This window comes from Ammospiza caudacuta, chromosome 2 (genome assembly GCF_027887145.1).
Source record: "Ammospiza caudacuta isolate bAmmCau1 chromosome 2, bAmmCau1.pri, whole genome shotgun sequence".
NCBI classification, from domain to species: Eukaryota; Metazoa; Chordata; class Aves; order Passeriformes; family Passerellidae; genus Ammospiza; species Ammospiza caudacuta.
Window position 1 is genome coordinate 52615180 of NC_080594.1, and position 144179 is coordinate 52759358.

A 144179-nucleotide genomic window follows, 5' to 3' on the forward strand; every position below is an offset into this window, starting at 1 on the left:
CCCACTCTCTAGCTGCATCTTCTCAGCAGCTGCCCCCAGGAACACGACTCTGTTATTTATGCTGCTCCTACTCCCACCCCGCTGTGTGGGTCCAGAGCCGACTGTGGGTTTTCCCTTGGGTGAATGACTCAAGTGGCAATAAGACCCAGCAGCTGTGCTGGAGACTGCCACAGCACTTTCCACTAGATTAACCCTGGAGGACTGCCAACAGGATAGAGGGTCTGGCATGCTGCTCACTGGCATCTCACATCCCTGCAAGGTGGCTTTGTCCCCACGCCTTGAGATGACTTGACTTCCAGTCTTCCTCTGAAGCAGCTGAGCAGCTCCCACAAAAATAGGAGCAGTTTCTGTAGGAGGGACTGTGGAAAATCACTGGACTCAGATTTAAAACTAGCTAGCAACACCACTGTCTCCATCCCTCACTGGAAGAGGGTGGGATGTGCTCTGAGCACAGTCACAGAGCAGCTCTTGCAAATTATGTGATGGGTGTCCTCTCCAGTGATACCCACCAGTGATACCCACTGTGTCCAGGGAGACACAGCCTGTCCACCCAGCAGTGCCTGCTTACATGTAGCCTCTAGACAAACAGATCCAATCCTATTCACCTTCTGGCCAGCATTGTAGCACTGGTCAGGGACCAGAGATCTGAGCAAAGGTGACATATGGACACACCTTTTCCAAGATGTTCAACAGAAAAGAAAGCCACTGTATGAAAGTGGGGACAAGCAGTGAGAATTTCAGCAGAACCTTTGAAATACCTTTGTAAGTCCAAACTTTCTACAATTTCTTTTAAAATTTTATTTAAAGACATCTGAAATGTGGGATTTTGAAATAAGAAAGCAGTTATTTGAGCCTCCTGATGCTCACAGAGAGGCAGGAATCACCTGTTTGACTTGGTAGCAGTGGGTGAAGCTACATTTCCTTTCACATTGGTTACACCTCTGTAGGCACTGTAGCTGGTGCCTGCAGCAGAGAAGGCTGTGTTTGCACCCTGTGCTAGGCTGGCTGCAGGAGGCAGAGATGCAGGCCTGGAGAGAGGGGGTTACAACAATAGGCACTGTCTGAGTGCTCTGAAGAGGGGCAAGCAGTTAGCAAATTTCTGGAAAACTCAAAATCATTTAAAGGACATAAATGAGAGTGGATTGGGCTTTTCTTCTTATTGCAGAAGAGAAGTGTGATGAGATCTGTGACTGCACCTATGAAGAGGTGAACAGAAGTGAAGTTTTCCCTGACATTGTGTAAGTCTTGTCTCAGGGTCAGATGCATCTGGTGGGAGTTCATATTGCAAGTAACTGTGCCTTTCTGTGGGAGGTTCCTCCTCTGAGACATTCCTGAGGGATTAGTCACATTTGTGTGCCTCAGAAAGAAATGTTTACTATGGCTTTTGGAAAGAAAAGAGCAGAAATCTACCCAAGCAGAGCTGTGGTGCAAGCAGGGGGAGATGCCCAGCCTGGCTAAGCAGGCTGAGGCTGCCCATGGCTGGCTCTGCCCACCCACAGAGTGTGTGCAAGTCAGACACGGCTCTGAAAAAATGAATTGTCTGTGCTGTTCAACAGAAAACAAAACTTATTGGGCTTGAAGATGGGGATGAGGGTGGGAAGTAAGTTTGCAGACAGCACCAAGCTGTGTGGGAGTGTTGACCAGTTGGAGGGCAGGAAAGCTCTAGAGAGGGATCTGGACAGGCTGGATCAAAGGGCTGAGGCCAGTGGTGTGAGATTCAGAGAGACCAAGAGCTTGGTCCTGCACTTGGATCGCAACAACCCCAGGCAGTGCTGCAGGCTGGGGGCAGTGCCTGGGAATCTGCCCAGTGGAAAAGGACCTGGGGGTGCTGGTGACAGCTGGACATGAGCCAGAACATGTCCAGGTGGCCAAGAAGGCCAATGGCATCCTGGCCTGGATAAGCAATAGTGGCCAGCAGGACCAGGGCAGTGGTGGTCCCCCTGGACTCAGCACAGTGGGTCAACACCTCAATTCTTGTGCTCAGTTCTGGGCCCCTCACTACAGCAAGGACATTGAGGGGCTGGATTGTGTCCAGAGAAGGGCAACAGAGCTGGGGAAGGGTCTGGAGCACAAGGCTTGTGGAGACCTGCTGAGGAAGCTTGGGGTGTTTAGCCTGGAGAAAAGGAGGCTCAAGGAAGACCTTTTCACTCTCTGCAATTGCTTGAAATGAGGGTGTAGCCAGATGGGGGTTGGTCTCTTATACCAGGTAACAAGTGACAGGACAAGAGGAAACAGTCTCAAATTGCACATGGGAAGTTTCAGACTGGATATCAGGAAAAATTTCTTCACTGAAAGAGTGGTCACACATTGAAATGGGCTGCCCAGGGAAGTGGTGGAACCACTATGAGATTTTTGTGTTAAGATGTTAATTCAATCATAGCATTGCATGATGCTCAGTCCCTGCCTTTCATAAGGTCTAGGAGGAAAAGTCAGAGACAGAAATAATAAAAACCTAGGAAGGGCCAGGCTGTTAAAACTGCATGGTTGCGAACTGAGATGGGAGGTGGAAATCAGGCCCCACCAAGCTGGGGGCAAGGTCAGATTTATGTGTATGGTCTGAGCAAGCTGGAGAGCCTGCCAAAGAATGAAACAGGAGGACAAACACTGTTTTGTGTTTCTTCTCTGCTTCCATCCAGCCTCACAGCTACAAAGGAGATATCCTGTGTGATAGCCACTCACTCTCCTGGCTTCCCTTTGTTACAGAGGTGACTGTGCTTTGGATCTTGACTTCCAGATGTAGCTGCCATGGAATTCACTCTTCTTCCCACTGACTGCTGGTGGAAAAGGCAAGTGCTGCTTGGGAAAACAATAAATGTCACCCAGCTGCCAAAAATCTCTGCAAAACAAACATTGAGAAAAGTATTTAAGATAGATTGCAATGGTTGGGTTTGACATGTATGTTTGCTTCTGCCACATATTTCTCTTACAAAACTAATTTGAAGTGTATTTCTGAAGGAAAACAAAACTGGCTTTGTTCTGAAAATGCTTAAACAGCCTCTCTACCAGGCTTGCTGGAATCTACAAAGGTTTTGCCCTGAAGTCTTAGTAAAATCCATCATTCAGAAGACTGTTTTGCATTTGACTCAGGTTTTCTGGTGTGAAATCTTTCCAGCTTTCTTTGACCAGTCCTATTGAGAGCTGTCAGTGGTGATATCTGATGCCAGCAGTGGCCTTGTGAGGCTGTGAAGGGAGCTCTAAGAAATGCTTATCAATGCATTACCACTTGCTTCAGGAAAAGATTTATTACTTTACCTTCAACACACTAATGGGGACATCTTGCTGTGTCAACATGATGTGTTTTATTCATTTAACATCATTTGTTAAAGAATAGTAACTCTGAATGCTGCAAGTGGAGTAGTTCTCATGTCTTTTCACACTTTAGCAGGCTTGCAGTGGACATACAGGTTTTTTTCTTCCTATTGCTTTCCAAGCTGCAGTCACAGGTTGTACCCAAGAAATATTTCTATAGGCTTCCATGGCTGAGTTGGGGTCTGGAGCAGTGAATTTCATTTCCAGGGGGCCTCAAGGCAGGAGTTAACATTAGACTATTGCCCATGTCCCAGCATGTGTTACAGCTGTGTGCTGTATGTGGTGCTTTTTTTTTAAAAAAAAGACTATGCTTATGTGTTTCTTGAAAACTGTGAATTGTTTCTCAGTTTGCAGTTACAATTATTCTTCCCTGTCCCTCTGTTTTTAATTCATGAATATGTAGATGCAGATTATTGATATTGCAGCATCTTGAAACAAATCTCTTCATTTCATGACAGTGCCACACACCTCTCCTGTGGGGCAAAATCTGCAGGGCCTCTGGCCCTGCCATGACACAGTGATCCAAGAGAGCTCTGATTTTTCCCTGATAACAGGACTTGCTCTACTGTCTTTTATCTATTTTAAGGTTGAGGGTTTTTTCATCAAATATGTCTATTTTATCAATCCCTTCCCTTTTTTTTTAATAATAAAGTTTTGAATTAAAAAATTAATTTCTTAGAAGACACCCAGAGAATACTTGAGGTGGATGGTAAGACTGATAAAGGCAGTGTGCTAGGGAGATCTAGTAAATAAACACCTTGTAAGCATGCTGATCAGTGGAGGGAGGTTTGGGATCACTGCTTCTAACTCTAATTTCAGCCCCTGTGTGCTCCCCTTCCAACAGACTCACGTTCCGCCGTTACTGAGAAATGGTTTTGCCATCACCATTTGTTTTCCTGCAGGTTTCTTCCATTCTTGGAGCCTGCTTGGCTTCGCACCTCTCAGTGTGTGCACACCACATAGAGCCAAGCTTGGCACTGTGTGTGCAACTCCAGACAAACCACACATGAAAGGAAGGAGGAAAAGCATTTTCTCTCTGAAAAATTGCTGCTGACATGCGTCCAGCTACTCTGGGTTTTGATACAGGCTTCCACATGATGCAGTGTATGTCCATTAAACAGCCTGTGCTGTGCTATCACAGACTGTAAATTGCTGATTAATCACACAGCCAGCCTGGATGTCCATCTCAGCCCAAGCTCAGCTTCTCCATGTGACTGATGGCAATGGATGTGTGCATGCTGACAGCACCAAGTGTCACATCCTTGGGAATTCAGAGCAGGAGCCACCACAATGAATGCGGAGCAACTTGCTCCAACCTAGATAAACTGTCTGAGAGCTTGTATGTGTGTGTGCACATTTGAGCAAACACGATAAGAGAAAATAAGGATTTAAATGAGCAATGTCCTGCCCTGTATAACAATAAACCAAACAAATCAAAATCCCTTCTTCTTCCCACACATTAATCTCTTTTCCCCTCTTGTTCATTCTCACAAATCTGTCCTTGGTATTGCAGTGGCTTGTTTACCGCATAGCAAAGTTTGCCCCTGTGCAGCATTTCAAGCAAAGCAATTTAATGGCCCATTGGCTAAATGCTGACTAACCTACTTGAATGCAGTGGGAGGGAAGGACTGAGCATAAGCTCAGCAAGGATTTTGGCATAACATCCCATGACACTCACATCCTTGCAGTTTAGTGGGAGCTATTTACCCACATGGGGCTTTTCCATGCTCTGCATGAAAACTGTTTTAACATTTTGTTGCATTGAAACAGCATTACTGAGGCCCTGTTGGAACCCAGGAAATTCCTCTGGCTGCTTAGGAGGACTCAAGCCCCTGCCCAGGGGGCTCAGAGACCTTAGCACAGAGCACAAGACCCCTGTGCCTTTGATTTAGCCCTTGGAAAAAACAATTACCAACCTTACATGAAGAATTACAAGCCACAAAAGTTTAAGTAGAATGATAGTGAATTTATCATGGGGTGAAAAACAGATTTTTGGGGTTTTTAGTATGGGGGTTCAGGGAGCAAGATGGAAGAATTTGGGTGTGTCCAGCCTTTCTCCTTCTTGGTCTCCATCTTCTGCTGTGATGCTGGCACTTACAGATTGGTTTAGAGTAGAAGCTCACTGTCCAGCATAGGTGATAGGTATTGGAAAGTTATGGTAAATAATGTACACGTAGTTTTAAAAGATTACACTGCCCCGAGGGTGGCCAGTGTGCCTCTGACTGTCTGGCTGAGCAGACCTCAGCAGGCCAAGAGAAAGAATTTTATAGATAAGATAGAATAAACAACCTTGAGACCAGGAATAGAAGAGTTCTGACTCCTTCTTTGACAGCCAGGCTGGGAGAAGAGACTTTCTGATGTATCCGGGGGTCACTCTGAGCAGTAAAGTCCTGAGAAGACCCTTACTCAGTGTTCACTTGTCAGGCTTTGTGCTTGGCCCTGCACAAAGTGTCTCTTTGAGATGCCATTCATCAACACATTCTTCTCTACTGACCTCTATTTGTGTATGACTGGGAATTGTATGGGACATTACACATTCATTCCCTGATTTGCTGTAGATAGGAATCACAGACAAGCACACAGGAACACTTACTGTGTAGGTATGGTCTTGCATAGCTCAGTTTGGGCTGGAAATATCCAAAAGTACACAGGCCTGTAGCCAGCTGCTTTTCAATGGCAGTGTGATTAGGTTATTTAACTATCATCCCCTGGCAGCACAGGAACCTCAGCTCAGAGCTAACAGCAGGCAGCACCAGGCAGTGATGCTGTCACAGGGCTCCTGGTAGGCACCTGTGGATCTCTGTGCTGTTCTGTCTCTGCTTTGAAAGGTCAGAGCCAATGTGCAAAGACAGAGTCCTGCTGTCCCTGCCTTTGGATGGCACAGCTCATCTCTGGAGTCTGCCTGGAGCACACTGGGTAAGCAAGCTAAGGGCTGAGCAAGTGGCACATAGCAGGCGTACAGGGAAGGAAAACCTGCAGGAAGCCAGCCTGGCCTTTCCTAACACCCTCCTGCTGGAGCCAGGGTGGGTGAGCCCATACAGCTTAGATTCATGGACTGCTCTTGGTGTTCAGACCTGTACTTTTCTCATGTCTCATCTGCTTTAGTCTCCATCTGCATTTTAAATCACTAGGGCCTACAGGTGACAGGATGAGGTTTCTTCACTCCCAAGGGGGTGCCTTTGGGATTTGTCTAGTTTTTCTATGCAACTTTCATTCTGAGGAGGATATAATTTTTACTTCCTTTAGCCAGGATAAATACAGGCCACTTTATAAGACAATCTAAAATGTTAAGAGGTTTTATTGTGCCTGCTATACCTTTTTAATGGTAACAAAACATGGATACTTTATGCTAAAGTTCTGGTTTGTTCTGTTCAGTTTTGTCTCCTTCACCACTTTTGAAAGTCAGCTGAAAGCTCTCTGAATTAAAACTCATTGAAATCAATACCAGTTTGGGGGAATTGATCAAGGTCCATGGAATAAACAAACACATCTCTCTTTGTGGAATATTTTCCAAGGAGCTGTGCTGTGGTTTAATCACAGGGAGGCACAAAGCATAAATACACGCATGGAACACAAACATTATCTGTAACAGAGCAGCTGACACCCTGACAATCAGATGCTCAGCTGTAACAACAAAGTTAAAAACTCCACTCAGATTTAGCAACTCACCTGCCAGTTCAGTGATTTCACCTGCAGAGTTTACCAGTACTCCGAATTTACATGAATAAAGGGCCAACCTGATAAATGAGAACTTTATTACAAATGATACAAGTACATTTGGTATTCCAGAGAAATTATCTTATTTGGGCTCCATCATTTGCAACACACACCCCCTCAGGAAAGTCAAACCTATTACAAAATGGGAGCAGTAAATAATAAAATGAATATTTTTCACTGAGGGGCAAGGTACCCTTCCCAGAATTAAAATCCATCATTTAGACTTCAGTAGTAGCCACTCTATGTAGTGGTAGTCTGCCAAAACACACTACATCAAACCTGTGTGAAAGAGGTTATACAATAGATAAATTTTAGGACTTTACCCTTTTTTTTTTTACTTACTTTGTCCATATCTTTTTTGTGGTTCTAAGCTTTTCTTGGCTTAAAATTTCGTGTAAAAATATAGTTTCTCTGACTGTCCATAATCTCACAATTACTCATTCCACTAAAGCTTTTAGGAAAAAAAATGGCAAAGAAAAATACAACAGTTATGACAAGTCCCATGTATTTTACATAAATTTTAGTCATCTAAGACTCCAAATTCGACAATGAGTGAATTTTAGGCAACCTGATGTGTGCTGTGAGTTTATAAATTTTACTTTAAAGACTTCTGTTATGTTGGGAAGATAGAGGTGGTTAAGGACTACTTATATATGTAATTAAGGTTAATAATGATCCAAAAAGGCAATCTGATTAGGTCCATTTTGAGTGTTTACTCCTAATATGACCTTAAACAATTTTAGTGGGGCATTTTTTGTATACAGCACACATTTTCTGAATAACAAACAAACATTTGTATTTATAAGACACTTTTCTATGATATGTCAAAGGACTCTAAAGCATTTCAGAACACATCTTGAGAAAGGCCATGCCTCAAAAATAAAACCACACTGAATACTGATGTAAATTCTCCCCTATTAGCAATGTCACTATAGCAAAACAGCTGTAAAGACTTGGGTAAAATTGGGAACTCTAACAAACACATTATATGTGAATGCAACAATCCACAGGACCAAAAATCCTTTTCGAAAAGAATTGCAAAAGCTTGCTTTACAGGAATCAAGTTATCTTTCTCTCCCCTTCCAAAAGGAGAGTCATATCATTGTGCAATATTCAGTCAGTAAAATATTAAGGCTCTTACACCCTTGTACCAGTGAGATTCAGCTGGCCAGTAATCTGGGTCTTGTGGTGCTGTTTTTGTGCTATGTTGCAGCATGAAGGCAGCTGCCATCCTGAACCTCCTCAGCTCCCTGTCACTGATACTGAAATCAAAGCCAAGCTGGCACACAGGGTTTCCTCATGTTCTGGTAAAAGGTAAATTAGAAAGCAAAGTCCTTAAACTGGGGCAAAGGGAGGGAAGGTAAAGTTGTATCACTGACCTATTCTTGTTTTCCTTCTTCCCCCTCTCAGGGTAAAGCACAAGCACTGTAAAGATTTAAATAAGCCACTTAATCATTAGGGATTCATCACTTGTCACACCATTAGCTGGTATGAAATAGTTAACAGTGCAGAAATCTAGAAAAAAAAATCCAGCCCAGATTCATCTGTTCTCAGCGCAAACTTTTTATGAAGGCTCATTAGAGGAAAATTAGAGGGAAAATTCAGTACTTTCTGTAGAGATAACTCAATACATGGCAATCCATCAGGACCAGAAAAGCTGCTTTTTGTAGATTCAGGACTAGTTTTTCTGACAGAATTATACTTCAAATGCCTCTACAAAATTTTCCACTGATTAGGCTAAGCTTTCTCCTAAGGCATCTTACTCATTTTGCAATATAAGTCAATTTCCATATCAGCAATAATGTAAGCAAACAGTAGCCTGTTAGTAACAGTTAACCCTTGATGAAACCACTCTACTGGTACCAACACAGAAATACTTCTCCATACCTCAGACATGGTTTTGAAGTTCGGTCTTTCAATCCCTTAGCACTAGGAAAAGGAAAAAATCAAAATATTTCTATTGTTGCTAATTGTACACCATTGTCTAATGAATCAGCAGAAGCGAAAAAGAGGCAACTCAAAGCAGCCAATAACCGTGATCTGCATTTTGATAACCCACTTATCAAATGGGTTATATGCAGTCAATATAGTCAAAGCAGAAAACTGGGCACTACTGCATGAAACTGCACACATTGCATTAGAGCTCCTGCCCCTGGCTGTGAGAAGACTCATGGAAGGTGATGCTAAAAACATCAACTAGAAGAAAAAGACTTGCCTTAGATAGGATCAGCTGGCCCTTGAAAGCACCAGTCCTCTCATCTGTACTCCCTCTTTAGTAGCTCCCATGGCACCAATTTATCTTTCCTCCATTAGGTTTTGTTGCTCCAGATGAAATACTGCTGTAGCCACAATTAACCCTTACTAAAAAAACAAATCAAAACACTTTTGCATTTAGTGACACTGATCTTTAAGCATCTGGTGCCACATGCTTACATATGGGATCTGTGCTCGCATGCATCAGCAGAGTTAACATCCTTCAGAATATGCGTCCAAGAAAAGTTCTTCCCACAGCATTTCAGGTGCCTAATATTCCCTAGTGTAATGTGATGTTTAACACAGAGCATCCTCCCCTGCACCAAGTATGCAAAAAAATCTTCTCCACTAGAGAGATTTACTTGAGAGGAATTCTTAGTTTTTAAAACCTTTACTAAGGTTTGATCAGAAAAACTTGAATGGGCTGAAAATATCATTATTTCAGTTTAGTCTATAACAAAAAGCAGAGCCGAGCCTAAGTATTTAACCAGGTTTTAACATCTTATTCTGAACCGTGGATTACAATTTCTAAGTTATAGGGTTCCATTAGGCTGGAAATAAATCCCCAATGTCTACAGAGCAGCGCTTCTTGCAGCAACAGTGATGAGGGGAATTTCTCCACCTTACTCACTTTTGTCAAGTGCTGTGGTGTACTTATAGAGTAAGTACTGCTTAGTATCACTATAACATCATCACATGTGTGATCTCATGGTTATTAGATAGTTTTTCTGCATTTCACCTGTGCCTCCCCCTTTCAGGGGTTAGCAGGGGTCTTTGATGAAGGCTTCCAAGGTCTTCTTCACATCTGAACTTTTCAACCTTGTCTTCAGAGCACGTGCAGTTACAGTGTTCCTTGGTCAGGCTGGTCTTAACCAGCCTAAATTCTTTGTTTTGTGGCTAATTGCCTTTACATTTGCCAATTTCTCATTAGTAGTATACTTATCTATCTCTAAAACTGCCCACTTGGTGAGTTTTTCCTTCTTTTTTGTCTATTCAGCATTAAGCAACTAGTTAACCACATACTAGCCATTACACTGTATAGAAAATTATTTATATCAGGTTACATAGGTATAAAAGTTATGATTCTGGTTATATTGGTACCAGGTTATACAGATACATTAGGTTATATTGATATCTTCTAACTCAAGCTATATAAGCACCTTGTAACCTAAGTTATATAGGCATCAGTTACAAACACTGTCCTATGCTCTAACATATCTGTGAAGTGTTCGGGTTCTTTCAGGTGTTTACAACACTTGGTCCAAAGAAAAGAAAGAGGCATTACTCATTAAGGGGCTAAATTACGTTCATCTCACTGTACAACTGGTTCTGTGCAAAGTGTGAGAGTTTTAAGTGTGTTTATAACTCTCCTGCACAGGAACAAAAAGCAATGGCCTGTCAAACTGTAAGGAGGGCAACACTTAAGAGCAGAAGTACTGCAAACACTTAAACTCAAGAGGTCAGGAGATACCAGTAAAATGAACTTTATTTCAAAGCTCTTTAAAAAGCTTCACAATAACACTAACAGAATTAGCATTTCCTTCATTTTATGTACCCCACATGAAAAATGTATTGTTTAGCAAGAGATGAAACGTAAGCGTTTCTGCATGCTACTAACACATTTCACCATCTCATTACCTGATAAGTACTTTGGACTGCAACAATCAAAAATCTCAGACAGAAGGATTTCTTCTGCAAAGTCCTTGTGAAAGGGACAGACACTGGCTTTTTCTGACATACCCAATTAGATGTCCAGACAAAAGAAAACTACCTTGGCATCTACAAATGCCTACGAGTGTTTTGATCACAACCTTTTAAAGGAGCAGTACATTTCAAAGCAAGGGCTTCTTTTCATCTTTAGTGATGCAAATGGTTAAATACTGCACAGAAGCTTAGTATGAACTCACAATTCCACAGGAATCTGAAAGTTACCAAGGCAATTTTCCTTTTAGGATAGTCATGACCAACACTTTACTATTCTTCCTCCCACAACATAACATATTCCCAGACAAGTCTTAAGAAAAAAATATAAATAGTTTCCAAAACAATGCATTCCCTCCCCCATCACATATGACAGCCAAAACATCTTCTGTCATGGGATGAAATAATTTGCTGCAAGTGCAGTGGCTTAGTCCAGGTCCATGTTAATGGTGTTTTGATCATTTGGATGACATTCGCCATTTTGCTGAGGCATTTCAGAATTTTTATCATCTCCCATGTCTTCACTTTTATAATCACTCTGCTCACTTAATGGGTTTTCCTCCTTAGGAGAGTCAACTTTTGGTTTTGGTTGCGTCACAACAGGCTCACAGACATTGTTTAACTCCTAAAAAAGATGGAAGAAATGTGGGCAGAATGTGTATAAAGGAGCCACCCGCTTCACTAGTGCAAAAAGTCCTGTGTCCAAAAAACTGTTTGAAATTGGCTTCTGCATTTGTTCCCCTGAGTCCAAACTGACAAGTACTTAGTGTACTCTGAAATAAATTAACTGGTATAGTTTCTGATGTTCTGTGAGCAAAGTTCAACTAAGTATTTTGGATTTCATATTGGTTTCTCTCAATACTATTTTGTCTCTCAGTAAAACACTGAAAAACAACCTGAGTTTTTAAGGCGACTGAAAGACAAAATATCAATGAGCTCCACAAAATTGTATACAGTACACTAGAGCTCCTCTTCTTTCTGCTGGATCTCCTCCTTTCCATACTTTCTACCTTTCAAGAACACTAGAGCAGTGAGATGAAACCGGGGAAGACAAAAGGCACAGATACCAGTCTACTTTTAGCACCAACCTCTAAAGATAGTTTCTTATGGTACTTACCTGTAGCTTTGCCTTAATTTCACTTGAATGTACAGCTGGATCCTGATCTAAGCTCTTCTTAGCCTGTGCACTCACAGCATTATTCATCCACTCTACCACTTCACTAACACACTTCTCTACTTTCATCATTTCCATCTCATCGATATGGATGTATTTCTCATCCTGTCCAAATACAAACATTTTGTATCAGTTAATAACTGTCAAGTGTTAATAACATGATGAAGTTATGCTAACAAGTCTATCTCAATTATTTATAACTTGTAAATCTCTTCCAATGGTCAAAACAAATAGAAGTTAGCCACAAGGGAGATCCATTACAGCCAGAGACAACAGAAAATACAGATGTGAATATAAAGCTTCCTTTACCCAAATGAACAAGAAATCTGATTCACAGAGGGCATAGAAGATTCACAAAAAGGTCATGTAATAAAATATAACATACTTTAAAAAGCTGATAAAATATTCCCTCCCGTTCTGGAGGAGCTACCTGTGCCCAAGATAGTTTAGACATTGAGATTCTGATGTACAGGGAAAGGACCACAGTTTTCAACTTTAGCATTCCCTACAATGCTACAGTTACACAATTAACTACTATCAGGAGAAGGACCTACCCAGCAACACAACCAATGAATCCATATTTAGAATTCTTAAATAAAACCAAGTTTTTAAATATACTATTTACAATGATGCTAGCTATATCACATGTAACACTACTAATGATTTCACTTAATTTCGTAATCTATAGCTGTGAAGACATAATTGTTTCTGATGTTAAGTATCAGGTTTAATTAGTCTGAGTGTTGAAAGCCATCCTATTAAAATTCTTTAAGCTGAAATTCAAGGAGCAAATTTTCAGACTGCAAAGCTTATCAAGAACATAATCTACAAATACCAATGAAAAAAAAACCAAACAAAAACCCCACAAAGAACCAAACCCCAAATATCCACATATAACAAAATTGTGTTTTTTACTTTATCTGCAGCTAGGTTTTACACTAATGCCTCTCACCATACAATAATTCTTGTCCCTGAAAGAGAGCACATTTCTAAAAAACAGATCAGTTTTTTAAAGGTCAAGAATCAGACCACAAGTCTAAACTCTTTATTAGAACACCCTCTTTAGCCTGAAAACATCCAGAAGTATCAAGCAACTGAAGATATGACACACTGCATGAGATTTTTTGAGTACTGGGAAACATTTGTGGTGTTAAATTTGTGACCTATATAGCAGTAGTTCACAGCTCATCTGAAAGTGCATTTGAAGCCCTCCAGCCAATGAGCCTCGCAGAAGCACTGTGGTTAAAAAAAGGCCACTTACCTTATTCCTGAATTCCCCAGCTATTGTAGCATAGTACTGGAGCCTGTGTCCCAATTCTTGTAATAGCTTTGGTCGCTCCTCTGCCTCTTGGAAGCGCATTTCAATCGGAGTACCTAATTTCTAGAAAAAGCAATTCCTCCATGTTTATGTGATTCATTAACATTCATTAATGTTGTTTAGCACAGTCTTTTGGAAATTTTGCTTTTCAGGCATATTAACAGGCCTACCTTTAAATTCTCTAATTTTTCTACATACACCTGCTTTGCTTCATCCTCACCCTCTTCATACAGCCAGCCTTCTGTCTCTGCTAGGAGGGCAGAGAATCCCTGCAGATCCTGTGTGTCAATATAATTCAACACATCAAACACTGAAATACACACCAATCAACCATGTTTGTTTTGAAGGAACATAACAGAGGTAAATATACACATGAATCCTTAGCCTCCTGTATAAAAATTTAATTTCTACTGCAGCTTTTGCCTAATTTAGTTACTTAAACCATGCCAGCTTCCAGACTAAGAAACACACATCTACAACAAAGGTAGCCTTTACAGACTTTTGTCTTTGATTAGGCCAATGCTTGGGGTGTAACTAATTCATGGTTTTGGTTACACATAAAGCAACACAGTTCCCCCTTCCAGTCACCAGTTCCAATTGGAAGCAAAACTTAACTCCATTTGTGACAAGATCTTTTTTCAGGGATATGTATTTGTTACACCTAAGCCTTATTCTGGGTTAGTCATTGCCATCATTCAACTGAAGTTCTGGTTTTGCAGCTATGTTTAGGGTGGCTTTGAGCAAGTTTAACCAAGGTATACAAAACAGATACTTGGTATTTTCAGAGAAGTTCCTGAAACCATAACCTACCTTTTCACAAACAAACTTTTCATATGGTCCAGACAACTTGTCCCTGAACTCATATACATATTCCTCCACTGCATTCTTTGCATCATTTCTTTCTTTCTCCAGTTTATCTTGCATAATCATCTTGCCCTGTATACCACAGAAAATATTTTAATTAAAAAATAACAATGTTCAAACAGCATTCTACGAAGCACAGCTCCCGTAAAGTCTCCCACAGGCCTTGGTTCATGTAACTGTTGAAATTCTCATTATTATGCAGTAGACTCATCTGAAGAAATGAGTTGCACTTCTCTGGATTATAACAGTTTAAATGAATCTGTGATGCCATTCCATGGATCAGTGTTCTGATACTAATTGCTGTAAAGGACACTTCAGTCTTTCTGATAAACATTTGTCAGTTATGTGTTAGAAGGCAGACAGCATGTTAGCTCACTGTTAACTGAGCCCACACTCCAGGGTGGCGGAACAAGAACAGAGGCTGCCTTGAGAAGCAGGTGAATGGTTAATAACTGCACACAAGAAAGCAGTCTAAACCACACTAACTCACCTCTGTTTCAATATACATATTGAGGAGATCTTTTCCTAACTGCCAAACCAAGTTAGCTTCAATGGGCAGTTCCACATTCTTCACTTTTATCTTGGGTTTTTTAGCTTCTGGGGGCTGATCACCTTTCTTCTCATTTGTCTGAGTTAGAAAGAAGAAAAATAAGATAATTTTCCTGACTTCTTTCTGATGAAGTACTGCTATGATGAAAGATACATTCAGAGGAAGAACACACAAAGGTTTTTCCATGTTCTTTTAAAATCTTCAAAATACGCTCGTGAGGCACTTTCCTTTTGGGGACTCCACCTCCTATCCTAGTCTCCTTAGAGTCTGTTTCAAGACAGTAAGCACTGAGCTGCAGCAAGGACTTTCCTCAGATATATGCTGTGTTTGCAGATTTTCCAGAAGTGTTCATGTGTAACATAGCAGTTCACTAATGATGATGGCCTTAAGACTTTAACCCAAAGCATTTTTCATCTCATACAGATGAAAAAAATGAAATCACTAGCAATAACATGCAGACAAATGTTTCACACTGATTGTTTCCTTTTAGGTTTATGAATTCCTGATCCCAGCTTTCTTCAGCAGGCCTAATAAGCTTTGCCTTTAAGTGCTGTTTAAATTCAAATGTCTGCAACCCAAATAAACGAGTTGTCCAACACTGCAAGAAGACATGGAAGTGGTAGAGAAAGGCTTCTTGCAGGAATCCTTTTGCAAACTCTGTACAGAAATCATCACAAGATACAGATATTATTTTTCACTTAGTAAAGGTGTGAAAATGAAAAAGGTTCCAACACCAAGTTCCTACTTTTCCTGTAATATATTACCATTTTAAAAGCCATTATATAGGATAACATTTTCAACAGAGTTAAAGGGTCACTCACTTTCTTGACATCTGGGATTTTGTTTTCTTCAGAGGGAGGTTCTGATGAAGGGGGAGACTGAGACGTTTGCTGACCATCAGTTTGTACCTGGGACTGTGTTCCAGCCTCACTGTTCTCTTGCTGGATATTTTTCTGAAATGAAAGCCCAGGCACAAAGGATGTAGAAGGCATGTGCACTTGCATTTACGTATAGGGCACGTCACTTCTGACGCACGTACGGTACAAAGTGCCCTACACAGCATTCTGTGCACACGCAGAAACACACACGCTTCAGCTCTGGAGATACAGACTGGGTGCAAGTTCAGAAGGAGTTCATGAAAATGTTACCAGTGCCAGGCTTGCTGCACAATACTTGTGTGCGTGTGTGCACGTGAGACCACTTTCTCTTACAAAAAGGGGCTTTTAATTTCTTGAGTCATAATGTTTACTTTTTCCCCCTCAAAACTATTAAAAGATCAAGTAGACTATAACAATGTGCATTATTCCCCAGTGCTCCCCTCTCCTTCGATGCTGTAGAAAACAATTCAGCTTTCCCTTTCACAAAAAGTTTCAAAAAACTTTACTGATACAAAGGGTTACATACAAATTCTTCCACGACAAAGTGCATGGATAATTAACAATCCAAATCTAGTTTTCCTGTTTGGAACAGTTGGATAACTATGGCAGCTGTAAGCAACCCCACCCTCAAACAACCTGTCACTATTTGGCACTTCACACAATAACTGGTTTTGAAATCCACACACTTTCAAGATAGCATAAATTATCTCCTGTTCTTGTAAAGACAATTTCCTGACAGCTACACACATCTTAAAATTAATCTCCTTTTGCTTCCTTAGAGGAAGGTATTTTTCTTACAGAGTATGTAACAGCAGAACACCCTTTCATCAATCATTAAGGACATTCACACACAAGAAAGGTCAACTTACATCACTGAAGTTTTCAATAGACCTCTGGTCCTGAGCTTCCACTTCAGTCTCAACACTGACATCTTCACACTCTTCACTTTTAACTGGTTCTACCATAGATGCAGTGGACACACTGAAAATGCCATGAGTATTGACACGGACTTTCACTTTGACTTTAGACTTCTCTCCGTCTTTCTGGGCTGCCACATTCTGGATAACATACCTACCTAAAAGCAAAAGAATCAAAACTCACACAGTGGAATTAAATAGGTAATATTACAGAGCCAGGAAAACATCTCCCTTTTTCATAGACAAACTTTTCTAAATATTTCATGAAGCCTCCATGCTAAACTCATGGTCCCTCAAATTAAATCAGTACTACCAGAAAAAAAAAACCCCAACAAAACCAAAGTACACTGCTTTTCAGCTAACTTCACCTTATAAAGTGAAGAGTAGGTTCTCCTGACACAACTAATACAGGGTAAATACAAAACTGGTGCTCTCTGTGTTACTAGTGGGCTGAAAGAAAACTACTGAAGGGCTTAGTGTAATGTCAATATTAAGTGGTGCCTTTCTAAAACAAGTTACTGCCCAACACACAAAGAATATTTCTAGAGGCTTTCCTTACAGCTTCTAACATCCATGCCAGTCTGCCATTACCTTTTATTCTTGGGCAGAACATAACTGTTCTGTAACTACTGTAATATTTGAAACAAGCATTGTGAAACTAATAGACAGACAATTAGCTCAACAGTAAATGAAGAATCAGATGTCCTTGACATTAACAGGACATTGCAGACATTTTTCCTTATGCATGGATTACCAAGAGTGACCTGGAGACCAGAATGCTCACTTAGCTGCAAAGTACAAGCTGCCCAAATTCACAGGCCAAATATACATATTTGCACACACCATTCCTTCAGCAACAGATCTAGATCACAAATGCACAAGCTTTTACCTGCCTTTCTCACAGGCTATGGAATATAGTCCTCTCTCTTGTAAATCAAATAATACTGGAGTTGTGTGACCTGTTCTCTTTTTTGCCAGTCTCATTAGAACTACTACTTCACCCATTAGTCATAGCAATAATTCTGTTCTGAGCAAAGAATTAACTGGCAACTGAGTTGAAACAAATCTGATATTCAGTTCTGTTCTTACCAGTTTTCAGAACAGCAGATAAACAGTTTCTCATTTGTCAAAGCCAAATTAACTGAACACTGACAAACCCCACCATCAGTCTTTATGGTAAGAGTTAGCCACAAAAGGCAGTCTGATGTGTCTGTAACTACAGAATACAGTCAGAGAATCACAGAATGGCCTGGGTTGGAAGTGACCTTAAAGACTGCATTCCAAACCCCCTGCCTTTCATTGGACCAGGTTGCTCAGGACCTCATCCAACCTGGTCTTAAATACCTCCAAGGATGGGGCATCCACAACTTTTCTGGGAAACCTATTCCAGTGCCTCACCATCCTCACAGCAAAGAGTTTGCTCTAAATATCTAATCTAAACTAGCCCTCCTGCAGTTTTTAAAGCTATTCCCCCTTGTACTGTCACTACTTGTGCTTGTAATAAGTCCTTCTCTCGTGCTGGTTTTTCAAAATACATGGCATGCAAATAAACAACATTTAATTGCATGTTTAGAACTCAAGAACAATTATTTAATTGGCCTGTCTTTACCATCAGTCTTCGTCTAGCTAACCATGTCGTAAGCTCTTTGTAAGTATTAACACTGTCGAGTGCTGCAATTTGTCAAAAAGTATGAAAGAACTGCTTAGAAGTGTTACATAGACAAATCAATACTGTAGTCTTGTAGCTGCCACTATTTCAGGCTGCTTTGATTAGAAGTTACTCAGCATTATGTCAGTCCCAGAAGGCATAGGTAAAAACAACAACTAGTTATTCAAGACATGTTTTTTTTATATACAGGAGATATTATTCAATTATTCCTAGCTTGCTTCAGTGACAAAACAGAAAAGATTAAAAAAGTCAAAAAGCTATCTTTAGTAGTCATAACCACATTTTAGTTGTAGGCATTGATTTGCTCCCCCTCATTTCTTCCTTCAGCCAAAGCAACATTATAAGCAAGAAAAATAAAAAATACTGATTCAGTTGTCTCGGGAATGGGAACGTTCTGAGTCCTTCAGAGACAAAAGCCTGAATATATACATCATAACCATACTGTACAACAGTTACTCTTTGATTTCAAATTGTTCTATTGGAGACAACACTATTTCCAGGACAACTACTTACCAATTTTTGACTCAGGATATGGGACTCCATTAGGATCAGAATAAAAAGCTTCTAGCTCAAATGGACCTTTCCTATAGAATGTAAGTACCTTAGAAAAGGGTGCTGCATGATTTCTGCTGAAGACCTCATGAACTCTGTAATTAAGGGAAAAGTATCACTTTTAGCAGTGTATTTGAGCTGGAAGGTTTTGATATAGGGTCAGAACTCTTTAGAGGAATATCATGTTTTGAAACATTTACCCCTCTGAACATTTCCAATAAAGACACTTCACTACTGTACTGCAAGGAAAAGGATTTACTGTTCTCTACTGTAATGAGAACTTGTACTGTTCTCTACTGTAATGAGAAATAGTGTATTTTGAATCATAATTTGCACCCTTCCTTAGTCTCAAAGGGATAATTATAGCCCTGTTAATTCCTTGCTCATTTACGTTCCATGGCTCAGTTGAGAACCCTGACACCAGATTATTATTCATTCCTCAACATGACAGAAAAACAACCAGCTTTACTTCATGTTCTATGGCATGTCCGCTATTATGCCAGCCTGATCCCAATTTCCAACTAAGTTTTGTCTCCTAACTGTGGAAGATCTCATCTAATAACCCAGATGTGAGAAAATGAGAGCTTTACCTAGAACAGGAACCCACAGGCTGCTCTCATAAGTGACAGAACAATTAGGCCCTGCACCTCCACAGAAAACAGACAGGAAGAAAAAAAAGGCTGAACTACAAAATATGAAAAAAGTATGAACAGATCCCTCTAGAACCATGATTTTTCCACAGGTTGAACATGGAGCTCTTTCCATCCTAGAAAACAACTGCATTTTCCACAGGCATGGCACAATTAGTAACAGATGTCAGTCATAAGAGACTGCAGCAAGAAATCACTCTTACAAATGTTAAATTTTTTGCTAGGTGTTAAATTGCTCCTGCAGTCAGATAAATAGCATCCATATAAGTTCACAATATTTCCATAGTACCTAACATTACTAATAAATCAAGAATCTTAGGTGTCAGGAACACCTTGAGTAAAAATGAAAAGCCAGAAGGCAAAGTGGAATCAGGACCCAAGCACTGATCTAATTTTATATTTCTAATCCTGACAACCAGATAAAGGCAAGACCAGATACTAGTTGGTAGCTCTCTCACTTTTTAAAAATCTTTATGTTTTTACAAATGAGGAATTACAGTTCAAATTTCAACCTATGTCTTTACAATCTTCCCTGTAAACCATCTCTGGTACATGCCTATGGGTTTTCTGCATGAGAATGCCAAAATCCTAGTTTAAGTGCAAGCAAGAACATGACCCCTGAATTATGAAGGTCAAAAGCTTCATGGAATGGTAGTCTGAGCTACCTACCCTTCAGTGTCCTCTGCTTCTGTGTTCCACAGCAGAGATATTGGAAAAGGTGTAGCATCTGTCACAGAAAATTCTCTCACTTTAAAAGCTGGAGAAAGAATGGCACACTGAAAAAAAAAAATAAACAAACAACAAAAAAGCTTGCATTAAAGCTGGTTAACTCCTCTACTCCACTAGACATGACAGTAAAAAATTTTCAAACAAGTGAAAACTGTATTGATTTTACTAGACAGAACTATTTCAATACTCAATTTCAATGCAGTATGAGAAGAGAAATCTCACACACAAGTGTTTATGTGCTGTGTTAGCAGGTCTTTTGCAGCTTGTGAGTAAAGGTAACACTAAGGAAATAGCAGGACTATAAAAAAGGGAAATTCTGCAGTGCTTACTCCTAAAACAAGTGTTTATCCAAAGGGTCTTGCTTCTTTCCCTGAACACAACTGATTGCTGGCAATGGAAAACTGTCAGTGAGACAGAGTAAAGAAACAAGTCAAAGAGAAGAGGGTGAAATAAGACAAGAAGTTAAAGGAGAAAAGAAAGAATACAGAATGTGTGGTTTGCTTGTAAAATATAGCTGGAAACAGTAAAAATGGGAGGGAGACAGAATAAAACCTGTTTCACATTAATAGCAAGCTGGATACCAGGAAAGTCAAACTTGCAGTAGTTTGGGCTCTCCACAGATCTTATACCTTGTTGAGTAAAAGTAACTTTCAGCTTCACAGCAACTTGAATTTTTGGCATTAAAGATCTCTAGATTGTGTTCTTAAGAGCAGATTGGGCTGCTTACAGAATGCACCCTGCAATAGGGTACTGCACCAGGGAGGAGTACTCTGGTCTTTTTAAACAGTACAGTCCCATAAAAAGACCTAGTGAACATGTACGTTCCTTTGAGTACTTTAAAATGGACCACTTCTACAATTCTTCCTAACTGCTTGACCTATTCTTCCTATTCATGGAAGAAATACATCTTTTAATTTCATCAAGTGCTGCCAGTACTATACCTGCAGAGCACAGCCCCTAGCTATGGCTTCATCTGCATTCAGTGTTGTACTGACATCCTTGCCAAAGAATTTAGCAATCCTCTCCTTGACAGCAGGAATACGAGTTGCTCCTCCCACAATCTCCACAGCATTTACATCTTCCACTTTCAGCTGTGTTTGTTCCATTAATGAAAGCAGAGGCATCTCTATCCTCTGCAGCAGGTCAGCACACAATTCTTCAAATTGTGACCTAAGAAAAAAAAAATGGAATTAACTAAAGAATGCCTGTCCCACAAGAACCTTGCCTGGTATTTGTTTCCAAACTGATGCTGACTAGGTTGGTTAGCGACACTACAGAGACCTAAAGCTAAACTCCTGTGAGTAGGCCAAAGTGGCAACCACAGACAGCGTAGTACACAAACAGCTGCTTTCAAGTTTTCCTAAGCTACTATCAATGCAGTTAAATAAGATAAAGGTTTTGTTTGGGCAGCTGCTATGTATTTGCCTCAGAGCAAAGGTTACAGATAAATCAGAAAACACTGACACTTCCTTTATCATGAAAAACTGTTGCCTAAACACTGGAAGAAAAACAACCCACCACTCTTAGCAGCAGCTACAGAACAAATGAAGCCATGCCTGTGAACATGTGTATGAGAGACAGACTTCATTTACACTTGGACCATAATCAAGTCATCATCCATCAGCACTGTTTCTGCCCTCCATTTCTCTATCAATATCCATAGTACACTAAGAACAGAAAAAAGAAACAAAGCTGAAATTGTTGCTATCTTAAGAGAGTATGGGATTTAAGTTACCTAAAATATGCAGAAAGTTAAAATATGTAACCAACCTTCTGGTTTGCAAGCATCAATCCATGGTTTTAGAACCATATTCTACAAAAAGAATCTAAACTTTTAGGTATGTTATTGCACTGAAACATTACTCAGGTTAGCTGAACATCCCATTTCCCAGCCTTAGCTATTACAAAGTGTCACAGCTATTCAGCACTTACACTTAATTTTAGCACATTAAGTTTCTTCCAAACACTGAAAGAAACACTTCTTTAAAAAAATGGCCACTAAAGCAAATGCCTGTCTTGTACAGAACTCACCTGTTCATTTTTCCAGATACATCAGTATCATTCATGAAACACTCAATATTTAGGGGAATGTCTGTGCTATTTGAACTCATTAGTTTCTTCAGTTTCTCACATTCCTGATACAGACGAAGAAGAGCCCGAACTTTGGTTTTTGGATCTAGTTTGTACTTTGATTTTATTTCTGCACAAAAGTAATCTACCAGCTTTCCATCAAAGTTTCTCCCACCAAGGAAAGGGTCAAATGCTGTCCCAAGTACCTAGTTTAAAAGAACACAATTATTTAGTTTAACACTAATAAAATCACAGGGAATAGCAGTCTTCCAGTATCAGCAAGTCCTTGCTTCAAAATAATGTTAGGCTGACCTGTCCCCATCTTCCAATGCACAGTTACATCAGCCAAAAATTGATCTTCACTTTTACAGAGGAAAAAAAGACTAAGTAAGTAACTGACAATCCTAAGTATTCAAAGTTTTCATCCATACACACACTCATTTAGATAAAGCAAAATAAATTATAGCACTAGTATTATTTATCTTACATTTGTGTAATGCAAGAAATTTACATCCTGTTTGAAACAATTCTAATGAAATGAAGAATACTGATGAAAACCTTTGCCTTTTGACTTGTTGCCACTTTCCATGAATTAAATTATTTAAGAATTTAAAAAAGAAGGCAGATTGGCAGGCTATTTGATTCTAATTGCTGGTAAACATTTTAATTTCCACTTAATCTTACTACCTTCAGTTTACTTTTGTTGAATGCACAGGCTGATACTTGAAATGCAGAATGTCCCATATCAACAAACACAACTATCCGTGGCTTCTCTTCAGGAGCTGGAAGGTCTTGTTTATAAATTCCATAATTCAGAGCCACTGCAAAAGTAGTATCAGATATTATCCACACAATCTCTAATTTCCAGTGGCATACCACAACAACCCCGTGAACATTAAGCTGTACGATCAAAAGCATAAAGACAAATCCAGACATACACCTGTGCAACATACACTATCTTCGTGGAAGCTTTGTTCCATTAATCTAAACTGTAGGACCTGAAAAGCAGAACATACTCCCTTAGTCATGTATATGCTCTCTCAGCATTTGTTTGGGTTTTTTTCTTTTTGCCCTGCAAAGTACTCAAAAACACAGAACATCTTAACAACAAAACCCAAACCCAGTTTTGTATTTCCAGTGATTATCTTCCAAGCTGGGAAGTTTTGTCTGAGAGTTGTATAAATGGTCAGCAGAGCCATGTGTCTGCTTAAAATCCTGACTATACTGAAAAAAAAGCCTTGGAAGTTATGAGGTGTTGATGTTTAATCAAGGAACTTCCTTTAGGAGTGTCTAACTCCTGCAGCTGTGCATCTGGGCAATACACCAAATGAACAAGTAATCCAGGCACATGGAGTGACTCCTAAATAAGTGCTCAGGGAGATAATTATCAATGGAGCTTGATCTCATCTACCCATTCACACAGAAGACGTTAAACCAAAAAAAGAACAGCAAGTTTTTCAAATATTTATATTTGCCTTTTCAAGTCAGCCCTTTTTCTTGAAGTATTTAAATGCACCCTCTATCCCACTTGTCAATTGCAGGAACTGCTATTTTATCCTACTTACCTGCTGTCATGTCATTCATTAATCTAAGACAATTCAAACCAACAATCTGAGCTGCATCCAGAAGAGATCTCCTTTCAGCATCTGTGAAAAATGATGGAACCTGAAGAAAGTAGGTGAGAATACAAAGTTATTTCCAGAAAATGAGACATTAGACCACTTATTTGAAAGTATTAATTTAAAAATTGTATCTATTCCTCCACTTTGAGGAAGATACTTCCTTCAAGCCTCTAAAATGCAACTACCATACTGAATTGACACTTCAAATATTCTACTCAGAGATGGAATTAAACCAGCATCAGCTAGTTTACATGAGCACACACTAGCAAGAAACAAATGACTTATTTGTATACAAATGCTAATAACAGGAAGTGCTGGCCCAAAAAGTGAAACTGGGTATTATGAAGACAGTGACATGAAATACCTTAATCAGAACTAGCAGGCAGACTCCTATCCAAACAAGGAAAGAGGGAACTAAAAGCACACAGCAATACTACAGATGTCAGAGATGCAAAGAAATAAGGGATAACAAATGAAGAGAATCTATTTTGGCAGAAATTACTTCAGGCAAGAAGTGCTAAGAAATTATGAAGGAATTTCTGCTAAAAATTTTCTACAGATCTCTAGCACTGGCCTTGGACAGTGCCTTCTGATGTTCCCCCTCCAGGGACACATGAAGAACTAGCTTTCCAGGTTCAACTGGAGAATCAACATTTCTAATAATAACAGAGCTAAATATTCCTAGATGCAACATGAGACAGACTTGTTCAGAGTCATTGAGAACAGAGAGGCAGGTGTTATTTTATACTGGGGCTTTGCAATGGAATGACTGATCTTGATCTGAGGTCATTTGCTGTGCAGTCATCACAGTGAAAGAAACAAAGCAAAGTCTGCTGAAAGGATGAAGATAAACAGGACAGAAACTGAAATTTTCAGCTGACAGAGGGCAAATCTTCATAAAGGAAATTGTTCAAAGCTGTTATCAAATTGTTTTAAATCCAAGGAAAAGCACAAACATATGTATTTACTTCAACGAGTAATTTGTATGCTTAATCATGAAAGCAAGCTCTTCCAGAAGGATTTAAACCTGGATCCAGAAACATTTTGGGTCCAAAGGTCCAGACATTTCCAAGAGAATGAGTTCATTAAGTTAGTCAGGGTCTGGAATATGGCAGCAGCTCTGGGATTTCTTTAAGTCAGAAGCTCTAAACCTAGTTTGGGTTAATCTCTTTGTAAGTGCTTAGCAGAGTTCTTTTTCACTCTGCATGAATAGAAACAAAATGCCCTCAATAGCTGAAGTTAAAAGACATAATGTTCCTGTGCACTACAATTACTTACAGAAATAACACAGTCTGTTACTGGCTTTTTCAGGTTACTCTCTGCAGTCTCCTTCAATTTAGTCAATAGCATAGCTGAAATCTGTTCCACACTGAAGATGTGCTCCTCATCCATGTACATGACCTGGATCGAATAGGTAAAATAATTCCATTAGTTCAACTGATGGAAAATTGCATACATTTAATGTTCTTTGATACACTGCTGCCTAATACTCTATGAATCATGACATGCTTCATTACTTCATTATAGAACTTCAGTTTACAATTTAATTTCCCAGCTGAGTGTTTTTAGAAGCAATAATTCTATCCTGTCTTAAAACATCAAGAACTGTATCAACTCCATAGATTAAGGAAATTGCCAAAAATGACACAAGTTTAAAATGTGGCACACCATTAAGTAAAAATAGCCATCATTTTTCAAACTGACACCAAATGCAAAAAATGTACAGAAGTACTTGCTGTGTATTTTTCCTCAGCATTTTTATCCTTCTGCTCAAATACATGAGACGTCTCTGAAAGGAAGAACTGTGCAACAACAATTCACCTATGCACATGAAACAACTAAAAGCTTAAGATAAAGCTTAGCAAAAAGTCTATTTATTGCTCTCTTAGCAAAAAATATTCTGAAGCACCATTTTTATCATGCAATAGAATACATGACAATGATGAAGTGAAGTAATGTGTTACAGCTGAGGCTTGAAAGTAACACTTCTCTTTTATTCACTCTGTATGGTTTGGGGAAAAACTAGGCACTTTGGTTTTAATAGAAAAATTGTTCTCTAAACCTCCCAGTCTTATTGAATTTTATGGAATCAATTATTAAAACTTTTTAACCACAGTTAAATAGAAATAAATACTAATTTGTTCTCCAATCAGCCTAAGAAAAAAAGGTAGTAGAGTTCACCCAACACTAGCCTCTCACAGTACAAGATTCCTACACACATTGATTAAAGGAAACCAATAATTTCTGTCTGAATTTATCTGTTAACCTCACAAATCACAAACAGCAAAAGAGAAAGCATCTTCCCTTTTTTTCTGTGATCTATTCACTACTTAAGACTGATCTATACTGAAGTTATGAGGGACCAGTTCAAGCTAAAGTCTTCAACAGGGAAGCAACACTGATTGTTATGCCAGCAAGGTTTCATTATCAGTAATTGTACATATTTCTGTAAATGGATACAATGTTATTAATGACACCTATTCTATGAAAAGCTGACATTGTATCAGTGAAGTCCGTGAAAGGCAAGCAAGAGCCAAACCTGCAATGTGGTAGGAGATGATTTTGAATACCTTTTTGCAAGTAACTAGTAACTGACTCCAGGCAGTCTGCTAAAGACACACTTGCCACTCACCTAAGGCAATCATTCTAAAGAAGAGTTCTGACTATTTTCTAAAGCATTTGTAAAACACCTAATAGGTCTGCTGCAATGAATTCCACACAAGTGGTAGAAAGTCATACTTTGAAGTAAAACCATACAACCTTGTAATTATCTTAGCAGTTTTTCTGCCAGCGCATTTGAGCTAGATGTGCAATTTGCCAACAGGGAAACTTGCATTTCAGCAATAATTTGTAAATGAACCTTAATTTGAAGGTTAATATTCACTATTTAAAGATAAAGCTTTCTATTCATAAAGAGCTCTCCTTTAACAGAGAGATTAAAACAACCTACCTTTAGGATAATTAAAAGAAACTCGTATTTTCATTTCAGGTGCTGAAATGTAAGACTTCAGATTTACCTATACAACACAGAAAGATACACTGCAGATTTACCTTCACTCCAACTCCACCATTCTTCATGGGAACCAAATCATAGCTCAACTTTTCCTTCTCCTTCTGAACAAAAGGATCATTAAATGCACGGCCATGGAATCTCTTGAAGTTAGATACAGTGTTGTGGGCATGAGTAATTTGCTGTAAAGAAATACAGGATAGTTAGAAATCCACTCTTAATCAGTCTGCAGTGTTCCGTGCTGTTCTGTAGGCCCCCAAGCACAGGTCAAGTTTTCAGACTACTGCTCACTCCCTTGTCACAGCTTTATTTAACACTGGTAATTGCTGTCTGGTACTTTTTATCAGCTCATTAATAGTTAGACACAGACCATTACTTATTAAGGATTATAAAACTATCCATCTCTGAAACCTTGAGACAACTGGGTGAACAATAACATGATCAACAGAGTCTACTACTTTAGTCAACTAATTTAGAATGATAGAGCCGCTTAAATTGGAAAAGGCCTTTCAGATCAAGTCCAGCTATTAACCTAACACAGCCAAGTCCACCAATATCCCCAAGAGCCACATCCACACACTTTTCACATATCTCCCAGGATAGTGACTCCACCACTTCCCTGGGCAGCCTGTTCAGATGTTTATAAACCATTCAGATAAAAAAAATCTTTTGCTAACAGCCAATCTAAACTTCTCCTGGTGCAATTTTGTGCTTTTAGATTATTATAAGGGCACACCTGAGCTTCCTTTTCTCCAGGCTAAACACCCCCAGCTCCCTCAGCTGCTCCTCAGCAGACTTGCTCTCCAGACCCTTCCCCAGCTCCGTTGTCCTCCTCTGGATTCACTTCAGCACCTCAGCATCCCTCTTGTAGTGAGGGGCCCAAAACAGAACCCAGAACAGGATCTGAGGTGTGGCCTCACCAGTGCTGAGTACAGGGCACAATCACTGCCCTGGTCCTGCTGGCCACACTACTGCTGATACAGGCAAAGGGACCATTGGCCTTCTTGGCCACCTAGGCACAGCAGGCTCATGTTCAACCACTGCCAAACAGCACTCCCAGGTCTTTTTCCACCAGGCAGCTCCCCAGCCACTCTGCTCCCACCCTGTAGTGTTACATGAAGTTGGTGTGACTCAAGTGCAGGACACTGCACTCATTAAACCTCACACAGTGGTCCTCAACCGTTCAATCCAGCCTGTTTACGTCCTTTTGTAAAGCCATCCTGCCCTCCAGCAGATCAACACTCCAGTCCAGCATAGCCTCACCTCCAAAGTGACTAAAGGTGCACTCGATCCCCTTTTTCAGATCACTGAATAAAATATCAGATAGGGATGGCCCCCAGTACTGAGCCTTGGGGACACCATTGGTGATAGGCTGCCAGCTAGATTTAACTCCATTCACCATAACACTCTGGGCCTGGCTATCCAGCCAGTTTTTAACCAGGTAGGAGTAACACCCCGGTTGTGCCAGTCACCCCCCCACGCTGCCATAATGGCAACTGTGTCAGAGTTTTACTGCAGCACAATGGTGTCCAGCTCCTCCTCTTTATCGCCTGTGTTGCAGGCATTGATGCCTGCTGGCATGCACTTCATGGGCTATTGATCCTGCCCCTTTTTGCAGAGAAGTCCCACCTCCTATGTGACCATTCTCAGGAGCTTCTACAGTTTTTAAACACATCAGTAATAACCCTTGTGTCACTGCTGCTGAATGGATCTCCATCCCATCTCCACCACGGCAGCAGAGTGAAGGACCTCACTAGAAGGACCTCACTCTCTTTCAAACACTGCTGTGGTGCCCCCCAGGCTTGTCTCTAGCAAACTTGGTTGTATGTCTTCCCCCCTCCAAATCTGGTTTAAAGCTCTCAGTGATCCCTGCTAGCTCCTGTGCAAAGATCCTTTTCCCCCTCTGAGACAGGTGTACCCTGCCTGTTGCTAGCAGTCCTGCTGTCATGTAAACTGACCCATGATCAAAACCCACAAATTCTGCCAATGGCACCAAGCTCAGATATTGGTCTGCTGGCTCTTCCTGTTTCCTCCATCATTTCCTGCAACTGGAAGGATAGAGAACACATGATAGCACTATTTGTGCTCCTGATCCCTTAAGCAGTCATTCCAAGGCCCTGAAATCTCTCCTGATTGCCCTTGGACCTCCTGGTGCAACCTCATCACTGCCAATCTGAGAAATCAATAATGGATAATTATCTGACAGCCATACCAGGGCAGGAACTTGGACCCCAGACAGGCAGCAGACATTCCTAAGAAGTGGTTCCTGCCAGCATATTGGGCCTTCTGCTGTCTTCCAAAGGGAGTCTCCTACAGTAATGTCCTCTTTTTCTTCAGGGAAGCAGTTTTGACATAGGCCAACTTAACCTTGGTGACAGATTGATCCCTATCACTTCAAGTCAGTGTTTTCCAGCAGGTGGAGGAGAGAGAAAGGAATCCTCTGTGTGTCAGGTCTGCCTCCCAGGCACATCCCAGGGAAGGCAGGGTGCAATTCCACTATATCATCTCTCTCTCTCATGCTCCCTGATAGTCCTCAACCCACACACCTCCCACCAAAGTTCTTCACTAAGTGGAAGAGTACCTGGGCACATTCCCACATCTTGCTCACAGGTGCCACCCACTACTGGTACTGAGAGCAGGGCTCACCCTGCAGATGCCACCCAGTACTGGCAGTGTGTTCCTGCCAGAGCTGTCTGGGCAGCCATGCCCGGTGTGGAGCTGAGCGGGGCTGTGGCTTTCTGCCAGGTAGGCACCACTGCTCCTGCCTGGGCTGGCACTGCCTCTGCACCTTCCTGCACACTGCTGAGCCACACCCTGCTCACCAGGGCTCCCTAAGGGCTTCTTTTTTATTTGGGGAAAACTGCTGTTGTTGGTCCTGGCCCCACCTAGGTCCCATCAGCCACTACCACTCAGCTGCAGGCTTCTGGCAGCTCTTGTCTCCCCGTGACACTCCCCCAGTTCAGGAAACCGCCCTGTGCACCGCACTGGAGCACTCTGCTGCTGATTGTGCTGGCAACCAGAGCCACTCACCTCGCACCTCACTGCTGTCACCGAAATTCAACTTAGACCAAATTCAAATGTTTAAAGATTGCAACTACATACGAAGCTGGCTTCTCTGTCTGGAAGCTGGCCCTCCAACCCAAGCCACACCACCTCCACTTTAAACATTATTACATAAAGTGCAACCAAGGGCTTTCCTAGTTACTAAGTGTCAAGCTTAAGTGTCCCCATATATTTCAATAGTTACTTTTTTCTCTCTGAGCTACTTTGAAAGCACATCATTTCCTTGCTCAAACTCATCTAGCAGAAACTCAAATTCCTGCACTAGACCAAAGAAGAACACAGTGCATCGACAACTTGGAATTTTTTTTGCTAACATTTTAGCTTGAAATATGTGCTAAACTCCAATGCAAGCTCCCCAGAGCAAGCAAGTGACATAAAGAAGCATTTGTTATCAGAAATGTAAAGCACAACAGAAACCAGACAACAAGAACAGCCTAAGAGATAATGCAAGTATCTCAGAGTAGACTTAATTCTATTTCATTAGAGAGAAATTACAAAAGTGTGTTATTATCTACAGAATAGATTTAGGCAGGCACCAACAGACTGCATGATAGCAACTCAAATGCTGAGCATACCAAGGAATATTTCTAGCATTCACTACCCTCAAAGAAAAGCATCAATTCCTGGTTGCATTAAAAATTTTCCACCACAGAATAGAGGAATTTGAGCTACATCTACATTAAAAAGCTACTCAACTAGGACAGTTCTCCTACAGAAAAGCTCCCTGACAAAAAAAAAGAGGCCATACTCCCACTAACAAGCAGTAATTTTCAGACAGCTGCGTCTGTGGAAAGATGTCACACTTGGATTGCCTGCTGAGAGTCATCCTTGGTTTATTCCAATCACCAAACAGTGCTCAGCAATTAATAGTACGAGCACAAGTTAACACAGGCCAAAAATCATGCCAGGAACTATTCCAGTACTTAAATGTGATTGAGTAGTTAGGTTCCTGTGTTGAAGATTGTTGCTCAGCATGGTTTTATTTATTTGTATAGCCACAACTCCAGAGTGCCTGAACGCTACGTATTTCACAGCTGTACGACTGAAGAACATAGCAGCAGGAATTATTACCATGTAGTGGGTAGAGAAGCACAAACACTCTGGCAGCTTTTATAGCCTAATTTAGAATTAACCTCAAAGCCTTTTCTAAGAGAACAATCTTAAGATATTTTTAGAGTAATTGTATGCCATTAGGTCTGTTTTAATATCTTCCTGCTTAGTCAGAATTAAGAAAGCTGAGAATTATGATCTGTTAACTAATGTACTTTTCTCATCTCCAGTGCTGCCATGCTTACCTAAAGGTTACAGAAATTTGCTGAAAATTTGCTCCAGCAGCAATTTCTCAAATAAAGAGAGCACCTTTGAGTATTTTGAGTTCTCTCACAAAATCACACCGTAAAAGTCACCAGTCAAAACCTCTTTTTATTTTGTGGGATCTTTTGGGTTTTCTGCTTTTTATTTTTCAAATAAAAACAATCATTGCATTCCTTGATTTAAGTAGCTACTACACCTGAATACACCAAAAACATAACTCTCAGTACTCCATGTCAGGAAACTTCCACATTTACAGAAGAAACACAATTCACATCTTAGGTCATCAGCCAAACTGGACGACTTACAACTACGAAATAAACGATCTGTCATCTTTCATCATTTAAAGTATTACATTCTTTTTTCCTGCCAAAATATTTAGCTTCAACTTCTAGGAGAGCCAAGCATGAAACACTCAATCAAGTAACACCATACAGGTTAGTCTGAAGGTAACTAAAGTCACAGGTGTTCATCACTGCAAATACATACTTGTAAATGCAATCTAAGAGAGAATCTGCTCACTTGCAGCCTCCTTCATGTTTTCCACAGCACCTACTAGAACAATCTAACAAAACTGAAACATTATGGAGACTACATCATGTTCAGATAATTTCTCATTTTGAGTAACAACTCATTTTTGCACACTAATGAATCATACTAGTTTCTGACTTGCAACAATGTCAGCAGTCAACAGAGCAATGCTGAAATGAAATTTAAGAAAAAACCACAAACACATGTATTTACTTCATTACTCCAAATGCTAACCTGTAACTGAATGTGCCCATGCTTGTTAACATGTGAAGTATTTGTATTGCCTCAGGTATTCAAAATTAAGAGGAGTGCTATTATAGTGGAATAAAGTCTCCTCCAGTGCTCTCTCCATGGAAACCCACTGCAGTCCTTTGCTACATGAGAGAGATGCACAGGCCAGCTGAGGCTGCATGCTTGATCTCCCAGCAGCAGTTATGTAACAACGCACAATACCTAAGGATTTGTTTAATCATTCCAGTTTGTTATTCTGAGACTTGTTGGAATCAAGTTCTCTTTCTAAGCTGAAAATACTACTTTAACAAAGAAAACATTCAATCTTTCAAAGCACCTCAATCAAAAAAAAAAAAAAAAAAAAAAAAACCAAAAACAACAAAAAACCAAAATAAGGACTTGCACCTTCAAAACCAGCAGCACTTAATTTACAGCAAATCCAAAGGTAGTAAGGTACCCTAAATAGCTTTAAGAATCTGAGCCAAAGCTCTCCCTTTACATCTAAATTTAAGGGACTATATACAGAATTTAAAATGTTTTCCTTCAAGTACAAGGAATATCCTGTATACAATCATTAGGAAAAGAAATCCAGTGACCTTAACTTGTCAGAATATGAACATTGAACATATTCCACTGGAAAGTATTACATTAATGAAGGAGAGAGCAGAAGCATTCTAGCAAAAACATCCTACATTTCTCCAAAGAAAGCATGGCAGCATAGTGCAGCATTTCTAAAATAAAAGACTCAACAAGAAACTGAGGCTGTTTGGCTTTAAATACACACAGACAACTCACTTTACACACACACTGGTACTTCAACAGTTTGCAGCAGGAAATGACCTACCTGGTTTTTAGCCGCAACACCAATAGCTCTGTTTTTGGATCCAAATGAAACCACTGACCTGGAAAGAACAACAGGCTAATTAACTCGGTCCTGACAACAAACACGACTGAGAACTCTCACGGATTCATTTTCTGCTACTGCAGATAAAACACCTTAGCCTTTCTCTCAAAGTGTCATTCCTGTAGTAAAAAAACTACAGGAAGACTTTTATCCATGTTAAAGCCTTGGCCCAAATCCAGGACTTTTCCCAATGGCTTATCCGAACGGTGGAACAGGATGATCGCAATTCAGAGCTCACAGCCGGACTACACCCTACCCGTCTGTGCATGGCTGCTTCAACTTGTCAACTAACTCCTGCTTGGAGCCAGAGGCTTTCTATATCTAACCTCTGACTAAGGGAGAGCTGCCCTGAGCAGCTGGCAGAGCCCACCCTCCGCAGCACGGGTGGGAGCGTGTGTCCGCCCGTGTCCCACTTCACCCGGGCTGCCCCCCGGGATCCTCCCGCCGCTCCCCGCCCGCCGCAGCACGGCCCGAGCGGCTCCGCACAGCCACGGGCACTGCCCGCGGGACGCGCTCCGGTTCCGGGGCACGGAACGGGTCGGGACCGGGAGACACAGGGGAACAACGCGGGTGGGGCCCGAGGCGGGGGCACAGAGCGGGTCAGGGTCGGGGCGCACAGCGGGACCCAGCGGCTGAGGGGATCGGGGCACGCAGCGGGCTGGGGCGGGAAAGGGAGTACGGGGGCACGCAGCGGCTCGGAGGGACACACAGAGGGCTGCCGCCCGGCCCCGCCACCCTGTTCCGACCCCCCCGCAGCCCCCGAGGCGGCGAGTGCCGGGGAACGCGCTGGCTCCGCACAGCGGGAACCCCCCCACGCCCCACCGCGAAACTTCCAGCAGCTTCTCCACGGCGGGCGCCCCGCCGGGCACGGACCGGCCCCTGCCCGCCGCCTCCCTACACTCACGGCGTGCACCGGTCGCTGAACTCGTTGGCGACGGTCTCGATGCCGCCGGCCCGCGCCACGGCGATATAGCAGCTCTGGAAGCCCAGATCAAAGCCCACCACGGCCATGGCCCCGGCGCCAGAGGGAGGCCCCCGCTCTGCCCGGCTCGCTCCCGGTGCTGCTGCGGCCGCCGGTCCCCGTAGCGTGCGCGGGCGGGCGGGCGGGGAGGGGACGCAGCGGCGCCGCCGCCGCTTTAAATATGACAATGAGGCGAAGTTTCCAGAAACTGCGGCAGCCACTCACCGGCTCCACGTGCGGCTTCCGCTTCCGCCCTCGGCCGCCTTCTCGAACAATTCCCGCCAATCGGCGGCGCCGGGCGCGGTGACGTAGACCGTTTCCACGGCGACCGCGGACGCCGCCGATCCCCGGGGGCGGGGCCAGGCGCGCGGGGCGGGGCGGGGCGGGGCCGTGTGGAGGAGGCGGCGGGGGCCGGGGCCGGGAAAGGCGGCCGGGGCTCCCCGGCCCGGAATGTGCGGGAGAAGGGGAGACGAGCCGCTCTCCGTATCCGTGCCCCACTTTAGTGCACCGGGTAACCTCTCTAGAGCTCTTGGTCACGTTGTTGTGGGTATCTCCCTCCCGCGCTGGCGGGCGAAATATGCTAATTGTACGCGTCACTGACTCTCTGCAGAGGGCTTTTGTCTCGGCGTGCCACAATCCATTATAGCATAAATGTTCTATTGCCTCCTAGCAGTCCAGCTCTAGCTTTTTGTGCAGGACCCCATCCCTGCTGGAAGAAGCCTTAACCTCCTGCATTCCGTACGGAGGTGTGGTGGGTACACAGACCCTGGTTCGGTTGTCAGCAGTGCATCCATCACAGAATCAATCCGGTTGGAAAAGCCCTCTGCGATCATCGAGTCCAGCACGTAACAGAACCATAACAACCAGACCGTAGTACTGAGCGCCTCATCCAGTCTTTCCTTAAACCCCTCCAGGGACAGTGAGTCCGCCACCTCCCTGGGCAGCCCATTCCAATATCTAATTGCCCTTTCCGTGGAGAAATTCCTCCTAATGTCCGGCCTCATACCCCCCAGGCACAGCCTAAAGCTATGTACTCTCTGCATGTTGGGGCTGCCTTTCAGGTCCTGGCTGTTACAAAAGGCAGGGAGAGATGATAGCATTCACTGTCCTGAGTATCCCCACGTGGAAGAGGCAAGATATTTCCACTCCCAACGCCAATACCCCTTTCTAGGAACTGTGATTCAGCAATTTCTGATAAAGTTTTGCTTCAGTGTTGAGTAGCATTCAGCTCTGCTGGATTTTGACCCCTCTTGGGGGTGTATGGGGAGGATTTGGTCTCCTAAAATAGTGCTTGCCTGTTTCAGAGGAGACACAGGGCTGAAAAATTCATGATACCAGCGTGACTAGCTAAGGATGCAGCTTCTAACTTCGGAACAAGCTGATAGGTTGGCCTGGTAGATGTGTGTGTGTGAGCTGGTGAAGTTTCATGTCCTTACTTGACATGGTAAATATTCATGGTAATGTATTTCCAGCTTTGAATGAGGAGACAGACTTCATCAAAGTATTTAGCTGCTTAAATATCCTGATACAGAAATGCTTAAAGTACTTAAGCGGCCTTCCTGAGCATCCAAAGTCCTTGTATCCTGGATAACACTTCTGTAGAACTTGAATGTTAAAAACCAGTCTTTTAATTTATCAGCTCACCTGTGTGTCAGCTGTCACCCTGCCTGACAAGAAGTGGGGTACCTAGCATTTTCAGTGATTGTTTAGGAATTCCTGTTCTGGCAAATTATGAATATGCAGCATATCTGGTGGTTAAACTATTGCCATAGATGATAAAAGTAGATACCAAACATTCTTTCTGCTTTTTCTCTTTTGTTACAAACTGTTTATCCTTGAATAGAAAAAGAAGAAAACTTGACTGTTTGCCCAGATTTGCAGCTGCTCTCTAAAGGGAGGAAAAGATCAGCAGCACATTTGGAAGTTACTCTGCTGGCACCATCTCTGATGGTGCAGTGCAGTGGTTGAGTTATGCCTCCAATGAACTGGAATCCCAGTATAGGAATAAAGTTTATTTTTACTCAGCCTAGAGCAGAAGAACATATTGGTAGCGACTCGCTATGCGTTCCCACTATGGAACTGTAAATGGTGTTGAGGAGGAGTAGAGAGGAGATAGGAACTGTTGAGAGGGGTAAAATTGGTAAGGTGCTGCTAGAGATGGTTCCTGCCTCTGGGCCTGGGGCAGCTGAGGCCATGGTGAGGGCTGTTCTGAAAGATTGGGCCAGTCCTGCATGCTGCCAGCAGATCTGTGGGCTGAAACCCTGTGGCTGTGGGCACAGCCCAATGCAGCAGGAGCTGCTTTGTGCAGGGGTAAGTTTGAATGTTCTGGTGTGAATAAGAACCCCCTGGTTTTCATCAGAAATACAAGATGGAAGAGGCATCAAGAAATGCCACGGCATTGGCTGGCTGAGGTTAACACACTGGTGAGGCCTGGCAGTGAGAACACTTGCATCTGTCTGTCCAGACTGATGCTCTGGATAAAGCCAGCGGGATGGAAATCCTTAAAACCCTGATTTACCAAGGGCTGTAAAAATGAGATTATAAGCTTTATTTCGAAAGTCTAGGAAAGGATTCTGAAAAGTCTTGGTTATTTCTTCCAGCAGTGTGGAGACTGTGTGTGTCTTCCTTCTAAACTAGAGACAGGAAGGGTTACATATGGACTGTCAATCCTCTTGTAGGGTGGGTGAGGAAACACTGTAACCTCTGTTGGTGTTAGTGTTGGAACACTAACCATTCAGAACAGAGCCTAACCAGTGTGCTGCCCTTCTTTCTGGGTGTCACATCAGCCTTTACTGGATGTCTATGTGGACAGTAATGCTGGCCTGATGTGAAGTTTCTGTTAATGCTCTCCTTGGTCATCTAGTCTGTGATCTTAGTGCTGCTGGGAAGGGGAGAGGAGAGTTCTGCTCCTCCTGCTTTCTCAGTGTTCAGTGGGGTATTTGGTTCTTGCATATGGGTCCTCTGTTTTAACCTTTGTGGTTTTGCAAAACCTCAACTATTGTAGTTTGTTACCAGAATATAATGACTGAGCTGCGATTTTCAAATTTTTGAGGTTGCCTTGCATATTTAGGATGAGTGTTTTTCAGTTTACCCAAATATTCTGTCTACTTTTGTGTTTAACCTATGATAAATGGAGAGAGAGTTTGGTGACAAAAAGGCACCTCTGGTGGATTTTTCCTCACCCCTCAGGACATGCAGGGAGTTGAGTTCTCTAAGTGCTCTTACTGTGGCACTTAATGGCTTCCTTAAACATTCCCACATTCTGACCTGGGGAAAAGAGCAATCGGACCTTCTTCAGTGCAAGCAATGCTTTAAAATGGTTGCTGATCAGGCCTTTAAAAATTATTTTCATATTTGATACTGTGGCCTCTACCAGAGCATTGATAAGGGTGTTCAGAAACTGAATTTAACTTGGGAACAGGAGTTATCTGTTAAACCAGTCCTAGTGTTGGTAACCTGCCATGGGGAGCAGAGATAGGATGACATTAGTGTCTATACAGGGAATGTTACCATTATAAAACATGACCTCAGTCAGCCAGAGGATGGGCTGATGTCCCTGTGGAAGGCCAAGCATAGGCACTTATTCCAAATTAACTTAGGAATCGAGTACTTGAAATTTCTGCTGTGTTGCCAGAGGCCCAAACAGAGATCTACAGGACCTCTGTTGGGACAGTAGAGGTGGTGTTCTTTGTACATAATCTTCATATTTTATAGAAACAGAAAACAGGAGAACCCATCCCAGTATAGGCAGGCAACATGGAAACGTTGCACTCCAAGTAAATAGGTCTCTGTCATTTATCTGGGGACTTTATATATGTTCTCACTTTCCATTTGGGGATTGAGCTGCATTCCAGCCCAAGCTATTGTTCTAATCTGTTTGGAAGTTGCCTGTGCCAGCTCTACTGCAGCTGCCTCTGTAAATGTGAGCAGTTGGCCCTTGTGATAGCACATGCTGGTCAATCAAAGCTTCTGCACTGCTTCTGTCTCTCATCATTTGAGAAGGTCTTTAATGCAACCTAATGAGATTAGGGTTCATTTGTTCCTGGGTTCCCAGCTAAGTTTTAAAAGGGTGAAGAGCATTTCAGGTCATTGCTTATTCCAAAGAAGGACTGCCATTCCTATCAAGCTGTGGTTCTCTGGAAATACGAATTAGTTCACTAGACAGCTCCAGTAGTCTCACCCTTGTGGTACAATCCGGTACTTCAGCTCTTGCTTTACACTGATTTTCATACCACTGTGTTACCACTGTATGGTATTTATTTTCATGTATATAAACACGTTGTAAATCAAGTGAAAAAGAGGATTGTGTCAAGGAAAATAATATGAGTTGCCAAAAGTCTATGCAACTATGAGACTGACACATGATGCTTTTATTCTCACTTAATTTTTTTTTTTTGCTCTTCGGTATAGGAAGTGTTAATGATAATTTCTATGGTATTATCTTTGCTAATACCTCCATTCACATTCTTATCCTGGAGAAAGAGGAAAATTGAAGAGGATATGTCACCCATGTAGTAGTGTAAGTAGCCTGAAGCATAGCAATCTATGGGCACTGCTTTCTGAGTGTTTGAAATCTGAGCTGAGCTGTTCAGAGCATCCCTACCAAGGGGAATATCCACTTTGTACAAAATGCACAGGCTCTCGGGTAAGGCAGATAAACTTAACTTGATAGATTTTTGCATGCTTCCTGATAAGAGCTTTAGCACTTGGCAAATTCTAATGAGGCTCTTTGCAGCTCTGGCCATGTGTCAGCACTTGTACACACAGCACAGCATGGATCCAAATCCCAGAGTAACCAACAGGGTGATGATGGCTTTATCTTCCTCACACTCTGAATAAGACTCTTAACCCAAAGAAGCCTTCTTAATCTGAATACAAGGATGTTCCTTTTCTTGTGACTTTTTTCATTTTCATGCCTATTAATATATCTGTGTTCTTATAAAATATGAGTTAAAATGGAGCACTGTTTATTTTTGAGGTTAACATGAATTCCTCAAAACCTGTAGCTGTGAATGTTTGCTTTGATGGCTGGGAAACTACTGTTACTGTCTGATGCTGACTAAGCATTATTTGTATTTAGAAAAACACAAATTAAGAATGAAACTAATGCAAAGGTGGAGAAGGCAAGCTAAAAGTTACAGTGCCAAAGTTATTGTGAAATTCTTAGTTTTATTCCCTTGGATGTACAGATATTTTCATCCTTTCTCTTAAACAACTGCATTGTCCCACTGGAAAATGTTAAGATTTTAGGAAAAAGAACATTTACTCTTTTTTTACTTTGTATTTAATAAACTTAACATAGCAAGGTAGGTATACCACAAATGCTTTAAGATCCAAAATTATGGAGATTGAGCACATTCAAATAGTACTAAACCTGGAGTGGTCATGAATCTCAAATTCTCTAATTTGAGTGATTATATGTTTATAATTCCCTCATACACTTTTCTCCTGTTGCTTAGACATGAGATATGTTTTAAATAAGAAAATCAGGCAATGTTATTATGGTTGAAAACAAAATGAATATTGGTGACCAGCTGAACATCTCTAATTGGAAGAAGGAGAGACATGGAAGTTTTTTAAGTAAATATGGAACTAGACTGTATAAACTCTCCGAGGCCTAAGTGCAATTAATAAAATAAATGTACTTGTAAAAGCAGAAAGATTGCAAATCCTCTTTAGACAGTCTGGATTAAAAAAAAATATATCAGTGGGGTTTTGACTGGTTTTTGTATATGAAATGAAAGGAACTGAATGTTATTTTTAAATAGGGAAATGCAAAGGGATTAAAATGAAAATAAGGAATGAGGGGAATGGAGATAAATAAGCTAAGTTATTACTACTTGATCTGATAGCAAACCATCTGGCAATATGCTGCCAAATCATTATGTATCATTTATATGACTCAGTGCTAATTAGATGTGCACAGATTATGCAGACTTCTTGTGCTTTCAACATTGATAGAATGTTTTAAAAATATCACTTACATTATTAGCATGACATGTGCTTGTTATGAATTTCTGACAGTAATCCAAGCCATTTTTTCACTAGAAAGTATCCAAGGCACTTCAAAGACTGTTCAGACTTTGACTTATTTAAAAAATAGAAACAAAAAAAAAAAAATCCAATATAATATCAGGATCTTCTGTCCAGACACTAAGAAATTAATTTCCTTTGCTTTTCCAGTAACTTTCAGAAAATCTACTGACTGAGTGGTTAGGCCTGGACAGCATGAAAAGTTGACTAAGTACATAAATATATATACACAGGTTATGGTAAACCAGAAAGATGCTGCTTAGAAAGATCAAGTAATGAAGCATCTTTTAAAAGTGTGTGTGCGATGCACCGTGTCTATAGCTACACAAATCAAATATTTTTTTTCTGAAAAGAAATGTATGTATGCAATTTCCCTACTTTAATTCTCATAAAGTCAACAACTGCCACAAATTGAGGACAACAAAATTCTCATTTGAGTGTGTATAGTACCTCTATATCTATACTTAGAACCTATTAGCTATTATAAATATATGTCTATCTTAAATATGCTGCTACATAAACCTGTTAATAAAATGTATTCTGAGAGTTGAAAACTTCACACTGTTTTCATATGAAAGCTACAAAAATCTATTGGATGGAAGATGAAATACTGGGAGGTAAAATGAACAGGCTGAGTGATTAATAGGTGAAAATTTTCAAGGAATGTGTCAAAGGTGGTGCGTCTAAAACTGCAGATTTTTTTTAAGAAAAAAAATCAATATGCTTGACAAAGAAATATTATCTACATTTTGAAAAGTAAAGGCCTCTGAAGGGAGCTTGTTTATTTGTCATAAGACTTGGTTATGAATGTGGTGAAAATAAGGCAGCTCAAACCCATACTTGCATAATGAACTAGAGAGTGCAAAGAAAGAAGCAATATTTGAAAAAACTTCAGAACATTCTAGTACAGGGATCCTAACACAATCATACTTTTTGTGATGTGAGTGCTTTAGTAAATATGCATGACTCAGCATGTGTGGTTTGGTATTTACATTTACAGATGATTTGGAAGAGTTGAAGAGAGCCCAAAGAGATGGCAGAATGCTTTATAGCATAGAACACATGATCTGCAAAGTGGTATAAGGAAACATTTATAGACTTAGAATTACTCATTATATGCTCATTAAAGCATTTTTTTAATTTCAGAAGTCACATAATGTTCCTCTAGTAGAGGGAGGAGGGCAAAATTCCAAACAAAAGTGGGATGGATGTACACTTTTAACAGTAATTGTCATTAATGATTTCCTGCTGAAGTTTTCCAATATTATTAAGTTTTTATTTATAGTTACAGGTGCCTTTCTAAAAAGTTACTGTCCTTTGAACACAGGCTAGATACATCCATTTGTTAAAGCTGTGTTATTGTGCAAGAATTTTTATTTTAGTAGTGTAATAGTAAAGTCCCTGCACTGCTTGAAACATGCTGAAACTGATCTCTGTGAGAGGCCCCAGCTGAGAGGGCTCAAAAAGTGAGAAAATGAAATAATGAGGACCTTAGGAAAATGTTTGTAGGTGTTTTGACAGCTTGAATGGATTTACCTGAGCTATGCTAATATTCATGTTACAGAGAATTCAAGCTGAAACTAAAAAAATATTTGCCTGATTGGAAATTTGCCACAGCTGTTAATCTTATGCCTGAGCCAAGCCTTCACATACAGTTATGATTACTAATAACATTACACACAGCTTGTTGAGTTTCGAGCTTTTCTTGTTCTTGGATCAATAAAGAAAAACCAATTTATGTGTAACTTCTGGACATTGGGTGGCACCATTGCCTCATATAAGCCTTCATAGTGTCGGCTCTAATCCTTTTTCCTTTAGCATAACTATATAAGGCAAGTCAGAACACAGAACTGGTTGCCTTTTCTTCTCTCTCTCTTTATTTTTTTTCCTTTTTAGTTTGATTTAAAGTAATCATCTTGCTTTAAATAGTAACAGATTTTTAACCAAGAACTGATGTTGCGCACTTTAGGGAAGTGGTGTTTTCATTTCAAGTGCTGAAATGGAAAGATATTCTGTACAGCCAAACTGCTTTCATGTGCATGTGCACCAGCCAGCCTGTGATGAAGCTGTACACTAATTCAAAAAGCAGGAATACCACCTGTGTGGTTTATTGTCTTTAATAAAATTCAGTTTAAAACAATTTTTAAATTCAGAGCTGATTTGTGTCCATAGCAGGGCTGATATATCACATACCACTATGTGCTTCTTAAGGTCAAGATTCCTCTAGGTTTACTTTTAAGTTGTATTTAGGTTTTTTTAATTGGACCTTGATCTCCTGCCTGGCAGGGACAAAAGCTTTGCTCCCAATAAGGAGACTGTTATAAAAACTTACAACAAATACACTTTTCCTTACACCTGTATGGATTTTTTTCCCAGGCTTCATTAAATTTATTGTACAAAGTAGATATCTCAGGTAGGTAATCTCAGATGGCATCTCAGATACCAAAGTAGGTATCTACTCAGTAGACAACCAACAGTATTTTGTCTTCACATTAATTAAACCATCAAAGACTGCATTTTGAAATTTTTCTGACCAGTTACACATCAGTGACTGTTGTGGAAGTAGTCCAGTAATGAACCAGTAAAAAGAAATGCAGTTTTCCCATTAATTTTTACTTTATGGCTGTGCATATCATGGTCATTTTCTCAGGATTGGTTGTATTTTCCATAGAGCTGTGTAAAAACTTGGTACTGCTGTTATAACCAGTGTGCCATACTGCTTAGTCACAAAGCATCATTTCCAGACTCTTAACTGAGTGGTTTTGATTTAGGACTGTCTATTTTGAGGGTTTGGGCAATGTTTTCCTAGATGATGTTGCCATCAAACTCTGAAACTTCTTTTGACTTTTGTAGTTTCTCTTTGTCATGTTGACTTGGTGTTGTTGTACTTGAATGGTTCTGTACCAGATGTGTCATTCTGTGCTTTTTTTGATCCAGTTCTGTTTGACTTCCCATATCAAAAGCAGAATGAAAGAATCCTAAGGGAGCCATTGTGGGTGGACATAATCTGAAACTGCTTTGAGGCTAATACAGGCTGTGATGAGTGCAGTTGCTCTGAAGTGACACCAGGCTGTAATGGCTCCTAAGGGCCCCTCCATAACTGAAAGCTTCAGAGTGAGAAGTGCTCCAGTTCCTACTGTCAGTTTTGATCACTCATCTGGTTAACTATCCCAGCCCTTGTTTCCCCTGATGTCACTGAAAAGGACAAGGCAGATGTCCACCTTAGAGTGAAGACAATCAGAATGCAGAAGTCCTTTTCAGACAATTAAATCTATTTTTATTGCATAGAAGATATTTCATGTGGCTTTGTTCATATTGAGGGATGGTTGTTAGGTGACTTATTCATAAACAAGAGTGGTTGGCAAGCTCAGAATTGAATCATTTTACCTTTAATAATGACTGATATAATGACTTTGAACTGCTATTTTGCCTAAGTGGGAGGCCTCAACAGGCAGCAAATACCAACTTCTGTTATTGGTAGTGAGAGTGAGTTTACATCTCCAAAGTTGTCTGCAGGTGAGTGTCAGGTAGGCGTTGTCTTTTTCTATTCTTCTCCCTGACACCTCAGAATAAGAGAATTATTAAGCTGGGAAAGAAGTTTTGGAGTCATCTGGTCCAACACCAGCTCAAAGCTACTTCTGAAGTGGCACAATTTTCCACCTCTGCTTGTTCAGTGGCATGATTACTGTGCACACCTGAGCTGCTTCAAAAGAAAACTTCTTCAGCTGAAGAAACTGGCTCTTATGCACCTGCCGCTGTTTAGAGTGTTCATATCTAAGTATACAGCCCCTTTGCTTCTTGAGATTACTGGCATTAAAAGCTGTAAGACAGACATACCCCAAAATCTTTGTGTCACCATCTTATAGGATGGATTTTCCCAGTGTCTAAAGCCTCATTAAGGCTTCAGCCTCATGCTGGTTGAACGTCTCTGGATATTACTGTGACTGCTTGTCTCTTGCCCTCTCAGGGATTCTCTTCCTTTTTTTTGGCTGCCAAATTGGGATGTCATAACAAGGTTTGAGTTTTTTTCTGAACTGTCATGGTTTACAAGTCAGCCATAATAAGGCAATACAAAGTATATGGAAGTTTTTGTGAGGCATGGGACATTTTGAGGCACAAATCCGAGGAGATGATGCAGGTTAATCAATGCTTGATTGATCATGATATTTACAGTTCAACAAACTAGCAAAAATGTTAAAGACAAATACATAGTACATTATTTAACTACCCACTTCAGTGTTTCTTGAACAGCTTGCCTCATTCTTTCTCCCTGCCACTATAACTTAGTACATGGCTGAGAAAAGTGGGTGATTCTTTACACCACTGTTTCTTTTCTTGTATAAATTACAAGCTGGGGAAAGAAATTAATGTAGCCACTAAGCTCTTTAAAACTTATGGAAACATTTTGTTCATTGTAGTAGATAGGGTCAGGCGCTCAGAAAATCTCGCGATGTTACGGAAAGCAGTAGAATTCCTCTCCCCCTAACGCCTAGTGATAAAGGATCACCCAAGAATGTAGTCCCCCCTAACATTAGTAACTTTCTACTCCTTACTAACCAATTACAGTAAAGTAAGACCCCCTGACGTAGGGAAAAAACTTTCCCAGTATAAAACCCGACGAGACGGGACAATAAAGGTCTTGAACCGTCCACCATACTGGTGTCTGTGTGTGTTCTTGGCCCGAGTGACCCTGGAGAGTTTGGGTCGCCGTGCCATTTCCTCAGAACCAGGTCACCTCGCCTTGCATCAGAAGGCGACAGTTCATATGTTCTTTTCATCTATATTTTGACTTTCAGTTGACAAGGTAATATTTCCACTAATTTATTACAAGATAGGATCAGGTAGTTTAGGAGAGATTTTTTGTGCTTTTAAATAGCTGCATTTCAGCAGGGAAAATATAAAGAGCTCAGATGAGCTTGGTAGAGGCAGTTATGTGTCAGGTGGAAGCAGCAGGAGACCAAACAGGAGAGAGCAGCAAGTCTGACAGTTCTCTAGACAAGCTGTTCATTTGACCAAGGGAGTGGGAAACATGTCCTTGGCTTATAATCAAGACTGAACAGCTTCAGTCCTCTACACCTGCCTATAGAGTTTTCACCTTGACTGTTTGCAGTACAGTAGACAGGAGTATCTGATAATCTCATTACCTGAACTCTGGGGACCTGTGTTAAGTTCCACAGCTTGATAGATCTGTTTCTTATCTGTAGCTTAGTCTGTAATAGTTCAAAGATGTTGAAATTCTTGTGTCCTGCCCCCTCCCCTTAGTGCATATATTCTGTCTCTTGGACAATGCTAAATGAGCACCAGAGGATATGCTGCAGATGGTATTTTCACTGTTTCTCTGCCAGAAGACAGAGGAGCTGACTGGCAGAGACAGTTAAGCACTCATTACTACCCCATAGGAAAGGAATTTTCTTTGATCCATCTTTACAATCTTGTAAGAATCTGTGGCTGATTGCTTCACACCCAGTGGTTTTCCAAGTCCATTCTAGAGAGTGTGTGATCTAATAACAGCAGTCTCTATCACGAAAAATTGCTTGGTTGAACTCTGTTCTGGGATTCTTCGCTGCAGCCGCACACCAGTTCTCTATAAAGCTTTGACTGAAGGCTCCATGTCTCGGCTCAAATGCAGTCCTCCAATTTTAATTAAGAACAAGCACTTTCCAGGTTAACTCAAGAAGAAGAGAGACTAAACTCAGACTACACTGTGGGCTGCCACAGGGGTTGACTGGAGCACTGAGCTCCCTCAGTGATTTGCTTGTCAGGTTTACAGCATGCATGTGCTGGTGCTAATGTTATCAGTTCTCCCAAGCAAGATGGGGCAAGTCCCAAGACTGAGTCATGTTTGGAGTGTAGGGGACATTCCCTGCTGCTGCAGGTTTCTCCCAGAGAGAGCTGTTTGGAGTGGTCCAAGTGAGGGTAGTTCAGATTTGAGTGCTGCAGAGAATCAGAGCTCCCCTGCTCAAGCCCACTGCCTAGTGTTTGACACATGTAGGTAGGTGTATTCCCGGGGTATCTGTATTTTAGGGTACATAATAATGGACTGGAACTGGCATTGAATAACTACCTTGAGTAGCTGAAAGCTGAGAAACTCTGTTTCCAAATGCATGCTGTAATTTAAAAACTAATTGTGTGGCTCCAAACTCATTGGGATTGGTTTTGCTCATTTCCACAGGATTAGTCATCACTTAATGTTATGCCCCTCCTTAGGTAACTTTCGGAGTGGGAGAGAGGGGTCCAATTGCAGAAGCCAGAGGAAGAGCTGGACCAGAACTTCACTTGTGATTTGCAGGGCTGTCTCTGACAGAGAAGTTTTCTGCCCAACCTATTGAAAGAAACTACAGAAACTCTCATTCCTGGATGAAACCTTTCTCAGATGACTAAAAGAACAAAATACTTGCAGTCGCATTCTCTAGCTCAGTGATTGCTGTTGTGTCTGGTTCATAATTTCTCTGTTTCCCCTTATTATAGTCCTTCTATAGAAAGAGATGACAGAGCCACCAGGGTATCGGAGGCACTGCTGCAATGCCTGCACAAAGAGCAAGCTACCTTTGAGCCACATGCCAGCCTTTGCATTTGAAATGCATCTATCTATCTATCTAGCTAGCTAGCTGTCTGTCTGGCTATCTGGCTATCTAGCTATCTAGCTATCTATACCTGGCAGCATTTATTTGTATTTGAAGCCCCCCCTTTCTAATCTCAGAGGTGGGATAGCAACAGTGCTACATTTGCAGTATTTAGGAATCTAAAATATATGTAATACTAAAAAGAAAGGAGGCCTGCTAGTGTTCTAAACCTCTGTGTTCCTTAACAGAAAGTTCATTATTTTCAACTTTCCTCTGTGGGGAAAGTTAGAATATTCTCAGCGGGAGGGTTAGAAAAACAACACAATCTGAGTGTGTAAGTAGAGTAGAATGCAAGAAAAAGCTTTATTTCATACTTCCTCCTCACAGACCTAAATATAAGATTTAAAACACTTAAGTGCTATTTTTCTTAACAGTTGGAGAACACCATGTTTCATGGTAGAGTTCTTGGGGGTTGTTACAATGGAATTTTTCTTATATTTGTGACAAGCCAAAACACTTATTACATCAAAGTAAAAGGCTGGGGTTTTTTTTTCCTTACAGACTCACTGCATGGGGAAACAATGGAACATGGGATTATCTTAACTATTTTGAAAGTGAAAAGTCTTATGTTTATCCCAGATGTTGTGGGCATGATCCTTGTGATGCAAGTTCTTAAAGAAAGCAGCACAAAACAGAGAAATGGAAAAAAGGGTGGGAAATGCTGCTGAAACTTATAAGGAAAACCAAGCAAATGCAGATATACATGTTAAGCAAAAGGTTTAATATACTTTATATTGTTGTAGTTCTAGAAATGGAAGGATAACTTTATACTTTTTCTTTTTCCTGCTAATGATGAGCATACACATAAAATCAGACATAGTATGTAAGTTTTTACTTAGTTGGCATCAGAATTATTATTCTTGAGGCCGGTAACTTATTTAGTGAGTTGGAATGTCAGCAACAAGCAGTTGTACTGTAAGGCACACAACAAGCTGTTGTTCTTGCTTCTGCCTCATTTTCCCTTCTCTTGTGATATCAGGGGTGTGTGTTTAGAAAATACATAAAGCAGGTTGAGAACTGCAAAGTCTGGCTAACATGTTTCTATTGTGAGACTTTTAAAGGAAAGTGTGAGGTCTGCTACCAAGTTACTGTGGTATAGATGTGCTTGCCTGAGCTTGCAGTGAGCGTTTATCACTGTGAAAAGGTTTCCATTCATCTTCACTATCACTTCCCCGGCATATTTAAGTATCCTATTGTAACCACTTGACCTTGAAGAAAAGAATGCCATAGACCTAAAGGTTGCAGTGTTTTGAAGAAAGATCCAAGTTGGGTCCCGTGCTGTTTGGCCTTGCTGGATTAAAAATAGTTCATGGCTGACTTGTACTCTGAACCATTTTTCTCCAATGAGGTCAGTGCGTGTTGAATGGTTGGGTTGTTAGGAGGGGTCTGTGTGAAAAGTATTTGATGGGAAAATGTGTAGAAATAGACCTGGCTGGAATTCATGTTTACATGTGGCCAGCATGAAAGGAATTGTTACATAGGGACACTGGGTGTTACACTCAAAATCATGTTTAAGAGCAAAGAAGCACACCTTATATGTCAAGAACTTTTTGTTTCTTGCTACTATAGTTGAAATGTGAAATTCTAATAATTATCAATACAGATCTAATTGTTAGAGAAAAAAGAAACAATATCATTGTGCTGAAAATTTTCTACACACTGCTGAGTTTCTAGTCCTATCACTGCTTGCTTTTTGAGGCTTCTCTGGGTCTGAAGGGCAGCAGTTTAATTCTGGGGTGTATGGGGGAACTTATAGCAAGTTGTTCACATGTGGAGTGCTTCGCTAGGACAAATCTGACATTCCCATGGATCGTTTCTTCTTCCTTGTGCCAGGATTCGTGTTGGGTCATTTTTTTGTTTACTAGCAAGGTTTCACATTCTTGATCTTTCTTCTTTGGTCTGTGGCTCTGTTATATCCAAATTTACTGTCTGTATTGTGATATCTATGCACGTTAGAGTCTACTTTTTCTTCTGTGCTGCCCCTAAAATCAGTTTTGTGCAGCTCCAGGTCTGTATTTCTTTAGCCAAATAGGTTGAGTCATTTTAGCTGTGGAGTCTCTGGTGCCAAGGCTGTGCTCCAGGTCCCATGCCTGTACTCCATGCTGCACCCCATGTCCACACTCCTGGTCACACAGGTATTTTAGGAAAGGCTATCTGAAGGTGCCGTGCGCTCTCTTGGGTAAGGGTTTCTGAGGGTTGGTCTAGAGAAGAATTAGGTCCCTTGCTTTGGTGGATGAGGTTCCTGTTGGAGTGCTGGGTAACATTTCACAGAATAACAGAGCCAATTAAGTTGGAAGAGACCTCTGAGATCATTGAGTCCAACCCACGACTGAACACCACCATGTCAACCCCACCAGGGCAGTCTTTCATTAAGCACCTCCAAAGTCGGTGACTCCACCACCTCCCTGGCAGCCCGTTCCAACGGCTGGTTAAGAAGAGTTAATGGCTGAGGAGAGCTGTGCTTACTGTGCTTGTTTGGGGCAGGACGCCCCGTCCCGGTCCCGGCGGCCGTCCCATGACGAGCGCCCCGGGAGCGCGGGAGCCGCGGGAGCGCGGGGCGCTGCCTGTCCCGCTGCTGCCGCCAGAGGGCGCCGCGGCCGCCGAGCGCCTCCCCCCGCTGCCGGCGCTGGCGGCCGGTCCTGCCGGGAGGAGGGAACGGGAAAGCGGCAGCAGCAGCAGGAGGAGGAGAAGGGCGGGCAGGCAGGCGGCGACCGCGGCACCGCCACCAGCCGGAGGCCGCTCGCCCGCGCTCCTGCGGCAGAGGCGGGCAGCCGGGCGCACCGTGCCCTCCGCCTCCGACCGCGCCGTGCGGCTCCGCGGCCCCCGCCAAGATGTCTCGGGAGCCCGGCTGCAGCCGCTGGCTCCTCTTCGCTGCCTGCGCCCACCTCGTCTTCCTTCTCCCGCCGCTCCGCGCCCGGGGTGAGTGGCGGGGGCCGGGCCGGGACGCCATGGCGAGGTGAAGGGAGGAGACCCGGGACGCTCGGCCCCTCCGAGGAGGGGATGGCAGGGAGGAGGGTACGGAGAGCTCGGAGTGGCGCCGGAGCCGCTTCCCGGCGGCCGTGTCCCGGCCGGCGCGGAGGCGAGCTGGGAGGCGAGGTGCCCCGTTCCCGAAGTTTGTTGGCGATCCGGGCTGGAGCGCGGCCGGGCGGCGCGGGGTCCCTGAGCGGCCCCGGCTGCGGGGGCAGCGCCGGGAGCGCCTCCCGCCCCCGGGGCGGCGTGCGGGGCCAGGGTGCGGGCAGGGACAGCCCGCTCCGGGAAACCGGCCCTGGGAGCCGGAACAGCTGCGCGGGGAGCACCCGGGCTTGTGACTGCGCCGCACGGACGGACTGCTCTGCTCAGGGCGGGGGAAAGGTAAAACCGCCCGCCCAAAATGCCAGCCGAGAGCAAGGAAATACATTACTGTGTTGTAGAGATGTTCTTCATGTGTCTAGTCAGCTGGGAGAAGATGAAAGGAGGAGGATTATTAGAATGTCAGAGACTGGGTTGCTACAGGCTCCTGCAGTTGGGAGCTGTTGGCGTGAGTGTAAGCGGCAGAAGTAAATGTTTACGTCTGTTCTATGTCTCATTATTTCTATTCCTGAATATTTCCATCTCTTTCAGCATAGGCTTGTCAGCTTATTGTGAGCCTTTGGATTTGATTCTCTTCCACTGCTATGGCTTGTGCATCAAAATCATGCAGGGGAAAACTGGTGCTAATAAATCACATTTCCAGCAAAGTAAAACTGATATTTTGGTTTTCCTTCTGCTAAACACTTTTCCTTTCACAGACACAGCTTAGTTTTTGGAGAGTGCTAATACTCTACAGCTCTTCCTTAAGCTGCATTTCATTCTTTCCAGGATGGGTAATTTTGCTCCAGTAAGGTACTATAGCATTTCTGATGGCAAACAGATTGTAATCACAGTCAGAGAATAGCAGATTCAGTTTTTCCTTTATCTGTATTTATTGTACATGCATAGATACCTACCTACGTGCAGGTAGAAAGCAGAAATGGAAACCTTTGTGTTCTTGTTAGTAGGTCTTGATTAATCCTTGTATGGGATTTATTCACCAGAAGCTTCCTGCAGTATCATGGTTTTCTTTTGGTTTTTTAATACCCATTTTTGTTACTGATCTGTCCTTTCCCAAATATCCCATGCTTTTGAGATGGCCTGGATAGTAAATTTGTTCTTCGAAAACAGAAATAATTGGAATTGCCTTCCACAGAAGCAAACAGTTTGTCTGTCAGTAGTTAGGTAATTTCATAAATTCCAACTTGCAAGTGGCAGCTTACAGAATGGGAAAATGTATTCAGATGATTTTGTATGGACTAACTTCTAGGCAATCAGAAGAGATCATGATGATGCTTTTTCTTCTACTGTTTTTGCTTGCCTTTTATAAAGACAGTGGTGTACACAGTACTCATTTAGCCATTCCAGTGGTTCAAAGTGGTGATTTCAGCTGCCTTCTTCCCATATGTGCCATTTGTGTAAAGAAATATAAGTAGTTGCTTTTATTTTATGAAAAGCTTCAGATGCTGCAAATTTGCTTGCATCAGCCTCTCCTCTTCCTCCTCCTCCTGCTCTCTCCCCATTTTGTGCTGATGAATCTGTAATACATTCTTATCTGGCTAGACCAGAGTCTTTGATGCTGATAGGGTGGCAACAGTGAAGAAATATTATAAAAGCTTGCATATAAATACACAGAACTAATTTATAGTGCTCACAGGCTGTCTCATAATGGAAGATCCCATCTCTTTGACTGACAATATCAGTGCCGATTGTGTCTGCAATCATGTCAATTCATATAACCTTATGTTCTTTGAAAACTTGTAAGGGGAAAGAAACCCAACCAAAACAAAAATAGGCCTTTCATTAAGTTATTATTAGGAGTGTAAAGAAATTCTGTTTTAAATGTTTTCTCTACTGCATACAATGTAATCACTGGCTGTCATTATTTGAAGTGGTTTTTATTATCACAGTTTTGCCATACATTGTCATAGAATTGTTACTTCTTTGTAGCTCATTGAAACTGACCCACAGCTCAGCGAGGTTGTTGGAACAACACTGGGGTCAGTCAACCTTGAATCAGACTGTGAAAGAGGAATATAACAGAGGTATTGCTTTTCTGTCTCAGGTGGATTAGTCTGTGAAAGCAGAGTTAACTCCTCAGTTTTAACATCCTTGGTACTTCAAGGACATATAATTTTAAACATTTGGAAGTTGTTTATGCATGAGAGTATTACCAAAGAGAGGATTGCTTCTACATATAAAATGTGACATTGTATAATTGTATGTATTTATACAGTGTATTGTGTTTTAATGCTGCAGTGTTTACATCCATTTTTCTATCCTGCACATATTCCTGCTGAACAATGAAAATAATTGCTGAGTTTTACATTCCAGTGTTATAAGCAAATCTATTTACCTATTAAAATTTTAATGGAAATAATGGAACACTTGACAAAAATAAATAAGAATTGAAGGAATTGAACAGGAAATCTCATATTACATGTCTGGGTTTTGAATGGATCAAAAAATGTTGTCTAGCTCTTCCAGTGGATTCTAGTCATGCTCTCAAAAGACATAAAGATAAAATTGGTAGTAGTATAGAACTTTAAAGTCCGTCTAAAATTTCTGTCCTTTTCTTATCCTCAGTTCTTGGCCATTTAGCAAAAGGAGGGGAGGGCTGGTGATTGACACGTTCTGCTTCTGTCTGCTTGTGCCAGATGACACGATGTTAATGCACAACATGTGTCAACCTTCAGAGTACACAATGCATTAAATAATGAAGTGGCAAATACAAGATTACAGTTGCATTTAAGATGGTGCCTTGCTGTTCTTTTCCTGCTTTGGATAGCTTTGTTTGCAAGAAACTGTATAGTTAATCACCCTGGTCTTTTGGTTACTGTGGTAGCTACAGGGCTTGAACTTTTACCAGCTTGAACTTTTACCAGTTTCTTCCAATGAATTGGAAGAATTCTTTCTTGCAATGAATTTTCTCTGTGCTCTGTGGCAAGTCCAACTGAGGTATGCTTACTTTGTATTACGAAACACAAAAGGGGCTTGGGGAAATTCTGGATTTTTCAAAGGTACCTCTAGTTCCAGAGATTGATATATGCTTTAGGGAGTTATACTGAAAGAAATCCATTACAATTGTCTGAATTAATAATGATGTTTGGGCATGAAAAGTTACTGGTTTGTTATAGTAGCATCTGATAGCTCCTAGACATAGGTCATCCTTCTTTGTGCATGTATGCCTTGCACACAACAAAAATGTATCCTTATCACAAAGAATTTAAAGTTTCTGCCTGTGTTGTGCAAGTGACCTGGCCATGAGCTGCATCTGGAGTTACAATTTTTCTATCACTGGTCCACTCCTGGGAACATCTTTTTCAGAAACCTCTTGAAAGTGAATTGCATGTGAATGAATTAATCTTGGAGTTGTCCATTTGTTCCAAGGCACTGTATTTTCTACCTACCCTGTGGTCCCTTTGTTGATGTGTTGTAGGCCAGATAAATTTACCATGTTCTTTTCCTGCTGCCCTTTTCCCAGTAAATCCTTAGAAGAGGATATTTATTTCCATTCTGAGAGAACAGGTTGCTTAGCCAGAAGAGTCTTGGCCACAGCTGACTGCTGAAGACTGCTTTATCAAATTAGATGTGCAAAACAGATTTGCCAATCAGGTGGAAGAGTGTTGCTAAGATAAATTCATACAGTCTCTGTGCATGAAAAACTTCATTACTGTTGGGTGAAAACTCTGGAGGCTTTTTTGGTGGTGTCTTCAGGGGTCTGTTAGTCTCTTTTGTGAATCGTTCTTCAGTAGTTTAAAAATAGTCTGAACAGTTCTTGTCTTATTAAAATGTATTAGCTGGAAAGAGTCTTCCTGATATACTTAATGTAAAAGATACCAAGTCATTTTAATGTGTTTAATTGTTGAAAAAGGAGGGGAAGCTGCCTTAGTGAAGTCACAGGGAATAAGAATAATGATATAGCAAGGGACTTTAGCATTCATTGCCTGTATTGGTTTGTTGGATAAATTATATGTGTGAGTGTTGAAATTGCACTGTGTGATAGGGTCAGAGCTGGTTGGTTTTCAAGGCTCTTCTCCTACAATAATGATCCATCCCCACATGCAGGAGGCCCACATGCACAAACAGGAGCTCCTGACAAAGCTCAAACATAAAAAAGGAAGTGCACAAGAGATGGAAATACAATCAGGTAACATGGAGACACTGTCTGAGAGTGCAGTTATGCGATTAGGAAAGCCAGGGCCCACCAGGAGTTGAACCTGGTGAGAAATTCAACTTGTGAAATATAAGAAGAAGGGCTCCTGCAAGTGTATCAGTAAAAGGGAGACTAGTGAAAATAATAATGGGCCTTCTTGTGAATGGAGGACAGGGTTAAAAAAAAGAGGGCAAGGAACATGGAACCTTCTTCTTTACCGATATTATTAAGACTCACCTTCAGCAAACCCAGGCCACTGAAACTCATGAGAAAGTCTGGAGTTAAGAAGAGTTATTCTCTCTGGGGGAGGACTGGTTTAGGGAACATTTAAACAAACTGGACATGCAGAAGTCCACAGGACCTGATGGCAGGCACATACAAGTGCTGGTGGAGTTTGATGATGCCAGTGCAAGACTTGATAATCTTTGAAAGGTGATGGTTGCTGGGGGAGATTCCTCAGGACTGGAAGAACATTGCCCTGGTCTTCTAGGAGGGCAAGGATAAGTTGGCTAGTGGTACCTCAGTCTCTGGGAGCAAATAATCCTCAGTATCACTGCCAAACAAGGAAGGACAAGACAAACATGTGAAGGACAAGAGGGTGACTGGGAGAAGTCACCATGTTTTTATGAATGGACAGTCGTGTTTAACCAACCCAAAGGACTTCTGTGATGACATGACTGCCTTCATGAATGTGGGGAAAACAGTGGATGTTGTTCATCTCAACTTCAGCAAGGAGTTTGAGCTCAATCCTGTCTCCTGTAATGTCACAACAAACTGATGGAAGTATGGGCTATGTCTGTGGACAGTGAAGTAGATAGAAAGCTGGCTGACTTGGTGGCTCTGATGAGCAGCATGGTGGCTCCAGTAGTGTTTAACCTTTCATTAATGACAACAGGATGTGCACCCTCAGGCAGTTTGCAGAGGATACACAATGTGCAGGGGGAGTTGATGCACCAGCTGGTGGTGCTGCCATTCAGAGGAAGCTCAGCAGGCTGGAGAAGCGGGCAGACAGGAAACTTGGCAAACTGAGTTCAGTGAAGGGAAATACAAAGCCCAGCCCCTGACAAGGAAGCACTCCATGCTGCATTGCACACGGGGGGCACATTGTCTGGGAAACAGCTTTGCAGGGAAGGACTTGAGAGTCCAGGCATTCAGCAAACTGCTCATGCACCAGCAGTGTGCCATCGCAGCAAAAATGGCCAGCAGCCCCCTGAGCTGCAGGGGAAAAGTCTTGGCAGCAGGGCAAGGGAGGTGACCCCTCCTGTCTGCTCAGCACTGGTGTGACACATCTGGGGTGCTGCATCCACATCTGGGCTCTCCAGTACAAGAGAGACACGGACATACTGGAGTGAGTCCTGCAAAGGACCATGAACATCATTAATGGATGACAAGGAGAGGCTGAAGGAGCTGGGGCTGTTTAGCTTGGAGAAAAAAGGTTCAAGGAGAAGTTCCAATATGTAAATACCTGGTGGGATGCAATAAAGAAGACAGAGCCAGAGTGTGGTACTTAACAGGACATGAATCAATTTACACAAATTGAAATACAGGAAATTCTGTTTGAACATAATTACTTCTTTCTTTGGTTTTTGTTTATTTTGTTGTTTGGGTTTTTTTTTTTGTTTTGTTTTGTTTTTGGTTTTTTTTTTTTTTTTTTTTAATCTAAGAATGAACACCGGAAGAGGTTGCTCAGAGAGTTTATGCAGTCTGTTGTAGGAAATAATCAAAACCTAACTAGACAAGGTCCTGAGGATCCAGTTCTGGAGGGTTGAACTAAATGACCATTAGGGATCCTTTCCAACCTCAACAAATCTTTGGTTCTGTAATACCAGGATGAATAGGTTGTTTAATTAATTCCCTGAAGAGCTTTATCTGTGCTCTCAAAGATGTGCTGTGAAATAGGCAATCTGATTATTGTTTGATTTGTTTGAAGGATCATGTGTGTTAATATTTTATAAAGCTTAGGAGCAGTGTGCATGGGTTATTGAATGCACTGTGGTGACAGAGGCAGCATCTCTTGTCAGTCACAGTTGTCTTAGGCTTCATGTGTCTTTCCTCAGGAGCATATTAAAAACTGAAAATAGGCTTGTGAATAAGCTGAATTTATGAGGTGACACTTCTTCAGGTTAATACTACTTAATTAATACATTTGCTGGAATAAGGATGTTATGTGTTAATCTTATAATTAGAATTGTGCCAAGAAGAAGGTGTGGATCTGGTTTGTGTAGGGGAGGTTATTCCTTGTCTGAATCTGTAAATACTGCTATATTGGGAGGCAAGGAGGAAAATGACCTTGAGGTTTGCTCAGTTGGTTAGTTCCTGGTGCTCATAAGATGGATTCAATCCCTGTACTGGCCATTCCTTTGAGAGTTGTGGGTCCCTTCCAGTGCTGAATATTTTGTGATTCTGATTTATGACCACCATGAGTCTGCTGTGTTAGGATGATTTTTGGGATGTCTGGATCTAGCTGTGTGGTTTGAGATGCAGGGTAATCAGGACCTGAGATGTCACTGTGAACCTCAGCTCCTGGACACTTGATGAAATTTGATCTCCACCTGGAAGAGCATAAGGATGTAGATGTTCAGAGATGGGGCACCCTAGACCCAGGACAATCTTGTCTTGCTGTCCTATAGTGTAGGTTTCTAGTGCATCAAGGGAATGATAATGGCTAACAATTCGCTCTGAAGTCAATTTCAAGCAATAAATAATTTAAATTTTGTCGCAGACATTTCTCCACAGAAATCCTTTCTTTCAGATTTCTGCGTCTTCGGGAGGCCAGAGGCCCCCGAAGAGAAGGTAAACAATTATTATCAGCTGCTGGGGAATGCAACAGGAACACCTTGATTGGCTCATTTTCTATGTTTATAATTAAGGGCCAATCACCAGTGCAAGCTAGGGGACTGAGTCCTTGAGCACAACTTTGTTGTAGATTCTTTTCTATCTCTTGCTAGCTAGCCTAGCTGCTCTGCAAAACCTCTCTCTATATTCTTTTTAGTATAACTATAATGTATTATATCTTATATTAATAAATCAAGCCTTCTGATTCAAGAAACAAGATTCACCGTCTCTCTCTCACCAGCTGCGCCCACTCAGGTGCGGTAATAAAATTTGTCGTGAGACAATCCACTTGAATCTGTTTTCTGCCCCAGTTTTTAAGAAAGCCGTCAATTTGACCATGAAGAATAGTGTCTTGAATTCCTTCCAAATTGCAACAATTTGCTTTCATTTGCATCTCTTTAGTGCTTTTAAGAAAAGGATTTCTTAAGAAGAATCTTAGCAAGGCTTTCTTATGTTAAATGGAACTTTTACAAATGAACAGGCTGAAACAAATTAAGTGACTACATCATCAACAAAAAAGTAGCACCAGAACCGATTTTATTATTATTTTTCCTAATACAAACCAGTGTATGCAAAGGGTGGTGTTGCTATAAATAGTTTAAGATAAAGCTACTTCTGTGCAGATTAGTTCTGTGGGGTCCCTCTTCTTTTTGTAAACATTTATTTGGGTCTCATACCTTTACAAGTTTGAATGTTGTTTAAAGGTGACATTCAAAGCCTGTGATGGGCATCTTTACTTTTGATAGAAATTTCTGTCAGCTGCTCTAAGTTTCTGTGGTTCCAAGAGAAGCTTTGGTAATCCAAACTTTAACCTAAAACCAGTGCACTGCAGGTCTCCCGTGTGGTAGCACATTAGGCTGTTACCAAGTGAGCTACTGGACTGAACAGATTTTATTTTTATAAGGGATTTATTTGCCTTGAAGCCAAGAAAAATTGGCTTCATATCAGAGTGATTTTTTTCAGTGATGGTGTGGGACTTGTCATGCAGCAAATATATAAATTCTATGAGAACAGACTCTCATGTTCACAAAGATTATTACAAATACAGTATGATTTAATGTGAAAAATCTACCTAAATGTTGGGAAGAGAGGGAGGTTGTTGTTTTTTTTTTTTTTGCTGCAGAACTTTATCAGTTGTGAAAGTGAGCTCCTGTAATATGAAAGAAGTCTGTTTTTTCTTTCAGCTTTTGCTGTAAGTGTAGTTTCTGAAGGTGCAGAAGATGAGACTGAACTTCCAGTGCTGCAGGTAATAAATTTTAGTTGCTAGAGCAGGAACATTTTACAGACATTATAAAATAAACTGGAGTAGGCCTGAGCAAAAAGCCTAAAATCTGTAGCATTGATTATTTTAATTATTGACTTCAGTAGTACCAAATTTCATGTGTTGTCTTTCTGTTCTAGGTCATATAAGTTCTTAGTGCTATTGCTGTTGAGAAAAGTTTATGAGTATATAACCTTTATTAATTCAAAGTTTTTGAGTATATAAACTTTATTAATTCAAATTAATTCATCTTCCTTCTTTCTTGGTTTTGTTAAATATAGCATATATGGAGAGGGAAATGGCTGCCTCTCTGCCAAATTAGCATTATTATATATTACCACTCAGGTCACGGCTCTAGCAAAGCTTGTGTATGAAATTTCAAATTAACCACATGAGGAGAACTAATGGTCAGAGCTAGCCCTGGCTTTCAATAGCATCCTGAGTGTTAGGTGTGTGTGCATGCATGTCCTTTCACAGACTTCTGACTACCATTTTTATATGAGTACATATTTGTAACAGATATTTGTGTATGTATAAAAGAAATGTAAGGGAGGAAAATAAAAAGAAATTGAATGAATCAATAGTTAGAATCTATAGCTGCCATTTAGATCTAGTGATTTTGACATCAAGTGCAACAGCAGTATAGTCAGAGGTATATATTTTGAAATAATTTTTGGTTTTGATGATGATTGCTTTAACTACAGTAATTTTTCTAGGTGAAAAATATCCCTATTGCAAACTGCTGATCTGCCACAGTGTCTGGGAGACTCTGTTGTCATTCTGTTGTCATTACTGATAGATTGCTGTTTGTTAAATTCCATTACTGTCTCAATCCAGCTGTTACCTTCTTATATAGGATATAATTTATGAAGGCTTCCCTAATATTTTAGAGTTTCAAAACCTCCCTTCAGATGAGATCAGAGGTGCTTCCTAGACCTCTTCAGGCCAAAATACCTTTTTTTCCTTTTTAAAAAAAATAATATTAACAGGACTATAACAGGCAACAATTGTTTTGTGTTTTAATAAAAGTAATTTTAAATATGGCTTATTCTTCACACAGTGTACCACAAAACACAAAGGTTTTTGTTTGCATGGAAAATCAATCTTCCTGTGTTTTTTTCTGATACAGGTTAGCTTTGAATGTTAACTGTGCTATATAACGACAGTGTTGTATATAAGTTAATATTATAACACATCTTTTAAACTTTTTTGACCCAGGCAGCAGGAAAAGGATCATAAGAATGGATGCAGTTGCAGTAATTTTTGGAAAGGTTTAACAGATGGCTACCAGGGAAGTTGGAGCTTGTTCATTTCAATGTAAAAGTCAGAGGAAAGATCATCTGATGCAAGTAAAGCTAAAAGGATTACATATATCTGATATTTAAAAAAAGGAAGAGGGCTCAGTATTTAGAAATAGAACTTGTCTCAAGGGTAGGAAAACTTGTATGAGGTTATTACTAAGGAAGTGTTTGGCATTTCTGTCTGAAAGCCTTAAAACACTGGAACCGAGATAGATCCTGCAATATTCTTATGCAATTAGTAAAGATGAGTTTGATTTTCATATGGCCAAACAAAAGCACTGGGGTTCTGTCACCTGGGATAAATTGTGCAACAAATGAAGGCTCTGTTTTCCTTCCTAAAACTTTCTAAGGCAGTGCAGAGATACCTGATGTTTGTCATACCTGAGTAAATTCCAGTGGAGTTATGTGCTACAACCTGTTGATATTTGACTTGATATGAATTGCATTTGAGTCTTCCTTTAAGAATTGGCAGAAGATAGATTTGATAGCTAGAATTGATAGGTTCCTTTAGTTTTGAGAGAAGCTGGATAGTAGATTAAATTAATAGAGTGTGTTAGGTTTCTTTCCCACACTGAACAGGTGTGTTTTTATTGCAGAACTCCATATTCCAAACCTAGTGCTCAGGAGATACATTATAAAGAAAAAAAAGACACTGTTAGTACTAATTTAAAGAGCTCTGGTATAAATTGATTAATGGAAAAGCATTTTCTCTTTTCTTACTCTTACTGTATTTTCTGAGTAATAGTATGCAAGCATATAGGGTATCTCCTGCAATTCTTGATGATGAATAACATTTTACTTTATTTTTCATATTAGTTTTTGAGTTAAAGCCTCTGTGTATACATTTATAATCTGATGAGTGCTTTGACTCCCCGTGTGTTTCTGTAGAAATATTTGAGGCTTTGTGTATATTCTTACTTGGTTTTTTTCCTTTCTTTCTTCTAGAACTCTGAAAAAAGTAGAACAATTAGTAAAATAGGCAGAGGTAAGTAGAGTATAGGGCTGTTTCACAAATACTTTATTTTTTCTTTGTTCATGTAGTCTCATCAAACAGAAAATTCTAAATCTTTAATTGTACTTGCAGTTCTTGTAGTTGTTTTCTGTGAACATGTGCACTTGCACTGTGAAAAGAATGAATTGCTTTTTATAGTGCACTGTAGTTTAAAATAAAATTTTTTGATACTTAACTGTTCTTGTAACACTTTAAGATGAAACTGAATTTTACCATTCTGCTAGGCTCTAACTGTAGTTGTAATAACTAAGGTTATTGTAAATTGCTTGTAACAAAATATAATTACTTTGTAATATCTAGAAGCAAGTATTTAAGAAACACATCAAACATTAATAGGTAAAATAGTGGTAAAACCATTTCTTGCTGCTGGACAAGTGATAAATAATGAAAATAAAAATTCTGCAAGGTCCTGCCTTCTCTGAAGACCAGTCTGATGTCCTTCTGGCAAAAAGTTAACAGACCTGACTTGCACTGTAACTGTGGACTTTTCACCCTGTTAAACCCTCAGGACTTGGCTCTGCCTGTTCTAAAAGGACCCAGCTTAATTATGACTGTCTTCTGGCATTTCCTAATGTAATATTTGTCAGTACTGTGAGGGTATGAGGAGCACTGGAGAAAGTGAAGGTTTTGTGGTTTCTTTCCTGTTACTACTGTTAAAAAATGTAGTGGATTAGATGGACTGCTGGTCTGATGCAATACATCATTTTTTTGCCTCTTTGTAATAAAGTTATTTTGGTTTGAGGTTTGTTTTTTGGATTGTTTTTTGTTTTTTAGGTCTTTAACCCATTTCTTAGGTAAAATGTAAGGGCTTGAAACAGAATGTAGTTCTTGAGGGCTCTTAGTTCCTCTGATATTTCATTCTTCTCTTTTGAACTGTTATATACAGATCAGTAGCACTTTTGGAAATTAATCTTTCAAAAGACTGTTCTTTCTTTTGCTTCATTGGGTGTTTCTCAGTTTGGGAAACAATTGAGGTGTTCAATATTGTAACTATTCTCTGTTGACATTTTCATACATTGAATATGTCTTTTTATTAAGTACTTTAAACTACCTATAGCACAGGAAACTATTTTCATTTGATTTAATCATCAAAGTAGGTTTTTTCTCACTCCTAGAAAGTATGCTGTTGTGGAATATCACAGGTGTTGTTAAATGTACCATAAGTGAAACTGAGTGTAGTTCAGATGCTTCCATATCTGTAAATATATTGGTACTAAAACAGCAATTACTAAAAACAAGGTAGTGTTTGCTTTTTGTCTCTGTTGGTGTTTTTGGAGTTGTGCATGTAGATTTAGCCCTTTGACTCTCATTAGCATCAACAAAGTGTAGTTTCAGTTTTCACACAGATTTTAATTTTTGCACAGGAAATCTAGCAAAGATCTTGCTAGGTAGCAATTAGTTGCTATTCAGAAGTTTTTATTATGCATGGGATTTTTAAGCAGTTTGTTTGGTGGTTCAGAGCATGAACACTGTGGATTCCTACACTGTGTAGGAAAAATGTGAAATGAATACTGCTATCTAAACCAATACTTTTTCCACCTCTGTAATATATCACCAGAAACCTCATACAATTTGACAATTGTCTTGATGAATAAGCTAATGAATTGATGGAAAATAATATTGAAGGAAAAGTAGTAAAATATCTAACTGCAGCTCTGAGCTGTCACAGGTCTAAATTAACAAATAACTGTTCAGAGCAACAAAGCAATGTAATCAATCCTCAGGTGTTGGACATAGCAATCTTCTCATAAGCTTAGTGCAGATATTTGTGGTTACTACTCTTTCTTTTCACAATGTTTTCCTTGTGATCCTTCTTTATGGGCTCAGTTTTACTCTTTTTCCTTGTGATTACTTGAAAGTCCTTCTTTGGACTTTCCTTCTTTCCTGCTTCCTTTTTTTTTTTTTTTCCTTTTTTTTTTTTTTTTTTTTTGGTGAACTTTGTTCCCTCTCCACAATTTTCAACATTCTGTACAGATCTCCTGGGCATTAGTTCAGCCTTTTGTGACCAAGCAATTCTCCTCATTGATTGATGCTTAGTTAATGCCTTGAGTGGGTTAAACAGCATAGATCAAACTTGGTAAGAGTTCTGGAAAAAGCATCTGTCCTCTTCCTTTTATTGTCTCATCCTCTGTTGTTGTCAGCTGTGCTCTGCTTCTGAATGAGGTCATATCTTCCTGTTTTCTAAGATTTCCAAGTATTGAGGGATTATTGTATCTCCTATTATCAAGAAAATTTGGCTACCTGCTTCATCATCTGCTTGTATTTTACAATAGGCACTTTTATAATCCATTAATGTTTGCAAAGCTATTTCACTATTTTCTTTTAAATTTCTTAGTCTTCTCTCCTGTTAAAAGTTTTTAGTTGTGATGCCTTTAAACCCTGTGAAGACACCTGTGAGATATTAGTGCTGACAGATAAGAGTATCAGCTCAGTATTCTTGTGCGTGTGTCTCTCCACCTGATGTTTGTTTCTAGGTAGGGTTTTAATCTCTTTGTTTGGGAAGCAGCTTTTCTGTTTCATGTTCATGTGTTTTCTGGTGAGGGGAGATGCTGGTCTGTGACAAACACCTTTTAACTCTGGTGACAAGGAGTGCTGGTGTATTGGAGAAAAAGCAACCTCATGAATGTGGCTGCTGTTAAACTGCTGCACATCTTCCAGTCATGCCTTGCTCTTTTTAAATGAATCTGGTAAAGGACTGGTTTGGATTTTTGTGTGTGTGTGTTTAATAATGAGTTTTACTATTTAGAGAAAATATTTATGTAACTAAAGGAATAGCTTACTATGTAATAGATTCCTACATACACCTGGGTTCTCACTAGCTTTGGAGCAAATCAGAAAATAATTTTTTTTATCTTTAAATCTTCTTATTTTCTTGCTTACAGAATTAAAAGGAATTGTATTTGTCATCCAGAGTCAAAGTAATTCTTTTCATTCCAAGAGAGCAGAAGATCTAAAAAGAGATATTTTGAAACAGGCTGTAGATCTTGGAAAGGTAAGTTGTGATAATATTAAGTGCGCCTTGTTATATATTCTGTTGCTGCATTTTACTAAAAATATTGGGATTTGTTGTGCCTTTTTTCAAATCCATTCTATTTCTTTTCTAATTGCTTTTTGTGTGCTTATAGAAAACTATTTCAGTGGTTATTTACTGATTGTACACTGTGATTTATCACTACTTTAATTTCCACTATCCACCTTTTTGTGTTACGGCTGTTTTTGTTTGGACGGCATTTGATGCAAAAGTGATAAGAAAGACTTGCAAGAAGGCAATTTTTCAATATGACTGTAGTGTGTTTGCAAAGAAAAAAAGATGCATTCTTTATGAAGTGAAAAACATAACAATTTCATTATTAGTTTGAATAATTTTCATTGAGTATTTTAATAGAGCCAGTGAATGTGCTGTAAGGTAGATTTTGTCAGAATTCCATTGCACGGTTGTGACATGATGGCAGTAGAATGGAAATGTGTGTGGACATGAAATTCCTAAGGCAGGATTCCCACTTCCTGCAGCAGCAGTCCCCCACACCTCTCTTTACCCTGTCCCTGCATGATGCAGTGCCTTCCCTAACTATTCATTGTTCCTCTGCCACCCCTCTGCAGACTGAGCACTGTCCCCTTGACCTGCTGAGGGGTCACACTGACCGGGGAGCTGCATGTACTTTACATTCTAATGGGAAATTTGATTTCTAAAGCATAACTCTAGAGAGAAGAGGTTTTTAAGAAACTTACACTGAAAGTTCAGTGTGCATAAACAATGCTTAATTTTCTTTGTGTTTTATAAAATAAAGAAAAAATTAAGAGTGGCATACATCCCCTCATTTTAAATAGCTTCCTGTGAGATTATTTGACCTATTTTTCATTTCCACCTCCTTTGTTGTAAAGGAAAAAGAAATCTGATGTAAATTGTCTTATGTACATTAGTCTTGTAGTGCCTAAATCAGATTGCTGGATATTTTAGGCTTCATTTATCCAAGCTTATCAAACCTGTTGTAATTAAATCCATTCTAAATGCAATTTTTAATCCCTTAATGAAATCAGTAATGTGAACAGCCTTTGTTCTGCAGAGTTCTGCTCTTTCAGAGTCCTCTGCGGAATTGAGACAAGTGTTCAGATCCAATGTGTGCAGAGAGGATTATGGTGTCAGTTGTTAAACCCAAGGATTTTAGTTCTGTAATTGATGTTGCAGAATATGAGTAATAAAAAGTTCAGTAAGTAGAAGTACAAATGGTTTCAGTGGGGCTGGAATATAAGCATGTTTTGTGGGAAAGAGGTGAAATCATTTTGTAATCAGAGTTGTACCTGAAACTGACCTGGCTTCTAAAAACCTTTATTGCCTATTTGAGAAGATGCCTTTATGGAAATGCTGAAATGATGATGCTTTTCCAGTATTAACAGTTACCTCTTGAACAGCAGTCGTGGTGTCTTAAGAGAAGCAGTGATGGAAAACCCACCAATAATCTCATATCTGAAATTTGGGAAAAGGGGAAAGCCATCAGTGTATAGGAAAAATAAACAGGCATAATCAGCAGGTTCTTGGTACATCTTGATTGTTTTGGTCAACTCACAATGCCACTGTGAGACACTCCCCAGCAATGCTGATTGTGGACTTGGGGCAGATCATCTCTGCAATCCTGCATATCAACATTTGAAGTTGGCATTTTTCACTGCAGAGAATACAAATGAAATTATTAGTTTCAGGCAAAAAAAGTAAAATCCTTGTGTTTTCAAAGACAACTGCTGTATGAAAACAAAAGACTGAATCATCAGGTTCACTCCTCTGTTGTTATAGGCCCAAACAATAGATGTTTAGTCCATAAGTTAGTCATTAGTTATTTTCTGCTAGTCTGAAATGAGAAATGGAATCCAACTGGAATTAAACCAGCACATATGCCTCACTTCAAAATGGATTAAGTAACTGTCATTAATCTTAACAAGTGATTTGTCCATTTATTTTCTTTTATGGTGCACTTAAAACATTTTTTTAAAAGTGAAACAATCTGTAATTCTGGTCACCAGTAGATGTCAGTATTTTGTTCTTGCTCAAAAATATTTTCCCTGGCGATTTATTAAATATTAGCCAAAACTCTTCAGTTAGAATTCAGCAATGGCAAAAATTCAGTTCAGTTTCTACCAATCTTCTTAATTTTCTGAGATTATGGAACACTTAACCTCTGTAAACTAGACCTTCGTAAGAAGCACCAAATAACAACAAGGAGACTGTTGGGAGTGTAAAATGGTAATGTTTTGGACTGTGCCCTTTCTGTCTAAAAAATTCAAAATCAGGATTACTTTTTTGCTATTACTTTCAAAATGAGAAAAGAGGTAAAATAAAGTTTTGGAAAAGTTACCAGTTTGGGTGCACTCAGTGGTTTTTAATTGCCTGTGATTGTGACACTGTTTAGAAGACAAAATCTGTATATTTCCATATGAAAACTGGTCTAGTAGAGTAGGAGATTTTTTTGCTTTGGGTCCTGCAGGGTTCTTGCATTGTACACCCTTGGCCGATTCAAAAAACTATAATTTTCCTGAAAAGTCTAAAGATCAAATGGGGTCCTATTAATAGTGTTGTGGTTAGAGGATTCAGTGGAAGAGCTTCTTTTTCAAGGCAACTGAGTTATTTTTAAATAACTGATGATGATTTGTATATTTACATAATTTGCTTGATACTTTCCAAAATTAATGCCATAAATTCAAGGCAATCTGTAATATACCTCTTGCTTCAATTTTCAGTTACTTGCTCAAATCCAGGATTCTAGTATGAAAATCCTGTTTACTTCTCTCCCTCCTGTAATGGCTTCCCATTTCATGGAAGCCTCTTTCCAGCCGAGACTGATCAGGCAATTCATGTTTTGGTCCTGCAGTTTTAACAAGGTTTAACAGATTATATTTAAGTGAGGTGTTGGGCTACATTCTGACCTGCCCCTCCATCTCCATCTCTACAGTAGTTTTTCTTCATGGCAAGGTTTTCCACCATATCAAAATCAACCCTATTTTTAAAATTAAAACAGGCATGTTTTAAGATCAAATTTTCTCAATATTAGTAGATTGATTCCCTTTGGTTTTTTGTGTAAAACAATAGTGTGCCCTTTATTTCCTTCCTAGCAACAACTTTATTATTTTTTTCTACAAGGATTTTTTCATTCTTTTGTTTGTAACATCATCCACAACTTTAATATTTACATTTATTTTCCAAATCTGTCCATAAAACTACACTTTTATTATGTGGGAGAGCTTGCAGTATAAAACCCTAATAAGAGTGTGCATTTAAGTGATTGGTGTATGAAGTTCCTATTTCTACTTTTTTATCCACGTTAGCACCTGTGTTTGTTTTATGTTGTGTTATTTATTCTGCTTGCATACATTGCCTACTATCAGTATGCTCTTGGTCACTTTTCTTTGTTTTTCTTTGTAATGCTTCATTCCTTTTAGGATTTGCATTTTAAAGTGCAGCTACTCATTCTGGGGTTTCAGTATTTGGGTGTTCCTGTTGTGAAATGCTTCTAAACTCTGTTCTTTATGTAGAAAGGTGAGGTGCATTCAAAATAAAACCTTTTGAAAGTGGTCCAGGAAAACTGTACAAAAGATACTGCTTAGTTTGGAAAATGTATTTTAGAGTTGTCTTAAATCTCTTCAAGGTCAGCTTGCAGGGCTTTACACATTTGAGTGACTTTTGTTTTATCTTTGCTTTCCTTCAGCTGTTCTCCTAGCTTTCTGTTTTAATTGTTTGATCTTTGACTTTTTAATATGCCCTTGCTTCTCATTCTGCAAAGGTACTGGCATCCTTTTGATAATTGCTAGGCTTTGTTATCAGCAGAATTGATGCCTTGCTCATTAGCTGCTGGAGCTGTAAAAGTTACCTACACTTTGTGCTGGAAGGTGAACAGGATCGTTTTCCTCTAATGGATGCTCAGCAGATTTGAAGGAATTTGTAGCAGTCAGATAATTCTGCACTAATGAGATCTTTTAAATGTTTTAGCAGTGATGAGTGGGCTGCCTTCAGCCCTGCCTTGCACATCACAGACCATTTTTATATCACTGCTTTTACCAATCATATGTGTGGTAGCTTCCTTCACTTTTTAAATGCAGAAAATAGACCTGTCACCTCACAGAGATGTCTTGACATGTCAGGGCAAAATATAAACAAGAAATTCTGAAGTTTAAAGTGCTTTGGGCTAAGTGTCTCTCTCAGCCCCTTCAGCAGCAATTTCTGCAAACTTAATAGGATTTGAACAAACCCATTTTACTAAGGTATTTCTTTTCCTAGTAAAGAATGAGAGATTGCTATAAAGAATAAGAGATTGCTTCTTCCTTCACTGCTGTTGGCTATATTGAAATTGCTCAGTCATCTTTGAATAGAATGCTCAAGTATACATGAGACTAGACTTACTAAATCATCAGATTAAAATCATTACCTAGTGACAGTTGTTTTGTTCTTGTATATTCTCCTGAGCATCTATACTGGTACTTGAAATACATTCACCAAATTTCTTGCCTTGTGGAAGCTTTTTTCTGCTTTCCTGTTCCTTCTCTTCTTCCCCAGTTAAAATAGGTACATTAGATTTACTGTTGTGGGGAAGGGACCTTCTCCACCATGGATCACACTGATTTACCTTGGGAGACAGACCACTGTCTCAATCTTGCTGTCAGTGAAATATGCTTCAGGCTTTCCATGAATATAAATCTACTTATACTGCTAATCTTGCTGATATTTAAAGAAGCATCTGAACCCCATAAATTGCTTAATTTCATTGCTTGAATCATAGAATCATTAAGGTTGAAAAAGATCTCCAAATCATCAAGTCTTTGACTGAATACCATCAAACCCACTAAACCATATCAGGAAGTGCCACATCTGCTCAATTTTTAGAATACTTCTGGGGATGGTGACTCCACCACTGCCCTAGGAAGTTTGTTCCAATGCTTAATCACTCTTCCAGTGAAGAAATCTGTCCCCATATCCAACCTGAAGTGTTTTTATGCACCAGTTGGAACTGACAAAGATTTTGCTTTTAAGTAAAAACTCACTTTACACATGAATATTATCAACTACAATACTAAAATGCTATCTTAAACCCGTTCTAAACAAAGACCTTACTCAGACCAGGCAACATAATTATAATGGTTCATCTTTAATATTGGCTTTCATGACTAATAGCTATGTACTGTATACCATACATCTGTCTTTTACATGATTGCATTTATTTAGAATTCTTGTAAACTGTGAGCTGTGGAGAAAGCATTCCTCACTGCTTTTTATTCACTCAAGTGAAGAGCAAACAAATGGCACTTTACTGCAATATGTTGTTGGCATCCTCAGCTACTGTCTTATTATACACATCTGTGGTAGCATTTATAATAAGCACTTCAAACTTTTCCAGATTTTTTCCACACATTTTTATTTGTCTGTTACAAAATAAGGTCTGATTTGTTAATTTGCACACAGCACTTGCTGTGGTTTTTTTGTACACAGTACTTGCATTGTTTTTTTTGCTCTTGATTTGTGAAAGCAGGGTATTTGTGAAATTTGTGAAAGCTATGGCCTTTCACTGAACTCTTTGAAATGACACATAATATATTATGAAAACTCGGTTCTTTTTTAAAATGATAACCAGGCATCTGAGATTAGAACAGAAGTAGAAATTCTCTCTAATGGAAAATACTGCATTATACTTTATTACTTTGGGCATCCTGAGGAGCAAAGATTATTAGAAACCGTGCCTTATTAGAATCATGGGTTTTGTTATTGTAGGAATTTTTTTACACCTTATTGTGGCCTTTCAGTACTTAAGGGGGCTTATAAAGAAAGAGGGGAACAGACTTTTTAGAGAGCCTGTAATAATAAGAAAAGGGTAAAGTTTTTAAATTAGAGTAGACTGAGACTCAGCATAAGGAAGATTTTTTTACAGTGATGTTGGTGAAACACTGACAGTTTGCCAGAGAGGTGGTCGATATCCCATCCCTGGAAACATTTAAGATAATTTTGGTTGGGGTTCTGAGCAACCTGATGTAGCTGAAGATGTTCCTGCTCACTGGAGGGGCCTGGACTAAGGCTTTAAATGTTCCTTCCAACTCAAAACTGTTCTAGGATTCTATGAATGAAGCCTAAAGGAAGAAATAGAGCAGAAAATTAGAAGGACTGGACAACTTTGGAGGAGTTCCTAAATAACAGATATGTTAAACAGAAGCAAAGTTCTTTTACAGTGTTAATGTATAATAGTACTTTAAATCATCCGTGAGTTTTATTTGAATGGGAATATTAAAATAATATTTTTTCTTGGATTCTTTGAAGCTCTGATAAAACTGATATTTATGTCTTTAAAACATGAAAAATAATTTAAACATGTATTGTCATTTTCAATATTTAAGGAAATTGTTAGAATATAGAGAAGATTAAGTGTTTGGTACAATATTTGAAGCTGGAAGTTCCCAGTAAATTGTCTGACCCACTGGGCTTAGAGGTAGGAGATTTGCTATTACTTTCTTTTACTATTGCTATTGGTATTGCTTTCTTTTAGAAATCCTTCAGGATGTCTGCAGAATTGGCATGTTTTTGAAAATAAAGCTGTAGGGAGACTTCAGTATGTATTCCACAGCTCTGCTTTGTCAAAGTAGTCACAACAGATGACTGTAAGAGCTTGGCTTATTTAACCTCCCAAGGGAAGGCTGAGAAGGTAGGCTAGCTCTGAATGTGTCTTAGGATTGATTACTGAAAAGAAGATAAGAGAGAAGGGAAAATGCTGTTATGTGCTTGAAGGGTGTGTAGAGATAGGAAGACATTTCCGAGTCTGGAGCTGTGCAGTTCAGCAGCAGTGCTCAGGGTTCAGGTCCCCACTCCTGCCCCTCAGCTCTGGGGGGAGTTTAAAAGACAGTTTAATGAGCTCACAAAGCACAGAGATAATATATGCAAGACACCTACAGATATGAGCAAACTGGACTCATTACGAGCAAATTCCTGCACACTACTTTATTTTTCTCTAGTGTATTACAAGATGGCTTTTTGCTCTGCTCAGGTGACTCAGTAATATAACAATGAACTGATTACCATCGTGTTTTGCATTTCACTGCAGTTCTGGATCTGTTTCTATGCCTTACTTGCAAAATCATGTCACACGGGACGTATAATTATTAGTGCTGAGCAAGATCTAGTGTGAGTTGTGTTCTAATAAAGTGTGTTCTCACAAAAGAATTCACTAAGGGCAAGGTTTGGTTATGCTTAGATGAAATTCAGTGAGCTACTTTGTAGAAAAACAAAGCAAACACAGTTCTGCTAGAGGATCATAGAAGATGTGACCCAGCCTGGAAATCCCATTTTAGCTGGAGTGCATCTCTGCCATCCTGGGTGCATACAGAAGCCCATTTTGGCCTCATAGTCTATGAAACTGTAGCATTTCCTTTTGTTTTTACCCTGTACTGTTTTGTTCTCTATAAATTGCACATTTCTCATATAGGATTTGTTAGGTTGATATGAAATTCCACGTAGTGCAGAAAGAATACAGAAACTTGTTTCAGGTTAACAATTCTCTTACTTACTTCTTAATTCTTTTATTCTGAATTACCTTTTCTTTATTGGATATGCTAGTCCTCCAAGTTTTTTCCATGTTAATGAAGAAAACTTTCAATATTTAGATTCAAAAACCAGAGCTCTCTTAATGATTTGGTATGAAATTGATTGTGTCATTAGCATCTTCATACTTCAACTTGCATAAAAAATACTAGATGATTTCAAGGTACAAATGATGCTGTGTGAGTCTGTGTCTTTGGAATTGGTTTGAAAATGTGGATCTAACCCCTTTATTCACACTTGGTTTTTCATTTCTGTAAAGTTTGCCATTGTCATCTGTGGCAGGTATTGCTGATCTCACTGTGCTGATAGAGTAGGTGGTATTTGGAGTAAAAATGTCTCATACTGTATTTCAGACCACAAGCAATTCCATGTCTTGGTTTTGCCCTTTAAACTCAGCTCAGTTGTCTTAGTGGGGAGAGTAGTTTCTCAGTCTTCAAAAAGTGGTAAAATTAAGTTATTTAGATTATAAGATACTTTATTTCTGTCATATGTAGAATGTTGGTATGTGTGAAGACATGTTTTGTAACTGTGGAAACAACAGTTTGAAGCTAGAACAACCAGTGAATGCAGTACAGGCTGTGGATGCATTTGTAGGAGAGTTTTATGAGATAGGCACAGTGTGCAAGTTACATTTCATTACCTTGACAGCACGTGCCCTTCCAGTCCTCAAAGCTGACACCAGATACATTTTTCTTTTTTGTTCTGTCCTTGTACTGAAGATGGAATAAATAAAATGAGTAGATCAGACCAGTTCCACTAGGTTCAGAGTAAAAATGAGAAAGAAAAAGCAGCAGAAATGCTCCTGTGTTTTTGAAAGTGGCTGTTTTAGACCTATAGAGTGTGTTTAAAGCATTTCCTTTATTATATTAGAATTAATGCATGGTTAGAGGTGAGTGGAAGGAAAGGATCCTGCAGGACATGTATTTTCATGTTTTAGAGGAAGTTGGGTAGAGAAAGAGAGCAGGTTTATGAGAATGTCAAAGAGAAAAGATACCTTGTAAGAGGTATCTGGATTAGCTCAAGAGAGAGTGCTTTTTCTTTATCATCATTTCTTTGCTCTGCGCGAAGGAAATAGAGCATAATGGTACAGCTACTTAGATTATGTAATTTACTTAAATCTTTTGCATGGGTAAATGCTGCTTTTATCTAAAATTATTCCAGTTTCAGCCTTTAGTGTGATAAAGACACTGATTATATTATTATTAACTACTATTTTCTTTGTCTTTTGTACATGAAATACATGCTTCCTACAAATACTAGCAGGTTTTTTATGCGTGTAAAAATAAATGTTCTTGTAAAGACAGAGGTCTTCCCTTTTATCTTCCTATCTGCATTCCCTTAAGTGAGCATAATTTTGTGGTTTTACCATAAACTTATACTAAAAATAAAACTAAATAAATAAATCTAAGTAAATAAAATCAATAAGGATAAAACTATACTGACGAAGTGAAGGGAGCTGACCCACCCTAATTGATCAGCATCGAACTCTGATTTATTGATCCAGTATGCACACTTTTATAATCGTGTTAATTAAGTTCATACATATTGCAAAACCTGAGCTCATCATTGGCTACAGATTACACACCAACCCCTCCTTTTGTTTTCAATAGCTGTGGTTTCTTATTGAGACCAAAACTTGTTTTTCTCATCCTGTTATTAACTGTTCTCAAGGCCTCCATGTTTGTCACTCTGCTTTCCCATCACTATCCAAGGACAAGGTATTTACTTGTTATTAAAAAACAAGCCTGAGAACTTTGCTGTTTACAGGAACGTGTCTGAGAACTTTGCTGTTTACAGCTGCCTTTTACTTTTCAATCAGCTGTATATTTTCATGGCCTTTTTTACTTCAAGCCATGTCTGAGGAAAATTCTCCAACACTATACCCAAGTAAATTTTACCATTTTCACATTTTAGTGAAACAAAAGGTATTGAGAATACCATGACTAAGATTTTCCACTTCCACTAAAAGCTCTGAACTTCTGGTTTTTCAGTAAATTGAAAACAAGCAGAAACATATTTGTTAGGTTAGTTTGAACTAACCATAAATCAGAAATGCTGATTTCTGAGATGCAGGTGAATATCCTGTTACAAATTGGAGTTTTGGCATTGTTTCTTTTCAATTTGGGTCATTCCAATAGCATAAATCCTTATTTTTGCATAAGATTAATGCACTCCTGAGAGACACAGTTATTCCTTAGAGCAGCAGAGGTTTTGGGTTTTTTTAGTATATGAAATTTGGAGGTTTTATGTATTTCTAGATACTGTGCTTAACTGCCCTTAAAAAGGATTTGAACTTGTAAGGGTCAACAAATAGTGCCAAGTTTATCTTAGAGCTTTTCTTAGAAAAGAAATTATTTTTGTGTTCAAGTGTGAATTTTATGGTAATAGCATCATTCACAAAAAGCATTCATCAAGAAGGACGGTTTGGCACTTGCAAGCTGTAAACAGAAAAGGATTAGGGTCTGGAGAGACAGGTGCACCCCTACAACTCATGGTCCTTTCTCTGGTTGTGGGAACACAGACCTCCAAATACAGACACACAAAGCCTCCTGCCCAGGAATTAGAAATGTGTCACCATCATATTTCCTGGAAAAATCTGTTTGCCTAGGATTCTTCTCCTGGGAAGCTGAGAAGTCTCAGAGAAAAAGGAAAACAATATTATCTCATTTGCTTCACCTGTGTTTTGCTGCTTTGGAATGTGGTTGGAGATTGTTTATCCAACAGATGGTTATTTCATTGGTTTCATGTGAGTTGTTTTGACTTAATGACCAGTCAGGTCAAGCTCTGGAAAGAGTTACAAGTTTTTCTTTAGTATCTTTCTACCCTTCTGTCTGTATCATTTTAGTATTCTTTAGTGTAGTTTAGTTTAGTATTCTTTAATATATTCTAGTATCATAAAATAATAAATTAGCCTTCTAAGAGCATGAAGCCAGATTCATCATTTCCTTCCTGCCGTTGGGCACCCTGCTAATAGAAGAGAAATGGAATTTAAGGAGAAGACAGGACAGACTGCAGTGATCAGTGCAGGCCGTGATGGCAAGACAAGTGTCCTGCCCAGCAAATTGTTACAAGTGACCATCTCCCTTTTTTCCCTGTACTTGCCAATGATTTTTTCCTCCTTGGCCTGGTTTCAGCTAGGATAGGGGAAGAGGGGGTTGACTGAGCAGCTGTATGGTGCTTAAGCTGGGCTTAAACGACTCCTCAAACACCATGATCCCTCTTTTGCTGACTTTGTGCTCTTTAGTAAGCATCTCATGTGAGGTTTTGTGCCAACCCAAAGTGCTGTTCCCCTGAAAGCTGTGGTGAGTCCCATGCTCCTATGGGCAGTGAGACCTTGTCAGGTGAGCAGGGAGCCTCTCTCCCTTCTCTTTAGCTGGTGTCACACCTGGACACAATGATGCTGCAGTGGGGGATTGGACTCACTGATGGAGTAGGGTACTGCCTGTGTATTGAGGGATGTATCTGCATCCAGCTTTCCACATGTATTACAAATTGTGCACTTTGGTTTATCAGAAGGCTGTGTTTAAATGGTGTTTTCTTGGAAAGTACTCCAGAATTCTAGCTTATCTGCTAGACACTGGGATCTGCCACATCAAAGAGGTTTTGAGTAACAAAAGAGCAAAGGAATTTTTGAGTACTTTCCTTTGTAGGAAAGCTTCTTTGATCTTTCAGGAAGAAAAAAATGCTAACTCCTCATTTTGATTTTTCTGTAAAGCCATTGGATTTTGTGATGATGTTAGTGTGACAAGTCAAAGCTCAGCTCAAAGTAAGGAGTGTTGGAACTCTCACTTAAGCTGTGTGTAATGTGATTGACCAATGGAAGCCTTTGTAGAACACCCTTCATTATTTATAAGTATTTCTTCATGGCATTTTATAGTATGGCAAGGAGATTACTATGATCTATTGATTACATGGGTTCTTATGCTAAGCATTGAACTTGAAGTCTGTTAGCTTTATAACAATTAAGACAATTAAGAAATTACAGGTTGGAAGAAGCACTAACCTTAACTTGCAGTTCACCTTGTTTCATGCCATCCTAAGTCATCCATTCTTCACGGCTACTTGCCAGTCAAAACCTAGTAACCAACTGGAAAACCAATTAGTTTTGGTTTTCCATTAATTGTTCTGGAACAATTAGTTGTTCCAGGATAATTTTTTAAAGACTGATTGATGTTTAGGAAGAAACTACATATAATTGAAGTTTAATGGGAATATTTTTATTTTTCTCAAAGGAATTGCCTACGGTTCTGCTTATTCATCAGATCGACAGGCATGAAGGTGCATGGACAATATTGCCATTAATGAGAGAGTAAGTGTAATGAATGCCAGTCGTTTTCAGAAGATTTTGTAAGCAAGAATATATATATTAGTTACTCAGACCTTTTTTGCTTTTTTTAAAAAGCAGAAATTTTTAATGAGAGCTGCAACTTTGTATTTTAACTTTCTTACTGTACTTTTCTTTGTTTTATAAAGTAATTTTCCAATAAATTTAAATCAGAGAAGCCTATTTAAAATAAAAGAACAGTAATAATAGAATTTAACTGAGCAACAACCTTCTTCAAATCATGGTGCATTTTAAAATTATTAGGGAAGTAAACTAGTCTAAAGAAATGGCATTTTTAAATGTGTGTTTTTCTATTTGGTCCCTACTTCTCACAGTGTTAAGGTATGAGTTATTACAGAAATTTTGATCTTTCAGATTACTTGACTGAATGAAGTGGAATAAATTAAAAAAAATAGATCATAATACTTTTTTGGGGGTTTTTATTGCTTATAGAGTCGTATGTCTCTGTAGTGAGAAGTTTTAGGTTTCAGAATCTTTGTAAATGCTTATATGGCAAATTTTCATATTATTATGATCAGAAAAGAGAAGTAGTCTCAAATATCTTTTCTTCTTAGCTTATGCAGATGGCTCCAAGGAGGACATGCTGCATTTACATGGTAGTATCTTGCAAACTGTCAGGAAATTGTTTTAGTAATCCTGAAGCTCCATGGTACTGAAGACTATCTTTTGCCTGAAGCTTGCATTTGAAATCTGCAGCCTATTGAGTTTTAACTTAGTTAATATAATTTATTAGATGTATTCAGGGTGAGGTTTTTATGTCAGAGTGGTTGCAGGACAGGGTACTTTTCCTTTTGCTTTCCATTACTTTATGTGTAGAAAAATGTAAATAGTGCTTGTATAGCAGCTGCCTGTGAGATATATGTAAACTGTGAAAAATAGCAGAAGAGATTTGAAGTAAATTGAAAACTGGAAGATGATGTTCAAGCTATCAATCATCTTCCCTGCTTAGCTCCTGTTTCAATGACCTTGTGGATCCTCATCTGAATTATTTATGTCATGGTGACAGGGTTTACAGATACAGCTCTTATAAGACAGCAAAACTAAAAGAAAAAATACAAATGCTCATTTGTGTGAGAAAGCAGAAGAAAATTCTTTAGAAATCAGAATAGGAATCTTAAGTAGAGGATTTCCATCTTGAGATTTCTGGAATATGAGTTTCTTTGTGTGTACTGTTCCACTTAGTACTTTTGGCAAATGAAGACATGGAGTAGTTTAGAAGTATGTTGCTATTTTGAAGCTTCTATAGTTTTGTTTTCTCAATGGACAAAAGAGAAAGAAGGGAGTTCAGCCCATCCTGTAGCAGCTAATGATGCTTTTAATTATGATATAAGATGCATCTGCATCAGAAAACTGCTTCCAAAGAATAGATTTCTCAGTCCTGTAGCTGTCAGCATTTTTAAGGAGGTCTCTAAGCAGTTGTGAAAATTCTTAATTTTTAGTTCTTGGGCACAGGTTAAGTTGGACAAAATACTTAATTTTAGAAGATACAATCAGCAGAGATCTTACCACTCATTATCCTTACTGTGCCCCAAAGGCCTGCTACATTTCATCTCAGTAATCATGTTCATTCAGCAGAGAAGAAATCCCTTTTTTAAAAATTATCCAAAACAGGATCTTACAATGGTACCTCAAAGATCTCCTTGCAGTCTGAACTCCAAGCTTTTGTGCTCTGAGGTCTCCATAAAACTCTCTTGGAGACCTTAGCTACTTAGCCTTGGGAATCATTCCCAAAAGCCATGCAAAGGAAATTGGAAAAATAAATATAGTAGGGGGTTTTTCCATTAGGATGTTATTAATTAATATGGCTGTTTTGATTAATAGAGGAAGAATTAAGGCTAGAGGAACAGAGAAATAGGGGATGTCATTTTTCTGAAGGAGTCAGGAATCCTGCATTGAGATTATTGCTATCTTTGAGGAGTCCCTTCAGTCTGTACAGTTTCACTGTACTGGAAAATCTAATGAAGTTTTTAGGTTGGGAATGATCAGTGTCCAACAGCTGTGAGAAAACTTGTCATTAGGCATTTTGGTGATGATTGCAGTGCTGTTAGATTTTAGATGGCCAATGGTGAGGCACCTTGGAAGAACGGGAAGGTAACTTAAACTGCTGTCTATGGACTTCTGAATTCATAGGTGGCTGTTAGACCTGTACATTTCTGAATGGAAATTCTTTATGTATATCTGTTCCCTTCTTTCTGGAATAACTGTTTTTTATAAATGAATAGAATAACTGTTTTTTTATAAGTAGATAGCAGCAGAGTCAGTATCTTTATCCATTCACAATAGTCCTTGGATGTGTAATTCTAAATCAGTAGTAAAGTTTTCCATTTCTGTGTGAATGAAGAATTGATGGCAAATTATTTATATCTGGGGAATGTGCCTTGAATTTGCAATTTTTGTTCATAAGCCACCTTATTAATGAAATGTTTTTTTTCTTTTTTAGCTTCTCTGTTACCTATGGTAGGAACTCCTCATGGATTTTCTTCTGTGAAGAAGACACAAGAATACAGGTCGTAAAACTGGTAGAAACACTCAGAAGATTTGACAAGTCTAAGGTGAAATAAAAATTTAGATTTGACTTTCTTTTTGAATGTGATTGAGTGTGTTTTGCCAAATATTGGAAAAGATGTGTCTAAACACCTTAAAACGGGGATAGATTTCTGTTGCTGAGGCTGAGAGCCAGGTATTTAACATGAAGCAGTACAAATGCCTGTATAGCTATTGAAGAACTGTTAAAATTGAGCAGAGAAACCAATTTTTTCTGTGAATAGCCTGAAAATTATGTAGCATAAATAAAAAGATTAATGTAGTCTGTTTTGCGGTCCCTTCTCCCCATTTTCCTCTCTGTTATTAAATCTGATTATCATCAGACTGGATGACTGATGTTAGTTTGCCTCTGATCTAAAATAGCAGGGTTTCTTCCTTGCATTCTGTTTCTGATCTGTCTTGGTGATAAATATTCTGTACCTACTGGGAAAAAAAAAAACGCCAAAAGACTTGCAGAACAAAACAGAAGTACAGTCACCAAGGAGCAAAGCAAATTTGGCAATGCAACTGACATGAAAGGTGCTAATATTTAGAGTTTTTACTGTTCAGAAAAAAACCCCACCTTGGTGTCAGTCCTTTGCCTGTAACAAGAGAAGCCAAAATCTCCTGTGTGAAATATGTTTTGCTTCTTTATTGTAATTCTGCTTCAGGACTCACTTTAGCGTACTTACTTCTTTTTCAGCCACATGGCCATGTGTTTTCTCACAGTTCTTTTCTAAAATGGCAATAAAAATAACAATTTCGAGCTCTTACCTTTTGAAACACTTGGTCTTCAAAATGGAGGACTGAGTATATTGAGACCTTTGGAGTATTCTTTTTTTTTTGTTTCAGAAACATCTGCTTGTAATTGATATTCTCAGAATAAAAACATGAACATTTTTGTTCTAGATACTGCACTTTTGCCAGTTTTACTCTCTCCTTTGCACTACATACAGATTCTAATAAAATAACAAACTATGTTCCAACCCACAATAAAAGGAAAATAGAACACTTTGGTTTTCTACATAGCAATTGTCATCTTAGTTTAACAGTCCATCCCTGGTTGCTTGTATACACTGTAGTCCATCAGATACAAAATTCAAAGTGATTTATATCAGAGCTCCTTCAATATTCATTTTAAAGTCTCAGCAGTCTGCCTAATAATAAAAAGTTGGTGTACAGATTGCTGTGGAATGTATTCAAAACATGACTGGACAGAGTCCTGGGCAGCCTGCATTGGGTGATCCTGCTTGATTCCCGGGGAATTGGAGGTGATCTCAAGAGGCCTCTTCCCGCCTCAGCCATTCTGTGACTCTGGGATTCAGTGTTCTTTGAACAGGTAGAAGCCAAGGCTGTTCTGGAGTTTGAAAATGCAGCCTGTATTTGATTTCAGAGAACAATTTTTAGTTTCATTTCTCACCAAGTACAGTTTTTGTCCAGATTATATATTGTGAACAATGTGCTTCCCTTGTTTTTGTTTTCAGGTTTGCTTTATTCAGCATGAATACAGTCATCAGCTTCACTAAAGGGATGCTGTAGATGAACAAAATTGTTTCCTATATTCCTTTACAGGAGTGGTTTTTAGGTAAAGCATTATATGATGAAGAATCTACAATAATTCACCATTATGCCTTTGCTGAAAATCCTACAGTCTTTAAATTTCCAGATTTTGCTGCTGGTTGGGCTCTTAGCATTCCACTTGTTAACAAGTAAGAATTGAATTTTAAGTCGCTTCCCGTTTATTTGCCATTATTCTACACATTCCAAGAATAATTATTATAAACACTTCAAAATTAAACAAGAATGTAGAAATAGACTTCTGTATCATTGCTGTGCATGTGATTTATTTTGCTTCACTCTGCCTACATCAAGTAGCTGATAGTTGTCCAATAGTAAATGTTTAAGTAGTTCAATTCCATATTGTAATTTTAAGAATGTATTCTCCCCCAGACAGTGGTTTTATTCTTGGGTTGTAGAGTGGCTGCATTGCCCTCTAGAAGTGTTTATCATGCTGTACAGACAAACTACATATTTATTTCTGCTTAGACTCTTAGGTGCTTTCAGATGAGATTTGAAAAGTTCATAAATTTCAGGAGTTGAATGAGTCTTACCATAGCAAGGATCAATGTCCTCATGCATTGAAAATCCTTAAACACTATGCTTTGAAATACACAGACAGAGAATATTGTCTGTAGTTTGAGATGTTGATCAATACTGAGCTTCAAATGTGCTGCTGCTTTTAATCTCTTGCAAATTTTACGCCAGACTCTCTGCCATCTCCAGATGAGAACTTTCTTCATGTGTAGGAAGAATGTATCAGTGTGTGTGTTGAAAATTAATGTTAACATCAGATTATTTTAAAAAAAGGATTTATATGATAAATATAAGTTGCTTTTCAAGGCAATAAATACAGAAATGTGATTTATTATTATTTTTCCCCTTATAAGATGGTCAGTAGTACCAGCCACACTTTCCTGCACGCACTAGTGATTGGGGTTTTTTTAATATGTTTGATTAAGTTTCTTCATCTCTAATTGCACAGGCTTGCAAAGAAGTTGAAGAGCGAACCACTCAAATCAGACTTTACAATAGATTTAAAGCATGAGGTAAGCAGTGGTGTGATGAAAGAAAAAATTATCTCAAAGTTATATATTTGAATGGTCTTAAATCATAATGGAAATAAGAGATTATTCTTAAACATTGCTAAAAAGTTTGACTGCAATGGCATGTTAGATTTCTTTTCCTTCCTTTAGACTATTGCAATACTTTAGAACTACATTTTAAGCATTGAAAAATTTATAAGTAAGCTTGCACTCATATAAGAATGCATGCATGATTGCATACATTGAGGTGTCTTCTAAGGGTTGCTCTGTAAGGAAGGAGAGAGACTTCCAATTAATGAACCGTAAGTTGAGGTGAGTAGTAGCTCAATTCCAGCCAGTCTCACTTTCTGAATCAGACTCTCAGTGCTAAATATGGTGGGGTTTGCATTAAATACTCTGAGGAATCTATCTTTGTGTGAACAAGCAGTGCTGCAACTTGCAGCTGGGAAGTCTGGAAGGACTTCTTTTTGTCTCTGGTATGTCGCACCTTCAGAATGTTGGCTGAAGGTATTTCAGACAGTGAGCGACCTGACTGAAAGCAACATGAGAAGGAGGCTCTGAAAGAGTATCTGTGCTACTTTTTTGGGGGCCTTTTTTATTTTTTCTGCACTTAAAGTGTTTGTGCTGTCCAGGGGTTTGTACTGTTACCAAAGTGAAGTTCTGAAGCAGGCGTTCAGAAGTAAGTGGGGATACGTCTGGAATACGCTTCTGGCCTGAAATAAGAATATGATTAAGATTCGGGTAAGGAATGGGAAGAAGAAGGAAGGAAGAATGGGATTAAGATTTTGGCCTGAAATTGAGTGACCCTGAAGTAGTTGTAATTATTTTAACACTCCTGAAAAGCATCTATAAATTGTTGTTCTGGTCCAGAAAAAAAACCAAACACTTTTATATAACACTACTGCTGCTTTTTCAGATCTCATAATGGTCATAAACCTCCTCATTTACAATATAAATCTATGGTGTATTTATTGAATATAGATATGTAGCATATTTAAATAAATTTGGTTTTATGCAAAACCATTCTTTTATATGGTTTCCCCTCATTTTCTCAAAAACAATTGAATGCCTCTCAGCTTTCATTTTCCTGTGAGAAACAAGACAGGAAGGTGTTTTCTTCCTCTTGTTAATTTTTCTCAATGCAAGACCTTGGGCTTCACAATGTTATTTTATTTTAACTTTATTTTTAAGACAAAATCGTTTATATATTCCCAGTATGACAGTCTACCTCAGCATTAAAAAAGTATCTAAACATATTGTCATAAAAAAAAGATCATTAAGAGCCACTCCTTTATGTGCCTCAGATTGCTTAGTAAGAAACAGTTAATCACCCGACCAACAAAATTACTTCCATCCACTTATTATTCTGTTAGCAGGTCTTTGCATATGTTTTATTTCAAATTTATTGCCATTAATAACCTACTTCAGCCCTGGAGTTATTCTTTCTGCACAGTCTCATGTCTCCCTAGAGACAGTTTCACTCCCTCTCATTTATTTAATAATCACCGTCTTCTCTGTCTTAAGTAATTTTTTGTCTACGCTCTTCTTGTGTGAATCAAGATTGACAGCAAATCAAAGAATATAATCTGTTGGTTTTTATGATTGTGTATAATGTTAAAGTTTATAAGGAATATTTTAGTTTGAGGGACTCCTAATAACATATGCCTCTAGTCTTTGGTATTTTATTGTGCTCTGCATCGTTTTTATTGTTTCTTTTTTGTGTCACCTTATTACTTTTCAAGTACCTATTCTTTATATCCATAACATTTATATCACTTTCGTATCTTGCAGATGTGGTGAAGTGTTTTTGTCATGCTGCTGCTCATTTGTAGGTTGTTGCTTAGACTTTTTGTAACTGTACAATATATGGCATATTCCCTGATGCCTATTCAAAGCTGGAATTGAATAATGGAATTTTGTGTACATCTAGCATTAGGTCTGAACTAAGGACTAAGACTGTTTTTGTCTTCTTATTGTAAATCAGGAGCAGAAGTACTATTCTCTGTCCTTCCACTTGGAGGGAGTGACAGGAAGAGCCAGCAACCAATACCTGGCTCTAAGCATGGTGCCACGGGCAGAATATGAATTAGTTTATCAACTCAGGGACAAATCTGCTACACCATGCCACATCTTTCACTTTTCTTGTTAATATGATTTCTTTGTATGCTCTGAAAATTTTTATTTAGAATAATTACTGATATAGATGTTTCCAATTTTGATAGATTGCCCTGTACATTTGGCAGAAAGGGGAAGGACCACATCTTACTCCAGTGCCCGAGTTCTGCACAGATGATGTGAATTCATATATGGTTGATCACTGTGCAACAACCTTCAGTAATTTTCTACCACTTTGTGTAAGTACAATATTTTAAATACCATTTGGTTAGTAAAAGTAAAACTCTTACTAAAACAATACTTGACTTCAAAAATCTCAAAACTTGAGAAAATATTTTTAAGTAAGCTAAAAAAAAAGCCCAACAAAATAGTTTGTTCTGACATTTATCTAGGATGTAATTTGGATATGCTTTCAGGCTTCTGTGGCACAGAATATTTCCTGGCAACTAATATTGTGTATGCTTTAATGAGTCTTTATACCACAATGTTTGGTTGGCGCATGATCTATAAATTATTTATCCTTACACTCCTTACACAGTGAGATACTGAAGTATAGATGATCTTTTTTTGTTTTTTCTCCACAGATGGGAATCTAAAACTTGTTGAGGTTAAAGATAAAATGTAATATAGTAATTGGTGCCTTAAAGTACAACCCATCTCTTCCACCTCTGGGAGGATTACATTTATTATATTATGAGTTAAGTATAGCTAGTGGCCAGAATGTGTTCCATGCTCCCAGAAGAGCAAAATTCTAGGTGCCAAAAAGGATAACAAATCAAAGTGGTCAAATGATTTATTACAGTTGAGAAAATTCAAAGATTTCTAGTGTGTATCATTTAAGCTGGTTTTTCCTAGTGTGATACGATTTGTGTTCTCATAGTGACTGATTTCAAAGAAACATTCTTTTTCAGATTAATCATTCTTAGTTCAACAAGTTTTTTCTACTCGTGGTCTTTTCCTAATGATAGGTGTTTTAGTTCTTGTCAGAGTACTACATCAATGGAAAAAATTTTCCAAGAATGTTATTTCAGGAATTTTGAACAACCAATGCCTTTTTTTTCAAAAGATAAAAATTTACTTCCTGGTGTATCACGAGGACACTGTTCTGCTTGATAGGCTATATAATGAAAAGCTGTTTCCTGTTTTATTATATGTAAGGACATACATATCCTATAAAATATTACAGGCACAGCCTGCACTTAAAAGATTATTTTTTGTTTTGTTCATATAGGGAGAGCCAGTGAATAAGGAAGATGTTTTTGTTGCTGTAAAAACATGTCGAAAATTTCATGGTGACAGAAGTAAGTTGTTGGCTGGTCAAGGTAGTAGTTCTATGCAATATAGTTTATAAAATGAATATTTTAAAAGCAAGCTGATATATGCTGTCTCTGCAGCTCTTGGGACTAAATGTTTGCAAAATCAACTCAGAAACAGGAAAGTTTTGGAATTTTAAACAGCTCATCCTTCAGGTGGAATCTTTTTGCTATTCAGAGTCCTCAGGAGTGCTGTTAAACATTTAAGATTAAAAATGGTTTCATCATTAGTGACTGTTGCCAAAAAACTTGGAATTAAATACCTAAATTAAAACATGCACAGGATTATCTGATATTCTTGTAAATTGGAACTGTTGCAATATGAATTAATACAGCAGCTATTAATATCCTTCAGTGAGTTTCCCAGATAATTGCTTCACTTTTCTTTGTGCCAGCAGTGACAGTTGTGCAGCTCTTTGGTGGCTAACTTAGAAATTTGAACAAGCTGAAAGGGCCCTCATCTCCTCCTTCCTTTTGTCCTGCCCTCCTCTCCAGTGAAAGATTGAGCAGCTTATACTGTCATGTTCCTTCTTAGCTGTTCCATGTGCATGTGTCCTTTATAATGGTTGGAATGGGAAAATCTGTCCCTTCTAGAAATCTGGTCATATGAGGTGCTTTGTCCAACCAGTAGCCCAGATCAAGAGTGTGTGAAACACTATAGCATGTTTCATCTGGAAGTTCATCTGAAAACTGTAGAGTTACACAAGCAGCTGCAGTCACCATGATAAAAACAACAAACAAAAACCCCTTAGTGCATCCCAACAAGATACACACAGTGAGCATTAACTTCCTCCTCAGAGGCACAGAAAACAGACACAGAGAGACTCTCAGCTTCTGCTAACACATAGTAATGCTCAGCTAACTTGAGGGAGATCAAGTCTCAACAAAGCTTGGAAGGAAAAATTCCAAATCCAGCTATTGAACAGAAGACATTCCACCTACTTGATGCCACCTACCAGTCTGTTCTAGTTTGCTTTTAGCCATTTTGTTACTAAGGAAGAGATTTGTTTCCAGGAATTTGCTTGAATTTTGTGTGCTCTTTAATACTCCAAACTAAGCCTCTATTAGGCTTAGTTTGTTTATAAGCATAATTTAAAGGGATTATAATTGGCAAAAAAAAAATTTGAAAATCAAGTAGTTGCTTAGTAGTTGTACCAAATTCTAAGAGGTTTTTGCCATATGTGTTGTCAGAGGACAGGATGAAAGTAAAATCTCTTTTCTTAAATAAGTCTAGTTAAAAACAGGTGGGATTTTTGAATAATGAGATTTATGGAATTATTCTTTAATGCTACTGCACCTGATAAAAGCACATTTGTAGTGTTTTAGTCACATAATTTTTAGGGTTTTTTAAGTAACTTATGATAAAACAAAATTGACTGTCCTGTAACTGGAGTTCACTGAAGAGTTCTTCTTCCTGGATCCATGTTAATTTTTTAACATTAAGATTTAAAAAAAGAAGAAAAAGAAAAAAAACCCCTAGAAAGTCAGAAAGAAACATAAGGCCTCAAAAAGATAGCATAAACATCCTTCAAGAAACACCTGTTGAAGACTGAGGAAAATTCTTGAACTTTCCTCACAGCTTCCAGTGTTATGCAATAGAGGATAATCTTACTCCAGATTTTGAAAGATAAATGGATGCCAGCTTCAGAGAGCTCTTTTTACCTGGTAAGTCATTCTTTATTGTATGCCAAAAACTACATTAATGCAGCACTAAGCCTTGGAAATTGATGTGCTTTTAAAAGCAGCTAAATTTTACCTCAGAAGTTACTTCAGATACAGCTCTCCTTCTTGCACATACCATCTGTAGTTATAAAAGAAATTTTCAAGACTGCAAACATGCATCAGAGTTCTAGAAAGAGCAGAAATAAAATGTCATTAAGAGCTTAGAGCTGACCTTTAAATATCTCTAGTGGTATTCAAACTTTGGTGTGATCAGAAGTATTAATACATATTGATAAATATTTGCATCATCATCTAGTCCAAAATTTCAAGTAGTTTTCTTTGGAAGGTGCCATTTGCCAGAAATTACAAAGTATTGTGGGATTCAGTTTACAGCTGACATTAGTCTGCATGGTGACACTTCCATCAAGACAAACAAGGGAAGGAGGAGGACACTTCAGCCAGCAGCCCCCTTGCTAGAGCTCTCTTGAGATGAGACTCAAGTCCTTGCTTCAGGAAACTTTTCTTCATTTATAGAAAGAAGGGGGGGCTCCACCAAAGGAATTGAGAGGCTCAGTCTATAATTGCAAATGTTTCTGTGTGTTAAAGGACCCTGCTGAGTTTCAGGTCCTTGTTTGGAGAAAGATAAAACAACCTTCACAGGTGCAGCTCTTCTGCCAGGGGAAGTTTGGATGCTGTTGTGTATTTGTGATTCTTCTGTTCTGAAGCCTTGTTTTCAGAAACCTTTCTGGTTTTGTTCTGCTTAGAAACATTTTTAACAAAATAGGAAAATAATTCAACAAAATAGGAAAATAATTTCCTGCCTATACATTTTTTGTACATAGTTCCTTTTGAATTTTTTATGAAAAAATGAGAATGCTTTTAAGAACTTTTAAAAGTAATATGGACCATTGCAATATGCTACAAAAGTGGGGTTTTTTATTTTCAAAATATTAAAGTCTTTCTGTTAGTGCATTGAGTTCTTACTACTCTGTCTTAACACTAAAAGGTAACTGTTACCAAACTGAGTGTTGATCAATCAAGATTAATAAATTCTGTGTGTTCAGAGTAGAGGGAAGTGAGCAACTAGGTAGGCAAAAAACATCAAATTAGGTGATGGATGATTCTAGCAAGGGGCTAAAGGGAGTTGTTCACAAGCATCAGGGTTGTACAGCAGCAAAGGGAAGTTATGGAAATATTTCCTCCATTTGAAGCACTACTTCCTACTGGTGAGACCTCCTGGATGGTGTCAGAGAGCATAGAGCAGAGAAGCAGTAACAGCAGAATGCAGAGTACTTGCTCATCTCAGGCCTGACCTCCTCATTTTTAAGAATGAAGAGGCATCATTATTTCAATCTGATGGTTTTCCTCTGAACACCCTGCAGATGGTTGGATTGTTTTTGTGTTACCCATAATTTATTCACTTCTCAATGTAATGTAAACACTGATGGCATCATTATTAGAATTTTGTGTGATCAACTTTAAATCCTGATGTGAAATGGCAAGCTGGTAAGAAAAAGGTGTTTTTTTTAGAGAAGCATTAAGCAATCCTCCTTTGAATAGAATCTCCATGGGATTAAAATTGATTGTGTGATATTTATAAACTGCACTATAGAAATACTTCTTATTTATAAATGAAACATAAATATTTATATCTATTTATGTATTATAACAGGAATGGTTATAAAATGTCTCGTGAGTGTGTCTCCAGAGACACACTCTGGAGCATTAATATGATGTTACTGTCAGATAGGATGTGTATAATACCAGTAAAGTATTTCAAAAGGTACATTTGGTCTGTTTCTGATTCAGAATATGTTACAGACTTTACAATTGGATTAAAATATGCCATTTCAATACTGGAAAAATGACTAATTTCTGATAGTGTTTGTGCTGATGTATTCTATGAATCATACAATAGCAAGTGTAAAAGCAGAATTCCATACTTTGGTTATGCTTTGGTTGGAAAATGTAAATATGACAGTTTACAGTTATTAATATTAATAATAAAATCATGAAAATATAGTAATATTTTAATAATTTTAAAATAATTTAAATAAAATTGTTCTGACTGGCTTTCATAAAATTTAAAACTATTTTTTCTCTCTAAATATTATAGGAAAGAAAATAGAATGGACATTTAGAATCATGATGCTCTATTTGAAGCAGCATTTTTATTACCATGTGAAGAAATGTAGCTAACAAAACGTGGTTAACATGAATATTTGGATCAAGTATCTATTTTAATCAAGTTCCTTGTGTTTGAATGCCAATCATTGTTTTGCAGTACCAGTTGTAAAGCAGACCTGGGAAAGAGAAGCTGCCCTTATTGAATACTACAGTGATTATGCAGACATCTCCATTCCTACTATAGATTTAGGCATACCTAACACTGACAGAGGTGAGCTTTTGTCAGTTTTGCAGAAATGACTGAATGAATAAGTGGAGTTTTATGGATGATATGTTTTTCATGTCAAGCATGTCATGTAGAAATTCTGTTTTTTTCTAGCACATATGTGCAGCCTAAACTGCACAACTGAATGCTCTTCACACAGGAAATGGATGGAGAGTACATTCAGAGTCCCCCTGTGTAGACAACATGTTCTTTTAAGCAGAAACCCAAATACTGAGACTATGGAAGCGTGGTATACTGATATACTCCCAGAGAAAAAAAAATGGTTTTATTACTTGGGGTAAGAGTAATACCTCTACAGTTATTTATGATTTTCAGTAGGGTCATTAACAGTGAAGAAGACATAAATTTACTTCAAAAGACCTCAGGCAGTACCAAGTGGTTACTAAGCATAAACTGCTTGCCATATGGTGTTAATATATTATATCCATGTGCCTTGCAGGTCTCAATTTAAGCACAAAACCTGAATGTTAGGATTGAAACACCTTTCTATAGGAAATAACAGGCATTTAAATCAGTTTACTTTGTGTTTGAATATAAAAAAGGCTATGGGCATGATGACTTTCTTGAGGTATTTTTTTTTTCTTTCATTTGATATATTGTTCTTAGGCTGATATTTTATATCTATTACCTTCTGAATTACTGGCGTCCAGGCAGTGGCCTGTTAGCCTTATTTGGCCCACTAGGTCAGGTGTTCTGACCTCTGGGTTATTTCTGCCCCTTTGTTTTGTCTGTTAGAGGCACGGAGAGCACAGGCAGGGATTTCTGTGTGCACAGGTGGAGTGGAACATTAGCAAGCAGTGAGAGTTGTCAGGGGCCAGCAAGGCTGCTGGGCACACATGGATCAGTGCTAGGAGCCATGCCCAGTAGTTCTAGTGGTGCCAGGAAGCTTCCACGTTTTTTTATAGAGTATAATATAGAAATCTTGGGTTTAATTTTGGAAACGTTCAGATATCAGTCTGTGTTAAATTCACAGTCTCACAAAATCACCAGAGCAAGGACTTCCTTCATGTCTTTAGCATAGAATTACTGCATTTTTTCAAAGAATATTTTAACTAAAAGTGTCTTCAAATATAATGTTGTTATTTTGAGTGGTTGTTTACTAAATGTAATATTCATAGTAGTAATTACTTTAGACAATCAACTGTGATGAGTAAAGACTGACTGAAATGAGGTTTGTCCAAGATCTAAAAAAGACTCAACAGAAGTCTGAAACTTCTTGTTTCTCAGGTTCTGCTTATTCTGAACAAGGGTGTTTCACTTCTGCACTCCTAGCAAAGGGTGTCTTACCTCCTGAACTTCCTGATAATCTTGTGATAAATGTTCAGACCTTTCCTTGGAGGCAGTGATCAGGACCTGAATTGCCAGTGAGGAGTACAGTAGATTAAAATAGATTTCAATATTTCTGTAAAAGCAATGGATCTGCCTGATGCATCTTGAAATGCTGTGACAGTGACTTGGAGTATTTTGCAGAACATTTGCTTCTATCATAGTCTCCTCATTTTTACAGCTCTTTAAATTAAGAATAGCGGTTAGTCCAGTATTGTTCAACAGCTTGACAGATAGCTGGAATAAATCTTGTTTTTAATTTAATTCCTGTTTTATTTAAGTATATGTTCTGTTAATTTATCTTCTTTTTAGGTCACTGTGGGAAAACTTTTGCCATTTTGGAAAGGTTTTTGAATCATACTTCTCCCAGAACCCCTTGGTTAGTTGTAGTGGATGATGACACACTGATAAGGTATATATTCCATTGCTTCATAAACCACTGTTTACGTCAGTAAGAGATTTAGCAATATTCACCTATCCTTTTTTTTAAGAGATACAGCTATTTTATTAGTCATATGGCTTTATATTACTTGAAGAAAAATAATTGTCACTTTCCATCAGTATTCTTTTGACAGATACTAAAAACAATGTTGTAGCCTGGTTAAAACTGTGCATATCAGTGTTATTGTGTGATCACATAGTCTGAATACACCACATTTTGTCATTCCTCTGTGTAGGTACGTTTGAGCTGATAGGGTTTAGTCATTTGCTAATAACCTTCCTAAGATGTGTTCCTCAGACAAATGTGTCAGAAGAAAGGTTTCATAAGCTCAGGTCAGTTGTCCAAGCTGCCCAGAATGGTGTTTTTGAACTTGCATTTGTTGGAAAATTAGATCTCATTCTCATAAAACTGCAACATAAGCAAAAAAAAAGGCACAGTGAGCAATGTGCAGGATCATGTGGTCATGAACAGTGGCTCAAGACTTTACATTAAATCATGTGACAGAAGAAGAAACAGTGAGAGGATGTAACTGTGGGTAATGGAACATTCATAACACTGAATCTCCCTTTTCAGTTTTCAATTTGTAAATGTTCATAGATGATTTGCAAAGATCATATTGCTCAGAAAGTGTAATTTCATGTTTTCTATGAGATGATATGCAGTTTTGCTGACAAACTGCCAACTTTAAAAAATACTTCAAGCTAATTTGTTCATCATTTGACCAAATTGCACAGTCATATCTCATAGTAAATCATCCATCATAAGTTTCTCTTTAGCAGTTTATATCTCTGGGGCAGGTTTTTTTGGGTGGAATTTCAGAATTTCTCCTGTCATCTTTGTGCTATTTAACAGAATGCTGTTGAGGGTAGCAATGTCTGTTCCAAAGAGAATGTTTACAAGATTTTTTTTTAATGGCTTTTTGTATTGTAGTATATTCAGACTCCGAAAATTGCTCAGCTGCTATGATCCAAATGAACCAGTATTCCTTGGAGAGCGTTATGGCTACGGCTTGGGAACAGGAGGATACAGTTATATCACTGGTGGAGGAGGGTAATTTATTTTAGTTCCTACTGAGATCTGCATTAGTTCCTGGTTTGAGTTTTGCAAATGTTTTAAATTACAACACAAATCAGTTTCAACAGAAACAGTGATGTTTTCCTCAAATGTGTGTAATTTACCTCACACCTTCTGTGTAGTGACACATGCTGGTCGCAAGTCCTCAACTCTTCTCCCTTACATTTGAGTAAGATTGAGGAGAACACCCTTTTTTGAGTCCAGGCCAATTTTAGGAGGAATTCTAAACTGTAGTAAAAATGGTTTGTAGCTAAATTATTGTTGGAATAACAACAATGGGTATAATTGGTATAATTAGTTTCCAGTATAAAAACTAATTATCTTTCAGAAAATGCTTCTTGCACTGTTTGTCAGTTCTGACCTCTTAAATTTTGAATTTCAAATGTGCTGTATCAGAGGGCTACATTCAGTCGTGCAGTTTTAAATAATTTAGCCGTATTTATTAATTACAGATATTTGGTGTCTTTAGAAGTTTTTACACATTTCATGTGCTTTTTTTTTTATTCAGGATGGTTTTCAGCAGAACAGCTGTTCAGAAGCTACTTGCTAGCAAGTGCCGGTGTTACAGCATGGATGCACCCGATGATATGGTCCTTGGGATGTGTTTCAGTGGCTTAGGAATCCCTATAACACACAGCCCTCTCTTTCATCAGGTCTGAGAGCTATTTCTGAGTACTAAAAATGTATTTCACTTTTTAAGTGTACACATAAAACAGTCATAAATATTCAAATTCCATCAATATGTAATAACACGAACCAAGATGCTGCTGCTGCTGCTTTACCTTGATTCTCAGCAGAACAAGACTGATAAAATAAGAACATTCTCTTACCATGTATTGCTACAATGCTTTGCTAGTTTATGTAATATTTTAGCTAATCTATAACTACATTTAATTAGAAATGCAGTCAGAGGTGAGGATTTTGAAAAAGAAATAGAATTAGGAGCCACATGCTTTGAATAGTTGTCATATGTCCTTTAAGGGAGGAAACCTACAACACAGTGCTTTTTTATGCAGATAATGGAGAACTGAGTGTAAAATTTTTCAATAAATCCACCTGCTCTACTTACCTGACTTTTCTATTGATTCAGTATTTACTATTCTGAAATACCTCATTAGTGAAGGTTTAAAATATTAAATTATTACTTTTATGGTGGATTCTGAAGAATGGTATAAGTACGATAAATTGCTCTATGCTAGCACATGGGAAAGAGATCTTACAAAACATAATTTTCATGTGAGTTTGGGAGAAAAGGGCTGGAGTAGATTTGAATCTTGTTTCTGTCTCCCACATTATTTAACAAGCTAACTGTAGTGTCACAGTGGAAAGCATGATGCATTGAGGCCTATAGAGATTTTCTTCCTCGTAAGCCAAGTAAACCAAATCCTTCCATGGTATGAACAAGAAGCACTAAAGATTTTTTTTCCCAAACAGTGCACAACTTTTTTAAAAGTCAGTGTTTAAATCAGTGTAGCAATTGATGTTTTTCAGGTGTCGATCTAGTTGAAAAACTAGGAAGACCTATCTGAATATGAGCTGAGAATAGGATAATAAGCTGCTTGAGAATTAGTAAATTACTCTGTAGTTGAAAGCAGCTGTCAATGGAGAGGGGGAGTTTCTTATTTGAATGATCAGCTTTTTCTATGTTAAGATTCCATTTCTGATTACATTTACTATTTAGAGAAATTGGAAGATGAGAACATACTATTCAATATTTTAATTCCTTGTCCATATAAAAAAAATTATGTTTGTTTACTCTCCTGTTTTGTTTATCATTGCTTACTCTGTTCAATATAGAAAGAAAACAAGTCATGCATATTATAAATTCAACAGTTACTGAATAAATTTGCTTGCACAGCTGCTGAAAAAACCCAAAAGAACAAACCAGCCTAATTAAAGGAGAGTCAGAACAGAACTCACTCTCCACAATTGTAAGAATTATTCTTATTGAAAAAAAAGGACCTCCTTGTAATCCTTAATAGTGTGCATTTGATACTGAATCACTTTGAAAGTGAAATCCTAGCAGTTTGATTTTCCACACAGAAAATTTCACTTGACTTCTAATTCATCTTTACTGTTGCTTGTAACAAATTCTAATTCAACGTCCCTTGAACAAAAATTAACCTGTGAGGGAAAACCACTGAATAAAAATTGAATGTTCGTAATCTACTAAATCCACTATTGTGCAAAAAAAAATTTTAAATGAGAAAACCAATTTTGGATTTTCCATCAACCAGAAAAGAACTTTCTAAGGACTTGACTGAAATATTATGATGTGTGATGTTCCTTGAAGTATGTGAATCTAAAATTGTACTGACACAAAGATTATGAAACAGAAGCAAAGATATCTTCATTCTTGGAGTGTCTATGATGTGTTTGCTCAGTCTTACTGGTTTCCTGCTGCCTGCTTGCTGAGGTAGATACATATTCTGTAACCTGTTCCAGAGGTTTTCAACATGATCAGACTCTTAAAGAGAGCAGGAACCTTTCCATGCTGAGTAGCAGCCAGAATTGTGGTCTTAAATAAAAATCTGGGCTAAAGCAATATATTTGACTTTTCTAGAACACCAAATACAAATGTTAGCCCAAAAAATTACAGTTATTAGAGTTGGTATCATTATTTTAGAATTATTGAAACACCAGAATTTTGTCTATAGCTTAATAAAAAGCTGATTCATTTTCAAACAGCAAAAATCCTTGGATCAGATATGTAAAAACTGTCTCTATCCAAAATAAATTGTTCAGGTTCTTGAAGCCTAAATGTTCTTCAAAGTGTTTTTCAAAAGTCATGAAGGATACAGATTCCCTCTTGCTTTCTTCAGTGGAATTTTAAAAAATAAGCACTCTGTGTTTTAAATATCAGAATTAAAAGACCCAAAATACTAACAACACATACTTAGATTTCATAATGTCAAATTCTGTTGCCTAATTTTACGACTGTAATGTATACAGAACTGCATGAAGAATTCATAAATACCACCATAAGTAGGTGAAGCGTGCAGTATTGATTCAGTTACCAGCTTAGGCATCAAATCAATTATTTGTCATCCCAATAATTCCATTTTCTTCTTGTTTGGGGTTTTTTTCTCCTAGCTGTAAAACACAAATGTTTGCCTTCCATGCATTTTTCTTCCAAAAACTCTAATAGCAAAATGTAGTTATTTTACCAGAGACCACTACAGGTGGGAATTTTACATGTAATGATGCACTCAGTGTCATTGAACTGCCAGAGAAAATGAAATATATGTGGAGCATCATGACAGCAGCTGCATCTTTTAGCTGTGTTGTAATTCTGTCTGGTTTGATATAGCCTGATAAAGAATAACAACACAGTTTTCTGGCACCACAGTGTATCCCATGTTTGGAACCTTTACCTGTCATAAACTCTATATTTTGGCTGCCTATGCCCTTATTAGAATCCCAAAATCACAGTGGCAGTGCTGACAACTCTCATTAGAAGAGCAAGAGAATATAGTTTAAAATAATTTTGTCATTATTGAGCCAAAACTTCATATTTAAAAAGATTTCATACCAGCTACACTGTTTATCACTTGACTTCTGAGATGGTGGCCATTTCATCCTGAGAAATAGGGCATATTTAGTGTCAGTGTACTTCATTCCTAGCATGATGACTGCAGTGTGAGTTGAGGATTTAATCTAATGGTGTGTCAGTTGATTTAACAGAATGATGTAAAAACCCCTTTGTTACCATCTTGTGTATTTTGTCAGCGCCACATTGTTGTGTCACAGGGGTGATTGAGCAGTGATATCTTTTTAAAATTATTACTGATCATTAATACTGGTACTTTTGCTTTATTCTTCCATCTTAGGCAAGGCCAATGGACTACCCAAAAGACTACCTTTCTCACCAAATTCCAGTATCATTTCACAAGCATTGGAATATTGATCCAGTGAAGGTGTATTTCACATGGCTGGCACCAAACACAGAAGTGTCAAGCAATGGGAAAAAAGTTGGATATAACAGAGAGGATTTATAAGCAGTAGAAGAATGTAAGTGTTGATTACTGTTCTACAGCTGAGAGACAGTCACTACTGTGATTTTTGTTATGTTTTCACGTTCATCTGTTCGTGACATAGGAAGACAGTGTTTTGTTCCTGTTGGTTGAATCCCTTCAGAACAATGGAAGAAGGCACTTAAATGACTTTTGCATTCTTTTCCTCCACTTGCTTTCTTTTTAGAATTATTTTGGGCTTTGTATACCAATGAATTTGACTCACATTTAAGAATCTTGTACAACTTTACCTGTTCTGCTTTGGACTTGGTTCAGGCAGCATCAATTTACATTCTGTTCCTTTGCTTTCTCAAAAGCTGAATTTATGTATTTGGGAGCCTAATATTGAATAAGAGTTGAACATCTATTCAACATCATCTCTCACTGTCTTACAGAAAACAGTTCTCTAAAAGGTTCTGGAACAGTTTCTTCATAAATCATGGAGGACACCTCACTTTTTTTCTGCGACCAGGAACTAGATTGTGTGAAGGCTGTGCTCCTTATGCTCATTTCTGATAGAAATACTGTCCTTTGCTGGAGTAGCTGGACCAGGCATGAAACCACTGTCATACCTTATAAGTTTATTGGCATTTGTGTGGAATGTCATGTACAAAATGGAAAAGAAGGTTAAGGACCGGGATCTCTTAGTGGCCACGGGAGGTCACTGTGGCTCTTTTAGAAACCCAAGTCACCATGCATCAATTTGGCAAACATAAAAGTGACTCTTAAGGATTTTTGCAGAACTAACATTTCAGTATTTCTGAAATGCACACATCATTATTTCTGATGTGTGCATTTCAATAGTATATGAATGCCTGCTTTAAAAATTTTGTAGTATCCCTAATGTATATCATCAAGATAAGTAATTTTATGCATACAACATGTAAAGTGTGATTCATATTTAAAACATTCTTGAATTTTTTTTTAGTAATTCAGTTTTGTAAAAATGTTTGTACAAAAACTGGCTTTAGTATGTTCTAAACTAATTTTTATATTGTAAAACTGCTTCTTTTAAAATGATAGTATATGGCACTTGTATGCTGTTATTTAACTTGGCTTGCTATATTGTAACCAAGTACAGGGTCTTAAAGCCATACTGCTGAAGTAATTCGTGTTTTGGTTCCTTTTAGTAGGTTAAAATTTATTCCACTCCAAAGAAAAGCAATACTTGTTCTAAAGTGGAAGTAGGGGAGCCACTGATTCCTGTCTTGGTAATCACCAAACTTGTATAAACATTTGTTGGTCAATGTAGCTTGTGGGTTTCTAAGCATTGAATAGCAAGCACATCTTCATAGTACATTCAAATTCCAATTAAGAAAGAGCAATCCATGTTATGTCTTTCTTTCTTCCCACTACCAGTGCCTTAAACAGTAGACATTTTACTGATACCAGGATTGTGTTCTCTGATACCGTTGGTGAATTGTTAATTATGTTTACTGTTTAGAACTGTGAAAAATGAAAGCTGAATAAAAGCATTCTTTAACCTTTTGTGCTTTCTGGCTCTTTGCAAACCAAGTACAGAATTCCTTAAGCACCAGTGAAATAAGTTCATCACCTTAATTGTAATTACTGTCAGTTTTATTAAAAGGCAGCATAATCTTTGGGGTTTTTTCATGTCCTGTCCTGACCTCCATATTAGGTCAGTTTTCAGCCTCTATTCTATTTTGTGCAAATGGAAAATGCTGTTTCAATGAACACCTTGTGATTGGGAGCCTTGATGTTGTCACAAAACATATTTCACTTTCAAATTCTCCAAAGGTCTTGCAACTCAGTCCAGTCTGGTCCAATTTCCAACTGGTAATATTTAGTATCTCCTTGGGCCCTGTGGAGGCAGACTAGATCAACAAAAGATTATTAGATTTGAGTCCTGGCTGTGTTGTACCGCTAGACTGGTTATTTAGATGTGGGAAGTCATTGACTCATTGATTGATTGCTGACTTGACTTTTATTTCTGGTTTGACAAATGTAGTAGTAGCTGTCCTGAAGTCCATCTTTTCCCTTGCTATTAGCTCTGGGTTTTACTGCAAGGTTTCTGGAGGTATTTGTAAGCATCATACTTCTGATTTTAGTCTCCATAGTTTTGAAGGCAACAAAGCCATAATTTGCTCAAGTATTTTTCTCCCAAAACTCTGACTTTTGAGACACTGCAGCAGCATGACACAAATGACCTTTTAGTTCACCACCTAAATAAGTTTTTTTTTCAAGCAAAGGATCACAAAGAGTTTATATAAACAAGACATGAAGCCTTCTATGTGAACTTGAGTTTTAGAATGGATGACTGTTACTAGCTGAAACCTAAGGATAAAACTGTGTGTTAATGAGCCTGAGCAGTACTAATGTTTCTAATGAAAATCAAGTGGATTATAAATGGTGTAGTGTTAAAGAAAATTAACAGAAGAGACATTCACAAGTCACTTGGTAACAGGCATATTTAAACAGGTCTGCAAAGTTGACTGGTTGAAGTTTCCTTTTCTGGGACATTGCAAGGTTGTGGCATGAAAAAGAAAATCTGGAAATCATTACTGACTATTTGTTTTTAATGTTTATAGCATGAAATTTTTCCATTTATTAAGATCTTTCTTTTACAAAATTATTTTGATAATTTGCTTGGTTGGCTCATCTGCCAGGAGCCAAAAAATCCCTTGTGCCTTCAATAGAGAAGATATGTAAATAAAGAGTGATGAAGTATTTGAGGCCCACATTTGATCATGAGCAAGAAAGAGAGCTGTGAATCTCTTTTGATTTCCCTGCATCTGCAGATGGCCCAGGGATGGAGAGACCTGAAGGGATCTGATTTTTGTCTCTTCCTCTGTGGTTTGGAAAATGGGCAGGAGTCTTGAGGCAGCTTGCAAGCTGGGTAACTTTGTGCAGGAACACTCTGCCCTGACACCAGCTCTGATGGCTGCTGCTGCTCCTCCCTCTGATGGCTGGAGGGAGGAGTCCAAATTACCTTATTTTAAATTCTTTAATTTCTCATGGATTTTATTATCAGGGCTGGAACTAGAATGTCTCAGCTGGAGGCCTGAGACACCATTCAATGAGATTCCTGGAAGCTGAGATCAACACTGTGTAAGACTGCCATAATTATTTCCTGTGAGCACCTCCAGAGCCAACAGTGCCAGTGCATTACCAGGAAACATGGAGAAGTAGTAAAAGATTTGTTTTTTGCAACATTGTAAAACTCTGAATGCTTTTGTGCATTGGACACCATGATAATAAATATATTTGAGTTTGCTTCAATGCAATTGCGTCTTCTTGTTGTTCATGTGAAACTAAAGGAAAAAATTGGAATTCTGAGCAAAATGCTCCCTGAGAGTGTCACATCATCACACATTGGCTGAAGAATCTAAGAGCACTGGACTCTGCTCCATTAGTGCTGGCTGGTGTAGCTCTGGCTCTGAGGTCCCAGCTCACATCAGCATGGTGGCTTCACTCTCTGTACCGCCCCTGTACACTCATCTACTGTGTCAGTACAGGGCAAATTCACCTCCCCAGTCACACTGAGGGCTTTTTCTTTAATTAATTGTTTCATTCAGCAAAGAAATCAATTTAATATTGATTTGTAGGCAACTAATTTATCTGTTTCAGTTTGTGATGCACAATGTGCAAGTGTAAAAAATAGCTTTTTAAATATACAGTCTCATACTGGTAGCCACTGTGTAACTACTTGATTTAAATTCTATCCTGAGAAGAAAAGTCCTCATGCTTTTCAGATCTCAGCCTGTTGTTTACAGGAGGAGACCTGTGGGACTAGAGGAAGTAGAGAAAGGTGAACAATGTGTTTTTATCTACCTGCTTTTGCAGATTCCCTTGACTTGTTTATTTGTGCCCTTGTCAGCCAGGAGGCAGAAATACCTCCACTGAAATCAGTTAATGAAATTTCTTCTGCTAGGACCTGCATTTGCATGGCAAGAATGAAACAGCTTTGGTGGAGTGTATGTGCACTGGTTAGTTCTAGGTTAGTTCTGAATACAAGGGGAATAGACACAGTAGAAATAATTTATTTAAAGATGAAAAGGTAAGTAAGCATTATGCAAATGCATACAGAGGCTTAAAGGACTCGCTGTCAAAGAAAGGAAGAAGTGGTTTGAAAAACAGGCTATGGAGAGGAGTGATAGGAAATCACATCAATGGAGTTTAATGAAACATTCTTTATGGAAAAGCTATAGGCATGCTGCTTCTATAAGCCAAAAATAACAATGCTAAGCTATTCCTGTGAGAAATAAAATTTTAAAGCAATGCTTTTGTAATTCTGAAGGCTTAAGAACCTGACTGTTAAACAGAACAACTCCAAAAAAGTTAAAAGCACTAGGCTGTTAATATTTTACAGGCTCAACTTACAAAAAAACCCCAGTGTAAGCAGATTGTTAATTAATAAGAAGCCATTAAAGAAAATTATCTGGGAAGATTACTGAGCATCATCAACTGATTTGTGCCCACTTCTCATTTATGTGTTTCTAGCTGGGACATCCTCCGGATGAAGGTCTAATCAGACAGTTTATAATGTACCCCATCAAGGCCCTCATAGCAGGAGCTCACGTGTTGCCCTGGTTCTACAGGCAGTGCACCCCATCTTCACAGGGCTGTGTGACACTGTGTGACACCTGCTCCCAAAAGCCTGGGAGAATGGCAAGAAATACAGCACATGTTCCTCAGGAAGGAGGGAAGCTGTAGGACTGAAGACTTGTGAGTTCCTCAGTTGTCTTAAGGAGAGCTCTCACTGGTCCTCCTTCAAAGTAGCCATTCCCTGGCTAGCAAGGCAGCAGAAATGATGTGGGGTGCAACCCTCAGTAAAGACAATTCTGCAGTAATAGCCTGGAGCAGGTCAAGCCTGTTTGTAGCTCTGGAGGCATTGGTGGCTTTAAGGACAGTCAGAAGTGCTGATGGGTGATGTTGGCTAATTCATCAGCCTTTTTTTCCAGAGACTTCTTAAGATTTCTTATGTTGCTAAGATTGTTTGCAAGTTCCTTGAGGGAGCCCTTTACACAGAGCAAGGTGCTCCAGTTGCAGTGCTTTGATGCAGCCTGTGCTGTGGCTCATGGCCTCATTCTGCCCAGTCATGAAGCTCTGCTGAAAAGTTCTCAGTATATCTCTTGTCCTGACAAACCAAGTTATTAATTGTTCCTCTTTCTGTTGCTGCTTCTTCAGGCTAGAATTTTCCTGTGGATGGATTTTATGTTAACTAAAACATCTGATCCTACAAATGCAAGTTCTGGAATGACTTTACACTTAATAAACAGTGTACAATTTTAATAGTGAAACAGTGAACAGTGAAACATTTTTAAAAAAATAAAATGTGGGTAATTGTCCATAGTTACCAGGTTATTATATTTGTGTGAAAAACTCTGTCAAGTTCCATTTCAATGTCGGAAAAAGATACAATTTTGTTTCATAACAGCTGGCTTACCTCTACCATGGTTTGCCCCTTGTTCAGTTAAGTGATATGATTAACATGTAAAAAAATCCTTGCTTTAGAAGCTCATATTTGTCCTGCCACTATTGTCCAAACCCTGCTATTGGGCACTTGGTGCTTGAAAGCTGAAGCTCCAAGCAGGGAAGTTTCTTTCTTGTCTACCATTTTCTCTTGTGCTGTGTATATCTGCAAAATCTGTGTAATGCTGGACCTGTGAACTGAGCCATACCACTGTTCCTGGCTTGAGAAAAGGAAGATGGAGCCCAGCTCTGGCTAGGCTGAAATGCCTGCTCCAGGTGAGTATTTAATTGACTCTCATCAGCATTAATCACAGTCGGTCCCTGAGAGGACTGGTGTCAGTGCTGCACCAGCTTCTTCTGGGTGAGCCGATCCCTCGTACTTCATGCCCCTCAGGCAGTGCCTCTCAGAGCTGTTTCTCAACAGGAACAGCACATTTGCAACACAGAAACTCAGAACTGCAAAACAGCCCAGGCTCCTCTGGAGGTCACCTGGTCCAGCCCCCCTGCTCAAGCAGGAACAAGTCCAGCTGAAAGCTCAGGACATGTCCAGGTGGCTTTTGAGTACCACCAAGGATGCAGACCCCACCACTTCTCTAGGCAACCTGTGACAGTGTTTGACCATCCTCACAGTACAGAAGGATTTCCGTATGTTCACTTGAAATTCCCTGTATTTCAGTTTGTTCCCACTGTCTCTTGTCCTGTCATTGGACTCCACTTGGATGACTTCAGCTCAATCTAATCTATGCCTTCTCATCCTGTACTTACTGATAAGATCCTACCTGAGCCTCTGCCTCTGAGAAGTCTCTGAAGCTGCCTAAGTGGGGTACAGATTCAATTTGGTTTTGTTTATCTGACAGTTTCTCTTTAACATGGCAAGGTGACTCCAGGCACTTTCCACCAGAGCCTGTTTACAGGTTTTTAATAACTGTCACGGTGCCAGGCGTTTGCTGCGTGGTGAGAAGCTGCTGGGAATAATTAGCACTGAGGGGAAAATGTCAAAGAGATTCAAATGTAACATTTATACAAAATGCTGCTGCTTTTTAAAATTCTGATCAGCAGCAGCACAAAGCCTCTGTGATTCCCTGTACCCTGAGGTTCATGCCACCCACACAGCTATGCAAAGCAAGTTCTCCCCTCAGAGTTCCATTTCTCTTCCCTGTAGGAATGGTGCCAGCAGTGCTGTGAGCTGGAGAGACCCATGAGCTCCTCAGTGCCCCGGCACCCTGAACGTGGCACCTTTCTGCCAGCCCTGTTATCCACAGATCATGGCCCTGAAGGAAGTTGCCCAATCTGTCTGCATCACTTACATCACTGCTCAGGCCTTCTCTCCTGTTGCCTCCCTTCCCTGCTTGGTTTTGCCTCCAGCCACCTGTGACTGTGCCAAGCTTTCCCGTTCTGCACATCAACCCCCCAGTACCAGCCATGGGTTATGTGACATGTTCCTCCTGCTGCCCTCATCCCACTAAAAATCAATGGTAGTTACTGTAATCTGCAGGTTTTGAATGGTTTGTGTGTGAAGGAGAGTCAGTTTTCCATTAACCCTTTGCCCCCTTGCAGGGTTCATTACCAGTATCCAGCATAAGGTGTTACTGCATCCTCCCTAAGGATTGTACTGCTTCTCCTGAAGGTGCTGGGGAAGAGATTTCCTCCAAAACCCACTTGCTCTGTGCCTTCCCTCATACTCCAGTGTGGAAGTGCCCTCATTTTGCCAGCACAAATGTGACCTGCTCCTAAAAGTGCATGCTTTGTTGTGTTGGTATTTAGGGAGCCAGATTGAGGCTTCTCCTTCCAGAGCTTCTCTCCCAGTGCGAAGAATGGAGGAAAAATGTTTGCTGCTGAGGCTGAGTGGAGGGTTTAAAACATTTGAGGGATTGGTGCTGGCATCTATTTCCCTAAATGTGGACATGGAATTGCTTCCATGGTGAGAAGAAAATGAATACATTTCTCCAGAGATGCCCCAGTAGGACTGAAGTGCCAGTTTATATCTTCAAAGCAGGTTTGTATCTTCAGGAGCAGACATTTAGCTCCACAGCAGCCCCACCACTGAGTGCAGAGCAATATAACTACTTTTATTCAGCTCTTGGGGATCTGACCTATGGGTGGTAACTTGGAAATACAAGGTGTTTGGATTGGTAAGATACAAATACTGTCTTCTGTAACATCCCCAGGCCTGTAAAATGTTTTCTTTCCCCCATGAAGTCCTTCTGATTAATGAAAAAACAATTATTATTGCAGATTTCCAGATAATCATGATTTATTCTTCTCCCATCCACAAATAAAAAAGAAAATTAAAAAAAAATTTGCAGCAATCTCTTTGGATTGTATGCCTAAAGAGAATTTATAGGTATGTGTTCTACAGTATATATGTACTTTTATAGGACCTCTTTTAAAGATCCACGATTCTGTTAAACCTCAGTGTTAATAGCTCCCAGGAACTGATTTTATGCAGTCACCACCATTAAAATCCTGTGTTTACATTTCATTATCCCTGGGCTAGGAAATAATGGCACAATACAAGGGAGCATATATATACAGGTAATGATTTTTACTGTCCTGTGTAATTTTCTCAGGTGCTCCTCATGCCTTGGTTGGCCAAATCTTTTCTGAAATGCCCATTTCACCTGTGCTGAAATGGAGCTGGAGTGCCCATCTCTAAGTTTTAAGCAGAAACACTGCATGCTCCCTGGAGCCACTGGACTTCTGGGCAGGTTGCTGTTGCAGATATTTCATTTTAGGCAGAGCACATACACACCCAGAGGAGCAGTCCACAGATCTCAGGTCTTGCCCTGCAGTGGCTGAGTGGCTGCAGGATCTGTTGAGATAAAGAAAGGTAAGGGGTCCCTGTTCAGGTGACAAGGCCACAGTTACCTATTTTTATACTGAGAAATGTCTAGTAAAGTTGTATTTGTATTGCTGCGGATGCAGAGCACCTCTCTGCAGTTGAGAGCAATTTATCTGCTCCCAGTAATTGTGAGCCAGAAATAAAAAAAATACATGTGGTGTACGCTAGTGAATATTGGGCTTTTACCTCTCAGGTGCTGTGAGGAATGTAGCAAGGCTTTCTTAATTCTGTATTTTAAGAATTTAATTTAAAATGCATTCTTTCTAATTCATCTCATGCAAAGACTATTGTACAGATGGAAATATCCCACATTAGACAAAAAACAAATCATGTTTGAGTTGACCAAATCATCCCTTTGGCCAAAGGGATGAAATTAATTATTCAAGAAGTGCATATCCAAATGTTACATAAGAGCTCCTTTCCCTGTGAAATTACCAAATATAATTAAAAATGTATAAAGGAGGAGACAAGTAGCTTCAAATAACTCTGGGAACTTTTAATTGTTTTCAAAATATATTCAAAGCCAGTATAAAGGTTCCTTGTTTAACCCTCATGACTCTGACATCTGTGTGCCACCACTCTGCCCAGGCAGCACCAGCCACAGCTCATCTAAAACCCTGGTCTGATTACAAATTAAACCAGGGCAAGCCTTACATTTAAATCACTTGCTAGAAGAGATTATTGTATAGAAAATTATGGGAGTTTGTTTTTCCTAGCAGCAGGAAACAGGAATTTTCAACAGTAAACTGTTGAATAACAAACATCATCTTTGCTGGGCAAGTGGTTCAATTTTATTTATGAATAAGGGAGATTTAAAAAAGGAGATTTACTTATGGGTTGAAAAACATTACAATCTTTCCTTTCTCTGGTTATTTCTCAGGGGTTGTGGATCAGCCCTGCCAGACAGGCAAAGGGAAATGCTCTGTTAAAGCAACAGAGGCAGATTAACCTGGTGGGGTTTCTTCACAGACATGCTGCAGAGCTCCACACACTTCATCAGTCCTGCAGGGATAATTACAAGTGTGTCAGTTCCTCCTGAAACACTTGAAACTTGAAACTCAGCTCTCAGAGTCAGTATTGCTTAACAAATCCCAAGGCCTGTAAGGCTCTTAGAAACTTCATGCAGTCCTAAATTTTACCTGCTCTTTTCTATTTCTTCCTTTCTTTTGCTCTGTTTTCTCCCTCTGGTCTCCAGCTTGTTTGGGTTTTTTTTTTTTCTTTTGCCTCATGAACCTGCCACTCAAATAGATTTTGTAGGGAGGCTGAGGGCACTTTAGTCACCCACCCCAGCCCAACTAGTCTGGTGTACCCTTGACATGGACACAGCCATCTTGTTTAAACCAAGGCTGCCTGTGAAGTAGAAAATGCTCAAGCACCTCAGATTTATTGTCCTGCTTGCCATTTTTGCCAGTCTGTGCCCTCACATACAAGCAAATTTTACTACACTTGGTTCCCACAGAGGAGACAGATTTGCCATTGGTTGACAGTCAATGCAGAGAAGCACCCCAGGACTATTGTAAGTGCTCCCATCAGTGCCTGCTGCAAGGAATCCTCTGGAAAAAAAAAAAAAAAAGTGGTCTTTTCCAGCTTGCCAGTGTTCATCCACCTTGGGCCCTTGGCAGCATCTTTGTCAATCTGCCTCCTGTATTTTGAATAACCCACCCCATACCTGAGGTTAAGGTGCCTATATGTAAATGCTGAATGCAATTAGGAGATTTTGTCCAAGCATTACCATGAAGAAAGAATTATCAACTCATGGTGGACACACTCAAAGCTGAAGAGCTTTACAGGAGGAGGCAGAACTCAGTGCTATACAAACCCAGAAAAAGAGGAAGTTTTGCAGGCTTTTAAAGACTAATACATAGTTGCTATTTTGTCTTTCCTCTGCACCCAGTACCTGTGAACACTACAGTGGTATCATTTCCCTTCAGAACTGGAAGAAAAATTCTCCATGGCCAGTGTGATTCCTTTCAAAATACTTTTCCCAGGAAAAGAGGCTGTTTTTCTTTCTGCTATGACTAAGTCTCCAGCTCAGTGCACCAAGTGCCTGTCTTGTTCACGAGAGCCAAAAAGGACTACACAGCCCCCTGGTCATCCTGCTCAGGCTTGAGCCTGCATCAGCCCGTCTTATCCCGGTACCACAGCAGCAGCTTTGGGTACTCAAAGGCACGTGAAATTCCTGTCTTCAGCTGCCTTCTCCCTGTGGATATCATGGATATATGGCCCTGTATTTGGCCATAGGTTTTAAGGCTGAAAGGACCTAGTTACTGTCTGATCCATTGTGCTGCAGAGTGAGAGCCCAATACCTGACTGAAGGCTTGGCTGCACAGTCTGGGGAAGGGTGGGGTGGGTGAGGTGGGACCTCGCTGGGAGGAGACATGGCAAGGTCCTTGGGAAGGGGTGAATGGCGCACATGAGCTCTGCGGGGCTGTGTGGTCATGGAAAGCAGGGAACAGAAAGGAAATGTGCATTAGGGGCAGGAGGAGCTCTAACATTTGCAGTGAAAAGGAAAGGAGATGCAGGCAAATTGTGTGAGACCAGCTTCTCTGTTGCTATATAGCCCTCTTAAGGGCTAACTAGCAAAAAAACAAAAACACAACAGCAGAGGGACCAATTTGTTGAATTTTTAAAAAGTAAAACCAGTTCTCTTCATGTCTTGGAGTGCATGGCTTTCCTTGACATTTATAAGCCAAATGTTACTTTATAGATAAATATGGATCTTTACTCTAAATCATGCTTGAATATTATAAAAATTTTACATAAGGTCAAGTGTTCAAGGACTGATGTACAACTGACTCAGTTGTATTTCATCATGTCCACTGAAATCCCTTTTTTGTGATGATTTAGTTTTGACTCTCAGCAAAATTTCATTCAAAATCAGGCCCTGATATTGGTCTATCATTGGTCAATGTTTCTAAATGTGGTCACACATAAAAATTTCTACTTCTCTCCACTTTCAGATTTCCAGATTTCCAGTGTCTATATCCTTCTTGTTTTGGCTCATCCCATGAAATACCTTCTCAGCTGATTTTCAAGGCCTGTAGCAAATTTTCCTGCATGTGCCTATTGCTCAGGGAAATCTAATCTCCTTCTTCCAGAGCACTGCTCCATGCTGCACTCCTGGCAAAGGTGATGAAAATCCACAGAGACTGAGAAAATGTGAATCACATAAGTTTTGGGGTTTTTTTGAAAAACCCTGCATGACCTCAGGCAAGTTACTTTGTGTCTGGTGAGATGGGATAGCTGTAGATGTCAATTGGTACTTCAGTTTCATGTCTGTAAGTCCATGGAAAGTCCTGGATTGCAGTACCTTTGAAAGTAAAGCCACAGACACCTAAATCTAGACATATAAAACCAAATAACCTTCAGTGAAATGTGGGTCTGTGTTTTATTTTTACCTTATTTTTCTGGACTGTGGAATAATCTGTAGCTTCAGAAAACTATACATTTGGTTGCATTAAATTTTATTTCTATATGATAGATGAGTCCTCAGGACTTGTTTGGTACACCTATACATTTGTCTGTGTATACATGAGCGAGGTAATTGCACAACTCCTGCAGAAAAAGCTTTTTGATAACCCTTTTTGAATTAAATTCCCAGAGAGACACTTTCTATCACAGACTACTTTTGGCTGGTAAATGTATTTTAAATACTGCTCTCTATATCATCTCTGACAGCCCTTCTTAGCTAGTAAATTTGTGGTTTGGGAATCAAGACAAACTGAATGTACATAAATGAAAACCTCTGTGATATAAACAGTGTCAGTCACCAAGCCATAAAGCTTAATGTATTGTAACCCATTAGTGGTAATTCTGGCTATATCTGGCACTTGGATAGGACTAGATTAAAATATTTTACAAGACTAAGGAAAGTCAAATTTACACTCAAGATTCAAAGCTGAGGTGAATTGTTTGCCTTCAAAGCCAAGGAAAAAAGGAAGATGAATGGGAGCTGCATGCTCAGCAGTGTGTGAGGCAGCACTGCCCGTGGTCTGGTCTCACACCATTCATGTGAGGCTGTTTGCCATGGCCAGCACCCTGACTGCCTCACGGCCTGTGGCAGACTAAAATCAGGCTCACAGGATGATTTCCTTTGAGGAGGTGCTGGGGAGGGATCCACCACAAATGTAACAAGCTCAAATCCATCCCTGGGGCTCAGATTTGGGTTCAAAGGGAAGGGTACTGTCTGTTCAGTCCATCTCTTAGAGGCCATGCAAGCTAAGCTTCTGCCTAAATGGACATTTCTGTGAATGCTGTACTTGTATGGCCACCTTCTACCCTCACTGGGATAAAGGGAATGGGTCAGAACCCCTCAAGGAAGCCCTCTTGAGACCTCCTTTGTGCCTATGGGTGTCTTTGAAAGTGGATTAGTAAAATCTTGGAATTATTTTGAAACAAGCCTTTTATCAAGTAACAGAGAGCAGTGTACCTATGGCCTGGTAGCTCTGGAGTTCTTTTTTTTTTCTCTGAATGCTGTCCAATCTCAGTGTTATGCAGTCCCTCTTATGCTTTATGGGAAGAAACTGGATCTCACAACAGTTCCTCAGGTTTCTTGCAAGTTTCAAGAAAAGCAAGGGAGTTTTGGTGATTTTCACTGAAAAATTTCACCCAGCTCTACAGAGTCCTGCAAGGTTAAATCCTTGTATAAGGTTCTGCTGGAAACTAAGTGATGCATTAGCAGCTCACTGCTCCCACTCATTTTTGTCCATTTATCTTGTCCTAAGGGGGAAGATGATGCTTCATCAAAGGAAGCAACAGAGTTGCTATTCTTATATAAATATAAAATTAATAATTTGAAAATAAGCATGCATTTACTTATGTTTCTGTTTTTGAAAAGCTTTTCCTACCTTATGAAGATTTTGAAAAACTGATTTTCTTATTATACTTTTTTAAAATTCAGAATTAGAGTTGACTAGTACACTTTGATTACAAAGGCATTTTAAAGAAAAATCATTGTTAGGAAACTCCCAGTGTTTTCCTGGGGAATATTTCTTTTTCCTTACAGATTTGAAGCAAGTCACAATATTATGTGAACTGCTGTGAATTGTCTGGACTTTTCTTTTCTTTTCCTCTTCTCTTCTCCTTTTTTCCCCTCTTTCTTTTCTTTCCCTTTTTTTTCTCATGGGTTTATAGAAAATGGTTATCCCATTGAGTGTGTTTGGAGGTCACAGCACCCTGAATTTGTTCCATCCTTTTGCTCATAAAGATCAATAATGCAATCACCAACTCTGAGCTGCAAATTATCAAATGGACTAAGCAACAAGATCAATTAATTGTGCCAAAACCAGGTACTCTGATTCTGTAAATGCTGAAGTGGTTCATTCTGATATTGCTCAAAATTATACATCCCAATTTTGCCCTGGAATGGGATGAGAAACATGGGTTTAAGGGCAGCATTTGCTGCAGTCTGGATCTTCTGGACTCAGCTCAGTTTGGTTTGGGAGAGCAGCCCATGAAGGAGTGTCCATGCAACATCCTCTCTCACCTTTGCAGTGCAGACTGGAGTGAATCCAAACCTCTAAAGGTCACTGAGCTTTGCTCAGTGCTCAGTTATAGAAGAACATGTAACTTCTGTGGTTTCATAGTGAGAAGTGATGCCTTTTGTATATCAGGGTGATAAATGCCTGTGCCTGGGGCCACTGGAACTGTACTTCAGCTTGTACATGGCCACGCGAGAAATATTCTCTCTCAAGACCCCTACAGGGATCAGCCCTTCTCCTGCTCACTGGAGTGATGGCTGGGTCTCCAATTCCCCTCCAAAAATGGAACAGAAATGGTCACTGGTTTTCAGTGAGCAATTACCCAAATAGCAGTGCCTTGGGCATGGAGACCTGAACAGATTTTTGCTTTTCTAAAACAGCACACAAAGAGCTCCCCTTTGGAGCTTTCATCAGGATCATGTCAGTGGTACTTCTAGAGCTTCTCCTAGTGCTTTTTTCCCAATCTTCTGCCTCTTGGCAGTGTGTGTCTGCTGTGTATTTTGCTCTGATATGCTGCTGAGAGCCACTCAGCTTGCTGCCTCTGCATTGTCATTATATCTGCAGTGAGAAACCCTGTGACTGAATGAATCAATATCACATGTGGCCTGATTCCAGGGAGGTAGAATTAGTTATACAAGCCACCACTGATAACATGCTTTTCCATTGTTTGGCCAAATCTGTCCAAAATTGTCATTGTCCATTGTCTGGGACTCAGTCTGTGTGGTGAGATCTTTCTCAAGCACTCAGAAAAATTTGTTGATCCAAATCTGCACCAGTCTGTCTCTCAGTGAAAAAATTCCCAGGGCTGATCCAAACAGAGGGAAGCAAGGGTGGAAACTGAGTTTTGAACTGCAAAACAATAGAACCATTGGATGTTCTTAGTCCCATTAGGCTAACGGGGTCTTAGGGTTACATCCACAGAGATTTCTGTGAAGATGTGGTGCTTAGGGTTTGTGGCTCTGTTATTATTTGCACACAGTCATTACTGCAGCAGCTGTCTTTAAATAATGCATGTCTGTTTGCATGTTTTATGGGCTTCTTTTGAATATGTGGATCTCTCTTAAAGCAGTTAATAGAGGTATGCACAACAGAGTTTGACTGTTACCTTCGGAGGAAAATCAAGGAAAATACTCCAAAGCTCTCCAAGATCTGCAAAGCTGGTGCTTGTTTCCTCAAGGCAAAGTGAGCCCAGCAAGGGAACACCAGACAGAGGCAGTCCTGATGAAGATGTGCTGCCCCTCATCCAAATCTGAGCAATGTTGAACACTCTTCTCAGCCTGCTTATGTCCCCACGGTCCTGGTACCAGCACCAGTGGCACATGTGGGTTTTCATGAGGGCCCAGATGGGTTGAAATCTTTGAAAAAATCTCTGCTCAGAAACATCATCTAAAATGGAATTGTTTTATTTTGTAGGCTTCATCTTACTATATTACACCTTCACATGATAAAGGAATCAATGGATAGGACTCATGAGATTCTAGCTTACTTGCTATAGAATGTTTCAAATTAACTAATGTTAATTAACTAATGTTGTTTGGTTTGATTCCTGGAGTAATCCTGGGCACATGCATAAAAGAATTGATTACTCTAAGTGGAGATGATGCCAGTCTTGTTCCTGCCTCAAGGCTCAGCAAAGCTCCAGGGCAGCCCATCCCATACCCGCCCAGTTCCTGGTGCCTCAGGAAGGATCCCTATGGGACAGGAGGTGTCTTTCAGGGCAGAGATCAGACTCAGGGGGCAGGCAGCATGGTAGAAGTGTGTCTTTAGTCCCAGTTGCCCCTGAGACACAGAACAGTTTTGTCTTATGCCCTGGGCATACACACAGCAGCAACAACCCAGCCAGAGCCCTGGGAAGCCCTGTCCCTCCCAAGCCACCAGCCAAGCAGATGGATCTGACAGGGAAGGGTTTAAAGGAAGAAGAGAAACCTTCAGGGGAGCACAGACTCATGTGCAAGGCGGGCACTGACTGCTGTGTGCACCCTCCCTTGGGAAGTGCAGAGGCACCAGGGTTTCTTGCCACATCTGAGGCCTCCAATCCATGCAGAGCTGCCCCACTATGGACTGGTGCTTGCTGGTGCATGCAGACACCACGGGCCAGCAGGGACCACCACACCCAGGACAAGCTGTACACCTGGATGGAGGTGGTCACTGCAAAGGCCAGGTGCAAAGGCCTCATTTGAGAAGAGGGAGATCACCATCACACAGTCCCAAAGAAACTGAAGGCTGGTTGAAAAGGACCCTACCTGGAGTCCATCCATCAACCTTGAGGCAAAGTGAAAATTTTCCAGGATAGAAATCCATTTTAATTTAGGTGAAATGTACATTTTTGAGTTGAGTTCTGGTTAGAAACCATAGTTATTAGCCAGACTGCAAGGCCTAAGCTCAGTGAAGTTACTTCAGCGAAGGACAGAGATAAAGGGTAGGAGACAGAAGATGATAGAGAGAGACAGGGACTGCTGTAAGGGCAAGTCAACCTTACCTCGGAATTCTTTCTGATAAAAAGGAACTAGTGGTAAAAGTCACAGGAAACCCATAAAAATGAATATGTATGAACCTATTGTGAAACTGTATGCATATGTATTTGAGAGGGGGATAAAAGGAGACCTGAAGTTCTCAGAGGTATGCATGCCTTTTTTGAGGAGAGCAATCTCTCTGCATGCGTTCAGCGCTGTAATAAACATACCAAGCTTTACAACTTTTACAAAGTTGTGAGGTTTCTTCTTTTCTCCGCAAAACAACCTTTGGATGCTTTGGAATCCAGCTCCTGCACCTCTCTGCCTGTGTGTGCTGTACCCCTTTGCCAGAGGAGCAGTAAAATATGTGCAGTAAAATTACTTGTGAGAGTCCTGCAAGAGTTCATGTGCAGGAATTTCTTTAGTGAGAAGCTGTAGTATTACCCAAAAAAATCCTCACTAAGGGCTATAGATCAACTCAAGTGAATTTCACATCCAGGGAACCAAATGGCTGTAAACTCAAGTGCAACAAGCAGGGTCCTCACCCCTGGTGTGGAGGGCAGACATCCCACCCACAGGGTGAGTGGGAGGAAGAAGAAACAAGGAGAGCAACTGAATCAAAACCTTTTCTTCCATAACTAGGCAGCAAAATGAGAAAATGAGTTTTCTGAATCATGTTAAAGTATTACTCCTGGAAATGCAGGGTCTTTTTAACATGTAATGCAGGAATAGCCTCTAGAATTTGTTTCTCTTTCAGAGAAGTCTAAAATTAGCTGCTAAATTATTCTCCTCTCTGCTGGCTAAAAAAAAAAACAACAAACTGTCCAGAGATTACTCACATTTGACTTAATTTGAATAAATGTACTATCACGGACATGATTGCTAATTATCCTTGTGCTCAGTTACTCAAATTAGCATCCTATGAATTGATCAAAATGGATAGGCTGTGTCAGGGAAAATATGTTTATTTGCATAAACCTGCAGTCTTACACAGATAGAAGCATATAACAGAGCTTCAGCCTTTGACAAGGTGAGACCATGCTGCTGTTTCACAGTATTTAGCACTTTGCCTACACTGGGGTGAAGGGAACAAGGCTGGCTGCCCTCCCTTCACAGCAGATAGCAAAGAGATGATGGTACCCTTTTCATTGGGCCTGTCTGGAAAAAATGAGATGGACACACTCAGCTGCTCCAGCCCTGTGTTCTTCACTTTTTTCATCATGTCTTAATCCCATTATTACATTTCTTTGTGAAACAACATCACAGAGAAAGAAAGGAAGTTGGATGATGCAGAAAGAAACATCAGGACAAGAGCCCTGGGCATGTTTTCCCTTTGTCTGAGGAATATGGCAGTGTTTCCTCAGCAAGAAGAAATGCAGAAATGTGCTGAGACAAGTCAGGAGAAGAAAAAGAGGGAGAAATAATGGGGGGAAAATTTGCACTGGGGCTAGTGTAAATCTTCATCTCTTAATATAAGAGATGAAGGTGCAGATGGAGGTAATGTAAAAATGAAGAAGAATCTGCTTGTTGTGGGGTGGAAGTGACTAGTGACTTGGAGAAGGGGAAGAGGTAGGGAGTTAATAGTGGAGACAGTGTAATTTTGGACTCCTTGGAAATGCTGTAGTCCCTCACACAATCCAGCAGCTCTGTTTCCAATGTGCCTGATTTCCTTGGTTGGGTCACTTAGCTGTGGGACACCATTTGTTGTTTTCCTTTTTTTTCCTCCCATCCTAAATGTATGAGATCATTTACTGCAGAGCTCTTCCAACAGGCATGAGACCTACATGGCTTTGACCATAGGAATACAGTCTCACAAGAGATTTATTCAAAGGTCAGTGAAATCATGAGTCACTGCTTGAAAGCAAGAATTTTAACATAAGAAAGGAAAAGACTTCCTATTTTTTGCCAGGAAGAGCAGGCCAATGACCATGTTAAGTCTAGCTAACTCCAGTGATCCCATGGCAAAGCCATTACTTGCAGCTTTCAAGATGTTAATGGAGCTGCAAATAGATGCTGAGCACCTCTGAAGACCATACCTTTAAAAATATCAGATCAAAAATGTTCCTACAAGTCTATTAAATTGGTTCTTCACTGGGTTTTTCTTTAGTTTTCATTTAACCTGCCAGAAGTGAGAATTTGGCCTGGTGTTCTTCAACTAGAGTTCAGATAAAGAATAATGTTTGATGTGAAGTAGGACTGAAATTAGCTCACTTTCACAGAGTATCTTGGCTATGTACTAATCAAAAGAATTAACACTTGCTCCTAATTGGCCAAAGGGGAAATGTCACTGAACATGTCATGAAGAGCATACTCTTTTTTAAGTAGTCTCAATAAAAAAACTTCCAGCAGCTATGTTATAAAGGCATGGTGCCAGGTAAAACAGACTCAAGAGTTATAGAAGGCATCCTATAGATCCAAGTCTTAGAAATCATAAGTTACATCCTTTTCTACACAACTTTCCATCACCTGTTTTGGCTCTCTCTCAAAATTGCTGTAAAGAATTATTTTACTTCAGAAAATTAATATATTGCAATATTACAAAATGCTTTGATTATGTTCACCAACTATTTCTGGCTTCGCATAAATAAGCAATTATATCCAATCTCTAACAATCTTTCCCCCCTCCCTCCACTTTCACCTTTTCACTTTTAAAATAAGTAATTGTCCTTTGCAATATTTCGTGGTATAGATCTTAAAATATATCCCAGGCACAAAATGTACTCTCCCCCAGAACCCTTCTACACCCCAATGTGTTCTCACTAATGTATTCCATTAGTGAGAGGAGAAGCTGACTCATGCTCTGATGATTGATGCATCTCCTGTATCATACAAACAGTCAGGAAACTTGATGTACAGCATTGCTAAGAGATTGTTTACAATCTGTTTACTCCATTTTTTGGCTAATCCAGCTAAATTTACTGATCCTCTTGAAGTGCATAAAGCCCTTTGCCTGAGTTACCTTTAACATGAGTCTGAGTTATTCTTCGTTTTACTGTGAGCACAGTAATGTCGTTTAAGCCCCAGAGTGACATATTCTAGTGTCAAGTCAAAGGTGAGTCCCCATTTCTACATATAAATCTAAACATGCATAAACCAGGGCTCAGCTCTTAAGAATTACTTCAGGCCTCCAAATAAAATCCCTGCCATTTACCTTTTGTAATTAATGTCCATTACTCTTCTTAATTAAAGGATTCAATTAAATTAATTCTATTAATGGCACTGTGTTTGTTACTCAATGTCATAAATAAAGTACACTTTCAGGGAATTACATCAGTCCTTTTTCCCACTAGCTTTTTTTATTCTCTAGAAAGCATTTATTCCTCAGCTGGCCTAAAACTGCCACTTTTCCCCCATTCTTGTCTGCTTTGGTGCTACCATTGTAACTACCCCAGGCGAGCCATAGAAGAGCTTGGGGGTGATGCACAGAATCACCACCCTTCTCCCCAAGCCCTCAGCATCTGTACTTCCAATTTAATCTTTGCCTTTCATGCTTTGCTGCTCTTGGCTGGGTTTGCCAGACACAAACAGGTTCATCACAATTCCCTTCCCTCCATCCCATTAACAGGCTTGTGGCAAAGGTTTGGTTCATACAGGATTTCACTGATGGTAAAAGCTGTTCTGCATCTCTCCTCAGGAAACACAAACCTTTTCTCTCAAAGCAAAGAAATTGAGCACTCATGAGAAACAACCCTTTCAGTACTATATGTTACAGTTTTAATTGAATCTCTCTCATTTCAACAGGGTCCTTCAACAGCTTTGTGGACTCAGCGAGCTGATGAAAACTTGAGCTGGAAAAAGAGATTAGTGTGGCTACTGGCCAGGACAGCTCTCCTGCATGATATGTGCCGCATCACTGTGTCAAGACAGGATTGATCCAAACAACAGCATCCTGCTTGTACAAGTGTGGCTATTGTGTAAAAAAGCCACATGACTACATTGAAGTGCAAGGTCGTGTTTGCATCTGGTGTAATTCTGAGTCCTGGAGCAAATCCCAGCTTATATGAGGAAGGTAAAGCTAATGCTGCATCTATATTAGCTCAGCAGGTAAAACTGCCAAAATCAAACCAGTTTTCAGGTATGCTACTTCTCAAAACCATGAAGGGACAGGAAGGGCCACTTCAAACCCTAAAACAAGGTCTCTGTGCTTAAAATCTTCTTAGTCTTCCAATTCTCCCAATGGTCTCCTGAAGGACAGTTACCTACAACAATTTGATTCCCTAATGCTCCTGAGAATTGAGGTCTACAGCAGTATTGCTGATTCATTTGTGCCTCATCCTACCATCCCTTGGTCTTTGGAGCCTTCTGTCTGGAGCAGGAGGGACATGGCTCCAAGAAATGGCACCATCTTCCCCAACCTGGAGCAGATTCCCCCTCAGGAATGTGGGTCAGGGAGCTGTCCCTTAAACTTGCTTCATGGAAACATTGAAAGGTTATGGATCTAAATAAGGTTGAAACATTTATTTATTTCTTCAAACACTGACCAGTTTCTGAAATTAAATATACTGCAGTTGTGAATCAGATATCTAGACATTTTTACAAGGGCATGTAGTGACAGGAAGCAGGGATGGCTTTAAACTGAAAGGGAGCAGATTTAGATTAGATGTTGGGAAGAAATTCTTTACTGTGAATGAGGTGCACTCTTGGTTCAGGTCGCCTAGAGAAGTTGCGGATGTCCCAGCCCTGTAAGTGTTCAAGGCCAGGCTGGACGGGGCTTGGAGCAGCCTGGTCTAGTGGAAGGTGTCCCTGTCCATGGCCAAGCATTGGAAGCAGATGATCTGCAAGGTTTCTTCCAGCCCAAAGTGTTCTATGATTCTATCAGTGACACCTGTGGAGCTGAAAGAGTCTGCTCCTCACAGTGGCTGCTTTGGCTCCTGAGTGCCCAGGTGGGACAGGGCACTCTTTTCACTTTGTGACAGTCCAGGATTTCCCATAAACCTTACCTCACTACAGAGCAACCCATAAATTTCTTCTTTCTTTTGCATGATCAAAACCCCCTCATTTTATTTAAATCTCCACTGAAAGACGTGATTTAACTCAATTTTTAATGTTTTTACACATTAAAAACATTTTTAATGTTTTATGCTCATACTTTCTGAATTCCGAGGAGCACTTCTTTGCAGGCTCACTTTATATTCTATTCTCTTTGAGGTGAGTATTCCCCCCATTGTGTAGTATTCACCTACAGTCAAGAGCTGCAGCTCTGATCTTACACGCATTTATCACCTCCTTGAGATGCAGGTTCCACTGTTATTTGTATTTTTGACCTGAACAAATGTCGAGTTCTGTCCACATTCAAGACCTTGATCCCTCTGCATGCATGGCTGATCTAAGGAGGTCCTTTCATTTCTCAGTACGTCTGCTGGTTGAGTCTTGAAAAATGACAGGCATTTACAATGTCAGGTTACTAAATTTTGAACATGGAAAAGCTCAGCATTAAGTCTGCCTCTGAATGAGTGAGTAGCAAAGGAGGAAGGTAGGAAAGAACTGTGGTTACAGGAGTCATTCTTTGTCTCTTTTCTGCTTGGTTTCCATTTATTGTTATTTCACCTACAGCAGAATTTAACAGTAGAGGGGAGTGAGGGAATATCAGGAGTATATCTATATTGCTTGAGCAGATCATCAAAACTTCTTAATACAATAGTTCCCCTGGGCAACAGAGTAGACACAATTGACTAGGGCTCCCAGGACAGCTGGAAACTCAGTGACTCAGGAGATCTATAGTTGAGGCTGCTAGAGGGGATGTTGTCCAGAACTTTATGAATGAGCTGAACAAGTTTCTCATCCTCCATCCACAGAAAGGTGGGATGAGGGGCACTGCTCATCTTGAAAAAGTGGTTTCCCCACTGCCTTCAGCGCTGTTTCTCTCCTGCCATGCCCTTGGTCTGCTGGTTGCCTCCCTCAGTGTGCCTTGGAGATTCAACCCTCTTTGAAGGCTGGCAGCCACTTCTGTTGGCACAGCTTCTCCAACAAACCTCATTAGGAACACAGCTTCCATGAGCATGTCTGTTACTGCTTTCCACCATAGTTAAATGCATTTTCCAGGTGCTTGTTGAAAATAAGGCTCTGGTCTTCCTTTCAGGCACCACTCTCAGCAGTTTAGTGCTCAGCTTGGGCTCTTCTCTGCCTTCTCTCAGCTGCTTCAGATAACTTTCAACCTGACTTTTTCTCAGGTTGAAACTGGGTGTGCACCCATGGTGCTGCCCTGCAGTGCTCTTACTCAGACTTTGACAAATTTGTTTTAGGTATCTATTTGGTTTTAGCCACAAAGAATGCTGATGTTAAAAATAATTTCTAAGCATGCCATTTCAACCATGCCAAGTCTTTCTGAACATCTGCCTACTAGGTAATTTTTATCTATTACATCCAGTGTCTTCAAACCTCTTTAGGATTTACCTTTACAGACACTGTAGCATTGTGGAAGTAAACATTCAGAGACAGAGCTCAAGCTGTGTTCATATGTGCATAAAAGGAGAAAATATCAAATTGAAACAACTCAGACCTTGAAAATGTGGAGAAATACCTTCAAAAAAATGCTGATTTTAACATTTTCTGAACAACAGACTGAGCTTTCTAGTGCAGAATACACTGGTAATCCCAGAAAGTAATAAAATAAACTATGCAGAACAATTTTCTTTGCAGAAGGCTATGTCAGGATGTGATGTCAAATGTCCTTAAAATAGCACATGCAATATCCATTTTCCTCCTGAGCTGGGAACTGCCTGCTCCTGGAGGGGAGAGGAAAGACTGTGCAGGGGGACTTCTTGCTGGAGATTGATGAAACAGTTGCCTAACTGCTGAATTGAGGAAAAGCTACCTCAAACCATCCTAGCCAGAAAGAAAAAAAGGGGAAAAAAAAGAACATTTTTGGCTTGTATAAAGATACCTAAATATAAAAATGATGCTGTAAAAATTGATAAGTGAAGGCATCACAATGCCGAGGTACCCAGTCTTTATCAGAAAAACATGGGAAGCCCTCTGCTACAATTGTGCAAATTAAAGCTTTAATTTTTCTTATTTTGTCCTTCCTGATGCTGAACAAATCCTGAAAATCAGCCATTTACAGTGATTCACAAGCTGGGGAAGAGCAGTGCAACTGGAACCCCATATACACAGAATATTTGGTTGAAGAAGCACTAGAAGGAAACACAGATAAGAGGTCTTTTGTTTGAGAGAATATTTTCTTAAAGATATTTGTCTAGCTGCAGTTGCTAGAGATGTTCTTTATTACGTGAACATGCCTAAAAATCTGCTAGAAATGTTAGACAGCTGTCACAGTGTTCAGATTTAGGATGTGAGAGTGTAGCATGGGTTTTATTTTCATCTGAGCGAAATGGCTGAATAACATTCTGCAGTAGTACAGCATATAAATAATTCAGCTGCTCAGAGGGTTTTATAAATAAAAATAGAAATTATTTAACACCACTTTTTAAATTATAATTAGACCAGCTAGCCACTCTTAAAGTCCTATATTTTTTCCTTGTATCTCTCTTTTTCCATCAATGATAAATGCAGGATTTTCCTTCAGGCGTTAGTGTATTTGTTTTGACATTGATAAAACCAAACTCTTTTGTTAATTTTTAATTAAATGGGCAGAATATGTCCTTCTGTCTTCTTTGCTGCATTTCCTCCAGCATTCACTGTATGATAACAGAGGAAGAAAAATTACTCTGTGTCAGAAATGCAGGTAATGAGTATTTACCAATGTCACCAGACAGTTTGAGTTCTAATTTTCTTTGCTTAAATGTTTAGACTCTTAGATAGTGGGCACTATATTTAGATAAAATACTGCTTCCCATCTATTTTTGTGGGGTGCCAGCCTAAATTTACCCCTCTGATTTATTAAGTTGTTAAACACCAGCTGGTGTTAAAAATCATGTTCACACAGCTCTACCAGAAGTGATTCAAATGGCTATTGTCACCTGGAAGCCGTTTCCTCCAGAGCTGGAAACATTAAATTTGTGTGAGCACTCCAGGCTGCTTCACAGCAAAGTAACCATAAATTAATTTAAATCACCTTCAGTGTCAGAGGTCAGGGAGCATTGGCATAAGGTGAGAACTGCCAAAAGGCAAGATAAATTACAGCTGCAATTACCTTACATTTTTTTAAGTTACATTGAATAGAAAGTGCTTTTTGAGCCATAGCAATTAAAAGACAAAAACAAAAGCTATAGGGTCATCAGTATGGGGAGAGAGGGGCAGCTTGAAAACATTCCAGGCATGGTCCCTGCCTAAATGCTTAAGATGTGTTTTTTTAGTGGAATACATCTGGACTAAGATGATAAAGGCAGGGTGAATGGTCAGAAGAAAGCTATGGAAAGAGAAATCTGAGGACAGACTAAAAATCATCTTCATGAGGAAGGGCATTAATCCAGTTTGTGGAAACAACTGGATTCAGAAATGGTGGATGTGATAGCAAAAATCTCAAGTAAATTTCTTGTGCTGGGAGACGTGATTGAGAAAGTGTGCCAGGCAACTGAAAGTGCAGCTTAATATTCCTGTAAAAGTGGCTGTGGACATTATTTATTAGCGCACAGCCAGTCTGCATCGCTCTGCTGTGCTGAGGGTGACCCAGCTGTGTCCCTGCCTTTGCACAGGCTCAGCAAAAGGCTGCTGGGGGTATGGGGTATCCTTAGTCCATGGGATCCTTGTGGGCATCCTGCTGTTGTCTAAAGGATGCACTGGCATGGAATGATGGGCCAGGAGCATACGGCAACTGTGGTGCCACAGAGCAGACTGAATTTGCCGCTAGGAGAAAAAGGCAATGAGGAGGAAATGAGGATAGCTGCCAAATCTACTGACTAGACTGAGTGCAGGAAAACACCCCAACAAATGTCCTTTTTGTGGTTAATAATGTCCCACTAGATAAGCTTTTGCAGTTCCATTGCAGAAATGTTAAATATCAATTTATTTGTATAATGCACTCACCAAGGTACCACATGTATTTCCTGAGAAGCTGAGGTTCAGCCTGCAGCATGGCCTCTTGGGGCTGTCATGGACCAGTCTTGTGTTTTCCATTTGTGACCATGTATCATAAACCAGAGAGACCAACATTACCCTGGCAATGCCTTGTATAACTGACAATTTTATGACACGTTGGAAAATAAGAATTTCAGTGTTTGACAGTAAGGTTTTAGTTACCAGGGCAAGATGCATAGCACACAAACCACTCCTGATCTCCTTTCTTTCTCTTTCTTTGTTCTGCTCAGTTTTTCATGCACAATGAGTATGCCTGCAGCCCAGCCTCAGCTGTCATGGGACCTCCTGTGCTATTTGTAGGAGTAACTATTGATTTTAGGATCATAGAAGATTGATTACTGCTGAGTTTGTGTGTGGGACTGAGGCAACAAAATCTAATTTAGGGACATTCCAGGCAACCTGTGATGGGATCTTTTAGTTATTAGTGAAAAGCAGTATTTTGTTTCCATTTTTCAGGTAATCACTTTGATCTATCACAGAGTTTGTTTTCATTTATGCCACTCCCAGAGGAGAGTTGTGTTTAGTCTCTTATGCTGGCTAATAAACATGTATGTATATATATATATATATATATATATATGTATATATATACATTATGTATATGTATGTATACATGTATATTTATATATACATGTATTGGTTTTTTCCCATTAACTCAAAGCAATTTAGAAATGTGCTTTGTAGTTGGAACAAGAGATTGAAGAAATTCCTAGAGCAATATTCCTATAAAATTTCCTTTTTTACATAAACTGGTTTTACTCTTTTTCAACATGCATTTCAATGACATTTTAAAAGTCAGAATGTACCATTTTGAATACTTTTAATGACAAAAATATCAAATTTTGACCTTATTTTTCATTCAGATAAATTGCATTCAAATATAAATTTCAAAATACTTTTTTCCACACTGTTTACAACTTTTTAATGCAAACCTTATACTTACAGAATAGTCCACATGTCCAAAGTTAAGAAAATAATCTGGAAGTATCGAATCATAGAACAGTTTTACATTGGAAAAGTCCTCTTAGATCATTGAGTCCAAACATTAACCCAGCACGGCCAAGTCCACCACCCAACCATGTCCCCAGTGCCACATCTACACATCTTTTAAATATCTCCAGAGGTGACAACTCCAATACTTCCCTAGGCAGACTCTTCCAATGCCTGCTGGCCCCTTCAGTGAAGAAACCTTTCCTAATGTCCAGTATAAACCTCCCCTGGCACCACAGGAAAGCATTTCTGATGAAGCAACATAAAGTAAACAGAAGAAAAAGTTGGGACATAATATTTTTAATGCCTTCTTTTGTTTCAAAATACAGTGAGAATTTTTTGTGTGCCATTAGCGTTAATTTACCCGTATATAATATGTAATATATTTTTATATTATTTTAAGTACATTGTGATTAATTTACTATGAGTGTAAGATATTACTTTGCTCTAACTTTCTGAAGGTGGAAAGCTTCCTGTAAAAACAAGTGCTAAGTCGAAGTAAAAATATGTTTTAATTATCTCCATGGAAATGTAGAGGTGGCAAGAAGAAGAAAATCTGTTAGAACAACCAAGAAGAAAACTTGATTTTTATGTACAAGTGGATACCTGATGTATTGTTTGTTCTAGTAAGCTTGTGCAAGGTGATGGAGTCTGAAGAAGTCTGCGTTTATTGGCTGTGCTACAGGAGAATGGCTTTGCCCTTGGTCACAGTAGTTTTGCCCTTGGTGACTGTAGTTTCAAGTATTATAAACTCAATATAAATGAATATTGTACAAAGTACAGCTGATGAGCAGGTATAATCCAACTGATTTTATTCTGTTTTTCATCAGGAAGTTTGTGCAAGATATTTTTGCATCAAAAATTTAGTCAATTCAGCCAGTGGATTGAACATCAACCTTAAACATTCATTCATGCACAAAGCCTTTAGGACCAGAATATTGAAAAGATCTCCTGAACATAAAAGCCCAAGACACAATGGGCATGTCTTGCAGCCTAACTACACATATTTCTGAAGAGAAGAAAATTTCATGAGCAGCTCATGAAACTGTTTTCACAAAGAAGCTCTTCTTCAGGGATCATGGGTAGAATTGGCTAAAGATAGCTACCTTTTCTAATGCATTTCCTTTGAGTTAGAAAGTCTCACTCTATACTAGAAAAAGGAATTGGTGTCAACCAAGATGAATAATATAAACCTTTGATCCCAAATTACACCAGTAAAATCACAGTGAGACTGTAGTGTTAGTATCATGACAGTGAATCCTATTTTTGTTTCAATAGTGTATTAATTTGGGATATTCCTTGCAAAGCAAGAAATTTTGTTTTAAATGAAATTAGTTGGCTGTATCCACAGTTCAACTTACTGCTTTTCAAAATTCTCTAGCTAAAGGGATTGTTATTTCTGGAGACAGATCCTGGAGGAAACCATGGGAGTCTTCAGAACATAATAGGGATTACTGGCTGGCAGAAAGCCTTCAAGCTATGAGAATCTTCCATTGAAGAATTTTTAGATTAGATTTCCCAAACATTCTGTCAAAATCTTGCGATAAATACACCTGAGAAACAGAGGATATGAAGGGTAGAGCTAAGGGAAAACAGTATTCTTTTCTTTAAAAGCACTGGTTTAAAATTAATAGATCTAAAAGATTATCCATTGAATCTTGGAAAGTTCTCCATTCTATTTTCTGGTCTCTTCCTGAGAATGTCATATAACACATTTTTTAATAATGGACTGAATTATTGCAGCATGTTTTTTAAGGGCCATACATCCTGCTTCCAATTACAGCAGCCATTGCAGATGAAAGAGTAATTTTGCCAGTGGTACACTCTGTAATGAGGATATGAGATCTGGAGGTGGGGGGGAAATGTCTGTCTTCTCAGAATTTTTATTATGGAATAAGAAGATCTCCTTTGAAGAGTCTGCTTCTGGGAATTGCCCCTGAGGAAGAATAAACGCCAAGTGTGGGACAAGCAGTGTACATAAAACTCACTAAGAACCCGATGTTCTTGTCCTTAAAATTACTTATTTTAGCCATTCCTGAATTTAGAGGTGTCTAGCAATGATCTATATGGTGAAGGGAATGGTTGTTTACTCATTCTCACAATCAGATTGCTCTGATATATGAGTCGTCTTGGATAGAAAGTGATAAGCACAGGCATTAATCAAAACTACTTTGAGTTGCAAGAAGCCTGATGGAAGCAGGAATTACTGCTACTGCCACCTTTCACTTCCATTCCTTCAAACTGGGCATGTGTAGAAACAGCTGTCCAATTGAGATTTAAATACCTATGGCAAATCTAAAACTGAGTGCAGTAAATAAAATACCTTACTCTGTTTATTATTGAAGTTGCCAGCTGGAAAATTTGCTATAATCGTTTGGAATGGCTACAAATTGGTTTCAAATTTGTGGAGTGGAGTGGAGTGGAGTGGAGTGGAAGGTAACTGAAGAGCTGGCTTGGCTGGAGAAAAAAGTGAGTAGCACATCTGGGTCAGTCCATGCTAGAGTCACCTATGCATGGACTGGCTGCCATGGGGGGAACAAGCTTAGCTTTAGCTTTGGTGGAAACAACTGGGAGTGGGTATTTTCTCATACCTGTAGCTCTGCAGTGTGTTTTCCCACTGTGACAAGCCTGACCACCATTTTTACAGTAATGTCTCTAAATTGATATTTCCACCTTCGCTGTGGATTTGCAAAGTTTAGAGCCGCTTTCCCTGATGCACAATATTCCTTTGGGTGCCTGTCTATGTACAGACTTGTATTTGAAGTGGGCAATTTATCTTCCCTTTCCCCAGCATGATTTAGGCTTTCAGGGACTTTGTGAAGAATGAATACCCAGTGGTGGCAGTCTTGACAGCAACAAGAACCAGATCCACACCTTGCAAGTCCTGGTGGTCAACCACACTTCTTTGTTGACCTTGGTTAGGTCACCAACCTAATCCTTTCTCAGCCTGCCTTTTCATTTCAAGTCTTTTCTGTGGACAGTTTGAACTGATTTTCAAGTGACTCAAGAAGAGTTTTGCCCTTAACTTTTGGTATAGGTATACCTACAGAAAGTAAACATAAAATAACTATGAACTTAATAAAACCACATTTATTTAATAAAACCGTTTCCTGAACAGATTCTCTGGTATTCATGCATTAAATATTTCTGAAGCTTGAAAGGAGATGTAATGGAAAGAGTAACATCAAAGACATTAACAATCCCCATAAAGAGAGGTTGGAAAATTATATACTTGGGAAAAAAAGATTATTCATATTTTATTCCTTTTCTGAAAGACTATTATATCATGTCATGATGTGATGAGGTTGTGGATCTGATTGATAATGAGTTTTATCCTGTTTGGTTACTGTTTGATGAACATGAATATCTGCAATCAGGAAAGTGGTGCTTGTAGCAGTAAAGTGTGTATGAGATTAAACAATTAAATTTTTCTTTCATTTCTATTATCTAATTTTTATCCCTCCATTTACTTATACTTTCCAACTCGTTCCAATTATTTTTAAAGCTTTCACTGCTCACTTTCATTGCTGGTAAGAAGAAGCTGACGTGTCTGAGTGTTGCCAGGAGCTGTGGAAGATTCAAACTGCCCTAAGGAGCACTGTGACCAGGAACAGTAGGATCAGCTAGGAACCACAAATAATGAGGTTTCCCTTAATACAAATTGATGTTTCCACAGTTGTTTTCCTTTCCTTCTCCCTCTGCAAAAAAAAAAAAAAAGAAAATCATATTATAATGCTATCAGATTACAGCAGCTCTGAAAATTGTGTGCACTGAGAGGCAAAGAAAAATGGCAGATTTTCTATTTCTTATGTTCTGTGTGATTCATTTGCAAGCTGGGTTGAAAAGCAACAGGTGAAAAAGCAGTGCAATGAAAATTAATCAAAATTTTGCTTGCATTGCAATACAATAATTATAATAAATGAAATAATAAAAGTGGGCTGGAAGCAGTAGATGGAAAGATAGGAGCAACTGTTGTCTTTTACCAGAAAGAAGCATTTCATAATCAGTTTTGCAGATTGCACCTCCCTGACCTCACATGTCTGGATGGCAGGTAGAGCTGAAACCTGGGCCTTCCTTTGCACCCTGAGAGCTACTCCACTGCCTGGAGTCCACAGGGGAGTTACACCTAAGAGAGACATTGCATCCAAGGAGTTCAGCTTTCCTAGGACTCTGATAGATCTCCCCAGAATATTCACATACAGAGCTACACTTCTTGTTCTAGAACCTTAAGTTGGTCAAAACAGGCTTGGAAGGGGTCAGAAATATTTTTTATTTTAATTTGTGACCCGATTAAAGGCTAAATGCTGTAATCCCAAAGGCCCAGTGAGAATGAGGATGCCTGACAAGTGGAACTCCCACAACCTGCTCAGGTCACTACTGGCCATAGCTGGGGAGGCAGAGCTGCAGGAATCAGTTGGCAGTGAGAGAAAGCCCCTGAGTCCTCAGGTCCACTGGATCCTGCAGCCTCTAGCAAAATCAAAGGCCAGAATCCATGTATATTTATGAATGTTTAGCATGCATTACCATTTTTTATTCAATTTGACATTAAAGTAACAAACATAAATTCAAAAAGACCCTGCAACCAAAGGCAGTGTCGGAGGACAACTTATTTCATTTGAACCCATGAAATGTCACTCTACAGCAGTTCCTAGGCTAAAAATATATTTAAGTATATCATACTGAGATTGGTTTTTAAATAGTAATTGAGTTCCTTTTTTGAACATAACACCTTGATGTCTGTCTATATATAATTTCATTTTGGAGTCTACAGAAGAAGTAAAATAAATTTTTCATCATGGTTTCATGTAGATTTCAACATGAAAGTTGGAAGTTGACTAAATGGCTATATATATATATATATATATATATATATATATATATATATATATACACAATTATGTATTCTGTTACTGTCTCACTTTCAGAATTGAATGCTTTACAGTCCTTAGGAACACCAAAAGCATTTTCCTCTAAATTTTAAAGTCACTTATAATGTGAAAAGTCTTCCTAAACCTGAAGCATATTCAGCTGCTTGATGTGCCTGATAGAGACAAGAATTAATCTTTTGTTCTTGATTTTTTGAAGTAAACTGCATGAATTCACAGACGCAGCAGACATACACTGCACACAAAACCAGGGCACTGAGTTTATGAAACGGCTGCTGTTCTCCCTGCTGATAATTTACTGTTATTATCTCTATTTGCCAGGATATTTTTGCCATTTTGAGATAAACCTTGCTTTCGGTTTTCTGACAGGCATAAATACCTCCCTTTTACTATCTTAATTTCCAAGGCTTTCAACAGCTTTTCAACACTTTTGGACTGTGAAATTTCATCTGAAATTTTCACTATGAGGGGAGCAGCTATTTGCATCATAACTCTTGTAATTACCTTATCACTCAAGAATGGGATTACTCCAATTTGTGCATGTGTGTGTGTGTCTGTGTGTGTGTGTGTGTGCGCGCGGGTGGGAATACTATTAATATTTTTGAGACTTAGAAGTAAAAACTGAAGACCTGCATTGTTTTCAATTTGACTAGCATTACTTTCAAACACCATTTGGGTAATATCCTTTTACTCAGAAATAATTACCAGCACTTCCCCAAGCACAGTATATTCCAGGGTTCTGGCAAAAGGCAAAACTCACTGCTTTGCCTTGTTTTAACATTTGGGAAATCACAAACTTTCTTAAAATGGCAAAATCCCCTGCTGTTAGGATATCAACTACGATATGAAAGAGATAAGAAATGCAGATATGTGTTGCAAACAACTGTGTACTCAAAAAATACGATTTTTGGTAAGTGCCTGAACAAACAATGAGAAAAATATTGCTTTCTAATATGGTCCAAGCTTCCAACTGTTTTCAGCCCCAGAGACCTCCTTAGGCTGATGTGGTTGCTGTGTAGTCAGGAAACCACTAGTTCACCCTTCCATGAAATTATTATCTCTCTGAACCCATGTGAATGCTGCTATCTTCAAGAAGCTGAAGCTGAAGGAACTCAGAGGTTTACCACATTTTCAATTAAGAGCTCCATGCACGGCTGTCACCTAATCATGCCTGAGCAACACCAGCTTTTCCAGCTGCTGTCACCCAGAGCAGCAGAAGAACCAAAAGTGCAGTATCATATATCAAGTTCTGAACTGCCACTCCATTGGTAATTGCACACTAAAAATCATGCAGTTCCTGAAAGTCCTTGCAAATTTTCTGTTTCACCAAAAGTTCAAGAAACCCGAGGCCTTTACAAACAGTTTATTATTTCTTTTTAAACAATGCTTTATCTTCTAATGCTGTCATCCAGTCATCAGCTTGGCCTCTCAGATAGGGGAATGCATAAAATACAGTCTAATTTGAAAAAGCAAAACCAGATAAAACATCCAGACCAAGCATGTTGCCATTTCAGTTTGTAATTTTTTTTTTGATTCTGTGTCTTTTCAGAAGCCTTTAGTTTGATGTGACATGCAGAATCTTTGCTCAATCTGAATTTGCTTTACCAATCATAGGAACAACATATGCTTTACCAAACACAGAAACACTGCAGTATTTCTGCTTTAAATTTATCCTTCACACAATCTATTTCTTCTGGGCTTTTTTCACAGTGCAAATTCCCTACATGTTGCTCATGCCTTTTTTTGCATTTAAACCTTGTGATTGACTGAGTGGCGGAGAGGAGAGGAGAGGAGAGGAGAGGAGAGGAGAGGAGAGGAGAGGAGAGGAGAGGAGAGGAGAGGAGAGGAGAGGAGAGGAGAGGAGAGGAGAGGAGAGGAGAGGAGAGGAGAGGAGAGGAGAGGAGAGGAGAGGAGAGGAGAGGAGAGGAGAGGAGAGGAGAGGAGAGGAGAGGAGAGGAGAGGAGAGGAGAGGAGAGGAGAGGAGAGGAGAGGAGAGGAGAGGAGAGGAGAGGAGAGGAGAGGAGAGGAGAGGAGAGGAGAGGAGAGTTGGTTCCAATGTCACGTCTGGTCCAGGTCCATCAGATGGTGGGTGCACACACAGTCACTCTGAGGTGTTTTATTTATACTCGTTCCCATGGATGTGAATTTTGTCTTTTCCAAACTTTTTAGAATGGGGTCAGAGGGTCTCTGGTGGTTTTGGCACACCTCTTCTCTGTGAGAGACTCAGGTACAATGCTCTCCCAGAATTGTTGTTTGCTTAGGTAGGTACCAAAGACAAGGAAGATGGAAAAGTGCTATCTTGCTTCCAAAAGACCCTCTTTTCTGATTGCATCCAGTCATCTCATTGGCATTGTAAAGTTCTTTTGCTCTTTTGCCAAGTGTTTAGACATTAACTTTTTCGGGTTTTCAGTCTCCCACAACAAGAAAACCAAGGCTCTTTAGAAAATAAATGTTCACAGGAAGAATAAAAAGAAAAACTCTATCTTCTTGCATCCACATGTCAAACTTGTTTGTCAGGACCAGTCCTCTGTTTCCATGAAAATCCTGTCCTAGACTGTCCTAGGAAGCTAGACACCTTCTAAATTCCTGGTCATATTGTCAAAATTTGGACAAACCAGGAATCTGGTTTTTTCTGGACACCTGGAAACCTCATGTTCCTTAACCAGTCAGTGTCAGCCCCATGCAACCACATGTGGAAGACATGGTTGTAAATCCTAGCTTGGCTCATTTATTTATTTATTTATTGCCACTCAGTAGGAGAAGCAACATGACTAAAATGAACAAAGTAAAAATTTAGTAGTGTTTCCCAGAAGACACCGCAAGCATAGTTAAAAGAACTATAAGTTGCTATTTTCAGAAGGAAATATTGCACCACCTCAGCTCTTCCAAAAATTTTCTTTTATAGTTTTTTGGGAAAAGATGCTGAGGATTAGTCACTAGTTGGGATATGACTGCAAAAACATTTGGAAACTGCTGGTAAGCTACAGAATGAGGGAGTTTTTCCCTGGCCAGGCTCTGATACCTGTGTAATTTCAGTGTGAAGTGTGTTATCGTGTATGAAATGACATCTAAGTCTGTCACAGTCTGTCTATTTGGGGAGTAATGCTAAGCTTGTTTGGAGAATATCAAGAAAAATATTTCCTTTCCATCTCCCCAGCAGCTTGCTACTTTCTCATCTGAGTTACCACAAAGGTGTAGAAGACTCTTTGTAGAATAACAGACAATAAAGACAGTTGATACTTTATAAAACAGAAGAGCAAGGAGCAGCAATGAGGGTGAAGCACACAAGACATGCCACTGATCCAAAACGTGCAGGGTGACCGGTGCTAAGCGGGGCAGGGGTGTGTGACCAGCAGGGCTGCTGAGAGACCTTTCTGGCTAATGAAATAGTTCCCTGCCTTCCCAACCTGTTCTCTACTACCTCTCAATTACTACTACTCCACTCAGAGGAACTGCCCAATCTACATAAGCTTACTCAGCAACACTTGCTGCCAGCACCCCACAATGGTGGGACTCCAGACAACTTCAGAGAAATCAATTTTCCCTGTTCCTAAAACATGCAACAGACAGTGACCAAGACATGGTGCAATGGATTCTCATTACTAAAGTGACAGGAATACCAAGATGATTTAATGGCTGGAAAAATGCCTAACTAGTTGCAAAATGTATCAATTTGACATCAATAGTTCTTAAACATGTATTTTAAATTAGGAGCTTTTGAGACTGAAGTGCTTTTGAGTCACAGTACAAGTTAAACAGCCTTAAAAGAAACACTTAAAAGGCTTACAAATCAGTGTTTAACCGTAAGAATTTTCATTTAATTTATATGTGGGCTGGAACCCAAACCTCAACATCATATTTTGCATTTCCTTAAACTTAAACCCTTTTTATTTAAATTTCAGTGGCCTTCTGACTGTATCATTTATGAGCTTGCCGTCAAAAAAGTTGTGGTGGCAGAATTGCAGTGAGGTATTTCTTTTTAATGAGTCTTAAGATGATTAAAATAATATTTTTAAAAGTCTAATCAAGTACTGCTAAGGAGATATCAATTGTGCCTGTCTCTATTTTGGGTATGTGACTTGGAATGCAAAAATTGCCATAACACCATGTCATGCTGCAATATGAAATAACATCAAAGAGTTAGTAAAAGTTTTACATAAGAGAGTTTCTATAGGAAAGTGGGAGCTCATTGAAGTTTTCCATCAGAAAGAATAGTCTTCCTGTAGATATTTCTGCCAGGAAAATCCATGTGACCTACTGCATGTGTAAATTTTCATTGTCCCTGCCTGCCTCAGGTATTTCAAAATTCTGTGCTCATAATCCCATTTCTGCATTGATTCAGCTTTCCATTATGTGCCCATGAAATAAGTATAATAAAATAAATTTATAATTAGTTATATAAATAATTAATTATAAAATTTCATCCTACTTGCCTTATGCACCATTTCTCAATAAGCTTAACCATATAGGAAATATATATTCATCTGTGCTATTCCATTACTTAGCTTGTTTGGGGTAGGAATAGAGTCTGACACAGATGCTAAATTTCTTAGAGGGTTCAGTTTCCATTAATTTGAATTTCTAAACTATCTAGCAGATTGGATTGTAAAATCTCAGAAATTCATTCAGCTCTCAAAAGAGTATTAGTACTGTGAGGGGAGGTTATGTTGTATTTCTGATATACAAAAGAGAGAATGAATCTCTGCTTCAAACAAAAAATTATTATGCTGCTATAAATCTGTATTACCTTTCAGTGCATTCATGATTTTACTTCCACAATTACCTGAGGCTGATTGTAAATAGCCAAGATTTACTCTCAGAAGACATAGAATAGAAAACTCCAGCCAGGAAAGTCACAGCCATCTTTCTTTTTACTTTATGACCTACACATTGGAAATCTGACTTTATTATGCCTTCTTTTTTTCACTTTGTACTCTCACTTGCACTTTGTAGTCATATTGTCTAATAAAACCACAGGAATTCTGCAATCCCCCCAAGTCTGGGTATAGGATTGTTACTTGCCACCATTTCATCCTCTTCACTGCCAGGCACCATAACAGGCATGCAGCTTTACAAGGAAGATTGTTAGGAGTAAAGACTTAATTTTTTTAATGAAACTCAGACCAAGGGTAAAATATTACACAGAATCACAGGCTTATAGGATGAGTCAGGTTGGAAGAAACCTTAAAGATTATCTAGTTCCAGCACCTCTCCAAAGGGCAGCAACATCTTCCACTAGACCTGGCTGCTCAAAGCCCCATCCAATCTGGCCTTCCACCCTTCTATGGATGGGGCATCCATAACTTCTCTGGGCAACCTGTCCCAGTGCCTCACCACCCTGACAATAAAGTATTTCCTCCTAATATCTAATCTACACCCGCCCTCTTTCAGTTTAAAGCCATTCTCCTTCGTCCTATCACAACTCACCCTTGAAGAAAAGTCCTTTCCAGGTCTCTTTTAGGTCCCCTCTCTCCTGATGTGATAAATCTTCCCTTTCCAGCCTGCAAGGCACTGAGGTGGTTCTGAAAGGGCATGTCAGGCTTTGGGGGAACCCTTTTCCTCTTGTAGGTTCTCGCTTTTGCAATCTTCCATTCTTCTCTATTACTGGCCCCCTCTCTCCCTTCTGTGTGTGCTGTTGGGGAGTTTTAGGCTGTTTGACCGAGGCTGTGCTTGTGCCCAGCTATCCAACTCTTTCTCAGCCTCCCTGGCATTATGCAGCCCTCTCACCATGTCCTGCAGCTCAGCCACCTGCAGCAGGACGTCCTTCACAGGGCACACCTTTCATAGACAGGTCTGCTGACTGTCCCTGCCCCAGGAGACAGGTCTTGGCACCTCTGCAGCCTGAGGTCTGCACAGCAGCATCTCCCTTCAGCAGCTCCCTCTGGGTGGTGGCTTTGGCCACCACCAGCATACGTGGTCCAGATCCCCCAGCCATTGCTGCAGCCTGTGCTCCCAGACAAGAGAAAACCAGTGGAAGATGTGGTGTTGTTTGTAAAATTAACCTGCAATAATTCATATTTGTCTCATTAAAGAGAGGGTGTAAAGTCCCCTAAACTAAAAAGAGTTGTTAATGATGTAATTGTCATCAGGATCTGGTTCACAGCACTCAGCAACTGCTTCACAAAGCAATGAAACAACAGGGGCAGTATGGGACCCTTCGTGCAATGAAGCATAATGGTATTGATCTCTGCAGTAATTTATCATCCTTGCCTTGCTCCTGGCATTTGCTCATTGATGGATTCTGTTGGCAAAAACAAAATACTGATAACTTGTTATCGTAGAAATTTGAAGAAAATCTAATTGGTATAAAATACAGCACATTCTTGTGTTCAAAGCCATGCAAAACAGAAAGGCCACAAATAGAATAAATTTGTTTCATGGATATCCAGGAGAGGAATTATCCCTGCAGTTTACTCAGAGTCATTTAAAAAATATAAATTACTAACAATATATACAAACTGCAAAATAACCAAGAAGAGAGAAAAAAATTCAGCTCCCTATATAAAAAAGGTGCTGTTAATCATGTAGTTACTGAGAATTGATTTTAAAATGTCCATATTTCTTCTCTTTTCTGTCTCCTGACAGAGTTATCTTCATAAGAACTTCTCACATGGACCTAAATTTCAGGTTTGATAGATCCAAAGCTCTTTTAAGTGCTAATAGTTTTCTTTGAACTTCAAAGAGGATATGTGTACAGGGGGGTACTGTATGAATTTATAAAGAAGAGTAACGGAATACCTAAAATATATCAAAACATAAACAAGTAAACCATGGACTAGGTTTTAAAGAAGAGGTTAGTATCTGAAAAAAATTTAAGAAATTATATAATTGCTTTGTGTCTTTTGTAAGAAAACAATTCAATCTTCCAAAATTTTAGGAAATAATACAATAGAAATATGGGGTTGTTACCAACAGAGAATACAGTGGCTGCAGCAGTCACTGTGCCATTTTCTCTGTGACATAAAAAAGGATCTTTGACAGGTATGTCTATTCAAGAAGCATGTTCTTGTTCATTTTTCAGTAGAATGGTACATTGTTATCAGTTTGAATGCTGGAAGTAATTACTACCTAAACTATTTGTAGCCATAACCTTATTGTAGAGCTATGCTCTTTAGGAAAAAAAAAAAACCTTGTCATAGTTTACCTCCATTTCCTTTGAATACAGAACTATGTTGAGAATAGTAGGGCTTGGAGCAATTTAGTCTGTTGCTCCTTTAACAGACTTTGATAAAAAAACAGGTTTTCTTAATATTTAATGAACACTTACTTTCTTGCTCCTTTTTCCTTTAAGTAAAATTACATGTCTCATGTACTGTTTGTATCTTTTCTGCTCTTTTGATTCAGCTTCTTCTCAGTTATTTGTGTTTCTGATCTTGCCTGTGGTTCTGCAGCTTTTATTTTGTAGGGCAGAAACAACCATCACTAGCAGAAAATACCAGTAGTTTTCCACACCTTGAGCTTACAACAGGAAAGAATTTTAAAAACCTCAAAAAGCAACCAATCAGGCCTCAAAGAAAAAACCCTGAATGCTTGTAAAAGGTGGATTTGGAGTTCATGAATACTATCCAATAAACTGTTGGCTAAGTACTGATGATATGACTGAGAAGTTCATTGGAACATTCTCACAGTACATCCAGGCAGTTGCAATAGTTAACATTGCACTAAAAATAACCCTCAGACTTTGTTATAACAGTGCTGACATGATTTACTAAGACAGCTCTGGAATCTGTATGGGTAAGTGCAGGCATATCCTTGAACTCTGGTCACAGCCTAGTAGGAAAGTCTACCAGAGAACTTTCTTGGTTTTCTTATTTCTGCTTTTCTAAGAGGAGCAAGAAATCCATAGCCTGATTCTGTTATGCTTCCTAAGTTTACCTTCCTCTTTACTTTTTAATTGCCTCTTGTAACTATTGCCTTTTATTATACTGTCTACCTTCTCATCTTTGAGAAGTAGTGAGAAAGGAAGGCAAACTCTTTTATCCAAAGTGGCAGGCTGTTAACTCCTTCTTTCTGCAGTGAGAGAGGCTGTTTGCTCTAAGTGTTTTTGCAGGGTTCATGCTGTGCCCCTAGGGTGTGGGTATATTCCCAGTTCATCTTCCCCTTCCCTTCCCACAGCCCTGCTTACACATGGTGCTCCCCTGGTGCACTGCCATACAGACAGGTGGGAATTGCCTTGAGGGAAGAGTTTCCCTCTGTATTGCTTTATGAAATGCACAGGACATTTCTGGATATTTTTGTAAGCAACAAGAATTATTATTTGTGCATAACTTTAGGACACAGACTCTGATCATTTACTATTCACTTTCAGTACATTTATTATCTATCTGATACACAAACAGGATTTCCACAGGAATCTAGCAAACCATGAAGATTTGGTCTTATTCTTATCAAAATACAGTTTTCTGCTGGCCTCAAATGGTGCAGGATCAGGCAATACAGCCTTGGAAACATTCTCTACCACTGTATCTGAGCTGAGTGAAATACTTAGATTTATTAAACTCAGTAAACAAATACTCTATAAAAACAAAAAGCACAACGGCTCAGTCCTGCAAGGATTTGAGAGCTGTGGTTTTGATCCAACAAAGCACAGAAGTATGTATTTAGCTTTAAGATATTTATGCCCCAGGGTATTCCTATGAACTTGGAGTTAAATACCTGTTTAAGTGTTTTACTGGCCAGAGCATTTTTGGCATCTTTTGAGGCTGAGTTCTTTCATAAGACTTCCCTCTGAGATCTAAAAGCATTTCACAAAACCCACTAAAGACAATTTTTCAAAATAATAAGGTAAAATACTGTTGTAGGACAGAATATTGTATTATTCCCTTGAGTAGGTACAAGATTCCCATCCATAACTACCTCTCCTAAATCTGTGATACAAAAATATTGTCAACTTTTTCTCCATTTTCTAAAAAACACCCTTCTCCAGTAAACACTGAAATGAATGAGTCATGTAGGAAAGGCAGGTTTTAAAGTAAGCTACAATGATGAAAATCCCTAGCTACAGGGGTTTTGGGGTGTGTTTTGTTTTCTCATGAGAGGATGTAGAGGGATGGGGTTTATTTCCTAATCTGGGAAGAACTGAAAATAGTAATAAGATAAACTAAAGACCATTTATAACAGAGGCAGTAAAGTGCCTTTAGAGAAATGACAAGGAACTGAATAAAATGTCCTCAGGTGCATCAGGCAGAGCATCTCCACCAGGTCAGGGGAAGGGGTCCTCCCACTCTGGTCTGCCATGGCGCAGCCTCAGGGTACTATGTGTTAATACTGCACATAAATCTCACTCTAGTTAAGTATGTTTCAACAACATCAAAAGACCCTATCTAATTTCTTTGTGCAAGCAGTTCAAATCCATATGGAGAGTTAAAATGTATTTTAAAAACTCTGCAGCATATATGCCCAAGAAAGACAAGAAAAAAAAAATTGCAATTTTTCCTCCTTTCCTAGAAGGCATCCCACCCCACTAGTAGGAGTCCCTACTGAACTAGTTGTATGCCTGCAAAGCTCAGTTCACCTCAGGACACAGAACTTAAATTTCTGAGTTGTCACCTCTGAATGACACCAAGGCAATCACTTGACCTCTCACATATGCAACACAAATTTCCATACTGACCCAAACTGTAAAAGCTGTGATATTCAAAGGTAGAACAGCTCTGCAAATACACCACTCTGGCTGTTATAGGGGGTCTCCATTGAGTGTGGGGAAATCTCTCAAAGATGTGTCAGGCAGCTACAGAAGGATTTTTTTGGTAGAGGTTGCAGTAATAAAGGAGTGTTGTGGCTGTTCTCCATGTCTACTAAAACTAGAAGAAAAAATAATTAGCTTAATTTTCAGAGATGGAGATATCAAGCAGATATGAGAGAAAAACCTTCCTTTTTTAAGGCTAACATAATAGAAAGGGCTAAAAGGCTTTACCATGCTTTAAGAAAGATAGTAAAATCTCCAGCCCTGGATGATTGTGATTCAGCCAAGTATCTCTCAGAAGAGATGTAATCTTACTTGATTACTGGAGCATATAAAAGATTCATTTTAGGTCCCTTTCACTACACATTTCTGTGATTTTTATGATTTGACAAAGCAATGGTAATTAAAACACTAGCTTTTTGCTATGATCTGCCAGATGGATCTAGTGATAAATCACATTCCCTTTGGCGTCCTTTTCTCAGCAATACAGAATTTAAATGAGAGCTGACCTAGTTTACATATTCAGCATGAAAATACTTTTGCTATTTAAAAGGTGAATCTATTTCTAATAATGTGCTATTTAATTCTGCCAACATAATTCCATTGGCTCAGTTTAAAGATGGAGAATATTTTTATTAGCATTTTTAACATCTCTGTCATTAATTTCCAAAGCCAGAGCATTTTCACAATACCCCGGGCATTAGTAGAATGAGGTCTTAGTTGATCGTAAAGGCTACAAACATATGTTACTGTTTTACACTGACTGCTGCAGTTTCTCTCCTCCCTCTCTCTTTCTTCTTGCCATTCCCAGTCACTCATCTCTGCCATGAGAGATTCATGCCTCCTCGACTGCTGAGTGCTTTATAACCATATTTTGTTTGTTAAAACTTGACAATCATGGATTAAGGTTTACATTTACATTTCACTGGATGGGTGAAATGCACACAAGGTGCATACATGCAGTGCTCTGAGTCACATGCAAACAACTGGTGTAGTGAGCTGCATGGCGGTGGACTTCTCTTCTGCATTTAAACTTAGGCACCTTTCAGAAAACAATTTTATTACTTGTCTTATTTTATGAGCATGTCATATTTCTCCAGCACAACACCACTTTGGATGGAAGATTACTTTATGTTGGGAAATGAGTCAATTTTTCTTTCAGGGTTGTTGAAATGTAGAGATCATGCTACATTAGGGACAGCTTGATAGAGTGTCTAGTCTGACATTATATCCACAAAATGTGCTATATTTTGATGTCCCTGATAAATCACTGTGTACTCTTTTTTCCTCTCTCTTTTTTATGAGAATACTCATTGAACAATGCAGCTTTGGGACTTGAGGGTGAGCTGCAATGAACTGAATTGAGAGTCATCCTAAATATATGAGCCAACTGAGGAAGAAAATAACAGTTTAGAACGTATTTTTATGGAAAAGTATGAACCTTTGTTCATACTTTGGTTCTTGACCACGCACATTCACACTGGCATGGAAAATGCTATAGTCTCAAATATTAACTTGCATAATTGTCTCTAAGTATCTCCTGTTTTACACTAAGCCACTTAGATTCCTCTAACATGCTTTTCATAATTTCTTCTAACAGGTTTCAAAATCTTTCCAGTAATTTTTACCATATGTTAGGGAGAAAGACTATAAAACTTAACTAAGATGGCAATTATATCTATTCATGTTTCTCAGTCCTTCAAGTTTGGCTATGGAGTCACAGAACCGCACAGTCACCCACATGTCTGTAACCATTAAAGACTCAAAACATATGTATTCATATTTCTTGTGCAACTGATGCATTCAAGTAACAGAAATTTCCAAAATTTTATGGAAGTACAGCCAGGAATTCAGTCTGAGGCACTGTGAGGAAAAACCCAGGGTGGAGGTTTGAGCTAAGCATGATGCCTCCAGGAGCCTCCAGGGCTCTTCTCTTGCAGTCTGCTCCCACACAAGTTCCATGAGATCTGGCACAAATAGGCTGCCAGGAAACAGATACTGATTGCAGGGACTTGGTGGGCATCTACTAATTAAAGCAGAAATTTTAAAGTAGATGGTTCCCTGTTTCTGCTGCATGACCCCAAATCCTGCACAGGACACTGGATTTGATCTTTGGCTTATTTTGGAAAGGTAATATATCCTCCTCCTAGAAGCTCCTAGAAGAAGTTGAAAGTGTGCTTTCAACTCTGTGTGCTTTCAGCATTTAAGTGATTCAGTGTGTTATTAAAGTTCTGTGTTCTTTTTTCTATGGGCCAGCTAGTTCTTGAACTGAGTGAGTGAACCTCTTCACCAAACAAAAGCAGGAGACCAGAAGGAAGTACAGCTGACAGCTGTACCGCCACAGACCAAGGCCCAAGGCAAATAAGTGCTTAAGCACCACAATGGCCTAGCTTTTTTATTTTTTAACAAAGTTTTTTTGTTTGTTTGGGTTTTTTGTTTTGGTTTTTTTTTTGTTTTTTTTGTTTTTTTTTTTTGTTTTTTTGTTTTTTTGTTTTTTTTTTTTGTCTAGCCACAGATTTTGTTCCACCAAGGAGCAAGGATGGGGCAAGAAGTAAAATAGAAATACTGAAAAGCAGGCAGCTCGTTCACCTCCAGACTTTGCTATCATAAATAAATACTCTTTGGGGCTTCACTTTTATTTGCCAAAGGTAATCTTTTTTTTCTTTTCTGTTTTTTTTTTTTTATCATCCTTTTTACTACAAGAAGTATGACCTACAGAGTCTATACTGAAAAGGGTTGCATGTGTATGTTGTCCTAATGTACCATGAGAAAGCTCCCATAGAAGTGTTGCAAATCATTGTATTGGCAATGAACTTAGAGTCATTTCTGAAGAACAAAACCATTAATGTTGCATCACTTTGGCTGCCTTTCTTTATCTATTTGAGTTGGTACTTGGAATCTTTGGAGATCATCTTTTAACCAGTTTAATATATTTTGAGATGTGCAATATGGGATTTCTTTGTAAAAGCTGACTGAGTTTAGATATAAAAAGGAAATGAATAGCCTTGTTCACTTTAATGAGTATGATGTGGCATTCTTAAGCCAACAAGAACAGCACTCCAAAGTTCCACCAGACTTTAGCAATTAATAGAATTACTACACTGCTTCAGAATTGAGGAGAAATAAATCATGAAACCTTTGAGATTTTTAGTGTAATTAGAAAGTGCAATATTTGCTTTACATGAGCACACATGAAGATACAAAGAGAATTTAGACCAGCAAACTGACCCATTCAAAGGAATATAAGTGTCCATAAATGGTCAATTTTTAACTGCCATCAAATCCAGTCTTAAAAGAAAAGTCATGTTTAATTATTTGCTTGCTAGGTAAATATTTGTCAAAAACTTGTGCAGTTAGGAAAGCAAAATAATAGATGAATACAGAAAGTGTTTTCCTGAAAGAAATGACAAGCAGAAGATTTTAGATATAGTGATTTTAATTACCAATTTTCTGATGTTCAACAACTTTGAAAATAGTGAAAGACTGCTGGGAGTGAGGGAATTGTGACAACCTTCCCTGCAAAACCACCTAACAAACCCCTGCTGATAACCTTTTCACCAGAACACGCATCTTGCTTCTGTCAAAACAGAGCAGCTACAAATTACCTTCTGGGCTCATTTCCTAGGCTATAAAGAGAAAATCAGCAGAAGGACCAAAGGATAATTTACATGTGAGGGATCCAGGGCTGAGCTTTATTAGTTATGTTTCTAAAAGTCAGATCAAAGGTCTGACACAGGATATTCTTGATGAACTGCCCAGCTTACAGACTTGGCTCTTAGGTCCTCCAAAGGACTGAAAGATCTCATCTATGAATTTATTTCTTTTCAAGTCAGACACACAGTCTCAAGGTACTTCATGTCAAAACAAGTAACTATTCCTTACATTCACAGTAACTCAGCTGATACTGAGAAAAAGTAACATAAAAATAAAAGTAATATTACAATAATGTAATGTGCAATGAACCCACTTACCCAGAAAGCAACTGCCCACCTTGCAAGAGCAGTGCTTCCTTCTCACTTCCCAGTCTCCTTTTTGTCTCACACATTCACTTCATTCCTTCTTTGCAGGGAATTTCAGTCACATCTTCTCTTGAACCTTCTCTTTCTCATCTTAATGCTTGAGGAGTAGACATTGCTGGGTGGAGCACTCTCTATTTGGGTGAGAGCAGTGGATTTTTTGCTAGTTTTAGGGTAAAAGGAGCACAAATCTTGAAGCATAGATGATTTGAGTGCTCATTTGAAAGCAAATAAACCTTTTTTTTTCTTTTGGGAATGTTTATATATTTTATCCAATGCCTCTTGCAGCAAAAAATTTGAGGACCATGATGACAACACCACTGATAGTCCCATGCATTAGATACAGGTCCTTGATACTTCTCTCTCCTTCCTTTCCTTTCACTGCCAAGCAAACTTTGATTTTCTACATGCACAGAAGAAAACATACTATCATGCATCTGAAATAAGGTACCCACACACTAGAAGGCTCAGGAGTTGAAATCTTCTCTTCTCTGTCTCTCTTTTTAGAAGCCTTGTGCTAATCACATTGATTTTGAGTTCTAATTAGTGAGCTCAATGTATTAGAAGCTGTGAATTGTCATCTGAAGGAGTCCAAATTTCCAAAAAGCTCATATAAAGCATTAATTATAGGTGCATCTCACTCTGAAAGGACATGACTTACATATTAAGTCCTGTACTCTATAATTTCTGGCGTAAGTGTTAAATTATTACCATTAATTACCATTAATTATTAATTAAATTATTACCATTAATTAATTAATTTAATTATTACCTTAAATGGTTAATTACCATTTAAGGCCCTCATAAATCTGTGCTTCCTTGAAAAGAACCAGAAAAATTTCCTAGACAAATACCTAAGACCAGTACCAATTCTTAAACTCTATACAGTTCAGCACATACCAACATCCTTCTTCTGGGATATAAATACAATATATCAGCTAGAGTTCTCAGTAGGCATGTAGGTAGAAGAAGTTTAAATCTAAAAGCAAAATAATACAACCCTTACCTGAGTCAACCACAAAGTTTTTTTGGATTATCTGTCTTTTTAATTTGGTAATTAATCTAGTCTGTTTAATAAATTTTAATTGTTAATTCAGTTTTCTTCTTGCAGTGTTTCATCTTTAATTCATCTTTTTCAGGAATTGATTCATTTTCCCACTCTTCTTATTAAAATTCCAGAAAAACAATGTGAACCAGCTGATGCTGCTGCAGTCAGATCTCAAAATATATCCTAAACTCCAAAGATGGGGGTAACATCTAATTTAAAAAATCCTGCCCACCAGGTGCTGCTGCCAAAGAAAATTCTTGTTCCCAAGAGTTTCTTTCTAGTTCTTAAAAATAAACTACTCTCACCACCACAAAATATAAAAATATTTTATATCAATAGCTTATTTTAATTTTGAAGTGTCTGATGTCTTTGTGAGCTATGTAGTTTCTCAGAAATTTGGGTTGTTTCCAGATGACGATATTTTTAAAACATTTAAATGTATTAAATTTATGGACAATTACATTTTAAATCTAAGCATATTGTTCTATTGTGTTACATCCTTCAATAATTTTAATATCTCTTATTTTTCAGTTAATGTCACAAATGTTTTCACTTATTACCATATTCCATAAAAATATTCCCCCATGTGTCATTCTGCTTTTATTTTATTTCCTGTTGTAGCTCACAAAATCTATAAATAATTTTTCATGTATCTTCTTATTTCAACAAATGTCAGCAATAATATATGCAATGAGGGTTTTTTTTTAATAATCACTCTATTTTTAATTTTCATTACATGCCTTCTTGGCAGTAAACCAAATAGCTTACACAATATTTGAAAAGTATTACTGTGGTTCATATTGCATGTTTTTAATCTCAACACAGCAATTGTAAGGAAAAAAAGAGCAACTTTTGTCAGAGCAGTTGAGTCAAAGGATAGAAGTTCATTTTTCCCCATGCAGTGAACACTATTTGTCTTATATTTGTGTTGGAATTCACTGTAACTAATGTTAGCTCAGTAGTTTTTGATTTTCTGTAAGTAGTGCAGCACTGGGTTCATCCTATTCTCTGATTCTTTGTGGGTTTCTTCTGATTTCTTGCATGCCTTTTGCACAGAATAGCGTACCAAAAAGGCATAGACCTTGATGTCCAGAGCAGAGAGAGACCTTACAGTGACTCCTGATGGGAACAGTCCTGTCTACCCCTACCCACTCCTGGCTTCACATTCCCACCATCTCTCTTGTTTCTCAGTGCCTGGCAGATGAGCAGTGAGCTCATGAAAAAAAGCTAAACCAGCAGAAAGCTACTCTTGTAGAGTAACTCTTTGGCCTTAAGGAAAACCCTCACCTTCACTTAGCACCCTGGCAACACAGCATCCAGTTAAAAAATTAAACATCTACTGGGTGTCTCTGGGTATTTCAAATTAATTTACAGTTTTGCTCCCTACCTCAGGGTCTCTTGGCAAACCAGGCTAACAGTATGATTTTGAACATAAGGGCCTCTGTCACCTCAGCCCAGACCTCTCATGTGCTGCCTGGCCAGGCACAGGAAATCAGCTAAAGCAGGACTTGTGCAAGGCAGCAGCTCTGCAACCTCAGTGGGGAGGGCGAGGAGAGGCTGCCAAAACACACGGGAGTCATTCAGCACAAAAAGCTTTCATTCCTTCTTTCAGGCTAGGTGACAGCTCTAACTCCTCAAGCTCTATTATCCTGCAATTCTGATGAATTTTTATGGATATGTCTGTCATAAACATTGTTGCAAAGGTCTATATTTAATATTGGAAATCCAGATTGGGAGCATCACAAAGCCTTTGTACATCTGCCTCTCATTTTTGATGGCGTTTTGTGCACTTTCAGACAATTAAAAGGCCAGTGTTCAAATTTAGTTTAATTGGATCAATTAACCAGAAGTTTAAAAGGAGCTTGCCTGGGATTTGTGTTTCACTCCCAACAACAAGCTGTCTCCTCCAGCTGATGCCCTGCAACCCACTGCGGGCACAGCTGTCGGACCTCCTACATGAGACCCAGGAGCCCATCCAAGGAGATGCCTTGCCCTGAAGGAAGTGGAGGGAAAGCTCAGGCATCCAGTAGCAGCCAAGCAGCTCTGGCTGCCCACGTCGTACAGCCCTGGCTGGCCTGAAAGCCTCAGCCCAGACAGGAGCTGCTGGTAGCTGCGAGGCACTGATCTGTGTACAGCCACGTATGTGAATTCCAGAGAAGGAAGGAAGGAAGGAAGGAAGGAAGGAAGGAAGGAAGGAAGGAAGGAAGGAAGGAAGGAAGGAAGGAAGGAAGGAAGGAAGGAAGGAAGGAAGGAAGGAAGGAAGGAAGGAAGGAAGGAAGGAAGGAAGGAAGGAAGGAAGGAAGGAAGGAAGGAAGGAAGGAAGGAAGGAAGGAAGGAAGGAAGGAAGGAAGGAAGGAAGGAAGGAAGGAAGGAAGGAAGGAAGGAAGGAAGGAAGGAAGGAAGGAAGGAAGGAAGGAAGGAAGGAAGGAAGGAAGGAAGGAAGGAAGGAAGGAAGGAAGGAAGGAAGGAAGGAAGGAAGGAAGGAAGGAAGGAAGGAAGGAAGGAAGGAAGGAAGGAAGGAAGGAAGGAAGGAAGGAAGGAAGGAAGGAAGGAAGGAAGGAAGGAAGGAAGGAAGGAAGGAAGGAAGGAAGGAAGGAAGGAAGGAAGGAAGGAAGGAAGGAAGGAAGGAAGGAAGGAAGGAAGGAAGGAAGGAAGGAAGGAAGGAAGGAAGGAAGGAAGGAAGGAAGGAAGGAAGGAAGGAAGGAAGGAAGGAAGGAAGGAAGGAAGGAAGGAAGGAAGGAAGGAAGGAAGGAAGGAAGGAAGGAAGGAAGGAAGGAAGGAAGGAAGGAAGGAAGGAAGGAAGGAAGGAAGGAAGGAAGGAAGGAAGGAAGGAAGGAAGGAAGGAAGGAAGGAAGGAAGGAAGGAAGGGAATCAGCAACTGCAGAAGAGAAGACAGGAAGAACCAGTCTCCAGCATTATTCCTGAAATAGGGATACACTAAAATGCAACTTCAAACACTGATGCTGATATTTGGAATTGCAGGAGTTTTAGTCACAGCTCATGGGAATTCTAGTTAAGGGGTCAAGCAGCAGTTGAGGCTGGAATATTTGTGTTGAGATTAAATGCAGCATGTGAATCAGCAATAATCTCATCAGAGACTTAGGTTTTCTATAACAATGTGATCATGTCTCTTACAGCTTGCTTGGATATACCAGAAATGAATTTGCATCTTGACCAAACAATAAATTCACTTTTATAACCTGCTGTTTTCATTTTTATCTGAAGGCAAAAACAGTTTGGTTTTTTCCTTATTATTTTCATTGAATACCTGGTTTGAAACTGAGGTTTCAAAACCCTAAAAGACAAAACAATAAAAGAAGTTACCTACTTCAGCATTCAGGGAGTCAGGGAGTTTACTTTTTCCCTTGCCTGATGTCACAAAGGCTTCCTCTAGAATTTTGTATTAGCTTTCATGGAAATAGCTGCTTGATAATCTGTCCTTCTGTGGCTGGTAGGAATTCTTTGAGTGTATCCTCAACATCTCAGAAAAAAGAAGCTCCTGAAAACAATGAATGAAAATTAAAATTTTTTCCTCAGAAAGCACTCATATATGTATGATTTTCAGCACAGTTTTATTCAACTTTCCCTTCTACTTAAAATAGTGCTATATTTTGTGTTTCAAACAATATATACTATATAAATGCAGCTACAGCTGAATGGAGCAAACAAGCCATTTTTAAGGGGAAATTACTCAGGCTATAGTGAAGCATGAAAACAAGTCCCT

At 39.3% G+C, this 144179-nt stretch overlaps 2 protein-coding genes across 4 annotated transcripts; one reads left to right on the forward strand and one right to left on the reverse strand.

Annotated features, from left to right (window-relative positions):
* Positions 1-10747: 10747 nt before the first annotated feature.
* HSPH1 (heat shock protein family H (Hsp110) member 1) lies at positions 10748-34120 on the reverse strand. Of its 2 annotated transcripts, XM_058823399.1 has the most exons (18): positions 33928-34120; positions 32964-33021; positions 27025-27165; positions 25252-25374; positions 23917-24016; positions 23039-23172; positions 22313-22557; positions 21223-21451; positions 20222-20328; positions 18864-18997; positions 16634-16839; positions 15708-15839; positions 14827-14964; positions 14283-14408; positions 13643-13750; positions 13416-13535; positions 12098-12259; positions 10748-11605 (listed from the first exon to the last, which is right to left on the reverse strand). In XM_058823399.1, exons 1-18 carry the CDS (start codon positions 34032-34034, stop codon positions 11408-11410), a joined length of 2568 nt encoding a protein of 855 aa, XP_058679382.1. In that variant the 5' UTR covers positions 34035-34120; the 3' UTR covers positions 10748-11407. The 2 variants fall into 2 exon arrangements, with proteins under 2 accessions (XP_058679382.1, XP_058679390.1); XM_058823407.1 differs by lacking the exon at positions 15708-15839.
* Positions 34121-49331: 15211 nt separating this feature from the next.
* Positions 49332-96134, forward strand: B3GLCT (beta 3-glucosyltransferase). 2 transcript variants are annotated; one of them, XM_058825243.1, is made up of 16 exons: positions 49332-49559; positions 57864-57925; positions 60187-60226; positions 63136-63245; positions 75050-75126; positions 77603-77714; positions 79258-79394; positions 80228-80291; positions 82511-82642; positions 83635-83704; positions 87663-87776; positions 89430-89529; positions 90490-90609; positions 91142-91286; positions 94464-94644; positions 95042-96134. In XM_058825243.1, the coding sequence occupies exons 1-15, from the start codon at positions 49472-49474 to the stop codon at positions 94629-94631; spliced, it is 1539 nt and encodes a 512-aa protein (XP_058681226.1). In that variant the 5' UTR covers positions 49332-49471; the 3' UTR covers positions 94632-94644; positions 95042-96134. The 2 variants fall into 2 exon arrangements, with proteins under 2 accessions (XP_058681226.1, XP_058681225.1); XM_058825242.1 differs by having other exon boundaries at positions 94464-96134.
* The last annotated feature ends 48045 nt before the right edge of the window (positions 96135-144179 follow it).

What these genes read in the sequence shown, in the direction of transcription:
- HSPH1 (XM_058823399.1), bottom strand. Translation starts at nt 34,034, where the DNA reads ATGGCCGTGGTGGGCTTTGATCTGGGCTTCCAGAGCTGCTATATCGCC. An exon ending in AATGAATGACATGACAGCAG is followed by an intron (nt 23,173 to 23,916) that starts GTAAGTAGGATA and finishes CTACTTTTGCAG; the next exon opens with TGGCTCTGAATTATGGAATT. An exon ending in AAATTAAGGCAAAGCTACAG is followed by an intron (nt 11,606 to 12,097) that starts GTAAGTACCATA and finishes CATCTTTTTTAG; the next exon opens with GAGTTAAACAATGTCTGTGA.
- B3GLCT (XM_058825242.1), top strand. Translation starts at nt 49,472, where the DNA reads ATGTCTCGGGAGCCCGGCTGCAGCCGCTGGCTCCTCTTCGCTGCCTGC. An exon ending in AATTAGTAAAATAGGCAGAG is followed by an intron (nt 60,227 to 63,135) that starts GTAAGTAGAGTA and finishes TCTTGCTTACAG; the next exon opens with AATTAAAAGGAATTGTATTT. An exon ending in AGCATTCCACTTGTTAACAA is followed by an intron (nt 79,395 to 80,227) that starts GTAAGAATTGAA and finishes CTAATTGCACAG; the next exon opens with GCTTGCAAAGAAGTTGAAGA.